At 36.5% G+C, this 109,486-nt stretch overlaps 18 protein-coding genes and 1 pseudogene across 32 annotated transcripts; 8 read left to right on the top strand and 11 right to left on the bottom strand.

The window, feature by feature from the left end:
• Nucleotides 1-17,564: 17,564 nt before the first annotated feature.
• LOC147296521 (small polypeptide DEVIL 13-like) lies at nt 17,565-18,199 on the top strand. The gene has a single exon (XM_086229380.1). The coding sequence runs from the start codon at nt 17,725-17,727 to the stop codon at nt 18,058-18,060; it is 336 nt and encodes a 111-aa protein (XP_086085506.1). The 5' UTR covers nt 17,565-17,724; the 3' UTR covers nt 18,061-18,199.
• A 1,169-nt stretch (nt 18,200-19,368) lies between these two features.
• On the bottom strand, nt 19,369-21,997 carry LOC147296520 (laccase-2-like). Its single transcript, XM_086228742.1, has 6 exons — nt 21,863-21,997; nt 21,599-21,750; nt 21,080-21,324; nt 20,795-20,923; nt 19,732-20,691; nt 19,369-19,599 (listed from the first exon to the last, which is right to left on the bottom strand). Exons 1-6 carry the CDS (start codon nt 21,995-21,997, stop codon nt 19,469-19,471), a joined length of 1,752 nt encoding a protein of 583 aa, XP_086084868.1. The 3' UTR covers nt 19,369-19,468.
• Nucleotides 21,998-24,548: 2,551 nt separating this feature from the next.
• On the bottom strand, nt 24,549-26,374 carry ZIP2 (ZRT/IRT-like protein 2). Its single transcript, XM_086229212.1, has 2 exons — nt 25,471-26,374; nt 24,549-24,957 (listed from the first exon to the last, which is right to left on the bottom strand). The coding sequence occupies exons 1-2, from the start codon at nt 26,099-26,101 to the stop codon at nt 24,566-24,568; spliced, it is 1,023 nt and encodes a 340-aa protein (XP_086085338.1). The 5' UTR covers nt 26,102-26,374; the 3' UTR covers nt 24,549-24,565.
• A 272-nt stretch (nt 26,375-26,646) lies between these two features.
• Nucleotides 26,647-29,762, bottom strand: LOC147296518 (E3 ubiquitin-protein ligase SDIR1-like). Of its 5 annotated transcripts, none has more exons than XM_086252007.1 (9): nt 29,423-29,762; nt 28,830-28,931; nt 28,618-28,672; nt 28,477-28,529; nt 28,146-28,374; nt 27,850-27,964; nt 27,581-27,629; nt 27,281-27,400; nt 26,647-27,044 (listed from the first exon to the last, which is right to left on the bottom strand). In XM_086252007.1, exons 2-9 carry the CDS (start codon nt 28,905-28,907, stop codon nt 26,919-26,921), a joined length of 825 nt encoding a protein of 274 aa, XP_086108133.1. In that variant the 5' UTR covers nt 28,908-28,931; nt 29,423-29,762; the 3' UTR covers nt 26,647-26,918. The 5 variants fall into 5 exon arrangements, with proteins under 5 accessions (XP_086108133.1, XP_086108117.1, XP_086108124.1 ...); XM_086251991.1 differs by having other exon boundaries at nt 27,281-27,409; nt 29,423-29,759; XM_086251998.1 differs by lacking the exon at nt 29,423-29,762 and adding an exon at nt 29,312-29,419 and having other exon boundaries at nt 27,281-27,409.
• An 842-nt stretch (nt 29,763-30,604) lies between these two features.
• Nucleotides 30,605-31,905, bottom strand: RDUF2 (zinc finger (C3HC4-type RING finger) family protein). Its single transcript, XM_086229060.1, has one exon. The coding sequence runs from the start codon at nt 31,855-31,857 to the stop codon at nt 30,781-30,783; it is 1,077 nt and encodes a 358-aa protein (XP_086085186.1). The 5' UTR covers nt 31,858-31,905; the 3' UTR covers nt 30,605-30,780.
• An 8,618-nt stretch (nt 31,906-40,523) lies between these two features.
• On the top strand, nt 40,524-47,882 carry LOC147296516 (pumilio homolog 2-like). Of its 2 annotated transcripts, XM_086240275.1 has the most exons (9): nt 40,524-41,673; nt 42,710-44,295; nt 44,384-44,525; nt 44,615-44,722; nt 45,283-45,495; nt 45,597-45,707; nt 46,275-46,469; nt 47,088-47,262; nt 47,357-47,882. In XM_086240275.1, exons 1-9 carry the CDS (start codon nt 41,038-41,040, stop codon nt 47,392-47,394), a joined length of 3,204 nt encoding a protein of 1,067 aa, XP_086096401.1. In that variant the 5' UTR covers nt 40,524-41,037; the 3' UTR covers nt 47,395-47,882. The 2 variants fall into 2 exon arrangements, 1 of the variants encoding a protein (XP_086096401.1); XR_015121762.1 differs by lacking the exons at nt 47,088-47,262; nt 47,357-47,882 and having other exon boundaries at nt 45,597-45,776; nt 46,275-46,394.
• A 1,050-nt stretch (nt 47,883-48,932) lies between these two features.
• LOC147296515 (uncharacterized) lies at nt 48,933-49,907 on the bottom strand. Its single transcript, XM_086236595.1, has 2 exons — nt 49,475-49,907; nt 48,933-49,351 (listed from the first exon to the last, which is right to left on the bottom strand). Exons 1-2 carry the CDS (start codon nt 49,823-49,825, stop codon nt 49,181-49,183), a joined length of 522 nt encoding a protein of 173 aa, XP_086092721.1. The 5' UTR covers nt 49,826-49,907; the 3' UTR covers nt 48,933-49,180.
• Nucleotides 49,908-51,196: 1,289 nt separating this feature from the next.
• On the top strand, nt 51,197-54,481 carry BOA (Homeodomain-like superfamily protein). Of its 4 annotated transcripts, XR_015121153.1 has the most exons (3): nt 51,198-52,448; nt 53,594-53,738; nt 54,196-54,481. XR_015121153.1 is itself a non-coding variant. In XM_086236562.1 (2 exons), the coding sequence occupies exon 1, from the start codon at nt 51,454-51,456 to the stop codon at nt 52,423-52,425; it is 972 nt and encodes a 323-aa protein (XP_086092688.1). In that variant the 5' UTR covers nt 51,197-51,453; the 3' UTR covers nt 52,426-52,448; nt 52,771-53,592. The 4 variants fall into 4 exon arrangements, 3 of the variants coding, with proteins under 3 accessions (XP_086092688.1, XP_086092676.1, XP_086092683.1); XM_086236562.1 differs by lacking the exons at nt 53,594-53,738; nt 54,196-54,481 and adding an exon at nt 52,771-53,592 and having other exon boundaries at nt 51,197-52,448; XM_086236550.1 differs by lacking the exon at nt 53,594-53,738.
• A 216-nt stretch (nt 54,482-54,697) lies between these two features.
• LOC147296513 (Tetratricopeptide repeat (TPR)-like superfamily protein) lies at nt 54,698-56,996 on the bottom strand. The gene has a single exon (XM_086236533.1). It carries the CDS (start codon nt 56,994-56,996, stop codon nt 55,353-55,355), a length of 1,644 nt encoding a protein of 547 aa, XP_086092659.1. The 3' UTR covers nt 54,698-55,352.
• A 201-nt stretch (nt 56,997-57,197) lies between these two features.
• Nucleotides 57,198-60,041, top strand: LOC147296512 (Chaperone DnaJ-domain superfamily protein). 2 transcript variants are annotated; one of them, XM_086236573.1, is made up of 5 exons: nt 57,198-57,737; nt 58,476-58,644; nt 59,055-59,087; nt 59,233-59,327; nt 59,479-60,041. In XM_086236573.1, exons 1-5 carry the CDS (start codon nt 57,378-57,380, stop codon nt 59,689-59,691), a joined length of 870 nt encoding a protein of 289 aa, XP_086092699.1. In that variant the 5' UTR covers nt 57,198-57,377; the 3' UTR covers nt 59,692-60,041. The 2 variants fall into 2 exon arrangements, with proteins under 2 accessions (XP_086092699.1, XP_086092708.1); XM_086236582.1 differs by lacking the exon at nt 59,055-59,087 and having other exon boundaries at nt 57,201-57,737.
• A 1,005-nt stretch (nt 60,042-61,046) lies between these two features.
• Nucleotides 61,047-65,235, bottom strand: TOC75-III (translocon at the outer envelope membrane of chloroplasts 75-III). The gene is made up of 7 exons (XM_086229871.1): nt 63,910-65,235; nt 63,448-63,669; nt 63,228-63,335; nt 62,929-63,120; nt 62,533-62,781; nt 61,727-61,981; nt 61,047-61,538 (listed from the first exon to the last, which is right to left on the bottom strand). Exons 1-7 carry the CDS (start codon nt 65,089-65,091, stop codon nt 61,299-61,301), a joined length of 2,448 nt encoding a protein of 815 aa, XP_086085997.1. The 5' UTR covers nt 65,092-65,235; the 3' UTR covers nt 61,047-61,298.
• A 712-nt stretch (nt 65,236-65,947) lies between these two features.
• On the top strand, nt 65,948-68,177 carry LOC147296510 (pentatricopeptide repeat-containing protein At3g09040, mitochondrial pseudogene; annotated as a pseudogene).
• A 904-nt stretch (nt 68,178-69,081) lies between these two features.
• Nucleotides 69,082-71,915, top strand: LOC147296509 (low-temperature-induced protein). Its single transcript, XM_086242487.1, has 4 exons — nt 69,082-69,759; nt 69,838-70,077; nt 70,203-71,003; nt 71,137-71,915. Exons 1-4 carry the CDS (start codon nt 69,654-69,656, stop codon nt 71,178-71,180), a joined length of 1,191 nt encoding a protein of 396 aa, XP_086098613.1. The 5' UTR covers nt 69,082-69,653; the 3' UTR covers nt 71,181-71,915.
• A 137-nt stretch (nt 71,916-72,052) lies between these two features.
• Nucleotides 72,053-74,969, bottom strand: LOC147296508 (ribulose bisphosphate carboxylase/oxygenase activase, chloroplastic-like). 2 transcript variants are annotated; one of them, XM_086242466.1, is made up of 7 exons: nt 74,782-74,969; nt 74,288-74,610; nt 74,061-74,166; nt 73,810-73,895; nt 72,936-73,408; nt 72,416-72,697; nt 72,053-72,288 (listed from the first exon to the last, which is right to left on the bottom strand). In XM_086242466.1, the coding sequence occupies exons 1-7, from the start codon at nt 74,824-74,826 to the stop codon at nt 72,176-72,178; spliced, it is 1,428 nt and encodes a 475-aa protein (XP_086098592.1). In that variant the 5' UTR covers nt 74,827-74,969; the 3' UTR covers nt 72,053-72,175. The 2 variants fall into 2 exon arrangements, with proteins under 2 accessions (XP_086098592.1, XP_086098601.1); XM_086242475.1 differs by having other exon boundaries at nt 72,383-72,697; nt 74,782-74,968.
• A 781-nt stretch (nt 74,970-75,750) lies between these two features.
• LOC147296507 (Major facilitator superfamily protein) lies at nt 75,751-79,829 on the bottom strand. Its single transcript, XM_086242457.1, has 14 exons — nt 79,407-79,829; nt 79,217-79,317; nt 78,709-78,787; nt 78,570-78,629; nt 78,382-78,448; nt 78,163-78,287; nt 77,906-78,007; nt 77,436-77,813; nt 77,267-77,314; nt 77,093-77,155; nt 76,911-76,991; nt 76,690-76,788; nt 76,251-76,388; nt 75,751-76,104 (listed from the first exon to the last, which is right to left on the bottom strand). Exons 1-14 carry the CDS (start codon nt 79,617-79,619, stop codon nt 75,970-75,972), a joined length of 1,689 nt encoding a protein of 562 aa, XP_086098583.1. The 5' UTR covers nt 79,620-79,829; the 3' UTR covers nt 75,751-75,969.
• Nucleotides 79,830-81,780: 1,951 nt separating this feature from the next.
• On the bottom strand, nt 81,781-86,768 carry LOC147296506 (transcription initiation factor IIA large subunit-like). 2 transcript variants are annotated; one of them, XM_086229679.1, is made up of 11 exons: nt 86,334-86,757; nt 85,940-86,110; nt 85,664-85,828; nt 85,423-85,474; nt 85,289-85,347; nt 84,937-85,062; nt 83,700-83,837; nt 82,716-82,779; nt 82,438-82,598; nt 82,242-82,325; nt 81,781-82,149 (listed from the first exon to the last, which is right to left on the bottom strand). In XM_086229679.1, the coding sequence occupies exons 1-11, from the start codon at nt 86,448-86,450 to the stop codon at nt 82,126-82,128; spliced, it is 1,161 nt and encodes a 386-aa protein (XP_086085805.1). In that variant the 5' UTR covers nt 86,451-86,757; the 3' UTR covers nt 81,781-82,125. The 2 variants fall into 2 exon arrangements, with proteins under 2 accessions (XP_086085805.1, XP_086085804.1); XM_086229678.1 differs by having other exon boundaries at nt 85,289-85,474; nt 86,334-86,768.
• A 3,547-nt stretch (nt 86,769-90,315) lies between these two features.
• On the top strand, nt 90,316-96,412 carry LOC147296505 (splicing factor PWI domain-containing protein). 4 transcript variants are annotated; one of them, XM_086234855.1, is made up of 14 exons: nt 90,316-90,585; nt 90,767-90,856; nt 91,000-91,122; nt 91,482-91,649; nt 91,736-91,828; nt 91,966-92,102; nt 92,440-92,484; nt 92,843-93,652; nt 93,802-93,984; nt 94,085-94,213; nt 94,349-94,552; nt 94,634-95,505; nt 95,849-95,903; nt 96,054-96,412. In XM_086234855.1, the coding sequence occupies exons 1-12, from the start codon at nt 90,565-90,567 to the stop codon at nt 95,274-95,276; spliced, it is 2,646 nt and encodes an 881-aa protein (XP_086090981.1). In that variant the 5' UTR covers nt 90,316-90,564; the 3' UTR covers nt 95,277-95,505; nt 95,849-95,903; nt 96,054-96,412. The 4 variants fall into 4 exon arrangements, with proteins under 4 accessions (XP_086090981.1, XP_086090969.1, XP_086090976.1 ...); XM_086234843.1 differs by having other exon boundaries at nt 96,046-96,412; XM_086234850.1 differs by having other exon boundaries at nt 95,829-95,903.
• Nucleotides 96,413-97,617: 1,205 nt separating this feature from the next.
• PTAC16 (plastid transcriptionally active 16) lies at nt 97,618-100,966 on the top strand. The gene is made up of 5 exons (XM_086234866.1): nt 97,618-98,211; nt 98,529-98,987; nt 99,099-99,167; nt 99,492-99,550; nt 100,209-100,966. The coding sequence occupies exons 1-5, from the start codon at nt 97,762-97,764 to the stop codon at nt 100,741-100,743; spliced, it is 1,572 nt and encodes a 523-aa protein (XP_086090992.1). The 5' UTR covers nt 97,618-97,761; the 3' UTR covers nt 100,744-100,966.
• A 4,524-nt stretch (nt 100,967-105,490) lies between these two features.
• On the bottom strand, nt 105,491-106,144 carry LOC147296503 (uncharacterized). Its single transcript, XM_086229846.1, has one exon. It carries the CDS (start codon nt 106,142-106,144, stop codon nt 105,491-105,493), a length of 654 nt encoding a protein of 217 aa, XP_086085972.1.
• Nucleotides 106,145-109,486: the final 3,342 nt, after the last annotated feature.

Here is a 109,486-nt window from a genome sequence, read left to right as displayed (position 1 = left end):
AGAGGGAATTGGAGATTGAACTTTGGTGCATAGAGAACTTCTTTGACAATTCTAATTGGGATACTCAAACAATTTTTTTTTTTTTATTTACATTAATCTCCTTATGATATGATATGTCATGGAATAAGTCTTTCCAATGCAATTTCTAAAATTGGACTCGTACAAATTGTTTATTTAAATTCATTGGTCGAAACTTTTTGTTTTAAATTAATGAAATTTTGGCAACATCTTACTTTGTAGAAAGTTATTTATTAGTTGAAGGAGAAAAAAGAAAAAGAAGAAAATATTCCAACCATATTATTGGTTAAAATGAAGTGGGACCCAATATTATATATTGCTAAAGAAAAATGTTCTTTTTGCATCATAATAACTGAATTTGTCGTTCGCCAAATTTAGTACGACTATTCAGTAAAAGACAAGTAAACGTTATTTTTGCATAACACTAACGTAATTTGTCGTTCATCATGTCCAGTTAGGGTTGACAATTCAATCGAGACACTCAAACATTGATTTTGCTGAACACCAACTTTATCGTTTGTAAATTGGAGACAAATCAATGTTCTTTTTTTTTGCATAATATCCAACTTTTTCGTTTGTCAAATCCAACTAGGATCCGCCAATTTAGTTGGAGGAAGGAAACATTAATTTTTGACTCAATTACAAAATGCACTCATCAACTATAAGGAGTGTTTCAAATTGGTCCATCAACTATAAAACATTTCAAATACATCCACCAACTATTAAAAACCTACAAATTAGCACTTATGTTAAAATTTCTATCCAAAAAACTGTTAAGGAATGTGGCTAGCTACATTGAGTTTCAAACTGCTGACCACCAAGTTGAAACTCAAGCACTCGTCCACCTGAACTAACTTCACTTCATGTTCATTTAGTGACATATAATATATTTATAAGGTTTCACTTACTTTATTCTAACAAAAATAAGTAATTTTCTACCTAACTCTTGTCAATTTATAAATGATTGACCAAATATATGTATAGATGATTGGCAAAAAAAAAAAAAAAAAATAGATATACTATAGATGAAACAAAATATATCAAAAAAAATGAGGATGAAGAATCTATGAAAGCATTAGGAGAAAGATGGCGGCTGGGAAAGCGTGAAACTAAAAACCTAATGACCAGGGTTAGATACAAAAATACTTATATTTGCTAGAGTAAAGTAGGTAAAACCTTATAAATATATTATATGTCATTAAATGAATAAAAAGTAGAGTTAGTACAAGTGGAGGAGTGCTTGAGTTTTAACTTGGTGGTCAAAAGTTTGAAACTTAATGTAGTCACATTTCTTAATTTTTTTATTGAATAAGATAATGTCCACCTTTACCCAAAAATACCCTTACCAGTATGACATGTCAACAACAAATGCCACGTCAGCATTATCCATGTGGCACTTAACAGTTTGTTGGATGGAAATTTTAACATAAGTGCTAATTTGTAGGTTTTTCATAGTTGGTGAATATATTTGAAATATTTTATAGTTAATGGATCAATTTAAAATACCCCCTATAATTGGGTGCATTTTATACTTGAGCCTTAATTTTTTCATAACACCAATTTTGTCATTTGTGTTACAGTCTAACAATTCGATTAGAGACAAATAAACGTTCCTTTTTACAGAATATCCAACTTTGTCGTTCGTCAAATCCAACTAGGACCTGCCAATTCAGTTTGAGGCAAGCAAACGTTGCTTTCGCATAACAACTATGTCTTTTTTAAATCTAGTTAGGGTCTAACAATTTTTTTTTTTGGACAATTTGAAATTTCATTAAAAGCAAGAAACAATACAAGGAGAAAACAAGAAAGACAAAAACCAACACCACCAGAATATCACCTTAAACAAAAGAAAATGAAATCAAAACAGAAACCAAGCTCCCCAAACACCAGACCTAGTCAACTGGGAGGCCGTCAGCAAGTAAGACACCATACAGAGAAGATGGGGGTGAAAATACTATAATTGGCATCTCAATTATACCCCGATTTGATTAAACGACTTACCTCCAAAACTATAATTGGCATCTCAATTTTGTGTTTGACTTATCTAACGAAAATACTTTTCAAAGTGTTTTTAATTATGATAATAGAGTACCATACGTTGGAAAAAAAACTGAGACAAAATATAATGATGCATAGCATTGTCTATAAAGATCATTTAATTATTATAATTAGTTACGATTTATGTATTTGAAATATAAGTTTTCATTATTTGAATGAGTTATGAAAATGGAAATATTGATCTATATAATACAGGCTCCTTCTGTTGAGGTATACCTCAACAGAAGGAGCCTGCTATATAATATGTTATATATATATATATATATTTTTTGAGGAACAGCTTTCATACCGAATTGAATAAAAAAATAAAAGATGTGAGTAAATTCCATCTATAGATGTTAAAATTATTAGGTATATGTGGTGTAACCAATTCAACGTGTAAGGATATTATTAGACGTCATATTTATATTTATAGGATATAGTATTAATAACTTTCACTTATATTATAACACATAAGTTTGCTATACCACATGACAGTGTATCAGTTATATAGAATAATTTTTCAGATGGATGAACTAGGCTCAATTAGTAAATTTCATCTATACCATGACTAATTATTTTTTAATTGGTACAAATACCATTATAGATTTTGAAATAATAAGTATTGGAAAATTTTCAATTAAAGATGTCTTTACTTTAAGGAAAGTAAGAGCATCATATTTAGACCTATAATTCAATAATCGGAATCATTCATATTTTAGAACATCATTCAAATATCACTATTGTAGAAAATCAATCAAATTGAAAATTGTTTAGTCAATTTATTATAGTCAATATTATTTCAATTTTATTTAACGAATTATATTGGTCTGCACAATTTAGATAATAAAAAAATTATCAATTTGATTGATTTTTTACAAATAAAATCCTTAAGAAGAAATCTAAAATATAAATGATTTTGATTATGAATGTACACAATCGGGTGATACCTAAAAAATATATTCTTATTTTTTAAAAAAGTAAGAACATACCAATTTTGAACGTGAACGAATAAGTATATATGCTGACGGGGTGCATAGAATTTTAACGAGGGCGGCCGCAAGAAAATCCCAGCACGACATTGCTCGTGGAAGGACGGACTGATGGAGTACCCAACAGACCTCTCTTCTCCACCACCTGGTCCCTTCTGATTCATCCACGTACCCCTCTCCTTGAGATCATCACCAGCTTTGATTCTCTGCAACCCATACGTGTCCGACTGTGATTAGGTGCTGGAATTGGAGAGAAGATTGCCCTTGAATGCACAGATGTCAATGCACACGTGGCTGGGAGTCACGGTGACAGTAACCCCAGCATCGTCTGTGGTTCCCACCCTTTTCTTTCTTCTCACTCTGTTTCCTAACCGTTAGAGATGGATTTATGGGCATCGTCAGAGATTATCAGAGCAGAGAGAGTGCCTTTAAACTGTGCCACGCCGCAGTGGATCACGAATCACGAATTACGAGCAGACTGATAAAATATTAAGCTGTGCGTTTTGAGAAATCAATTTCGTAGAGGCTTGTTTTTGGTGATATGGATATATATTCATTATTGACAAAAAAGAAAGATATATATTCATTAATGTACTATTGACATGTGTCGACCGTTTGGTAGGACGACCATATATTTTAGATCAGTCTTTGATTGTAAAGTCAGTAGAGTCGACGGCCGTGATCGGTCATATTCATTGAATTCAACATATTTTTTATAAGCCTTCAAAGTTAGACTTCAAAATGATGTGCTCTTTATGGACCTATTACATCTGGTCATCACTCACGTGTGCCTGACTTCCTTACTTAAAGGTTGGGTTAGCGTTAAATAAATTCAATATAATTAATTAAACCAATTATGTTAGACTCAAGTATTACGTATTGATCAACACCAATATAGCATTTTAATATGAAATTTCACGCTTATGACTAAGGGTTTTTGATTGGTGTACAAAACGTTTCACAAGTGAATTATACTTATCATTACATATAATAAGTCGATTTTTTATGTTAATTAGTATGAAATTTACAATTAATTCTATATGATTTAAAGAAATTTATAATTGATCATAAAACACGCTGACAAATAAAAAGAGAAATCGAATAAGGCACACCGGCACATCTGGTTAACTGACATTAACATTTATAATAAATAAAGATGAATTCAAATTTTTCTTACTTGTAAAAGTTGAATTAATATTGTTTTCTTTTGAATTTGGATATTAATGTTATGTGCATGTATTTATTAATTAAATTTGACTTTTTATTGGAAGATTTTATTTTGCTGTGGGCTTTGTCATAAGCATATCGGGGAAGATAGTGATAGAAAGTCTTGGTATGCATGAGTTGGGGTTGGTTTTTCTTTCATATTGAATGAATGAAGGAAGGAATTGTATTTGTTGATAAAAGTCAATATTTTCTCCCATGTCACCCGCTGATTGCTAGCTCTCCACATGTTTAAGAAATGGATGGATCATGTAAACCCTATGAAAATTGTTTAAACAATCCTTGGTGAGCATGTTTGACATAAAAATAAAATAAACTAATCCTTTAGCAAGATTGATTGCCAACATATCATCTCATATGGTGCAATCTAATTATATATGAAGTCAAGTCGCCTTACTTACATGTGTTATGCTTGCATACAAGTGACTAATTCTATGCCAACTCATCACTTTCCATAAGTGGCACTTATCCAAATCCTTTTTTGAGAGAAAAATAATAATAAAAGATGTTTACTATATGAACAGTGTTATGACTTATGAGGCAATGCTTGAATACTTTCCACTCAGAAGCATTTGGGCTCAATATCCATGTGGAAAGGGTTATTTAGACTGTGAAAAATTGGGCTGTAGCTTGTGGGCATTTAGATAGTTCACGGATCCCATCTGAGTCCACCAAAATCCAGTGACCCAGTCCATATTGCGTGTCAATCATCATCCATGGTCTCTCACATTGGGCCCAAAACTAAGTTACAATTAGAATAAATGAATTAAAAAATCCAAAAAGAAAAAAAAAAATTCTTTTGTTTTTTTTTGGCCTGGAAAAAAGTAAATATCTTATTTAAGAGGAATTGGTAATAAACGGAAATTCCTTTATTTAAAAATATTATTTAGTAATACGGTTTTTATGTGGACTAGATTGAAAGTAGAGGTACATAGATAATTTCCCGCGCTCTGACGGACCTAGGCGGGACACGTGGCCTTAGTACGTAGAGTAAAGCGCACTAAAGGTCCCCATATTGGTGACACGTAGATGCGAAACCTGCTTAGCTGTCTCCACGGCAAGCACAAATTGAATAAATGAGTGTAGCAAAGTAGCAAGTAGCGACTTCCAGAACAAGCTTTCACCCAAAAAAGCAGTGTCCAGAAGAAGCCACGCCCACTACTTGAAAAGGAAACTTTTCCCCCCTTCATTTTTATTTGGAGGCTTTGGAGCCATTGTGTTGTTGGTTGCATATACTGAAAAATGGTGATGATGATGATGATAGAACGAAGGGAGGAGGAGGAAGAGGGTTGTTGTACCCCGAAACGCGGCGAGTTTCGGATCCCGGAGGCGGCGCTACCGCCTCCGCCGCCGAGGAAGAAGCCTTTTCGGGGCGGGAAGAAGAAGCCGGATCCACCCAAGAACGGGTATTTCAACCCACCCGATCTTGAACAGCTCTTCGCAATGTCTCCAACTCCAACACGTACGTCAGGCTTGGCCTTAGCTACATGATCAATTCCAGTGCAAGCTAGCTTTAATTTCTTGGTTTTTTTTTTTTTTAATATATATATGGCATGGTGTATATATTGCTGATCGTTGACTTGCTTTGTTTTGACTTTTGAGTCAAGAAAAGCAATCCATGTGACTTTAACCTCTGCGTTTTGGCTTCTTATTTTGTACACATATTACATATATGAAGCTTAATGTGAAACTTTGCACCGTTTGTTTATGTTTTTCTTTGGGTGGGAAGGCAATGTTCGATGACCTAATTTTGGGCTTTGGAATGAATTTTTAGCCCACTTATCCAAATAACATGTTGGGCACTTGGGCCCAGTACTGCTCAGTCCAGAATTGGACATGTTTCAAAAGTTTTATGGGTTCCTTCTCTCTCTCTCCTTTATATATTAAAATAAGTAAATAAAGCCTCTATTAACTCCGTACCATTAATTTTCTTTTAATTAAAGAATGTTACATAGAAGATTCATGATTGTCATGCAAGACAAAAGGAAACGTGATTCCCTTTTGAAAATCTTCGATATTTGATCATATATATATATATATTATATGATTTTGACTAAAATAGTTATTTACATCTTTTAGAGGAAAAACATCTGTAGTATTTTCTTTTGAGGGATAAGATATCTGTAGTTTTACTCGTGTGTATCGCACATATGGGCAACTGGTGGTCATATATAAGCCCCACGTATTCAAGTGCAACGATCACTCTTTAATCTTGTTCGATAAAATGCTTCAAAGAAATAGTTGTTAAATAAAGATAAAAAGTGTATGCGGTGTATTATTTTATTTTCTTTAAGACTCTTGCTCAAAACAATGCTCTCATGCATGAAGATAAATTTCTAAATCAGCCACTTTCACAGCATCTTCTCATTGATTAGCTCCATAGCATAATCCGAATCATCCGATTGATTCCCTGTTGTTAGGCAGACTAAATAAGCTGATTCCCATTAATTGTTTAATTAATATTTGATAGGTTCAATTTGCAAATGGTGGTCACTTCCGATGTTGGAAGTGTACGTTGGTGCCTTTACACGTAGACCACACATCGTGCTGCCGCGCTAACGATTAGCTTCAAATTATAATTTATCATGATTAATTAGTAATTTAGTATTAATAAAGATTAGTATGTCATCCCACTTGCCCTTATCATAGTTAAAGCAAGCAAGCCGCTCAGTCTCAACTGATGTGATGATTCTCTTTTCCTCGATCCAAGTTGGATTGATGCATGCCTATGTGTCAAAGCAGCACAGGATTTCTTTTAGAACGAAATAATTAATTAATTGTTTTCTACTTCTCTCAACCTAGGTTTTGCAAGATTGCATGGCATTATTTTAACTACAATTCATGGTTAGGGGAATCTACGAAATTTCGAAATCCCAAGTCTTTTATGTTTTATTAAAACGTGATTAGGTGATCACGTAAATAAACAAACTCCACCCCCTAAATTAATTATTTAGTTTAGTAGCAATTGGTCTTTCACTTGTGGAAGGAGATCATAAGTTTAAATTTCATGAACGATAGTTATTGAATGTTTTCAGATCGATCATAAAATCATTTTATAAAGTAATTTCACGAGAATTGTTAATGTCTTATATAATGTAATTATTTATTAGTGCTTGAGTGGGCCCTATCTTGCCCATTCCTCTCCTGCACGTGTAAAAAGCCTTAGGATCCGGCTTTCTATAAATATATAGAGTACACTTATGCTCATCTCTAAACTCAACCCTCAAATTCCTTTTGCTCATCTGCCTTTGCATATATGTATATATATATATCTTTTGCAAATTCTTTGCTATAGGTTTCTTGTACGTACGTTCTAATTCTCTTGTTTCTCACAGTATAATATATACATGTATATATATATATATATCTCTCTATATATATATATATATATACAGCCTCTCCCTTTGCTCCTCAATCACAACAAATAATCTTTCCCAATTAAAGTGGCCGGCTATATATGTCCATTTGTTTGGAGTATATAGATAGCCTTCGATCATTATATTTTGCCGATTTTTTTTTTCTTTTCACTTTCCTTTGATTTCTCGGTTAAATTAACCAGGTGGATCTTGCTTCAGTAGTTCCATAATGATCCACAGGATCGGTTTGTCTCCAAATTTTCTGGTTCTTTTTCGCCTTTTTCTCTATTTTTAAGTAGTTCATCTTCTTTTTAGGGTTAGGGTTTTCTGCTTTTGATAATCTGCATTTGCATGGGGAGATAATGATCTCAAGAGCCATCAGTCAGTATTCGCGGGTGCGGCATCATCAAGATTCACATGACTTTAATAGTAAGGCCTTTATTGATCGATCATGAGTTGGTGAGTTGATTGATGAAGTACACACAATCACATTCAAATTAAACTCTTTTACTGATCAAAAGGGTTCCTTATAATTTGAAGTAAGTACTGGGAATCTTGATGATGCTGCATCAGCAAGTACATATGACTATTACGCTATATATTCGATCCCTGCCATCACCAACCCCAAACAAAACAGATCGATTGCCCATTTTGTGCAGCAGGTGGGAACAAGTACTATATGTGCCATATATGACTTTTGGGTTTCTTTTAGTTTCATCAGGATGTCTTTTTTTTTTTTTTTAAGTATATGTATTATAATTTGCTTACTATAAGTTGCCCAATATATGGACCAAAAATTTAATCAGTAGGTGTTGCCAATTATATTTATTTGCCTCTAATTAATTTGCTGTAAACTAAAATCAAATGATCAATCAGATGAGATAGGATAGGGATTTTATATATATATTTTAATTTTTTGTTTATATATGTTGTTTAATTAAGTAGCTCTTAACTGATCGTATATATGTTTTAGTCCTACATTAATTCAGAAAGAGAGACTGGTGTCCATATTATACTTAATTGTAGCTCTTAAGTTGTTAGTACATATGTCTGTATATGACTTGTTAGAAATAAACAAGATTGAGAGTGGCTACAGATTGTCAGATATATGTAAACGAAATACAGTTATATAATTTGGTGAATAAAGTTTGATAAACGTACAATAGTATTATTCATGAATATTATTATTGGATAGTGATTTTCTATAAAAGTCCACTAAAGCAGTCAGAGCGCACCTGATAGATCTGCTGCAGTCGGTGCAATCTATCCGTTCAACCTTTTACCTGATCAATTGCAGCTTTTCTGATGATCTTCAGGAACAATGGGTTTTTTTTATTACAATATCATATATAGAGCTTCAAGTGTGGATCTCATATTTAGTGGGCTCATTCCATGTAGTTTTTCAAATTGTCTATTTTTTAAGCCTTTATTCATAGATCATCATTATAAAAAATTAACTAAATCGAAAATTATTTACTTATCTAACTTTGATTAAACAAATAGACAAAACCCTAAAATAGACGGTTTGAATTGTTGAAAAACTACATGGAGTGGGCCCATCCGCCTCATCCCACATTTAACACTAAATGTGAGATCTCATACCTGAAGGGGCCTGTATATATATTTAATTCTATTTTTAATTAATTTATCATTATTTTCATCTAATTAAGGCTTATCTTTTCTTGGTATCGCATTCAACTGTGGTTTAGGAATTGGAGTTCTGCAGTTTGTTTGTTTTTTTTTTTGTCTGAGCTCTGCAGTTTGTTTGATTCCTTGCTTTAAAGACCTTTACTGGTCTCTATAAGGGGAAGGGAGTTACCCAAGATTAATGTCAGGAATCTGATGTTTTATTTTTTGCATCGGAAATCAGGCTTTTTACCTCAAATCTGTCTTCCTCAACCATTCATCATATATACGCATGAATAGTTTTATATACTATGTACACATGGTTTTTTTTTTTTCGTTTTTTCAAACAGGTTGTCTATATATATATATATATATATATATATATAGTGAGAGGAATAAGAAGATGCACTCGATCACTTGTTGATGTTAGTTGCATATACATTGTTTGGTTTTCTAAGCTAATGCTGTTTCCTGAATTTGGCAGCTGGCAGGAAAATAACTTTTAATTGCTCAAGAAAACAAATTAAGTTTAAGCTTCGAACATCTCGATCAAAGAGGACTCAGACGAGCAACCAAGCTAATTTTAGCTAGCCTTCATTACAACAGCTGAGAATTGAGCTACACATGGATTCGTGCTTGTTCATGTTCTTCGATCAGAGAACTTAAATAGAGAATTCAAATATAGTTTAATGATTGAGTAATTGCATGCTAAACTTGAAGGCTTTAGAACCCAATTTGGTGCATATAATTGGGTTCTACTACAACCCCTCTTCATATATAGTTTTTTCATTTTTTCGTAATCAAATTTATTTACACTGATATGGCATTTGACTTTGATGTTATGTCTTGCAGTTCAGGAAGAGTATATATTGCATAAATTATTCAGCTTTAAGTAAATATGTGACGACTTCAAAAGTTGAGATACCACTTTAAGCAAATTAGAAGTCGTGCATGGGAATAACTTTACCGCAATTACTGCCTAATTAAGTCCCAACTTGCTTTCAATTCCTTGGCCTCCGTTCCAGAAAATGAATCTCAACAAAAAAGCTTAATTCAATATTGCTGATGACATTGACGACCTTAATTTTGAATTGAATATTTTAATTTCGTTGTCCATATATGAATAGAAATAGGGATATATAAGGTACTAATTAATACTCAAGCTTGAACTTTAGATTATGTAGTCATACTCATTCGTCTATAATAATTTTGAGATTGATATGCTACTAGACTATATAATACATCATTAATCTGAGTGGAGTACTGCTACACTCACTAAATTTGTTTGTAAAATTATATTAAAAAAATGATGTTATAATTTTTATTAATTTTTAAGACTCATTTATTTGTAACAAGGAAGATATTACAAATTTGGTAAGTCAAGCAAATATTGATCTAAAAGTTTATGTTTGTACACTTAACCTTGTTGGGCTCTCTAAGAAAGCATATATACATGCAGTACTCAGGAATTAATTCCAAACTTTGCACTCTAAATTTATATTTGGTTTCTTCTGGTTGGGTCTCCATTAGGTAGCCAACTACTTCGAATTAAGTTCCTTGTTTATCACTTCTGTGTGGTTTACTTTTTTTTTTTTGGCCAAGATTTCTGTGTGGTTTACTTGATCATTAATATTAGAGAACATTTATACGTACAGCCGGTGAAAATGGCAGTTGTACGCGATCTAGCAAAGTGGATGACATTCAACTCCAACACCCAATTTTAAAAATAAAATAAAATATAAACCTCTAAGCCAAGACCGGCCAACAAAAAAGCCATTAGGAAGGACAAAATGGAATAGGGGGAGAGGGGTTGGGGCCCTTTGGGAGGGTCCTTCCTCAGTTGGGTTTCTGTATGCAGCAGAACTTGTCAAGTACAGCGAGCACATCTTGGATGGTGTTGGTGGGTTTCCCTTTTATTGGGTCCATTTCTGGAAGTGACATCAAAGTAATGGGCCCAAGCCCTGCTGCAAAATTAACCCAATGTGCGTTTCCTCCATCAAATAGTACAAAGATATATTATAAAACGATTTAGAGTTCAGCTCATTTTATGAGTCTTTCTTAGACTAAAATATGTAGTAATTTAGTGTTTTAATCAAGTCCTTTTATTTTTCTTCTTTTATATTAGATTTTAACTCCAAAATTTTGAACGGACCTAATATAAAACCTCTATAAAGCCCACTCTACATCTTAAGAGAGGAAATATCATTCTGATTGGGGGAAATACCTTTCAAATCGGGGAAAAACTTTATTATAAATTAAAATGACTTTATTATGAATTTTTAAAAAAATCTTATAAATTAAAATGACTTTATTATGAATTAAAAAAAATTCTTATAAATTAAAAGATTTTATTATGAATTAAAATAATTTTCTTATAAATTTTAAAACACTCCCGATTTTCATCTAAAAACTGTTTTTCTAAAAAATTCAAACCTAATTATCCCTATATATTATCAAATTATTAATTAAACTTAGTTATTAAATAAATTTAAATATGTAGATCATATTTTTAACACCTAAGTAATTTTATATGTTATATGACATATAAATGTGTAGTTCAAATTAACGATCACAGAATAAGAGAGCATATATAACATGACTTAGACAAGACAACATTATTTTATATTTCTATTTTGGCTTATTTGCACATTTACCCCCTAATTTTTAGGTTTTTTCTTAGTTTGCCCTCTCACATTTATTTGTCTCATATAACCCTCTGAACTTTTATGTCGTTTCTCACATTGCCCAATTCTGTCAACTTCGTCAACACCACCGTTAGAAATACTGACGTGGAAGGGTAATTTTGTCAGTTCACCAGTAAAATATATTTAAAACAATATTTAAATTAACAAAATAATAAAACTTTAAATTAAAATTAAATTTTTAAAATTAAATAAAATTAAATTTTTAATAAAAAAAAGACCAAACCCTTCCTTCCCCACTGCGCATGCCGGCCATCCCACCCTTCCTACACTCTAAACATTCCGGCCACCCCACCCTCTCCATCCACTGCACATGCCGACCACCTCCTTCATTCTTTTTCTTTTTCTCTCTCTCTCTTCCACACCCAGCCCTAACTCCTCCCTGCCCAGCCAAGACTCGTACCACCCAGTCCCAGACCGGCCCCGCCCTGCCCCGATCTGCCATACGCAGCCCAGCCTTACCTAACCCCTCCCTCGCCCTGCACAGCCTTACCCTGCCTCGATTCGTCGCACGCAGCCCGCCCAACCCCTTCCTCGCTCTACCCCGATCCGCCCCACACAGCCCAGGCCCAGCTCCACCCAACCCCTCCCCCGCCCTGCACAGCCTTACCCTGCCCCTATCCGTCGCATGCAGCTAGCCCAGCCCTGCCCTCGCTCTGCCCCGATCCACCCCACACAACCCAGCCCTAGCTCGGCCCAGCTCCTCCTCAACCAGCCCCAGCTCGGCCCAACCCCTCCCCCTCGCCCGCCTTCACCCAGCACCTCCCACTGTCCCACACCCCCTCCCCCTCCCCTCCCCCAGCCTCACCTCAAACCCACCATCGCACAATCCAAACCAAAGATTTATTTTTTTAATTAAAATTTCAGTTTTATGTTTTTAATTAAAAAAAATGTGGTAAGGTTGCCAACATGACATATTGGGTCCCACAAATGACCACATGGCACAAACATGGCAAAGATTGATCCTATGTGGCTAAAAAGATGAAATTACCCTGCCACATAGACGCCACGTCAGCATTTTTAACAGTGGTGTTGACGGAATCGGGCAAGGAAAACGATATAAAAGTTCAAGAAGTTGTATGAGACAAATAAATGTGAGGGGGTAAAATGAAAAAAAAAAAACCTAAAAATCAGAGTGCAAATATGCAAATAAGCCTTTTATTTTTGTGTATTTGATCAACAATAATATGGATACCAGTGGTTTTCTGGTTTGGGTCGGTCGATATATAGATACTTGTCTAGAGAGGCACTATTAGTCGGTCACGTCATGTGTGCTTGGGCAAGTGTGTACCCATTGAAATTGTGGACAAGAGGCAAGAGCTATTTATGACTGATGCTTTTCTTGTGCAATGTATGATGTATCAACCATTCAAAACCAAGAATAATATTACCCAAAATGATAATTTCATCGGACGTCACTCTGACATTTTTGTCTCTGATCAGAGTGAGAGAGGAAGCCAATAATATTTTTGAAGCCTACAACGTGAAACGTGGAGACCCTTTTGTAATTCTTAAATTTTAATTTGTTGGGCTTAAATTTAAAAGGAACATAGACAAAATGATAGAGGGAGGGGGTTCGAGTGGTAGTACAAGGGGTCCACGTAGGCTTTCCAAATCCAGGGTTCCACCTCAACCTGGCCACCCTTGTGTTGCTCACATGTATGCATGTGGGGACTCCCAAGTCCCAAATGCTCATATTCTCTTCTCAAATCTCAATCCCACATGATGATCAACCACAACATATATATATATATATATATAACTTCGTACAAGTGTACAACACAATATAAAAAATTTTTAAAAAACCCTAGAAAAAGTTTAAAAGGTGCACTGTATACCAACCACAACATACCATGTGACATTGGTTTTGACCCGTCCCCAAAATTTGTTTGACCAATCAAATTTTGTCATCAATTGTAGATCGAGTGGTTTAATTTTACTACTTATATATAACAATTGGGAGTTTGATGTGTATGTAATCAAACTCATACATCTAAATCAACTCAATATTTATCTAAAATCAAGACATAGAAAAAAAAAAAAAAAAGCAATGGTGAATTCGGCTCATATAAGGGCACATTTTTGTATTAATATCATGCTTATATACAAAACTACTTCGCTTCAAATTTTCATTTAATTATCTTTATATAAAAATTTATACAGACAATTTATGTGTGTATATTCTACTCTATTTTAATTTTCTCAACACTAATATATGATCTTGCTTAACTTTAAATCGGAAAACGACACCGTTTTAAACTTGGTATCGGTTGCAGAGTTAATTAATTCACTAATACTTGTTGCACATAACTAATAAAGAGAAATGACATCATCATAAACTCATATACATTGATTCTTGTTTGAAGAAAAATGTGTAAAATAATTGAGAGGACACAAACGACTATATAAGGCACCGCCTGTGTCCAAAGCACGTGCACCTGTTTATTTATCTGTCTTGAAATACTTGCTTGGGTTAATTTGTACTTTTTTTACTAATTTTATTACTTTGAATTAAGTTGCATTCAGAAACTTATGGTCAAATATTCTTCTAACAATGATTCAGATGTTCTCTTGGGCTCACATGGGGATAGGCAAAAAATTAATGAGTGTAATTGATATACTTAAAAATTATTAAATGTAATTAATTTAATGTGTAATAATATTATAATATTATTAAACGATATATTTATATTAATAAAATATAATATTAATAATATTTATTTATATTATGACACGTTAAATTAATTATATTATATAGCAGTATATTAGTTGCACAAAATATTATTAAAAAAAATATACATATATTTTCTTAGATGAGTGGTTTCTATAGTAACCATCAAAGTTTAGAATAGTGGAATTTTGACCAGTCAAATCTTCTAGTAAACATAATTTGTTCAATCATATTTGATATTTCCCACTCATAAGATTCTCCTCTCTCTCTTTCTTCCTTTTTTTTTTTTTTTATATGGATTACAAATTGAGCAAAAAAGTAATGTTTTCTTATCAATATGTAATATATGTATTATGTTGTTGACTATCAATCTAAACGTACATACATATTAAAATAAAACTTTAATAATCAATAATTTTGTTTAGACTCGCAATTTAATAAGATTCGGACCATGAGTAAAAACAATAGAAACAGCAAAATAAGAAGATGAAATGCAATTAACAGTTATGAAATGACCCAATACAATTGCTAATGGGCAAAATTCTTCTGCATTGTGATGTGGTAAAAAAAAAAACAGAATAATTAATAATTAAATTAATTAAGGAGAGTGTAACAATTAATTATCTTGGTGCAGGCTGTCCAACACACATATATAAGAAGCATATATAACACAAATCAATTACATCATGCACATGCAGTGTGATCAGCACCATTGGACACTGATAGAATTTTTTAAATTTTACTGGAGGCATATATATACTTCAAATTAGATAAAATATTGCATAAGATTTTAATCTCTCTGACTGCTGATCCAAATGGGTACATGTGCATGAGAATCCCAACCTCTTACATGTACATTATATAAACCTGCATATGCTACAATTGAATTATATGTATATATAATACTATATAAATTATATAGTATAGTATAGCAATTAGTGGAAATAGTTAAGCCGTTAAGATTATCTTAGTGTACAAGTTTTAAAATTACACATAGAAAGGTATATATTTAGAATAATACTTGGGTTACTCCTTGGGGGTACCTCAAGGTCACTCCACCTCCCAAATTCGGATTTCGGCAATGTCGGCGCATAATCGAAACCGTTCACTTTTTAAATCATCTATTATAGATCTTCTCTACAAAAAATTAACTCAATCAGAAATCGTTTGGTTATATACATGTTGTCAATTAAATATAAAAAATCAACGGTTTGGTAAAAAAATCACTCTTTAATTGAAAATTATCTATTTTTTCTATTTAATTGATAACGGTTATATAATCAAACGATTTTCGATTGATTTGATTTTTTGCAGAGATGATCTTTAATATGTTATCTAAAAAATGAACGATTCCGATTATGTGCCGACATTGTCGAAATTCGAATTTGAGAGAGTGGGGTGACCTTGAGATACCCCCAAAGGGTGACCCAAGTATTGTTCATATATCTATGTGATGCTTGTAATGTCTTCCTTGATTTTCATAGCCGTCACAAGAAGAATCCGGCCAAGAGAAATCTGGGGAAAAAAGAAGAAGAAGAAGAATGTGAAGGATTAAAAATATTGTTTTGCAATTAACAATCAGCCACGAACATGAAGCTAGCTAGCATGGGTCAAACCAAACAGTGACAATTTAAATCCCATATCTGTACTCCTTAATTACAAGATTGATTACATCATTCAGTTAAACAGTTAACCACTTGCAAGTTGCAAGTTGCAACCTTAATCTTCCCCCAATCAATTTTATGATGCCTACATTATAATTAAGAAAAAAAAAAATTCAAGTTTGCAAATAATAAGTAATCAATTAACATTCAATCCAAAACTTTGAATTTTAGTCCGTAAACTCAAGCTCAACTAGCATTTGGATGAAAAAGAGGTAAAACTTGAATTTAAGTCTTATTGTTTTTATCATAGTCGCATATCGTGCGGGTATCTTTAAAATATGAAGTATGTAAATATTTGAACACCCTTTTTTTCAAGCTTATATATTTTTAAGGATAAATTTTATTGGTAATTATAATTTTTTGTGTTTTATTTTTTATTTAAAAATTGAGGAAAAAAGAGATGAGAGAGAGGAAGAAATCAGATAAAATATATGGTTTATAGAACTAAAAATTAAAAGATGAAAGGGAAAAAAATCATTTGAATTTTCAAAATCAAAGTAATCTCCACATGTAGAATAATTGGTGCAATCATATCCCTTTCACATGAAGAACAGAACTATATAACAATCGTCCAATATATGACCAGCTAATAGCTATTATCTCAATTTGCTCAGATGGTCAGAGCTTGTGTGGTGTGTATGTATGTGTGAGTGGATCTTTAACATATTACTTTATGTTGCAGCACCGTACATGTTTACAAGAATAGTCTCCAAAAATTTGAAAAAACAAAATCTCCTCAGAAATCACAAGGTGATGATGCAATCAATTGAAAAAAAATAAATAAATAAAAGACTTTGAGTCCACACAGAAACGAGCCAACCAGTCAATGACATGGAGCCATATGACAGTAATCGATCAATAAATGATCATGTGTGCACATGAAGATTATTTACTAAAATATAAAACTATTTGTACTTTTCAAAACAAAATAACCCCATTTACTGTGGCATTGCTAATTACATTTTTCACAAAAATTAACCTTAAAAGTTAAAACCAAAACAAATCCCAAATTTTTGTGTTCCAACTGAAATCTGCGATAATATTTGATTTATTCGTATTTGGGTTCTGTTTGAATTTTTAACTAAGATGTTATCATTAACTTAAATATTAATTATAAGAAATGTGATCGGTAAGTAATAAATACGTAGAGTGAAATCACCAAACAAATAGCTTTATTGCAATCAGCATGCTTGCCTAAACCACTATATATAATAACACCAATACCCCACTACTCTACCACCGACCAATTGGGCCATAATCACACCCCTCTCTCTCTCTCCCCCACACACTCTTACTCTGTCTCTATTCAGACAGACATTGACATAAAGTAAACAATTAAGCTAGCTGCTGAGAAGTTAGAGGGAGACTAGCTAGCTAGTTAGAAAAGCTAGAAGAGATCAACCTCACATATTTGATCAGCATTACATTGACCACATGGATGAGAAGTGGAAGCTACCAAAGAAACTAGAAGGTTCATCATCATCATCAAGTTCTTCCTCCAAGTTTGCCTTCACAAGAAGTTCTTCAACAAGAAGCACTTGCTCCAATGCCCCTCTTCTGCTAAGAAGCTATTCCACAAAAAGCAGCAGTCATGCCTCCAATAGTCACAACAATTCCAAGTGCCCTCTTCCCAGAAGCTTGTCCCAAAAAAGCTCCTCCATAAGCCGCAAGTGCAGCAGCCTTGCCAAGGAACACAAGGCCAGGTTTTACATCATGAGGAGATGTGTGGCCATGCTTGTTTGCTGGCACAAACATGGCAGTGATTCTTGATCAAAATTCCTCTTCCTCACATATATATATCATCTTCCTGTGAAATGGGTCGGGTCGGGTTTGCATTGTTTCAAGCTCATATCAAAATTTTCTCCCATTGGATCAAGAGGAGATTGATGATAACACAAAGTTAATTCTGTAGTTTTTTTTTTTTTTTTCTCTGTTAATCAGTTGTAATTACAAATTTACAATTGAGATGAGCAAGAAGTTTTATTATATATACATTGTAAGATATATCAATCAAATACATGTTCAATCAAGTCTCTCCACAATACTAAGATTTGATTTATGATGATGACTAACCCAACATCCACCATTTTTTTTTTTCAATTTTTTTTTTTTGATGTTTTTGGGATGAGAAAGATTCCATTTGGCTGTTTGGGGGGGGGGGGGTGGCAACAATATAATAAGACCTGGAAGTAACTTCTATCTCTGCCTCGGAAATGCAAGTCACCTTTTCTTGCTTCGGGAAAAATTGGAGTGATGAAAATTCTCTTAGAAGTGACATCAAACTCAATTTTGATTTAATCAAGGAATGTGTTGGATCTCTAACACTCATCTCAATACATCATCTTCATGCCATGCCGGTGCTGAAAAATTAAACTAAAAAAATTGATAATAATAACCACTTAAAATTCCAATATCGTTTTTCCTTCTAGTGTTAATTTAGTCACAAACGCAAATGGTCACATTCCAATCTATACTTTTTTTTTTTTTATTTCTCTTTCTTCTTTTATTCCTTAATTGAGGGTATTGGGTGCAAACCCCATTTGATTCAAATGTAAGTAAAGTCCTCTAAAAAATTGACGCATAGAAAATGAACTCACACTCTTTTATTTACTTGGATTCGATTAGTTCGAACCCAAAAAGATTTTTTTATGAACAATCTTATTTCCAACACATTGGAGACCTGAAAATTAAATTGTTATTTTTATAAACTTGCCACATCTTAATGTGGAAAGTCTGTAATAATTAGGGGCAAGATGCAACCCACGGACCAAGTTATTGGGGACCGTGACATGTTGCTATCGATGAATTGATTTTCAAGAACTCACAATTTGGGTTTAAATATAGAAGTTTACCCATTTTGTGTGCTAAAATTTGCATGTATTTGAAGTTTCTGCTATTTTTCTTTTCTTTATATTGTTTCAATCAATTATCTATAACAAATTTAAAAGTTATAATCCATAAATGCTTATTGAGTTCATATTATTTATTTCCGAACAAAAACATCGATATTCCGGTTATTAATACAAAACCTCCATAATTTCCTTCCATACATTTTCAATGGAGGGGGCCAACTTTGGCTATACTCTTTAGGGGACGCCAAATCCAAAACAAAGATTTTAAGTTAAAAAAGAAAGGTATGAAGGTGCCTCTTCAGTCACTCCAAAAAAGAGTCAAACGGTCAACACTTGGGAAGATCGGACGGTGGTGGAGGCAACTTCTGATTAGGCAGCTTCCCATCCTGGACTACCCAGGCCATCCTTAGCCCCCAGCTCAAATGGACATCAAAGTGGCAGTGCATAAACCAAACCCCTGCAATTTCATTCACATAAAAGCAATATGTGTCAAGTTAATTATTAATATGCATCAACATTAATTTTGCTTTTATTTTCACAAAGAAATGAAATTTTATATTTATATTTTTTGCGTTGATATTGTGCTTACCTGGATTGTCTGCAAGAAACCGAATTGCCACCCAACCACCGGAGGGCACTCCAACGGTGTTCCTTTCAACGGGGTCAACGAGGTTGAATTTGGTGGGGTCTTTGTTAGGGTCAAAGTTCCCAGAACCTTGTCCAACAACAAAGAAGTTGAAGCCATGAAGATGGAGAGGGTGGCTCTCAGCACCCAAAATCCCAGTGTCCTGAAACACCAACTCCACACTAGTGTTGAATGGTAGCACCACCACTTTGGTGCCCTTGCTCACATTGGTGTTGTTGGGTGCAGTGCCTGTGTAGTTGAATGGTTGGAGTGGAAGGGTGGGAAAATCAGTGGTGTAGACTCCGCTGGAGTGGCCAGAGAAATGGGCTTGGAGGAGTGCTGTTGTGGGCAGAACAAAGGAAATGTTATTTACAGAAGCTGCAAATTTGGTGGTGTTGGTTGGGCCTTGGCAGGTTTGGTTTTTGGGGCATGGGTTTGTTCCAAGGCCCACTGTGAAGAAGAGGCGTTTTTGGACAGTTTGGGGCACATTTGCTGGAAATTTAGCATTGGCCAAACTCCGGAATTTTTGAGAGAAATTTGCAACAAATGCAGTGTCACCCACTTGGGGAAGAATTGGCCTAAAAAGTGGACCGTTTTTTAAAGTGGAGTTCGAGGGGTTTTTATATTCGAGAATTCCCGCCACGGTGGAATTGTCAAAAGTACCCATCCCGGTGAAATAGGGTTTGGCCAACATGAGGAAAGTGGCATTGGGGTTTTGTGGTTTTGTCTTGAGAAGCACATTGGTGGTTTGTCCGGGTGCGATGAGTAAGACATTGGTCTTGAAAGGTTTGACATAGACAGCATCGGCTTCAACTACTGTGAGACTGTGGTTTGCTATGCTGAAAAACAGTTCATCATTGACTGCAGCGTTGATCAAACGCAAGAGGTATGTCTTCCCTGGCTTCACTTTTAGCCTCAAAGTGTCTGAAAAAGCATAGAAACAAAGAGCAATTAAGCAGGACTCAACTTTTTGTGACAAGACTATGTGTCGTAGCCAATAATGCTCACATGATTGATATATGCATACCCTTTTGTGAACAATTGTACAATGGCCCCGGAAGTCCATTAATCGTGTAGGCATCGGAGACATTTGGACCGTTTCCGGTCTGAAGAGCTTGGCTAATTACTGCCTCTGGATCAGCATTCCACCACTCACCTATAGTTATGCATAAAAACATAAATATTGTTCTTTTATCATGATGTTTTATATTGTCAGACTGTCAATCTAAATTATTGATAAGATGTATTAATTCATTAATAATTTGACAATCGAAGCATTTTCATGATTCAAAATTAGTGTTTAATTAGTTACCAAAAATGATGGGGACTTGCTTGTAGGGCTTGGGAAAAGGGTAGGAAGCATTGTACTTGGGAAGGATAATGAGGGGCCCATAGACTGTAGCTCTTAGCCATGAGATGTGAGCATGCCACCAGAGAGTTCCTCTTTGGCCAGTGATGGTAAAGTTGTACACATAGCTCTGGTTAGTTTGAATAGGGCACTGAGTGATATATGATGGCCCATCAGCCCACCCGCTCTGCAATTGTCTTATTCCATGCCTGCATAATTCATATTTTACGTCCACCAAAAATGTTAAAAGAATGAAAATATGCATAGAGTAATGTTTTCTTGTTATTCTGTAAATTTAAACTATACAATCAGAACCCAACTTTATTAATGGTCTAGATTCACGTACGATTTGTTAAACAATAAAACATTTATGTATATTTGACTTGTTTTTACTCAAAATGTGGTGGAATTAATGTTTAAGTGTTTAACTCAAATGGGGTTTTGAGTAAAATTAGTAATTAATATATAGTTTAATTTCATTACCAATGGAGGGTGATGTTGTTTGGAACATGATTGACCACCTTAACCAAAACCCTGTCTCCCTCTCTAGCAACAATGCGAGGCCCAGGGAACTTCCCGTTCACTGCCACAATGCTCTTTGTGTGGCACAGCCGAGTCACATTCTTCAGCATTATCTGCACAATTACAACAAGGAGTTTAATCTAATTTTCAGAGCATTAGTGTAAATAACATTTTAAATATAAGTTACAAAATTAAGCCCAATGGCAGCACTATATATATACATACATCAAATTTGTAGCGCCTTGTAACAGGACCAGTTTTTGCAGCAGCAGTAACCTCAGGAAAGGCCCAGAGAGAAATCAGAGAAAGAAGAAAAGCCACAAAAAATGCTGGTGATAAAGGAATAGTAGGAGCCTCCATATTTTTTTTGGGTGTTCAATGCTTGAAATAAATTGGTGTTGTTTGAGCTCTAGCTATCTGCACTGCAGTGGTCCGAGAAATTAAGCGTGTGAGAATTGTTTATACACAGATGAAAAGAAAGTGTGTTAGTTTGGTCAATTAGGTAATGGGATGTTACGGAATTGACAAACAAGAGAATTACCAACTGAACTTTGTTGGTCCCATATTTACTTACTACTGTAAAGTGTCATTAAAGTTAATTTATTAATCTATAAAATATATGCTGTCAATTTTTTGCATGTTGGCCACTTAATATTATCCAATTTGTTCCTATTCATTATGTATATATATATTTAGAAACTAAGGGATTCTCTACCAATTTTGACCTTTTCCGAAATCCCGTTTTATAAGCAGAAGAAACTCTTGCATGGCTAGCCTAATTTATTTCTTCAAAGGCCGGCCATTTATTACAAGTGTGCATGGGGGTTTGTTGAGGGAAGCAAAATTATATACTGACACGTAGAAATAAAAATTGCGTTCTCATCAATTATACTAGGGCCTTATGTAATATTCCAGCTAATTCCACAATATATACATTGTGTCTTAACAATTTCCAAAAAAAAAAAAAAAAAAATCACAAACATATACACATAAATATAGGATGTTCAATGACAAGAATGTCTAGACTCGGAACTTCCGCTTTATGATCAATCCCTATTATCATAACTAATTTTGTGATATTTAACGTCTTTATAATTTTTCTATTATTATTTACATCACTTGTTTGACTTACATAATTATATAAAACCGTTATTTTAACAAATTAAATTGAACACACATAACACGTATCGTTATTTTGCACAAACTAATCTATGAAAAACACAGTGAAACTACTTTTTTGACCTTCTATATATATATATGTTATCTTCTTCATCGTCAACCCTACTCAAAATTCACAAAACCATTACTCGAAGCCACCACGTGCATGACAAGATGAAAGGGTTTGAATAAATTGGAGACAATAATTAAGGGTATAAACTATTGATTTTCAAATATTTTTGTTACTAGCTAACTAGACTCTTAACTACAAGCAGTACTATTCATGTGGTCTTTATTAATTTGTTAATTAAGCAGGAACTTGAAATATAATCAAACTTAATTTTAATTGTCAATAAACAAAAAATTAGGCATATATATTCCGAAATTCCAACTGTTAGACTTAGTGACCAAGAGAAGTGATCATCATCTTCCAACATATATATTATCTATCAAAGGATAATTAGATTTTAAGGCAGTCATGATTTTTACGTCCAATCAAGTCGATCATTTTCATGGAGACTAATTATATCACTGGGCCGGGCCTGGTTGGTGATCTAAATATATATCCTTACCAGCCTAACAGAGAAATTAACATCAAAGACTCCAAAAAGAGAGGGGAGTAGGGGACGATGACGTTTGATCCACCACCAATCTTCCAAGCAAGAAGAGAAATGATAACAAATTAACAATTGCAAAGGAAATTAGGTTGGTCTGTCTGGTTGGTTCAATTGGGCTAGCAGCTGTTATTTTAGTTACCATACAACCAAACCAATCACACAAGCTTGAACTTTAAAACAACCACTAATGACAATGAAAATCTCAAACATTTTTCTTGGTGGGACTAAAATGAAGTTATTGGATTTTCAGTTCCCTACCCTATTTGTTGGATGTACCAACTACACTCCTTGTAGACTACGATCCTTATACAACTACGATATTTTGGAAGGTACTAAACCTTACTGTAGTGCCCCCACTAGGCCACTAGTCCCCACCTCCCAATTTTACAACCCAGAAAAAAAAAAACCCAAAAAAAAAACTGAGAGAGAGAGAGAGAGTAACAATTAAACTATCGATTTCATGAGAAGCACATATATATGTGTAATTTTCATTCAGAAACCAAACTGTTGAAGAAATGGAAGTACATATATACATACATACCTGTAGTTGTGTAAGAGAGAGATCAGACTGCAGTGAAATATTGATGAATGTAAGCAAGAAAATGGGTAGTGGAGAGAGATCAAGCTGATGAACACATATGTATATTACTTCAAGTATGCCTTCAACTATATCAAATTTCTTTTATTATTCAGAAAACAAGTAGTGGAAGAGTTGAACTCTTGTTATTAGGGACCGGAAATGAGTGCTTTATCACTTCAGCTGTATATATGTTGGCAAATCATTAATGTTATTTGTTGGGTTTGTCAGAAGTAAATTGAGTAGTGCTAGTCATTTGAATTTTGAGGAATTAATGAACAGTACAAAACAATAGCAAGTAAGTTCATTAATTATGCAAGACAAACTAAATAAAAATTCTGGTACATCTTCTTATACAACATAATAAATGAGGATAAAAACAAAGGCATGAAACTTTTAGTGGATAATTGGTAATTGATTACATGAAAAAACATTTTCAATAAAAAAAAACACAAAAAGATAACACAACCCAAGTTCTCATACACAAAACATTGTACAAGCATTCTTATTTTTAAACAAATATAGAAAAAGATACACAATCAAATTTATTTATTTATAGTTAATTAGTAATAATCATTAATCCCAGATCATAACAACTGCTATGACTCCCACTCCAAGAAGCACAGCAAGAAACTTGAAAGCTGGGGTGTCAAAATAGCATTTGGATTGTGGTTTGAAGCCTTTGGCAATGAGATGGTTAATTGCAACATAGATGAAAACCCCACAAGCAAGTCCCATAGAAATGGCATATATCCAATCAGCTACTTTTCCTTGAGTTGTGGCATCAATGGCAATGCCTATGCCCACTCCAATGGGACTTGAAACAGCAAAAGCAAAAGAATAAGCTGCGGTTACCAGAAGTGCTCTCTTGGGTAGCATCCTCAGCAATGCAATTCCCATGGCGATGGCTGCAAAAATCTTATGCAATGATATTGTCCACAGATTCCTCCATGTATCTAACTTAGTATCTGCAATGTGTACACATATATAGATGAATAAGTAGGGCATGCTGAATTATAGATACATAATCAACAGAATTATTTGTATCACATTTATTGAGAAAAAATAAGATTGGTTGCATACCGAAGTTATTGTTTTTAAGTACAATCAACGGTTTCTCACCAAAAAAAATATCAACAAGGAATCTGAATCCTTATTGCACAAATTGCTGACCAATTCTCTAATAAATGTGGGATTCACATGTATTAGAGAGGTGATCAGTGGTGCAAACATAGTCTAAAATTTCAATAATATTCTCAAATTTCCCATATATTAGATGATACAACTTTTTCGATATTTTTTTCAAGTATATTTACTCCAAATTTTCATATACTTTCTATTTATATTTTATCAAATTAAATCCTATATTTCTGAATTTTAGACCCTCGAAATTGGTATTTAATGAATAATTTGGGTGCAAATAGCACTACTCATATGAAATAATTAAGATGCAAGTATATAACAACTAGTTAATTTGGTACCTGCAACTCCAATAGCAATACCCTCAAAAACTGAATGAAAACAAAGAGCCAAGATGAGAAGTATGGTGTCTCCAAGAGAAGTTGTCTTCAAGAAAACTGGGTTGTTCACATGCTCTTCGTCCTCCTTATCATGCTCTGCAGCCACCCTTCCCTTCTCCACTTCCAGTCTGGCTTTTCTTTCACCAGAGCTTGTCACAAACAGCACCACGCAGTCACCAAGCATGGTTAGCAAGTAACCAGCCGATGCCAACATGAATGCAAAAGGGTATTTTTTGGTGGTAAGGTCACCGAATTTCTCAGCCGAATCGCTCAAGAAGTGGATCAAAGAGGTGCCCAGAAAAACCCCACCGGCAAACTGCGTGCCCAAGAGAAGAAAGCTCTCGTTCCATCGGTAGAAGTATGGGGAGATGCCACCGGCGAAAGTGGTCACCAGTAGAATTATCAAACACCATATCTTCACTAAAACCAGGCCTTTTGAATGCAGAACTGCATGTTCGTCGTCGTTGGGGCTGCTCTCCTCATCATGCTCGTCCCCGCCGTGGCCATTGACTAGGAGTAGTTGCAGGAATAGAAGCAAGGAAAGTGAAAGAGAGGTTGACTTAAGAGTCGTGATGAATGGAATGGAAGCCATGGATGTGTTTGATGGAATTAAGTTCCTAGCTCACAACCCACTAATGGTTTGCATCACTTATACATAATACATGTAATTATTTAAATGGGTAAAAAATTAATTAAGCAAAAGCTGTCTGGCCAAATCTTGCTCCCATTTTTTATCTTTGCAGTACAAGTTGACTTTGGAAGATCGTAGCATCAATGTACTACACAATTAATAGTTTCTCAAGGGTGACAAATTGACAATATATGGCTTGGTTCGTAATAGAAGCTTGGTTATATACGTCCTCACTCCTCAGTGTGCCGGCTAAAACTAAATGTTAAGTTATAACATTATTTTGAAGTTTATGGTATTGATTGGTTTTTTTTTTTTTTTTTTTTCATCTAACGTCACTGAGGATGCATGATTTAATGAGTCGATTACATTTAGTTTTAGCTGGCACACTTGTATATAGCATATCTCTCTCCGTGCCGGCGAATTATTGTACTTCATAATGTGACGTGTCACATCCTTTTATAGTCGATATCAACATCACTGCGCACGACATATACAGAGGATTGATATGAGTGAAATATCTGGCAAATAACCATCTTTTTTATTAAAGTAATTCTATAATATGGTGTAACATTTTACTCAACTCTAGATATCATTCTCTCAAATCAAATCCTAGCTAGGATAAACCCAAATACAGTGGTTTATATACAGAAGGGATGGAAAAGATGCCATTATTTGCAAATTACAATATACTAGTAGGTACTTGGCCCCAAAAAAAAAATACAATATACTAGTAGGTATTTTATCATTGTATATACGGATTGTATCACTTGAGAACTCATTATACCATGTCCAAACCATCCAATTCAGTCTCCCTGCTTCCCTGCCATGTTGGCCCAGCTCTAAATTTACACACAGGGCATGTGCCTTGCTGCCGGAGCCATGGATCAATGCAGTTAGCATGGAACTGCAAAAGAAGATGGCAGTCTTGAAATTCGAATTATAGAAACCACAAATCAATACTGAATTGAATCTTACTGATTAAATTATGTACCACGAATGATAATAAGCCACAAACTCCGAGATTAATTCTGTAGTGTGTGAGGCATCAAGTAATGCAACAAACTGTGGTAATTACAAAAATGTGGATTGAAAAGAAAGCTTGTGGCATATCATTAATGCCAGGCGGCAGAGAGGGTGTACCTGATGCAAACATGGCAAGCTACGAACTAGGTCGCCTCTGTTAACTTGCTCCAAGCAAATGCTGCATGTCAGCTCATCTTCTGAATCCTTCATGTTCCCATCCACCCTTCTAGAGTCTTTCTTTGTCAGCTTACAAAATTGGAATTAAGAAATTGTAAGTCATCCACAAAAAGTACACATAACAATGACAAGGTGCACTAAACACCTGGGAAGAGAAAAAGCAAAGGCCACAGAGAGAGATGCAAATACTCCTATGTATATATGTTTGTATGGGTACAAACTAAAGATTTTAAAGAATACCTCAACTGGGGCTGAAGATGATGATGCCTGTTGCAGTGATGAACCATCACTGTAAATAGAAAAGAAATCTTATCAAATAATGTCTCATTCAACAAAATTAAATCTCAAATTAATATAAAAAAGAAATCTTCTACTTTATATATATATAATATATATACATATTAATATGGATTAAAAGAGTTCCAAATGTACAGTTTTTTTCCCCTTCTTGTAAGTGATGCAACTAAATGACATCATGTGAAAAATGATGCAAATTTTCTCCATCTTACTTCTCTGAGCCAGTGACCATGTGCTTGTGAAGAGGTAATGCATTAATCTCCTCCTCACTCATTGAAGTTTCTGTAGAGGCATTATCAAAGTCCAGAGCCCTCAAAGTATCATAATCTGCAATTGAATGTAAAAAAAAATTTATTTTCACAATAGATACATGATCAGGATCCAACTAAACCAGAACCACAGATCTTGACTTGCTTCAGACATCTGTGAATGCACCTCCAATTTCAAAGAGGCTGATACACTGATGACAATGCCTATCCAAAATGTATATTCTGACAAAATAGAGTACCTAGATCATCAAACTCGCGGTCAAGTAATGCCAGCTGGAGCCTGAGTCCTTGTAATCGTCCTCTGGTTGCGAAAGCTATTGAAGGTGGCATGTGCAGTCGCAGTTCTGTATGACCAAGCAAGCCACTGGCTGCTGCAGCATGTGCTCGGGCCTGCGATTGAAGTTGCTGACAAGTTGCAAACATCCTTAGGGTTGTGGCCATCAAAAAGACACCCACAACTAGCCAGAGCTGTATTCATAGATACAGAGCACTATAAGTTCTATGGTTCAAAATTGTTAAAAGTAAATTGATCACTGGCATGCTTACGTTGGATGCTTAGTGGAAACATACCAAAAAGTTGGGTGACATCTGGTGAGAGTTTAAAATCATGAATAGCAAGATAACTGTTGAGAAAACAGGCAACTTATGGATTAAAAATGTCCAACACAAATCATACAGTGAGCAAAAACAATTTAGAACCAAATGCATTACCCGTGATGAGAAAAGCCAATGAGTTAGTACTTACTGGTCGAGATGCATGATTATGCTGATACGAAAAGGGAAAAGTGTCAGCAGTCAGCATAATGACATATTTATGTTTCAATTTCATAACCAAGGAATGAAGACATATATGAGTTATAAATGACTGGGATGCATATAGATATGTACACAAAAAAGGCACACACATTTCAAAATGGACATACCATAGCTTGTCGTTCAGGAACAAATCCTGGAAACCCACTTTCAATATCTGCTCTAGCCCCTCGGAAAACAAAACTCATAGTTGCAAAAGGGAAATGCAACACCTGCAAAAGTTCCAAAGAACATCAATTACCACACAAACAAAATTCAATTATTGAGTAGAGGAAATGCTGACGTGTCTCAGAAAATTTGTCTACAACAAAATCATATTGTTTTTTACTTAAACAAGTATCTAGAAATGTATCCTAACTGAAATGTTTCCAGAAAAATGTTTTCCATTCAAAACAAACAGACAGAGAACAAAATCTCAATATCCTATTTCACAATTCACATTACATTACACAGATGATCATTGAACACAACCACACACTCTAGCCCTGCAATTAATCTAGCAAACTTATAAGATGCAATCCCAGGTCTACCAAAAATTCACAGAGATGCCAACTAATCTGAATGCAAGAAAAAAATTAGAAAAATGCTTAACCTCAGATTTTCTTGAAGAACTATAGAAACCGCGGTTATACGAAATAGTATTTTTGAAACTCTCGTCCGATTTTCTCTGGAAACAAACAGGATGGAAATGGAGAAGACTTACAGCTACAGGTGTGGAGCGAAACACAGAGAGGGTGGAGAGATCTTGTTCCGAACTTCCGAGAGAATATAGGAGTGGACAAAGTGAAAGGGAACGAAAGAGATAGAGCAACAACGCTCTTACTGTCCGAACAGGTAGCTCTTTTTATATATATATATATATATATATTTCGAAAATAATAATAGTTCGTTTATTTGGGGAGGGCTCTAGAGGCTGACGCATCAGCTTACTTTTGATCCGACCGCTGCCACGACTTTCGGAACATGCAAAGTTGCATCGACGCCGTAGGATTTGCTCCTTAATTCCAAATTTGCCGCGTCACACCAGTGAGCTGGAAAACAAAACGAAAAGTGGATATCCTTTTCTAATAGAATTTGGAAACTGGTTGCATTTGCATCTCGAATTAGTGACTCATCATAATTCTAATTTATTTCCTCATTTCTTTATGAATTTCGGTTCATATGGGCTAAAAGTAAAGGGCCCTAGCTGAGTTGGGCTGGGCCTAATTACGAAGTACAAACCCATGGTTATGGACCAACTCAAATTAAACAGGCTTGATTTGACTTTGGCATTGATAATTGCCTAATTGGCCTCCAGGCTAGCCGTATGGCCCGTATTCAAAGAAAAATACTTGGCTCTTTGTATAAACAACCATTCCTCCTCAGTCCTTTGCCAACAAATCTGAATCTGACGTATTCATTTATTTTTTATTTATTCTGTAGAGTCATTCCTCTTTGTAAGTAGGCACATGTCCAATTGTAATCCACTCGGAAACAGGCATTGTTGAATTATTTGTTTGAGGCTTTGAGCCATCCAAGTCTTAGTACAAGTGGGCATTATTTCACATAAGCTCTACAGACTAAGACCCAAATTTGGTGCTTTTGAGCTACCAACCTTAACCTTGGATCCCACATCTCAATTATTTGAGCCAGCAGCAGCTCCGGTAGTGCAAAGGCAAACATTAACATTTACACTCAGATTCTTAGAGCTACGTAAAGATGAATGAACTGACACTCCTGCTGTCACTCACTTCATCCATAAATGAATGCCAACCAAACTGAACAAACTAAAAGTAAAAGAATTTTGAACAAGAATAAAATCAAGCTTGCAATAATTAGGAATTGCAATCAATTATAATGCTACAAACAATGCCAATTCTTCACAAGTAGCAAAACTGAACCCAAATTGCCAAATTTTAAACTCTTCCAAAATAAATGCTATAAAAGTATATACAATGATGAATACGAATATTTTCCAAATATCCCATATCGAAAAATAAATAAAATTAACTAAAAAAAAGAAAGAAAAAAAAAACCAAATATTGGGTTCTCCAAAATTCAGCATCTCTGATTATTCCCATTCTAATCATCCAAGACCCAGGCCCTGCTACGCCTCTGCACGTACCTACCAAACAGGGAGCTTGAGTGGCTCCGACTCCGACTGAAAGACCCGGCTTCAGACCCGGACCTCGATGAAGAAGAATTGGGCCTAAACCTCCCCCAAAACGACGCCAAATTACGAAAAACCCTGCCAAGCCCACGACTCTCTCTCCCTCTACTTCTCGCTGCCCATAATACCCTTCTCGAAGCCCCGTTTCCATTAAACCCGCCATCCATTTCAGTGTACACAACAGGCAATTCCCTCTCTCCGGGTCTCCTGCCCCCGGAGAACCTCCCCACAGCGAACCCCCCGCCGGGTAATCTCCAGATGGTCAACCCCATGGTCTCTTCTTCGAGACCCGGATCCGAATTCCGGTCGGCGGGCAGCTCGTGCCGACAAACCGGGCACGAGTTCCGGATCGAAAGCCAGGGGAGGATGCAATCCGAGTGGTATATGTGCTTACACGGCATTTCTCGGGCCTCCGACCCGAGTTCAAAAGCCTCTTTACAAACTGCGCAGTGTGACTCGGACCCCACGTGGCTTTCGGCGATTTTAACAGCCGGCATCGACTCTATGGCGGATTTGGAAGCTGGCGGGTTTTCGGGTCGACCCAGCCCGGTGATTTCGATCTGGGACAGCTGGTCCAATAACCGGTCGAAGCCCGAGCCCATTAAGAACTCGGACATGGTGGCTGGGAGTGGTCGGAGGCCGGAGCCGGCAGCGTCGTCGTAGTAGAGTTCGAAAGTGTTGGACTCTGTGTCGTCGGCGGTGCCACGTAGGACGATGACCGGGTTGAAGGGGGACCGGTCTCCGGATCCCCGGCGGACCCGGCGGGGATTCGGAGTCTGGGTTTGACCGGAATCTTGATCGTGGAGGTGGGAGGACGGGAATCGACGGTGGTGATTGGTGGGTGGCGGCTGCGTCGTTTCGATCTCTTCGAGGAATCCGGTGTCGCAGTGAGGGCATGTGATGGCGGTGTCTTGGACCCAGACACGGACGAAGCGCGTGCATCTGTAGCACCAATACGACGTCGTCGGTGCCGGCGATGACATGGCCATGCAGGTCTATAGATCTGAAGGGGGAAGAGACTCTGAGAGAGAAAGAGAAATGATAAGCGCATGGTGAAGAAGAAGGCTTTTAAGGCATGCGTGGGAGGTGAAAAAGGACAAAATAGTGTTCTTTTTCGTGGCGCGTAAATTCACGCGTAGTTTCACCCGTCACCTGATTACTCCACTAGAGAACGTATTATTAGTCCAAAAATCCTGTTTATCACCCCAAAAACAGATTTATCTTCTTCTTTTGCCACTCTGGAATTTATCCACTAACATATAATTATATAAATACAACATATTTTGTAATGAAAAGAAAATAACACAGAGTATTTCAGCATGTGTGATTTTCCATATCATTGTTATATACACAAGTGGTTTGGGTATAAATATAATAAAATTATAATTTGTTGTCAATAAAATATCTTTTGAATAACATCAAATGAGAAAAATAGTAGAAAATGGAGAGCAAGGTTACAAAATTTTTACGAATTAAGATGTTATTTCAAAATTAAATATTTTTGTTGGAATTTTTTTCTTTACTTTCGATCTCATTAAGGGCTAGTTTGGTATTGCTGTGTGAAAAAACAGCTGTGAGGTAAAACAACTGTTAAGTAAAGTCAGCTGAGTGTTTGGTAAAGTATGTTTTCAAAAGTGCTGTGAGTGCAAAAAACAGTATCAAAGTGTTTGGTAAATGTTAATGTAAAAGTGCTGTGACTGTGTATAATTACTAAAATAGACATGATGCTAAAAGTATTTTTCAGTTATTTGTTTGGTAAAAATAAAATGTTTTTTACTTGTTTTTTAAATTTTTGGCTACAAATTTTTATTAGCATTAATTTTTCTAAGAACAACATTATTAAATAAGTATGTGTATTATTTTTTTAGGTATATTATAATTTTAATCGTGCAAATAAAATATCATAATTAATTATCACAATATAAAATATAACTAAAAATGGACATATTTTTTAATTTAAAATAAACAAATTAAAAAATATAGAAATCAATGAGGATATTATGGGTAAAATAAAATATTCATTGTTGCTGTGATTCACTGCAGCTTTCAAAAGCACTTAGAAACCTGCTTTCTGTTTTTGTTGTGGGGAGTTGAGAATTGTAGAAAAAAACAGTTTTTAATTTTTTTACCAAACACCAAAACTGCTGTAGGTGATTGAGAATTGTCATCCACAGTAGCTTTTGGGTCTTCCACCGCAATCTCAAACGGGGCCTAAGTCATATTGAGATTTTGGAACTAATTAAATGAATTGAATTTAAATCGAAATTTGATCCACTCACATAGATGGTGGATCTTAAAAACATATTCTCTAATAAGGTTAACTTTATCAAATATGAAGATGATGATAATGTTCGTTAAAAATTTGGGATAGATTAAGGTTAAATTTCAAATTTAAGTTTATATTATCTTTATCCGATCATTCACATATACACTATAAATAAAAAGCATGAGGAAACATTATAATTTACTCATTTCTTAAAAACAGAAAAAAATTTGTGCTCCCAACTATTTTCCTTAAAAATTCTACCAACACTTTAGCAATCAAATTTTGATGAATTGATTAAAATTAGAAAAAATTAAATTTGGCCATCAAAACTTGCAAAAGGTTGATGAAATTCTATGTGAAAAGACATGTCAACATGCACAATTGCACACAATATTAGACTACATATATATCCTCTAGTATTATTGTTTTACGTTTATATTACTCTCAAAATTATTATCTAAATTTTAATTTCAATAGAATTGTAATAATAAAAATTAACATCCTTATTTTTCAAACATAATAATCGAGCTGGCTTTTCTTTATTTCATTTGGATGAAGAATTACGTGGAAAGAATAAATCTAGAGTTGCAATGTGCTGTCCGTGTGAGTGGTCAAATGGGAAAATTAAAATTGGCATGTGATTAATTTGATAATGAATGACGAAGTATTTATGGCCTGGCGCCTGGCGCGTGGGTGTGAGACGTTGACTTGACGATGTGAACATTCGGATTCAGACGCCGAGTTTGAAATTCAAATGGTCGCCGGGTTCGTCAAGAAGATTCCAAAACGAGGCAGGAGCGTGGCGTGGTATATGGACTACATAAAACTGGGCCCCACTCTCCCCTCCAATCAGATTCGTATTTTTTATAGGAATAGATTTTTTATTTATATTATATATAATAATAATAAAATCATGTCTTTCTACTGTTTGGATTAATTAATTTCCATCCAACTGTATTATTGTACGCTTCCTTTCCCTTAATTAGTTCGAATGAGCAAATTAGTTGGATATATGTTAGACTTAGTTTGAGATTGCTGTGAGAAAAAATAGCTGTGAAGTAAAGTAGTTGTGAAGTAAAACAGTTGAGTGTTTTGTAAACTATATTTTCAAAAGTGTTCTGAGTACAAAAAGCAGTATGAAGGTGTTTGATAAATTGTAATGTAAAACTACTGTGGTTATTTATAATTACTAAAATGAGGGTATTATGGGTAAAATAAAATTTTCATTGTTGCTGTGATTCACTGCAGCTTTCAAAAGCACCTACAAACTTGCTTTCTATTTTTACTGTGGGGAGTTGAGAATTGTGGGGCAAAACACTTTTTTTCATTTTTTTACTAAACATCAAAACTGTTGTGGGTGATTGAGAATTGTCATCCATAACAGTTTTTGGGTCTTCCACAACAATCTCAAACGGGGTCTTAATAGACTATAACTCAAAACCATTATTTTCTTAATTATAGGAAGATCTACCTGGGTCCCACGGTTTTATCATCTTCTTTCATATAGCAAAATTAGAAGAATAATTAGGTTTTAAAATCTTTGTATTATTTGATAGTTCATGCTATTTATTGCAATTTTTAAAGAATTTCTCATGTTTTTTTAGAACTTCTTCTTTGGTGAATTTCTCATGTTATTCTAACTCTTTATCATTTTTTAAAATTTAACTAACAAAAAATCAACCATAATTGAATGCTAATGATCTGGGGGCAAAATAGACCATCTCACCATGTAAAGGGGAAAACTGGTGGAAGGTAAAGAGCAGGGAGGATAAGATATATATATATATATATATATATGAGTTTTTTTTTTTCTTTAAAAGTACTATATATATATATATGAGTTTGGTGACACATCCACAAAAATAATTATTTGTTTAGATGTAACAAGAGAAATGATTTGAAACCACTAACTTGTGGGATTGTGTCTCTTCTAGTACTTGCCTTCATAAAAATGATGGTGCATATTTAATAGTTTTTTCTTGTTGCATGCGTGAAAAGTGTACATTACAACTTCTATGTGTAATAAATAGAGCAAATTTTACTTTGCGCCGCTGAGATTTGTTTAGATTGTCAAGTTACTCCTTTAGATTTCAATTTTGACAATTTAAAACTCAAAGTTTAAAATAAAAAATAATATGACCCCTCAATAAGTCTGATTGTTAAGTCATACGTTAAATGCTTATTAGTAAGAAATGTTTTTATTTTAAAAATTTTACGAAAGGATATGGTTAGAGAGCAGACATGGAAAAGTTATGAAATTGCTCTTATAATGGTTGCAAACATTGTGAGTCTCACATGTGCCGCATAAGCATTTAACGTATAACTTAACAGTCAGATTTACTGAGGGGCCATATTGTCTTTGATTTCAAAGCTTGGGTTTCAAATTACCAAAATTGAAATCTAAAAGAGCAACTTACAATCTAAACAAACCTCATAATGCAAAGTGAATTTTGCTCTAATAAATATATGGAATATATAAAACAAAATGGTTTTATATATCTTACTCTTTATGGCAGATTCGTCACTTAAGGTCAAGCCCTGTAACAATCATCCATCACTCTTCTCCGGTTCTCCCTATTGATGAGACACATATATATACACATATATTAGAATAAAAAGAAGAAATATATGATCATTAAATGATTCATTGAATTGAAATACTAAAATTTATATACTAACTGTTAGTCTAATGGAGAGATCCCGTGTTGGAATTGATACATTTATTTGGACTGCATGTATGCATATATATATCAATAATGCTAGTTGTCCCACATTTTTTGTCCCACATTTGTATCCCACCTGATGTGTCATTATTTTACTGGAAATGTATTTCGTTTTTCTTTTTTAGATTTTTTTTTAAATTTTTAGTGTCCAATATATGAATGCCATGTAAGATGGTATAAAATTGTGGTATAAAAATGTGGTAAATATAGCATTACTGTATATATATATATAAACTTGATATTCGAATCGAGTGGAGTCAATGAAATCTCCTAATGTGTTTTGCTTTCCACTCCTAATGTGTTTTGCTTTCCACTTTTTTCCAAAACTTGCGTGTTACTCATCTTTCTTTCACAAAGTAATTCTTGTATTTTCTGTGTCACTTCCATCCACCAGAAAAGCTTAAAAAGCAGTGTTATGTGGTTTCTCAAACCTTTCCCCGTGCCATTTCATCTTTAAGTTGAGTCCTCCTTTCGTCACTTTCCCAAAAAAAAAGTGAGTTTCTCGTAGAAGAAAATGTTGCTTTTTTCATCGTAATCTACGGGAAAAGCCAGAAACCAATGAAACAGAAAACTCATTATATGATTTACTAGTGTTGTTTAGAGTCATGTTCAGCCCAATACCATAAAAATGGGCTTTTAAGATCCTATGTATGGCCCAGTTAATTGGAAAGGGCTTAAGGTCCAGTGCACGGCCCAATTTATTCTTAAATCATCATGTATAGGGTTGGGCTAAGTTGTTGCGACTCCAATTGTGTTAGGGCTGTGTTATTCAAAGACCCAACTTCATCGCACAGAGGCCATACTCCATACTTCTATAGCCATGTATTTTATTCCCATCTTTCTAAGACATAGTACAGGAGTAAACCCTCTACTGTCCCTCTTTTTGTTTTAATAACGAAGTCATTGATTATGGCTTAATTATAAAAGTATAAATTTTAATTAATGCGAACTATATGAATTTATTTATATATTAATGCCTAAATTAATAAACAATTGGGTCAAAAGGCCAACCCCAAATTGACAAATGAGTCTACTGAATTTCCACCAACAAATGATCATTATCTTTCATTTTCAATTGCCCAAACTTATAATAAACACATCACAAGCTTCTACCAGTTACTTTCAACAAACAATATTTGGAAATTAGACAAAACAAACTTATAATTAAACGCACCCTTGAAAATATCTTTCGTATAAAGCGACTTTGTTTTATAACATCTTTAATTATTTATTGTTAGATATCCATTGAAAATAAAAAGTCTTGGAAAAGTATGTTAGATATGAATATCATCTTACATGCGGCATGATCACCACCCTACAGCTGGCAGCAGAGAGAGTTGGAGTGTTGTGGACAATGTAATTAAAGCGTTCCACGTGGTCGGCCATTGAGTTGAAGCTTAAGCCTTTAAAAAGCAGATGAGTTATGTTGATCAGAGCAATTGGCATTGGCATTTACACGAACGGGTGGTGAAGTATAAATAAGTAAATAAGTAAATAAGCAAAGCACTATAGCACATTAGCACATGACCCTCCTCCATCAGGCCATGTCCCTCTTCTAAATATAGAGCCAACTTTAGCCATTTGCTGACACAGTGACACACACACACACACACCTTTCCTATTCCAAAGGGTTTTCCCCAAATTGGCATCCCATACCCCAACAACCTGCTTACTTCACAACATGTCACCCTTGCCCTCCCTCCCATGCATTATCTTTTGGAACCAACCCTTTTCATTCTGCAGTGCTTTCGTTATTGGATTAACTACTTCCTAGGTTCCCTTTCTTTTCTCTGTTTCTTTGCAAGATGCAGACAGTTTTTTAGACAATTATTGTGCTCAAATGTTTAAGCTGAATAAGTCGATAATATATAAAGTTAAAATTTTTTGTTTTTATTTAAAAACAGACATATATCATAATTAGAGAAAATAATTTGAACTTATAAACTCTTCCAAATAAAATTCTAATAACATATTCAACAATCATTGTGCCCCTTTTAACCTCCTACCTAAATATAGTCCTTTTGTAGCTATACAGATATATAAATCATTACTATGGAGCCATGTGACAAGCACTTGGTGGATCACCGATGACACCAACCAGATTTTGTAGTTTGACTTTCTATTGTGATTGAAACCCCTTCATATGCTACTCACTGAGGATATCACAAGGTTACTCGGGGGAGAAAGGACAAAGATGGAAAGTTTGGAGTCCTTTATTTATTTTTGATAATGACTTGATGAGGGAACCTAACACTTAACTCCCTAATTATGTACCAAATCTTAGGTGAGATGCTAGCATTTTCATATAGGTCTTATTTATTTATTTAGTTATATTATACCAAATTTTACTTATTATCATTACTTCGACTAATTCTAAATTCATTCGTTGTGATTTATTTTTTATATAAAGCAAAATGTGTGGACCTTCCTCCAACATGGGCCTCCAATACCTCAAATCTGGTTTGTACGATTAACAGCAAAATGTGATCCTTATAATTAAATTACAAAGTAACACTAAGGACAGGTGAGATGTCCACTTAACTTTATATGCATCAGCAAAGTCTCTAGAATTTATTTTTTGGTCAACAATGCCATGCACCGCACCAAAGAACCAGGCGGTAGGCCAAAGCTGCTTCTACCGACCCAACAGAGCAAGCCCTGCAAGGCTGCAACTTGCAAGCAATAGTCTTCATGGATCATGACCAAGTGGTTCAATTTTTTTTTTTATGAAACTAAGTGGTTCAATTTGATGACCCATTTGAATCACCTTTTTGCCTTTTCATTTTTTCAATCTCCGAAAATAAAATTTAAATTTAAAATTGAAGATAAATACTTCTGAATCAATAATTAGTAAATCCATTCAAAAAAGTTAAGTATGTATACAAACAAAATTATGAGAGTTATTCTTTGCTACCAACTAGTATAAATACCTATATTTGTACGACTCATACTTTCAGTAATGTCAAGAGACCATAGTTTAATACCAAGTGTAACATGTGTACTATCTCTTTAATTAAAGTGGGACCCACAAATACAAGTAGATCAGTATACACTATGATACCAAAATACGGTTTCATTAACATTATTGCTTACACTTTTGTAAATACAAAAATAGATGTTATGAATTCACTACATTTAATACATTTATGGCATGACCCAAATTACCATTGCTTGTTTTTATTTTTTGAAAGGTACCCTTGTCTGTCTAATGCTACCATTATACATTAAATTCACGTACTAATATAAGTTTCAATTATAGATTGGCGGTTTCGTAAATGGGTATGGGTTATAGTTTAATGCCCCGTTTGGAATTGCGGTGGAGGACTCAAAAGCTGTTGTGGATGACAATTCTCAATCACCTATAGCAGTTTTGCTGTTTAGTAAAAAAATAAAAAATTATTTTTCTCCACAATTCTCAACTCCCCACCGTAAAAACAGAAAGCAGGTTTCTAGGTGTTTTTGAAAGTTGCAGTGACTCACAACAACAATAAATATTTTATTTTACCTATAATACCCTCATTGATTTCTATAGTTTTTATTTGTTTATTTTAAATTAAAAAATATGTCAATTGTTAGTTATATTTTATATTGTGATAATTAATTATGATATTTTATTTATACGATTAAAATTATAATATAGCTAAAAAAATAATAGACATACTTATTTAATAATGTTGTTCTTAGAAAAATTAATGCTAATAAAAATTTGTAGTAAAAAATTTAAAAAACAAGTAAAAAAACATTTTAATTTTACCAAATAAATAAGTGAAATGCACTTTCAGCATCATGTCCATTTTAGTAATTATACACAGTCACATTATTTTTATATTAACATTTACCAAACACTTTGATACTGTTTTTTGCACTCACAGTACTTTTGAAAACATAAATTATCAAACACTCAACTACTTTACTTTACAACTGACCTTACTTCACAATTTATTTTTTCTTATAATAATACCAAACTGGCCCTAAGTAGTTTAATGGTTAATGTCCAAACAACCATGAAAAACACATAAAACCATGTAACCAACTATTTATTTCTGTGTGCAGACAAATTTAGAGATTTTTAAGCAGAACCTATATTAGGCAAAATGATAAAAAACAACCAAAACATGAACAAGAAAAAAAAAAAGACAGTCCTAGGATATACCTGCAGGCATATAAAGCAGGCAAAAGGAGAAAAAAAATCTAAGAAGAGATATGCTAAAAAATAGAAAGTAAAAATGGAAAAAAAAAATCCAATGAAAAATCCAATATTACCCCAAAAGGAACTGAGAGATTTTGGTGGAAGTTCTAGCTGTAAACTGAACTGTACTTGCCCTATTTTCACTGGAGTACTAATTTTAGGTTAAAGAACCAGCGAATCTAAGGAGCTGACGTGTCAGTCAGAGATTCTTCTATTGGAACAAAAGGAAAACAAACATCATTATCATTAATGATTAATGATTATCATTTTTTTTGTTTTTAATTTTGCTTAAAACATTAGTCCGTTATCACTTGGTCAATTAGCCCTGTTTGTTAGGCACGTTAATTAACTATTTCCAGATATTTCAATTTTCAATTAACAAAATAAAAAAAGATATGCCAACAATTTTATTTTGTATTTTTTTATTACTTTTATGTATTTCTTTCTTGCTAACTATCACTGTATTTAATCCGCTCCTTGAACTGGAACAAAACCCTAACAAGGGTTCTTGTAAGAATCAATCGCCGCCGTATTGATCTCCGCAGTCAGTTACCCTTTATTTCTCTAACTCTCTTTGATCTTTGGACACCGCTCCTCAGCTCTCTCACTGGTTTTGTTTTCTGTTTTTTTATTTCACAACACTTAATCCTTTTGTTTCTGCTCTTTGTTTTTGCTGTTACATGGAAAACATGCTAGAAAAAAAGCGGTTTCAATAATATATGGGATTGAATTCAGGGAAAGCTAATAACTTTATGAGCTTTGATCGTTTGTGGGTGTATAGATTTTAGGTGAGGTATGAAGTGGGTTGGGAAAAATTTTGGGTTCTGATCAGTTTAAAGTTAGCAACTTTAAGGTTGTAAATATGGGGTTTTAGGATAAAGTCTTGATTTTGGGATTGTTTTAGGGGTTTAGGGTTTGTTTTCTGCTAGTGGGTAGTGATTAATTTGAGTTTTCGGAGAGGGTTAATTGTAGGTTTAGTGTTTTATTGAGAATGTTGTCTGAATTAGGAAGAAGGCCAATGCTTGGAGGTAACGAGGGATCCTTTGGGGATGAATTTGAGAAGGAGATAGGGTTGTTGCTGCGGGAGCAGCGTCGGCAAGAGGTTGATGATCGTGAAAGCGAGCTCCATATGTATAGAAGTGGATCAGCACCTCCAACTGTGGAGGGTTCTTTGAATGCAGTGGGAGGATTGTTTGCTGGTGGCGGTGTTGGCGGTGCTGGTGCCGCCTTTTTAGACTTTCCTGGAGCTAAAAATGGAAATGGGTTTGCGTCTGAAGAGGAGCTTAGGTCTGATCCAGCTTATCTTCAATACTATTACTCGAATGTGAATCTGAATCCGCGGCTTCCACCTCCATTGCTGTCAAAGGAGGATTGGAGGTTTGCACAAAGGATGAAAGGAGGGAGTTCGGTGTTGGGTGGGATTGGAGACAGGAGGAAAGTGAATAGGGCTGATGATAGTGGAAGATCATTGTTTTCAATGCCGCCAGGTTTTAATTCAAGGAATCAAGAGAGTGAGGTCGAGCCGGACAAAGTACGTGGCTCAGCTGAATGGGGTGTTGATGGACTGATTGGTTTGCCAGGTTTAGGACTTGGTAACAAACAAAAAAGCCTTGCTGAAATCTTTCAGGTGATTTGCTTCTATAGTTGTGTTCAATGTTCGATATTTTGTACACGTGTTACTGAAGCCTTGTTTTTGTAGTCTATGCTTGTATTCATTGGTGATGCTTTGAGTAACACTTTATATTTGTTCCTTGAATTGCCTGTTCTGTCATTTATTGCTTCTATAGTTGTGCTCAATGTTCGATATTTAGTACACGTGTTGCTGAAGCCTTGATTTCTTAGTGTATCCTTGTATTTGTTGATAATGCTTTGAGTAACACTTTATATTTGTTCCTTGAATAGGTTGTGCTGACATTTGTTGCCTATAATTGTGCTCGATGTTTGATATCTAGTACACGTGTTACTAAAGCCTTGCTTTCTTAGTGTATGCTTGTATTTTCTGGAATTGCTTTGAGTAATACTTTTATATTTGTTCCTTGAATAGCTTGTGCTACCATTCTTTGCTCTATAGTTGTGTTTGGTGTTCAAAATCTAGTACATGTGTTACTGAATCCTTGCTTTCTTAGTGTATGCTTGTATTTGTGGATAATGCTTTGAGTAACACTTTATATTTGTTCCTCGGATTGCCTGTTCTGACATTTATTGCTTCCTATTGATCTTTGAGATTAACACAATGTATAAGTTGGGAGAATATTGACTTATGGGATAAAAAATATTGCTAATTGGTGCCTGTATTAAGAATGCAAATTGCTTTGCCCCTTTTGGATAGGACCAAAATGTTCTTGTATGAAATGCTATTCTTTACCTTATATGTTAATAAATTGATTGTGTACCTACAGTTTGCTCTTTGAGATATTGGATATCTACGAGGTTACCGATAATGTAAATTCTCTGACTTAAGTAATTGAGTTCTTTTTATGTATTTATGACAATTACTCCGGAATCATATTCTCTATATGAAGTCAGCTTTCTGTACTTAATGAGTCCAATCAAATGGTTTACAACTGTCGTGCTGGTGCATGATATATATATATATATATATATATTGGGTAGTTTGATCTGGCTACTCTTATTTGCTGATGATGTAAAGTTTGGTTGTGCAGGATGACATGGGGCATCCAACTCCTGTTTCTGGGCTTCCTTCTCGTCCAGCCAGCCGTAATGCATTTGATGAAAATGTAGAGACCATGGGTTCTGCTGAAGCTGACCTGGCTCACTTGCGCCGTGACTTGATGACTTCTGATGCACTACGATCTGGAGCAAATGGTCAGGGCTTGTCTGGAGCCCAAAGTATGGGCCCGCCTTCTTCATACACGTATGCTGCAGCTCTAGGTGCTTCCTTGTCAAGAAGCACCACTCCTGATCCTCAACTTGTCGCTAGGGCTCCTAGTCCCTGCCTTACACCTATTGGAGGAGGAAGAGTTGGTGCTTCAGAAAAGAGAGGCATTTCTAGTCCAAGCTCCTTCAATGCTCTCTCATCCGGAATCAATGAGTCTGGAGATCTGGTAGCTGCTTTTTCCACCATGAACCTGTCTACAAATGGTGCAATAAATGATGAAAACCATTTGCCATCACATGTTAAACAGGATGTTGATGATCACCAGAATTATCTCTTTGGTCTGCAAGGTGGTGAGAATCATGCCAAGCAACTTGCATACCTAAAGAAGTCTGAATCTGGGCATATGCAGATGCCTTCTGTTCCGCAGTCAGCAAAAGGCTCATACTCAGATTTGGGTAAGAGCAATGGGGGTGTGTCGGATCTGAGCAATTCATCCTCTGATAGGCATGTTGAACTGCAAAAATCAGCTGTTTCTTCTAACAACTTATACTTAAAAGGATCACCTAACTCCAACCTCAATGGTGGAGGTGGCTTGCATCCTCAGTATCAACAAGTAGATAATACAAATTCATCATTTTCTAACTATGGTTTAGGTGGATACTCTATGAATCCAGCATTGGTGTCCATGGTTGCTAGCCAACTTGGCACTGGTAATCTGCCACCTTTGTTTGAAAATGTTGCTGCAGCATCAGCTATGGGAGCTCCTGGAATGGATTCAAGAATGCTTGGTGGAGGTTTGGCTTCTGGACCAAACCTTGCAGCGGCTGCATCTGAATCACATAATCTTGGTAGATTAGGGAGTCCAATTGCTGGGAGTGGTCTTCAGTCACCTTTTGTTGATCCTATGTATCTTCAATACTTGAGGACGTCCGAGTACGCTGCAGCACAGCTTGCTGCTCTTAATGATCCCTCGGTGGATAGGAACTACTTAGGCAATTCATACATGAATTTACTTGAACTTCAAAAGGCGTATCTTGGAGCCTTACTGTCACCTCAGAAGTCACAGTATGGTGTTCCATTGGGGGGCAAGTCTGGTGGTTCGAATCATCATGGTTATTATGGAAATCCTGCATTTGGTGTTGGCATGTCTTATCCTGGAAGTCCCATGGCAAGTCCTGTTATTCCTAACTCTCCAGTTGGACCTAGTAGTCCTATGAGGCACAATGAACTTAATATGTGTTTTCCTTCTGGGATGAGGAATTTAGCTGGGGGTGTCATGGGACCCTGGCATCTGGATGCTGGATGTAACATAGATGAAAGCTTTGCGTCATCACTCTTAGAAGAGTTTAAGAGCAATAAAGCAAAGTCTTTTGAACTTTCAGAAATCGGTGGACATGTTGTTGAATTCAGGTATCAACTGCTAATAAATTTCTTGTCATCCTCCTTATTTGATTTTATCATAAAGTTGGTTATAACAATTTTACATTTGTATGAGCAGTGCCGATCAATATGGGAGTCGGTTTATTCAACAAAAACTTGAGACAGCCACTACAGAAGAGAAAAGCATGGTTTATCAGGAAATCATGCCTCAAGCTCTTGCTTTAATGACTGATGTGTTTGGTAATTATGTGATTCAAAAGGTAAATCATATTCCTTGCACACATGCTTTTAGTTTGCTTTTGTACTTGTTAGTGTATATTACATGGTAACAATTGGTGTTTGTATTCAGTTTTTTGAGCATGGACTTCCATCTCAGAGAAGGGAATTGGCCAACAAGCTTTTTGGTCATGTACTGACACTTAGCCTTCAAATGTATGGTTGTCGGGTGATCCAGAAGGTACCAATAATTTGTAATTGGAATAATTTTTGCTGCTACTGGGTTGTGACTTGTACTCTTTAAATATGGATCTCTATCTGTCATCTTCTAAAATATTGATGATTGACTATTCAACCATTTGTGCTGGCAGTATTGCTGGAAATAATCATAATCTTTCATTGTTAATTTTTCACTGAATAGACTTTGCACTTTTTGGTTAATCATTTTAGATTCTCCAAAATGTGATATGAATTTAAATTTGAAAGTTGATGGAAATTTTGTAATTTTCCAAAATGACAAATATTAATTGGGAAATTGTAGAGCTGGTGTACCTCATATGGAAAAATGCTCCAGTCATTATTAATTGTGCTTCCAAAGTAAATAATATTGCCTTTGTATTTAACCATTAATTTCGTTATTATGCCTTTTTCTTCAGTAAGCAAGGCTTGCTAATAACCACCAGGCAGAGCTCATGATTTGATTTCATATAATGTTGATGCTAGTACACTAAACTTGATGCGGTTATACAAGGGTTCCTACAGTAGGTTTTAGTAGTAATATGCTTTTATTAAAATGTTCAGGCAATAGAAGTTGTTGATCTGGACCAGAAGATCAAAATGGTTGAAGAACTTGATGGTCATGTTATGCGTTGCGTACGTGATCAGAATGGGAACCATGTCATCCAGAAGTGTATTGAATGTGTCCCTGAAGAGGCCATTCATTTTATTGTCTCAACCTTTTTTGATCAAGTTGTGACCCTTTCCACCCATCCATATGGGTGTCGTGTGATACAGGTTGAGAGACTTTTTTTTTCTTCTTTTTGTTCTTTGATTGTGATTACTTCTTTTGAACAAACAACTAATGTGCAATCTATAATAATATTTTTATGTGGCAGAGAGTGCTTGAGCACTGCAATGATCTGCAGACACAGAGTAAGGTTATGGATGAGATTTTAGGAGCTGTTAGCATGTTGGCACAAGATCAGTATGGCAATTATGTTGTTCAGGTTCATAATCTTTCCTGAATAATGGAATCTTATGTGCTAAAACACTCCCCTTTGTGGACTTTTATATTGGTAACATTTGTCTTTTGTTTACTGGGATATGAGCTTTCGTGTTATTTGTTGATTTGGGTGATACTGATTTTCTTGTAAGTATGGTTTTTCAAATTTGATACTAAACATTGTCCTTAACATTTCTCAGTCAGTTAGTTAAGCTGCTTAAGCCCAAATTATCTATCTCTACTCCCTTTCTTTCTTCTGTTCCCTTACCATGCCTTTGTTTTCTTAGCCACTAAATTTCTGCTCTTCAGGTGCAAGCCTGTCAACACAATTTCTGTTTCGTGTTTTTCCATTTCAGTTGAAGTTTACCTTTTTCCTCACCCCCCTGTGCCAGATGAAGTTATCTTGCAGTGTAGATTCATGGAATAATTAATTGAAAAACCATCAGCATGACATAAGTTTCTTCTACTTATGCTGTGTTTAGGACTTCTCAACTGAGTTTTTTATTCAATTTCAGTTTATATATAGACATTCTTTAATGCTTCTTTGGCCAACTGCTTTCCTTTTTAACAGCATGTGCTGGAGCATGGAAAAGCTCATGAGCGTTCGGCTATCATAAAGGAGTTAGCTGGGAAGATAGTCCAAATGAGTCAACAGAAGTTTGCCTCCAATGTTGTAGAGAAGTGTTTAACTTTTGGTGGTCCTGCTGAACGTGAGTTACTAGTGAATGAGATGCTTGGCACTACTGATGAAAACGAGCCTCTTCAGGTTTGTCACATCTCCATGTACTTATTACAAACTCTAATGTGTTGGAAACAAAATCATGGACTCATTGTTTCTCTAATAAGGATAATTATTACAAGTGTGACATATGTAGAGGAAAGTTTTTGTGGAACAGGAGACAAATTTTAAATTTCTATACATTATCATCATGGCGACCCTTGATATAGGTTAGACCTTTTGTGCTTCGTAAGCACTGTTTTTTTAACTCTTTGGGTTCCATTAATTGAATTTTGGAATATGTTCTTGCCGTTTGAAATTTAACACATTGGTATAACCTTGCTTTTTGCATTAACTTGAAGTTCTATACTTCTAAAATTGGATTCAATAGTGCTGAGTTTTTGTTTTGGTAGTAAACATGAGCTTCATATTAAGCTGATGTCACAAGATTTGTAAAGTGAAATTTCCTTTTCTAAAGTTCCACCAGTTTTCTGCAGAATTCATCTTCCGTTTGTTGTCTGCATGTTAGGTGGACTAATAGTTTCCTGGATATTGTGGATTCTATTTGCATAAATATATGCGATATCATTCTTCTCGTTTATCTTGGATATGTATCCTCTCAACCCTGGCATATTGTCCTTAGTGACTGACTGCTTGTATATACAGGCAATGATGAAAGATCAGTTTGCGAACTATGTTGTACAAAAAGTTTTGGAGACTTGTGATGACCAGCAACGTGAACTGATTCTTTCACGAATTAAAGTTCATTTGAATGCATTGAAGAAATACACTTACGGGAAGCATATCGTTGCTCGTGTAGAAAAACTTGTTGCTGCTGGGGGTACTCACTCTTCTCTTTGCCTGAAAATAATACAATGGCATGATTAAATCTCTAGAAATGCCTTTCTTACTGGTTTTTATTTGAATGGTTGCAGAAAGGAGAATTGCCGCTCAGTCTCCACACCCTGCTTAGGTGGTGTAGGAAAGAAAGTTGTTTGTACAGCTAACTGAGGCTAGTGTGTGTTTCGCTCTCTTTGTTGTTCTTCGTTGTTCGTCGCCTTCTCTCTCCCGCTTATTAGAGCTATGACTGACTCGACCTATCTTTTCAAAGAGACAGGTATGAGGCAGGGTTGGAAGTAATAAAGTTGTTGGGCTTGTACTGGAAAACTGTACATTGTGTAGTTTAAAGTTTATACATAGAGTCGAGCTTAGCTGAGGTTCAGATGTTCTTGAACACACCTGATGCCCCTGCAGAGGAGATAAATGACTATACTACAAGTTTTTTCTTAAGGGTGTAAAAATGATTAATGGTGAGGTAGTTTATATGTCGTGACGTGACTGTACAAAAATGTTGCCATGTGGAGAGCTGTTCATGATTAGGCGAGGACACAGTTTTTTTAAATGTATGGTAATGACTTTGTTTTTCTTAACCACATAAAGTACAGTTTTCTACGCCATCAAGTATAATGTTCAAGGCTTATATAATATCCTCCTATGTATTTTGATGCTGCTTCTTACTGCATCACAAGCTCTTTCTTTCTTACAATATTGCTAGCAAGCCTTCTTTTTTTTTTTGGGGTAGTGAAATTTTCTCTGTTCCACTTCTTATTGCATCACAAGCTCTTTTTTTTTTTTCTTACAATGTTGGTTACTTGCTTAACCCTTTCTTTAGGGTAGTGAAATTTCCTCCTTAGGGTAGTGAAATTTCCTCCATTCCATGAATCAGAAAGTAGTCCCAACACTTACGGGTCTGCTCTCTCTTTTATTTTTAAAGAATTGGGCCTACTTTTATTTTTTTATCATCTGGACTTGGACTCTACTTTTTCGTACATTCTCTTTTCTGTCTGGCCTTTTCAAATCAAGTCCAAAACCTTTTTTTTTGTTATAATATGATACATTGTATTTTTTAAAAATTGCAACTGTATCACATGTTGAACATCATGGTATTATAAAATGATGATCTGTTCTTTTTTATTTTTATAATATATTAGAGAAAAAACACATGTTTTGTACCCGTATCTCAAATCATCTCGTCATTTTTTGTGCTTCATCAGTTCTCTTCTTCTCAATGTTTTTTTTATTTGTTACAAAGAAGAGATTGAATGTATTATTTATCTTAATGGGTTTGTTCTATTTTCTCAATATTTTTAATATGTAAATTTGTTCTTGCGTATGGAATTTTGAACTAAAAAAGCTATGCATTTCGACTCTTGTGCAATTGCCACTTAAAAATCGACCATTTTATGCTTACACATACACAAGTAAACCCACTGGAAATTAATTGTGTTTTAATTGGATTCTTATCAAATCCATCGATCTTTGGTTAATTTTTGTTTGGTTTTAGTAACCATTTTTCATAATTTAAGAATCTGAACTGTCTAAATCCAAATATTTCTTCGACCAGGAAAAAATCTAAATATTACAAAAGAGGTTGGTTCAGTTTACTTTTGATTAACACGTGCAAACAAAATGCAATAGGAAGATGAAAACCATATTTTGATCAGCATACATAAACGAGATGGTATCGGGTTGACCAAAGCAGGGCCAGTATGACTTGTCCAAACCCGTAAGTAACCCAAACTTATTTTGAGTATCAAACTGAAATGTTACAGAATTAAACCCATTCAATGGAATTTGCCTCTTTGCTCATCAGTCACATTATATCCAAATGGAAGCAACAAATCACTGAAGACTTGATAATACATGTTAATAAGAGTGTTACAAAAAACATTGGAAAGTTTACAGTGAGTTGAAGCATTTTAGTCATCTGCTTCTTCTTCATAATCAATCTTTTGCCCAAATCCCTTTGGCCCAGCTCTTGCTCTCACCCTCTTCTTCTTTCCACTCTTCTTCTTGTTAGCTGCCTCATCTTTCTCAAGCTTCTCTCTCTCCCTCTTCTGCAAGAAATCTGTCACAGCTAGATAGATAACCTGGATCCAAAACAACCCAAATTCAGCAACAGCTTCCAAAACCCACAATAAATTTAGCAACTTGTACAATTTAAAAGGAACAGGAACATGGTTTGAGAGAGGCAATTTCTTGAGCTTAATTACCCCAACAGTGAGAATGGACAGACCAACAAAGGCAATGAAAAGAAGAACAGAAATGATGATAGACACACCATCCTCACTAGTGGACACTATCTGCTGGGAAGTCTCAATTGGGTTGGCTTCTGAAGGCAGAGTCTCACCAGAGGTGGCATAGATTTGCCAAATGGGGGTGCTTCTTTGGTTGATATTATCATGTGGGGTGTGGAAAATTAGGGTTCTTTTGGTTGAGGTTCTGGTTGGTGAAGCCAAAGGCAAAGATGGTTTCTGGGTTCTAAGGAATAGGCAATGGCCTGGCCTGAGAATAGAGGGAAAAGTTGGTGGGGATAGAGATATGGATGTGGTAGCCATGCCCATTTGCTACCACTTCTCACTATCTCTCTCTCTCTCTCTCTCTTCTGCAGTGCCAAAACAGCCTCAGTAATGTGTGAGAGGGCAACCTCTATGGTACTAATCCAATACACCATTGTAATGTGTTCTGTTCAAGTTTCTATTGGGATGGATCATGAAAGCATTGAAAGGCCTATAAGCCCACTAGTGGAGGAGGATTGCGTCATATTCATGATGCTATTTTCAATTTATAAACCCAGAGATTAAACTAAAGTTGGGCTTGAGAGTTTTGACTGGAAATTGCAAAACAAAAATCTAGCTGGACCAGTATAAACAAAAAGCCCATTAATTATTGAATGTTTTGAAGTGCTTGCAGTTTTTGATAAAAAAATTTATGTGCTTCTAACAAAAACAAAAGTAATACCTACAAAAATATAATTGAATAGAAATGTTAGTCAATAAATACTACCAAACAAGTCTTAAATCTTGAAGGTGCCATTTTAGACATCCCAATTCTCACATTGCAACCTAACTTCACACAAATCTAAACTCTAAATTGACTATCCAATTTTTTTTTTTTGCAATGCTAAATTTAGTTAGTAAATTAGCCAATTAGTTATTGATATAATATTATTTTTCTCAACAATATTAAAGAGTTTTTAAGTTCAAATCCCCTCCTAGATTAAAAATGAAATTAGTTAGTAATACCAAGATGTGTTAGTGTTATTGCTTGCATAGGTTGATCATTAAACTAGATGATTTAACAAATCAAATGTATTGGTATGTGATATCCTAACACCTGTCCCTATAACAGGGACAGGTAAGTTATTTTCCTGAAGAAATCATATGGTTGGCTCCTGAACAAATCATGTGGTGACAAATTTTATACTTTATAGATGACATTTGGCAACTCCAATATAGAATTCAAAAGAAAGATGCTACACTTACTTTTGTACCTCCTCGGTTCTGCGCCGTACGATTAAGTCCTGGAAATCGCGTGCTTCTAAAGTCATAGCGTCATCATCTTCCAAGTATGAATATCGCACACAGATTACAAAAATATTCGCACTCAATTACCAAAAAGCCCTGAAAAAGCTCATGCACTTTCCTGACCTGGCCACTCCCAGCAAATGACACACTTTCAATTGATTCCAACAGAAATGGGTATTCCGGTCATTTCCAATTCCGATAAACCACACTGAGACTCGAACCCGATTGGAGGATTCAAACACGTGTCAAAAGAATACAGCGAGTAAGCGATGAGCAAGTAGGGTAGTGAATGGAAAAGGGTGAGATATTTAGAAGATAAAAATATCTGGCTAAGTCGTCCACGTTGGCACGAGATATTGCACTTTTTCCTGGCTTTCCCATCACCAAAGCGCAAATTTTTTCATTTCCCAAACACCCCCTGAAAGTCTCAATCCACACCTCCGAATCTCACGAAATATCTACCAACAGATATATGAATTTCGATTTACTTCTTCTCAGTCTCTCCTTCTCTCCCGTTTTCTCTCTCAATTCGATCCGATAACGACATAATCCGAATCCCTCACCGAACTCGCCGATGATAACGACCTAAAAAAAGACAAAAAAAAAGAAAAAAGAAAAGAAAAAGGAAGAAGAAGATAGAGCTTGTTGAGCTGTTTAGGGTTGCAATGGGCGAGGAGGTGAGGATAAGCGAGTACGAAGGAGGTGGCAGTGGCGGTGACGGTGACGAAGAGCGAATTTTGGAGTGGGAGGCAGGGCTTCCAAGCGCCGACGATCTCACGCCGCTATCTCAGCCGTTGATCCCAATTGAGTTGGCGTCCGCCTTCAGTATAACCCCCGAGCCCTGCCGTACAGTCTTCGACGTCAACCGCGCGTCGCAGAAGACGGTCTCCACGCTCCGCGGCGGGGCCCACTCATCGCAGGCCTTCTCGTCCAACAATTACAAGTCGTTCGACGAAAACAACGACCGCAGCGACGAGCACCCGATGGTCGTCGAACTAGACGAAACGGAGAGATACGCGGCGGCCGGATCCGATTCGAGAAAATCGAGAAAGATCGATTGCGGCGCGGAGGAGGCAGATTCGGCTCTCGGACCCGAGAACTCGATGGACGACCCGTCGGCTCGGACCCTCAAGCGACCCCGGCTCGTGTGGACCCCGCGGCTGCACAAGCGGTTCGTGGACGTGGTGGCCCACCTGGGGATCAAGAACGCGGTGCCCAAAACCATTATGCAGCTGATGAACGTTGAGGGATTGACGAGAGAGAATGTAGCGAGCCACTTGCAGAAGTACCGGCTTTACTTGAAGCGTATGCAGGGGTTGTCGAACGAGGGACCGTCGCCGTCGGACCAGCTCTTCGCGTCGACCCCCGTGCCGCAGAGCTTGCACGAGTCTGGTGGCGGTGGCGGTCAGGATCATGGACATGGGCACGGAAATGTGCACTTGCCGCTTTCGATTCCGATGCCGTACCCGCCGCCGATGATGCCCGTGCCGATGATGCACGGACACATGGGCGGTGGGTACCATGGGTTCGAGTCGCACCACCATTCGTACAATATGTTGCAGCAGCAGCAAGATTGGTCTGGGAAGAAGTTCGGGTCGATGATTTCGTACCCACATGCTACTCCTAGTGACAAATGAATAATCCTTACATATTAGTTGAGGTGAGTGTGCTTCTTGACCTTAACACTGATTTATTTTGATGATGTCATTGCAATTTGGTTCATAATTGATTTTCTGGGTCATCGAATTGGAATTAGGACTCTGTGACGCAAAATTAGGATTTCCTTCTATCATTTACGTAGTTTAATTGATTGATTGCTGTTGACCTTAATATGTGCAACAGCGGTTTAATTTAAGCTTGCCATCTTTGGCAAGGCTTTATAGCAGCTTCTGGGGGATTTCCGTAGTTGCAATTAGTTTGTCGTATGTGATGACTGCATAAGAATTCCATATTATTTATTGTATGTTTTTGTGTAGATTCAGAAGTTTGAGCAAGTTTGTTGAAGCTAACTCTTGGAATTCAACCTGTAAGCTTGCTTGATTGGTAATCCTGATCCTGATTCCTAACAGGCATGGGAAAGGGTTCTTAGTAATTATGAGGAGACACTTTAGAGGCATACCAATGTCATTTTGGGTTTTGCATGTATCTTCCAATGTAACAAAACTCTCCTCATTAAATGTATATATCTGTTCCCAGTTACCTAGCAGAAGGAGGTCTGGTCCTAGTCTACCTAGTATACAGTGAGGCATTGAGTGAATTTTCTGTTATACTTTTTTATTAATGAATTATTAAAACTTCTTTTCAAAATCAAACCAAAAGTCAATAAACAAGAATCGGATGCCAGTTAGCTGTCCTTCTTATGGTGTGACTAATAATTTCTTGTATAGATTTTGATGGGAACAATTCCAAAATTATTGATTGGCATATCATATTTGCTCTGTTGTCCTCTATTTTTTTAAAAGTTTGATTCTGATCTACAACTGTTATTTCTGCTACATTGTTTAGTATTGCTAGAGCAAATTTATGACTATTTCTTTGCAACCCTTTGGAGCTTGAGACAATTTTAAATTTGTGGGATTTGGTTCATGATACCCTGTACTTTTGGAAGTGTAGGATTGTAAAAATGCGGAGAAATCTTTCAGACATTTTGACCAATCGTGGCTACTAGTTGACAATATTTCTTTTAGTTTTCGTTGTGTTCCGACCAATTTTCTCTGTCTAAAAAATTGTGTGGACACCGAGACTGTTCATTGTCGTTTTTGCAGCACCCAGTAATATAATATCTTTTATTATTTTTGCTCTCAGAGGTACAGTGGCAATGGTTTTGCATTATTTTTGTTGAACTGTACATAAATCCCAATCTAGGTTATGTATTGAGTTCAGAAAGAGGTTTGAATGATGGTAGTGGAAAAGAAGTCAATCTGTCATTCGTAACTGCAGAACATGATTTGTAAGTGCCGCACAATCAGTTTTGCTTTTGACTGCCATGACATCTCTTAGATTCTATGTTAATTATCTGTATTTTGTCATCTTTAACTATAAATTTAAAGTCTCATCTGTTGCTAATACAAATGATGCAAAGTTTTAACTTAAACCTAAAGAAGAGGAAGGAGGAGCTTTGGCAAAAGGCAAAGAATTTTTACCCTAGTACTATAACTAGAAATATTTTCCCAAACGCTTTTAGGTGACAATTCCTTTTACCTCAGTTAATCAAAAGCATTCTGCTTTACTTTCTTTATTATAGGTAGTAGCATAATGGTGGTTTTGTAAAACCTCTGTTTCTTTCAATAGTTGTTACACAACAGTACTTGTAGTCTGCTTGGGATGCATGGTTTCTTTGTAGCTGTAGGTTGTGATCTTCTCCTTGGACTTCAAATTGATGTCATTACACCATTGTGCACTTGCAGATTGTTCCAAGGTATTTACAGGGGCTTCATCAGAATCCGTCACTACCCTTACAACGGCAGTAGTTGCTGAATTGCTGATATACCCATAGCGGCATAGTGCACTCATAACTTCATTATTTATGTTGTCGATCAAAATAATTGTTACATGTACCTATCTACAGATTCTGATGTAGCTTCTTTTTAATTTCTCCATCCAAACCTGCACCTTCTATAAATAGATGCTGAACAAACTTGAGTTAGATTGGATTGGTTTCTGATGATCAATGGAAACTCTAGCTTGATGATATCTCACGTTTTTACTGTTAGTTATGAGTACTATACTACTATGTTTGTCGCTTAAAGCAGAAATCTCATTTCACTAAAAGCATAGGGATTCAGTAATACGTATGTCACTTCTAAAGGAGCTTATGAAACAGGTAATCCGTTTCCACATCTAACAACTACCAATCATCAGTCTCACTTTACCGACATTAGTTACCAATGATGATCTAGAACAAGGCGCTGAATTTACTTAAATAGATCACAATATAAACATACAAGCGATTTCTTTCCACATATTTCATGGAAAAGAAGTCCAAGCAGAAATACATTCCTTATTAGAGGCTTTTGATAATCTTCATAGAGAATGCTCTATATACCAATCAGCTATTTCACCTTTACCTCCGCTCATAACAAACTTAAACATTTTCCTGCTTATGGTGTCAATATATCCTCTGCTGACTTTTCTCTGATAATAAGCGTCAAACAATTCTGCTCAAAGTTTTGGAAAACAGACTCTTGAAATTCTACTGTATGTTCCACTTAACATCAAAGAAACTAGTCTGCATCATTGCACCTCTTTATATTTTTCATATTGTCACAGTTTGCACTCCAAATTCAGAGTCATATTTCCAAATAGCTTGCAACTTGCATCCAAGGTTGAACTCCCTTACCAATAGAGAGCAGCAAGGAACAATGTCATATTTTGAGGCTCTGCTCAAACCTCCAATGGATCTATTCTCAAAATTCAAACGGCCAACGACCCATAAATGCATGCACAGAAAATGTTAAAAGGGTAGCTCCAGCGAAGAAAGTAAAGAAGAAGAACTTTCTTCTGTTCTGGTCTTTGCTGAATGAAGAATTGTACAGAAACTTCCTTGAAAGGCCATTTTTGTATATCAAGTAGCTTCCATCCAACTGCATCCTGGAAGTTTTGTTAACTTTTTTTTCTTCATCATTTTCTTCAACCTGGCAACATTGCCCCAACTGCCAGCATCAGCATATAGATTTGACAATAACAAATTGTTTCCTGCACTACCTGGTTCTAGCTCTGACAAATGTTTTGCTGCTACTTCAGCAAGATCAATATTCCCATAATTTCGACATGCCCCTAATAAAGCTCCCCATACAAACAAATCTGGCTCCATGGGCATTGCCTTAATCATATCATAAGCCTCAGTGAGTTGCCCTGCTCGGCCTAGAAGATCGACCATGCATGCATAATGTTCTAGTCTTGGCATGATCCCATATTCTTCCTGCATCAAATAGAACAAGCTCCTTCCATGTTCAATCATTCCAGCATGACAGCAAGCCGTGAGAACTGCTACAAAAGTCAGATAATCAGGTTTCTTATTGTCTTCCAACTTCATCCGGTTGAAAAGCTCAATTGCTTCATTGCAATGCCCATGATTCGCGTATCCAAAAATCATCGAATTCCATGTTACTGTGTTCCTTTCAGACATCTTATGAAACAATGCCTTTGCTTCATATATAAATCCACATTTGGCATACATATCAACAAGAGCACTCCTCACATATACATCTGCTTCAACTCCTATCACCAACGCATAAGCATGAATCTCCTTCCCACACCTCACATTTGTCACAGCTGCGCAAGCAGGCAAGAGGCTACTAATGGTAGCCGAAGTTGGACACAACCCATAATCCAACATTTGCTTAAATGTATGAAAAGCCTTGTTGTTCTGAAAATTCTTCACAAACCCAGATATAACTGTAGTCCAAGATACAACATCAGGCTCAATCCGATTAACGCGCATCAACTTAAACAGCTCAGAAACCATTGCTTCATCACCCTTCTGCGAAAAGCCGGCAACCAAAGAGTTCCAAGTTATCAAATTAGGCTTGACACCCACTAGTTGCATTTCCTCCACCAAACCTAATGCTTCTTTAGCCAACCCATGTTGAGCAAACCCTGAAACCATAGCATTCAAAGCCACCAAATCTTTCTCCACCATCATATCAAAAACCTGATGTGCCTTCTCTACGCGCCCATTCTTCGAGTACATATCAATGAGCGCACTACTAACAAAAGCATCAAATTCAAACGAGTGCCTGAGCACCACAGCATGTAGTTTCTCACCGGTTTTAACATCAAACAGATGCCCACAAGCTTTGAGAACACTGGGAATAACAAACTTGTTAGGCTTTGAAACCTCTCTTTGGATCTCACAGAACACACCCATTGCCTGCTGATAAAACCCACATCGCGCATAGGCTCCAATGAGCACAATCCAGCGGCGTATGTTCGTTTTGGGAATTTCGTCGAACAGTTTACGAGCATGGGTTATTTGGCCGCAGGCAGCGTACAAGGCTATGAGCTTGGAGGCAAAGTGGGTCAAACGGGCCAAGCCATTGGTGATTAAATGGGCGTGGAGTACTCTTGCGGAGTGCAAATCTCGATCACGACCGTAGATTTCGATCAGATTTGTGTAGATATCAGGCGAGGAGTGAAATGTACGGTGGATGATGGGGTTGTGATGAGCCACTGGGAGTGTTGGGCCTTTGAAACGACACATTCCCATTGGAATAGAAAAACTGCAAAGCGCGGGAAAGAACCGAACACCGGTTCAACCAAAAGAAGGCTAGTAGTGAACCGGACTGAGTTCGCGTGGGTCCCACTTGGGGGTTGATTGAAAGAGTCGGTCCACAATCTACGTGAAATCAACCATCAATACTGTGCAATTGGATCTAACAAAATCTGACCGTGTATTTATCTCCCAATCCTCTACAGAGCTCAGAGCCTCAGACATGGGACCCACCCGTATCATCCAATTTTTTCCAGGACCTCCCAAAGCTCAAACCAAAGTTACAATCCAACTTCCAAAGCTCTAACATGTCTCAACGACAATCTTTAGGGACATGAAAGTAATTAAAAGTCTGAGAAATTAGTCCACTCCACGAACATGCATGGATTGGTTCTGCTGCCTCTAACACCACCACAACCACACGCCCTCTATTTCTTCAGCCTCTCTTCAACTTCAAGATCCCTTCTTTACCTGCAAAGCCAAGCAAAGCCTTCGATACCCATTTTCAGATACGCCTCCAAAGCTGACTTCAACCTCCTTGTCTTCTCTTCTCATTCTTCCACGCCAAGTTTCTCCAATTTCAATAGGAAAAGGAGGCGTTTTTCGACCCATTTAAGAGCGAGTCGCAGAGAGTCCCCTTACCAGGTGTTGGGTGTGTCTCCCTCTGCAACTACAGATGAGATCAAAAGGGCTTATCGGAAACTTGCTCTTAAGTATCACCCAGATGTTAATAAAGAGGTAATACTAGTTTACGCATTCAACCCAACAAGATTTTTTTTATGTTAGTTATATATAGTTGTGGAATTGCTAGTTATTTTTCTGGGTATTTTTGTTTTCCCTTGTTTTATTGATCAAATTCATAAGGAATTTAGCTTGAATTTATATTATAGGTTGTTCTTTCATTAAATTTCTGCTTATCAAGCTTAAAGAGTGTGAGTTGGAGGAGTCAATCATCTGATTAGAGTTTGGTCATAAAATAAATGCAAGAAGTTAATTACGTTCTTGTTTTAGTTACCCAATAGCAGAAACTATGGATCTTCTTCCATAATTATGATTATTCTGGATTAGAGATAGCAATTACACAATGACACATTCTGTATGTATTACTCTCTTGTGGCCTTGTTGGGTCTACTACAACAAAGGCTAATGGTGAGAGGTACATCCTTTCAGTCTTTCACTCGAGGAATGACTGATTGTGTAGAACAAAAATCTTGAAATGACTCCCCCAAACAGATGGTCCAAGGATTGTTTTATGAAACCAAACTGTCTAGGCTCATTTTGTTTTGTCTGCTAAACTTTTTCTGTGCTTTATGCTCTTCCAAATTTCCAATTACCCCCTTTTGTGTTTTCATTGCCAGGTGGTGCAGTGGTTATTGAATTGTTTTATGAGTCTGTTGTTTAGCCTATCCATTCTGTTTACAGTGTTTTGGCCTTCTAGTAATGGTTTCACTGGTCCTTACTTATTCTGTTGTACAGGCAAATGCGCAGGATAAATTTATGAGGATTAAGCATGCCTATAATACATTGCTGAGTTCTAAATCTCGAGGGAAATATGAGTCTAATTTCGGATCTGACTATTCGTATTCTTCCTCTCAAAGAAGCCAAAGTAAGAAGTCTGAAGATGAAGAAGAGTTTTATGGATTTGGTAAGAACTTAGTAAACTTAAGTCCACATGGGAGCCCTGTTGACTCTCTTACAGAACTTTTTGTGTTATGAAACAGTCTCATTCAATGCTAAATATGTTTCAATAGTGTGTCTGAAAATCCTGGGAGAAAAATGACATGCTGCCTGTGGCATTGCAGTATCAACCATGGCAATTTTATTTTATTTTTATTTCTTTGATGAATAAGCATGCCACATGCTGTTAATTGAAACCTTCACTGAAGGATCTTTGGGGTCAATTGGCCTTCAAATTTCAACTAATAATCCAACAATCTGTCATCTTCAGAGACTAATGAATAAAGTGTCTACATAGACCAAGATATAACTTGGACCAATCTATAATATAGGTTTGTTTCAGTATGGTTCTTATTTATTAAGCCCTTCATCGTGCAGGTAATTTTTTGATGGATGTTCAAGTAACAATAGGTAGATTTGTCCTCTCTGTGAGACATCACACAGGCCATAATGTTTGCTTGCATTGTCCTCAAATCTCATCAAACATCAATTTCTTGTATCCTTTTTGTTGCAAGTATAATATGAGTGTAATAAAAAGTCTTTTTTGGTGGTACAGAGGACTTCTTTAGAGATGTTCAAGTAGAATTCCAGAACTGGGAAGCAAGTGCTTCATCACAAGGAAAGCCAAGGAGTCTATGGGAGGAATTGGCGGTGAGATATTATTAAGTTCCCACTATACCTGAAAGCATAATTACGTTAAACCATCTCCACGTTATTTATAATTAGAACATATATTCGTGAATACTAGTTTGACTCATTGTGAAGGGTAACCTCATTTATATTCTGGATTTACACTTTGCAGGAAATAGGAGAAGAATTTGTGGAATTTCTTGAGAAAGAACTCAACATAACGGATCCACAGGTTGAAGCAAATAGGAATCAAGGGCCTGAGAAGGGCAATCCTTTCAGAAGCTCTGGTAGTCAAAATGAAGCCAGTAAGGGGGACAGCATTGAGGAGAATATTGATGAAATAGAAGCTACTCTTGCTCAGTTAAAAAAGGAATTGGGATTGTAGCACAGGAATGCAACTTCATGTCAATTCTTTGTTGGAAGCATCAAAGGTGAAGGCTAATTTGTTGCCACATTTTGGTAGAAAGAAAAGATGGAGGGAAGGAAAAGGGAGAGATTGATGGGATGTTTGTTGTTTGGTAGAGGGATACTGGGAGAGTAGAGGAGAAAGGAAAGGTATAGGAAGAACACTGTGGTGATCCCTCTGTTAAAAATTGTGACAGCAAGATTCTAGTAACGACTCTTTTAGTGTTTCTAGAGTCTTTTGGGCTTCTATTTGAAGCTTATGACATGACTATGAATATCTCTTGTAAAGCAAATCAGATTTGGATGAATGAAAATCATGTGTTGTTGTAAGATTTGTTCCTTTATATTATCTTGCAGTTACAGAACCTCAAATATTCTTCCTTCTGCAAGGTTTTTATTTTTTATTTTTTTGACATCTAAACACCTTAATCATAGGCGGCACCTACTTTTCTTTTCCCCAATGATTTTTCTTCCTCCTATTACTCTTCCTACCAAACAGTGTTGGGAAAAAATGGGTGAGCTTGTAAATTCTCAGCTTCACATTGAGAGGTAATTTGTAATGAACAATACTTCCCTTAGTCCCTGTTGGATCTCCTCTCACAAGAGTGCCTTTTTTGGTCTTTTTATTCTAAATAAATAAAAAATTAATTCATAAATTGAATGAAAAGACAAAAAAAGATATGCTTTTGTAAAAGGAGATTAGTAGAGCGTGAAAGAAGTATTATTCATTCGTAATTACGAAAAATTATAGGGTATAACCAATATACTGTCACGTGTTATAACCAATTTAACGTGTAAGGGTATTATTGAACGATGTGTTTATATTAGTAAGGTATAATATTAATAATATTTACTCATATTATAACACATAAATCGGTTATACCTTCTGTCAATATATCAGTTGTACAGAATAATTTATCCGTAATTACAATAAAAGCCTCGTGTGTATACATGTAGACGGTGGTCCAGGTTTTTGCAGTATATTTTATTTTTGAAATTTGTTGCCCCATTAAAAAATGATATTATTTTCTCTGGGTCATTTTAATTTTTCGAAAATTGAGTAATGAATTGATGGTACTTTTTGAATGCGGATAGATTAGCAGTCAATAAGTCTATTGTGGTACAATCTTGGCCTTGTCAGAAATGAGTGCATTTGTTGCTGTCTCATAGATTAAAAGTTTCTCGGCCTGAACAATGGTGTACTACTGTACTCCGTTGTGTTAAGCATCCCATAAACACTGGCAGGTTCAGACCATAAAGAAAAATAAACCACTATCAGGTAAATCTAGCCATTTTGTTAAGTAGTTTATAAAACTATTAAAGCATCACAAACTCTGCAGGTAAATCATGATAGATAACCAGAATAACCACCATCGCAATCGTGAATCTCCTATGCACCTCTTAGTTGCAACTGAGTCAGATACAAACATCAAGATAAAGCACAAAAGGTATATCCTATTTAAAAGAACAATGCTCCCTCACTTTGAATCATGTCTCAAAGCATTTCAAATGACTTACAACATAAATAAAAAATTGTTATTTCCAAAACTAAAAGGCCAAATCAACAAAACTGAGGAACCGGTTGTCTCAAAATCTCTCACCAAATCGGAAGAATACCGCGCCTGAGCCGGAGTTATGATCGACGGCATACTCAGCTCTTACTAGACCTAACTTGACACCAACACCATATGATGACCCATGACCCATTCGCCTGTATACCTCTGTTGGGTTACCCTTGACATCCTTCGAACTTCCAAGATCATTGCCATGTTCTGCAAATGCGTATACATGTGTACCTCTCACAGGTACCCGTAGCTCGGCTGCAAGCTGTAGATAACAATGGGAAAATAAATCAGCTATCTGTTTCACTTAACAGTGCAAATCCTATAATCATAATCACAACTTTCATCTATATGCAGCAATTATTTCACAGTATATACTCTTTCAACTCAGGAAATAGCTCTTGAATGATTATACAGAGGACTGTGTTAACATCTGTCTGAAGTAGTTCCTACCTCAAGGATGTTTCTAGCTGCGCCTATCTCGCCCATGTTGTAACCCCTCACAGAATATGGACCCCCAAGGGTAAATGCATCATAACTTGGAAGGTCTCCCACACAGCCACCATAGTGGCCATGAAGTACAAGCACAGGTGGTGGTGGTTTACCAGCACCTTCCTCCACTTGCGCTAGCTGGAAAAATCTTGTTATTGTTAGCTGGTGGCGGTTGAAGAATGGAAACTTGCTGCCAACGCCAAGGCCTTGGTCGACCTGCAATTTGTACAAATAGTAAGTTAGTTACCTAGGGAAATAAACATGTTGCACATAAAGGTGAAAAGAAAAACACCCTTCTATTTCAAAGAACTGAAAAGAATCCCAATACCCTTGTACTATTGAGAATTCAAAAGGATGACTAGATTTTTTTTTGGCCTGAGGATGACTAAAAGTTTAACTTCACACAAGGTCTGCTACAGTCATCTGAAATAACATCAAGGTACTAGTATATATACGTACACACACTCACCACCACAATTTCACCCTGATACACCTACGAAAACCCTTGTACATACATCTGTGTGCTTTTCTTTAATAAATACAACAATGAGTATTCGGTCCTATGTCCATCAAAAGCATAAGCAATTATTCTGTGTTATTATGGTCAGGAACATAAATTCATAAGACTAAAAATTCCAGAAAGATTTAGAAAAATGCTGAGAATGGCTTCCCTTTTGAAACATTTTTCTTTATTTCCCTCACTTGTTATAAAAACTGAGCAAGGAAGTCCATAAAATAAGATATACAGTACATGAAAATGGGGTTACCTGAAACACATTCCTCTGACCAACTATAGTTCCATTCACAAACTTGGTGTTATCACGTGTGATATTTGATTGTAAAAATGCCACACGGTCAATGCCGGTACCACTGAGAGTTGTGGGAGGTCCATCTTCACTGACTCCTCCACTGGGCAACACTCTTTGGCCATTTGAACAGATATGACTGCGTTCATCACGTGTAGTTATCTCTTCCATCACAAGTCCATATGTGAACTTGCTCTGACGGGTGAAATTCTGGTAGGCACAGACAATCAAGTTATGTAATCATAAAGCACTACAGACATTCAACAATAAGAAAATAAATACGAGAAGTACCTCTGTTTATGTAATCATAAAGCACTACATGCATTAAACAACAAAGAAAAAAATGATGAGAAGCACCTCTGTTACATTAGCCTTCATGCCAGCTCGATCAACCCATATCGGGGGAACTTCATCAGCCCCTGGCCCACCAGTGAAGACTGGACTCAGTTTTCTGCTGTTGAAGCAGCTTACACGAAGAGTACGATTGCGAGGATTGTATACACCATCCAGATATGGATGCACATACTCAAGCTTAAAAGCAAGATCATCCTGAGGAAAGATAACCACAGTCATACAAGAATTCATGCAAATGCATTAATCGTCAATTAACTTAAATAAAGGCATGAAAGATATATTATTGATTAAGCTAAGATTACCTGAGGATTGACGAAGTTGCTGGTGGTTACTGAACCAAGAATAGATCTATTCAGCCCATTGAGATTCCGATGTTCAAAAGTAATAGTTCCACCAGGCTGCAGTGAAGCCTAAACACACAACATACATAAATGCAATACAAAACAATCAGAATTACAACACTGTAACCTCCAAAAGATTCCATGGTTGCTGGACAGAGTAAAGCAATCATTTCACACATACCAAAGTGGGATAACCTCCACGTCCAGGAACAATGCTCCATTCCGAGCTAACTTCAGCTGTCTTCTGTTCTAGTTCTTTAAGCTTTATTTCAACAATTATCCCTCCTTCATTCTTCTCATCAGGCCGTGGGTTCACTTCAATGTTTGAAAACAAAGCTAGGGAGTTTATGTTCCTTAGGGCTTGCTTCCCTGCTTCTATGTTAAACACATAGCCTGGTCGAAGCTGTAAACCCATGTTGAACATTCAACAAAATTTCAACCAGTCAAGTAATCACTCATTGGAAATTGGCCAACATACATATAACTTAAGAACCAATCACCCATCCAGAGTTCAAAAATCAAGCATTTGCATTAACATTAAGCACCCTTTAAATGTTTGAAACTAAAAACTAATCCAACAAACAACCAAAACCCATTAAAGATCTTAATTAGACATTTCATATAATGTACGATATAAATGTACCTGTTTGGGCAATTCTCTCTTCACCACAGGGATCTGAGTGTTCCCTTCAACAAAATTGCCAAGCTTATCCTGGAACTGAATAAGCAGCTGTGTGATGTCCCCTTCCACCACTTCACAAACCACCTCCTTGGTATTCAAATTCCCAAAATTCACAACCTGAGCACACGCATAGCCTTCGTCTTGGTACCACCTCTGAACCCGGTCCCGAATCTTCTGCAACAGCCTAGCACTCACCTTCCCTTGTTCCCTCAACATCTGCAACACCTCCCTCTGCACAGGCAATGGCAACAAACACGGCCTAGCCCTGTCAATCCTCCGCTTGTAATCCTTCTCTTGGTTCCTAAAATACTCGAGCTTCTCCTTGTCAGTCATGTCCGGGTCCATTTCGATGGGCTTCGACTGCTGCATCAGACCCACATTGATGCACCGGAACTTGTCCGCCGACTGCCACGTGCTCTCCGTGAACGATATCGTCACCCCCAGAGTCCCATCCGGGTTGGTCTTCCCTTCCAAGTCGACCTTCTCGAACATTCCGCAATTGGCTAAAGTTTCGAGCTCTTTCTGCAGCTGGGCTTTGGTGTAAACCCCCCCAGGTCTCAACGAGACCATCTCGAAGAACGAGTCCTCGGTGCCGACGGTGCTCCACCGCCTCCGATCGAAGAACAAGATCTCGGAGACCTTGTATTTCTTGAACCCACTAAGCTTGTTGAGCTGAACAACAATGTTGGCCGGCAACCCATGAGAGTCCCACTCTTGGGACTGTGGCTCGTCAGCAACGGCCGCCTGTGGGCCAAACAGCCTCCTCCAAAACCCACCATCGCCGCCACTAGACCCATCTCCACCCCCACCGCCGCCAAACCCACCTCCGCCGCCGCCTGAATTGCCGTTTCCGCCGCCGTAGGCAACGAAAGATCGCAAATTTAAGATGAGGGTCACGGTAGAGGCGGCGGCGAGGGCTTTGGAGAGGGTTTTGAGGGGGGTGGAGGAGGGTTTAAGGTTTTGGGAAAGGGGTGAAGAGGAAGAGGAAGAGGAAGAGGAAGAAGAGGAGAGATGGCATTTGAGGGTGGGTCGGCGGCTGTTGGTGGCGGTTGCGGGGGCGATGGGTGGGGCCAAATTGCGAGAAGAGGAGGGGAGGATGGTAGGTGTGGGTTTAAGGTAGGTGGTCGGCGCCGCTGTGAACATTGTGGTGGGTGCGGAGAAGAAGAGAGAAGAGAAAAGAGAAGGGATAAGGCCTACAGGGGAAGAGGAAGTGGAAAGAGCCAAAGAGGGGTTTATGTTTAATGGGTTTGGACTTTCAGTTTGGTGAGGAACTGAGGAATTGACTCACTGAGTCTGAGTCACTCAGTTGTGAACTTGTGTTTGTGTGTCTTTCAATTTCAATTTCAAGTGTGACCAAACCAAGTTTTGGGTTTGGGCTTTTGGCCCTTTTGGCCCTTTTGGTTTGAGCATTTCACATTTGGGTGTGTTGCCAACTTGCCATTTGCAAGTGGGCGAGATCTACAATGCTTCTCTGATCTATCAATGGGATTATTGTATTGTTAATTGGGGAATCATGTGGGTTTATAAGCCTAGTGGAGTTGGTTTAATGGTTAATTTTTATTTGTTTTTGCTTTTCGTATTTATGTCATTCAACTTATTCTTAAATTTCTTTTAATTTAGTGTAAAAGTGTAAAACCATTTATTTTTTAAGATTAAGTTTCTTATATTATATTAATAAATTACTTATTTCCCAAAATTCTCCTTTAACTAATATTTATTTTGACTATAAAACAACTACATACGTATATAATATCCGGAGATAAGTGAGTTGGTTTTTAAAAATTTTTAAAGAAGTGGTTTGAATTTGGAACTATTTATATTTTAAAAGAAATATGTCCTAATTAGTAATCACCCTACCTCTTAACCAAAGAAAAATCACCTGCCTCATTGCCAAACAAAACACTTAAATGGCATTTTAAATTGATCAAAAGAACTCATTTCGATAATTAATCATTTACTTTTGTCATATAATTCATTTTGTTTGAGGCAATATTTCTCCTTAATTTATGAACTGAATAAAAATTACATAATGCACGAATAAACTGGTTTCAATCCTAAACGTTCAGAAGCTATGAATCTATGCTGCGTGCAGAGATTATATGTCCGCCGGGTACACAATGGGGTTGTAAACTCAATATTTTTACGTGCTTAAACGAGCTCTCAGTCTGTTTTCCCGTGCTTTTTTAATACTGTCACAAATATATCATTAGAATAGCTGACAACCCAAAATCTTCACCATTACAACAATGTCTCGGAGGCTATCAAAACCATTGAGTTTGGAGCCATTGGCTCAGTTGCTGAAGGTTGAGTCTTCCCCCACCACCCCTCAAACCCTCAACAAAATCATATCCTCTTGTGCAACATCGGCTTCTTTGGATACGGGTATTAGGCTTCACGCAATTGTAATCAAGTTGGGTTTCTGTTCTAATGTCTTTATCTGCAGTGCTCTCGTTGATATGTACGGAAAATGTGGCACGTTACGGAGTGCTCAGAAATTATTTGATGAAATGTCTGATAGAAATGTAGTGACTTGGAATTCGTTGATTTCTGCTTATTTGAAAGCTGAGTTGCCAAAAAGGGCAATTGGGTTGTTTCTGGAGATGTTAAGAGTGGGGATAGTGCCAACGCCGTTCAGTCTGTCGGGGGTCTTGGTGGGTTGCTCACAATTAGAAGCCGAAGAGCTTGGGGCTCAGGTACATGGTTTGAGCTTGAAAATGGGGATATTCTATAATGTTGTTGTAGGAACAGGGTTGATAGATATGTATTCAAAGTGTTGTAGCGTTAATGATGCAAATCGGGTGTTTAATCAAATGCCAGATAAGAATGTAATAACTTGGACTTCCATGGTTACTGGCTATGCACAGAATGAACAATCTGAAGAGGCAATGACTTTAGTGAGGGAAATGCTGCGTTTGGGTCTCAAACCAAATTATGTAACTTATAATAGTTTGTTGGGTTCATTTTCTAGCCCAGACTTCTGGAATCATTGCAGGCAAATCCATTGCCGGATCGTGAAAGAAGGTTTTGAGTTTAACACGTATATAGTGGCTACCCTTTTGACCATATATTCAGAATGTAGTGGTAGCTTGGAGGACTTCCGTAAGCTTTGCTCATGTGTTGCAATATGGGATCAAATCTCATGGAATGCAGTAATTGCTGGTTTTTCTAATATTGGTAGTAGTGAGAAAGCTCTGAAATGTTTCTTTGAAATGAGGCAGGCTGGTGTTGCTATGGACTTCTTCACATTTACAAGCATTTTAAGAGCAGTAGGAACTCTTTCAGCACTTGTAGAGGGAAAGAAAATTCATGCTCTCGTTTTGATGAGTGGGCATGCTTCAAATTTATGTGTCCAGAATGGGCTTGTTTCCATGTACGCAAGATGCGGCGCCATCCATGATTCGAAGCAGGTGTTTACTTTGATGAATGAACATGATGTGATCTCCTGGAACTCATTATTATCAGGTTATGCTCATCATGGGTTTGGGCGGGAGACTGTTGAATTTTTTGAACAAATGAGGAGAACAGGGGTCAAACCAGATAATACCACCTTCCTCACTATACTAACTGCTTGTAGCCATGTTGGTTTGTTGGACAAAGGACTTGAGTACTTCAATTTGATGAGAGATGATGAATTGCTTGAACCTCCCAAAATGGAGCATTATGCTACGGTTGCTGATCTTTTCTGTCGAGCTGGAAATCTTCATGAAGCACAAGCCTTTGTCGATAACATGCCAATAGAACCAGGTCCCTCAGTATACAAAGCTCTACTTAATGCTTGCCAAGTTCATGGAAATAAGGAAATTGCTGTTCATTATGGAAAAAAGCTTCTAGAACTGTGCCCAAATGATCCTGCAACTTACATACTGCTATCGAATGTGTTGATGACAAGAGGCTACTGGGATGATGCAGCAGGAGTACGGAAGCTCATGTATGATAGTGGAATAAGAAAAACTCCTGGTTATAGTTGGATTTGAGTCAACAAAGAGGATAATGGCACAAAGAGCAGTGGCGGAGCCACATAAGGACCAGGGGGGACACAGGCCCCCCTCACCTCTAATGAATTGATTTTTCTTTTCCATTTTTCTATTATTTTTGTTAATATATTATGACATATATTTTCTAAATAATTTTTTTTGGCATAAAATATGAAATAGTTTCTTGTGTAGCATGTGTAAATCCAAGTGAATAATTATATTTTTTTTTAATGGTAAAAGTTGATTTATTTTGCTCATTTTATAAAAAAAATGCTTACTCTTGTTGGAGATACTTGATGATTAATTACCTACAAGTTAATTCTCTTAATTTTTTGTTTGTGAAAGTAATTCTAATTATGTAAAGATGTTTTTTATTGTTGTGAATATCTTGAGAAAAACAATTGTGCATTCAAAACAATGAAGTTATCATACAACAATAAAATAAGCTGTAGAAACATATAGATAAGCTCTTGGGTTTATTAGAAAACAAAAATGGGCTTTTGTGTGTCATAGTGAAGGTTAGTGAAGGCCCATTAGAAAAGTGTGACATGACCATTTTACCCTCAAATAGCAAAAGTTTGGCTATATGATCATTTTACCCCCAATATACTCTCATGCGACTTCTCCACCTGCTAGCCGACGATTTCTCTAACGACCCCTTCTCGCAACATCAACGACTTCGCTGGCCCCAAGAACACAGGTTTTGAGAGAGGCGCCCCCTCTTAGTCCAAATTCCGGATGGTGAGGGTGAGGTTAGGGGAGGCAGTGGCGAAGACATGGTGGGGCCTTGGGGGTAATGGTGTCAACTGACCCCTATAGCTTTTTTTTTTTTTTTAATGATATTGAAGATTTTTTTTTTTAGAATATGTTGACCAATCCAGCTACTATGAGGGACAACATATCCACAAGTGAGGGTTCAAATCCAACCCTTGGATGTATTGTCCCTTATATTTTGTTTCTCATACTAGCCATTATGATATATTGACAATGAAGTTGATAAATATAGTACAAATTTGGATGGATTTGTTTAATCTCGAATTGATCATTTTGAGGTTTCTTTTATTCATTCAAAAAATGTATATGAATTTTAGGAACATGACATATTGGTGCAAAAGGAGTAATTCATTGGTCCTTTCAACTGGATTACACCCCAATGTGAAATTGTATAATTACAATGGATTCATATATATTTGTCTATCTATTTAAGATATTGGAAGAAATTAAAAGAAATTATCGCGCCCAATGAGTAAAGTTTCTAGCTACGCCAATGACAAAGTGAAATATATTTTTCTTATCCTCCTTCTTTTGGAGTCACAAAAAAAGGGATGCAGTTAACTTGCAAGAAACGAAACCTGACTCAAAATTTATTTTTTATTATTTATTTGGATTTTCAAAAGATCCTAAAAGAAGAAAATCTATTTATGATGGAAGGCAGTTACATGTTTCTCTTGAAATAGCATTACTGTCCCAAGGCATAAGGCAAAGGAAGAGGAAGATGGTTGCTCCTGGCCTGGTCAATTGCTACTATTTCAGGAAATAACCATTCCTGAGTTGCAAGTAGCAAGCCAAACTTAGCAACTTCTCCTACAAATCAACCAATTGACCTGTGGACCTTGTTGATTGTGTAGGCAAGAACCTCAGAAGAATGCTAGAATCCCATAATAAGTAGGGCGCATTCGGACACCAGAATTGTCTCAAAAGCAGAGGCACTCAATTGTGAATTGGAGAGCAATGGCTCAACTTGAACGCCCGCAAAGATACAGTGACAGTGAAACTAATGCCAGCCATGAACAAAAAAAAATTATTGTCAGCCCAACTATGGAACAGTATCTTCGAGGTATCCCATATTATCTTACTGTAATTTCTCCACCACCAATGAAGGTACTTTTTATTCTAACCGATTTTTGATCTCCAGGAGGTGAAGTTTCGAGGTCGTCATCAACAAACTCATCATCTCCAGTTGGGAACCATGATGCAGAAGAAGATCATGGTCACCATCACAAGAAATCAGTTCTCACCAAGGTGAAGGAGAAGGCCAAGAAATTGAAGCACTCACTCAGCAACAAGAAGAAGCATCACGAAACCCCATCTTGGGGTGTTAGCTTGAATGAGTATGAAGATGAAGAAGAAGATGCTGAATATCTAGGAGCCCCAAGTAATATACAATTAACATCTTCAATATATGAACTTATTTATTCCTTAATTTTCTCTGTTATTTCCCCCTTTTGGAAGTCCTATGCAACCATTTCTTTGTAGTTAATAGTTTCATTTAATTTTCAGTGTACGAATCAGAGATGGCACCGAAAGGATACAAGGAGACCGCGAGGCAGCATCCCAGAGCAAATCCTGTGATTCCCGAGAATCATGTTTTGCCAAGCAGTGTCAATAAGGGATCTGAACAAGATAAGGAGAAGACTCCGACAGTAATCGAAACTGTGTCTCCTGCAAATATTCCTCCGAGTCCTAACGAGACAGTACCCGAAACTGTGGCGGTTACAAAGAGTACCCCTAGTCCTAGGAAGACAATAACTGAAACTGTGACTGAGAAGTTGGGACCAGCCTTTAACACAGTATCAGATGCAACCCACGCAATTGCCTCAAAGATCGAAAGTCTTGCTGTTTCACCCTCAGTTCCCACAAAGAAAGAAGGCCTCACTGTTGCAGCCCCACCACCTTCAGCAAACTGTAAAGCCACGCCAGCTCCACAAGCCCTTTCGGCATCAGCAGTTCCACATAGCTCTTCAGCCGAGGCAGCACCTGCACAGCCTCAACAACCTTTGTCAGCCCCAGCACCTGGAAAGCATGTTGGTAGTGGCGAACAAATATGGGATAAGGGTGTTTCTGTGAAGGAGTATTTGATTCAGAAATTTGAGCCAGGGGACGATGAAAGAGCACTTTCACAAGTAATATCCGATGCAATGAGTCCAAGGAAAGCTCCTGGTGATGCGGGTATGGTGGAGAAGGTGAAAGGAGCTATTACTTCCTTGCTTCGGAACCAGGAGCCCTCCAAAACTAGTACTACCTCACAATCAGCTATGGCCTCATCACCACGCATTCCGATCTCTACCAATGCTTATGAAGGTACGTAACTTCCATGGTCTTTCCTTCATTATTCAATTCTGCAAAGTGCAAATTGATAGGTTAATGTTGTTTTACCAGATGTCTCACATATTTTGTTGTTAAACTGTTCATTGAGACCTTTTATATATTGCAGCCGTTGAGGAAGAAAATCAGGGAAGAATACTCCAGACCAATTGAAAAGTGGAATGCAACTGTTGATAAAGAAAAATTATCCTGATCTGGACTTTTGTACAAGTTTCTATGCATCAATAAGTAGTAGTTCGCAAGCATCATCTATTCATCCACAATGTTTGTGTAGGCTTTGTGTTGTTACCAATAAACCAATTTTGCGGTTCCGGAAGTTAAAAAATGTACATTAAATAATTGCACAGAATCCCTGTGAACAATCTATATTTATATATTTGAAGGTCATGAATATGATATATGTTGTACTGAAAATCTTAAAATACTATTCAGCCACTATACTGAAGAAATGGACTGGGGAATGTATAGGCAATTTTCTGGACTATTCTATTTGCCAAAAAAAAAAAAAAAGGGTTAGTTAGCCCCCTTATTTTTTTTTTTATAAATTTTTAACTCCAATTTTACCCCTCTAAATCAAAACAAAAAATCTCACACCCTCTCCTCTTCTTTCCCCATCCCCTGTTAGACCGGCGCCATCGGCCCATGGCCATGGTGGTGGGTTTTTATTTTTCTATTTCTAAATTTCTGAAGTTTTTCAAAATTTTCAATGAGGGGATAAAAAATTGTTAACAAGGTAAAAGAGTAATTTTCATTAACAAAGAGAAAATGAGGTTAACTGAGGTAGTAAGTATCACCTTTCTTTCTGTGTAAACGTTTGTTGTGTGCATTCTAGTGAGTATTTTTTTTATAGTTTCATGACTCAAACTTTAACTTATATGTTACCTAGTATACAGTTCTTATATTTTTAAATAATGGACGCAGGAAAATCTTATTCAAGGACAATAAGGAAGGATATTAAGCTCATGAGCCATAACTCAAGTGACAACTGTGACATGAGATGAGTGAGTGAGAATGATCCAATGAGATGAATAGCTAATAACACCAATTGCCATAAAATAAAGTGTAAATTACAACAGAACTTATGAATAGGACTCTGACTCCAGAAATAAGGAGCCAGCAAGAAATATCATTATCTTCTCCAACTCTCATCACTCATACTGACAGCTACCATTGTCACTCCTAGCAGTTGGGTCATAGTTTTTGGCTGATGGATCAACACAGCCTTCAGGGACAGGTACCTGAACCTGCTGTGCTGCCTGGCCTGCATCAAATAAATTTATAGAAAACTTGAACAAACTACTCCAATTTCGTTATTGCTAAATAATAAGGAGCACAGAGAGTAGTACTTAACCAACCATTGAAGGCTCTTAAGGATAAAGGGTGCTAACCATAGAAAGCTCCTCTCTTAATAGAATCCTGGTTTGCATCTCCAAGGGCTGCCTCACTCATGTACTTGTCAGCCAGTTGAACTCTCTTCACATTGTCCTGCTCCTGAACCAGCATGTTGCCATACTCAAGGAGCTTCTCCACTGTCATTTTAGGCTGCTCAAAAGTAGGGGGACCGTCTTTTGAGTTCACAAGCTTCTTCCCAATTTCATCTACCCCAACACCTGATATCCACTTCCTCACTTCATCATCGTAAACTCGAGCTCTGAGGGCACCAAAGAAGTCTGCAGAAATATGGCATATAACAAATTATGGTACTGAACCTATTTTCATATGCAGATACATAAATTACGTCCTGATGATCCTCTTTTCAACAAAATCTTCAGCAAACTTTTTCAACCATTTAATCTTTGCCAATGTCTGTTTGGACTGTTGAAGAAACTTTGCTAATTTATTATTTAAATCCTCATCAATAGAAGTGCTGGGAAATTCCAAAATACCAAGATTTTGAACTATGCTTACCAATAGATTGACCAGGGAATGTGTCAACAATCTTAACAACATCTGACTCAGGAACACCGTCAGGCTTGAAGATCCCGGTGCAGACACCAATCCGGTCTTCTCTAGTGGGAGCCCAGTAAAATTTCTCCATACGACCGTCACGAATGAGAGGGGCATACAATGTGGAGAAGTCATTTCCAGTGACTATAATGGGCACTCTAGGATTCTCCTCCTTGTTGTACATACCAGGAAGCTGCACATTTGTTGGGTTATCAGCAATGTTCATGAGAGTAGCATTCACCATCTGATTGTTCACAGTGTACTGTGTGGTTCCACCCATCCTACCAGCACCTGCATCAAGATCATTGATGAAGAGGGCGCACATTTTTCCTTTCCTGATGATGTCTGCAGCCTCACGGTACCTCTGTCTGATCAATTTTGCAGGCTCTCCTGCATTCCCACTTTCTAATTCTCCAGCACTCATCATGATGGGGCTGAAATTTAATCACCAGGTAGTTAATGTTAGACAACCATTTGACCCCGAAAACTTAAGGGGTCAATAATGTATATCAAGTCCCATTCTCTGCACGTTGAGAGCCAGAAAAATGCAGATAATATAGTTGCAGCTCCACTCTGCAGGTTAACAAATAATTGAGGGACGGGGATTGTAGGTTTCGAACCCAGAACTCTCAGTAACCAGAACTCTGATACCATGTCAGGGAATGAGTCAATAATATAGATCAAGCTAACAATTAAAATGCATACAAGATCAAAACATATCTTATAAAGAAACAATAGCAGCAAAATGGATGCATGAGATTGAAAATATTGCTCAAATTCTACTTGGTTCTCCAAAAAAGACTTTCGTGAAACAAAATAACCATGATGAACTCACGTAATTCCCATCTTGGCGAACACAAGCTCACACTGGAACGATTTACCCTGACCTTTGCCTCCCCATATACCAAGAATGAGAGGAATCTGATCACACAAATTCATACAAAATCATTTGAGCTGTCAAAACCAACAATCATGAACTTTTATCGAAAAAGTCAAGTTAGAAATAATACTAGAAGCAACAAAAGTTTTCCCACCACACATCAGTTGGGATTCAATGTTTTGTGATTTGTTTGGTGTTACTCGTACCTTAATGCTAGGCAGGTTCATGAAGTTTTTGGTGATATGAACCACAAGCTTGTCCATGAAAGCTGGAGCTATGTAAAACCCATCCATGTTGTTATCCATGTTGTATCTGAAACATAATCAAAGTCCCAATTCTCTTTTAAGAACATAGTCTCATGCATCAAATAAGAAACAAAATAAATCTCCAAGCAACCATTAGAAAGGAATTAATTTCTATATTTCTTGCTTACTGGCGAAGTCCGGTGCTAATGTAATCATATGAGCTCATGACAGCATAGTGAGTCCCAGTGCCGCTGGGAGCTTGGAAGATAGAATCAACCATTCCCTTTCCTCTTGTGATGTCTTGCTGGTCATCAGAAGTGTCAAAGGCAAGGCCTTTCCACTTGTCCTTGCCGGTCTGCTTCTCTTCATCAATTTCGGCAGTGACTTTGAAGTTGCCTGCAGACACAATCTTGGGGTAGGGGAGTCTTGCGCTGACCACCTTCTTCAAACTGGTGCCCAAGAAGGCTGAGCTTGGGATTGAGCTTCCAGAACCAGAGCTGTTCAAGCTCATCTGCATGAAATAATTGATCTAAATGCTTTGTATTTGGGCATCACATAGAGAAACAAAAAGACCCTTTTGGGGTATTTCTACAATAGATTAAAGATATACATTATGGAAACAGTTTGTATGTCAAAATATTTCTGTAAAATGAGAGATAAAATTGGCGGGAAAACAACGTACCGGTGTTCTGTTGACAGTTCCAACAGTTGAGACTGTGGCAGCCATGGATCAGAATGATCCTGAGAGCTGAGACTAATTAATGCAATAAAGCTGCAGATGGTGCAGTGCTAGTTTTATCTGGGATTGATGATTATGAATCTATGATCAGTAAGCGATTTGAGCTTGGGAGTAATTTAAAAGCCTGTGGTGTGGGCTATGAATTACTGAAGGCCACACAATTGGGATTTGGCTGAGGGACACATGGCTTTTTGTAAGGCAACCGTGGGTTGCTTGCAAGTTGCAGATAAAACAAGATATTTTTCCTACTTTTCAAAGTTGAAAGCATACCATTGAGCATTGAGCATTGAGGATCAGGTTTATGATCTTCTCTTTGCCTCTTAAAATCGATTTTTTTTTTTCGTTATCAATTAGTCTTCAAAATTTGACCAAAAAAAAAAAAATTAGTCTTCAAAATAAAGTTTCAAAACTTTGAGGTTACTGCGAGTACCTCTACATGTCATAGATGTATACAGTTATAAACCAAACAAAAAAAGATATTTTGTAGGTTAGAAATTATCTAAACAGAGTTCGTTTCTCTTGCGCGATAATAATGTATGAACTTCACTGTTTTTGCAGTGATCTGCGAAGTCCTGTAATTGCATCTAACAATGTCCTATATTAAAATTGAAGTTGCAGTATGTCAGTACCACTCTGTTCCTCATGAAAGTCTCTCAGTTAAAGGGGATGAGTTCACAAGGTTGCAAGATTGTTATCTTCAGTTACAACGATGTTGATTCGCTAAGCATCAAATTGCTATTTGAATTGGGAATTTATAGTATCAAAAGTTGAAGAATCTAGTCAAATATAGCGCTGAACGGTAAAAACAGCTGATAGTTCTTCTCCGTATCATGATGAGTTGGTCTTTTTATTATTAGACTGATTCAAGTATTTGGTATCCAGCTGATTTTGCTTCCTGTAAACTAATCGCTCTTCAAAATGAAACGTCATTGGTCATTCATCATTTTGCCACTCCTTATACCAAACTGTCATGGAAATGAGAGCATGTAGTGATGATGTACATAGTTGTATAACATATTTACATGATTTTGTGAATACAGGACCTGCCCAGGCCGACATTGACAAACATGGATACAGACTCGCCAATACATGTCAAGTTCGAAACTTACAATGACAGTAATGACCATGGACCTATTTCGAGAGTTTGGATTCTATTTCTTCCAAACTCAAACCTTTGGTTTCCGGGACAATTAGTACAACGAACAGAAGAGATAACAAAGCAATAGCCCCGAAAAGGAGGAAAAGGTTATCTGCTCCTAGCGCCTCCTGCAGAATTAGAATATGTTAATGCACCACTTCTATGCCAGTCAGGCCAAAGAGTCAAGTCATGAAATATGAGAAAACCCGCTTCGACTATGAAAGAAATAGATTGACATCATAGTGAGGCAAAAAGTGGGGAAGGGGGTATATACCTTCAGCGGTGCGAATGCAAATGTCACAATAGCATTTGAACCGAAGTTAGTAAGAACTGCAAGACTAATCCCTTTTCCTCTTGTGCGAAGTGGGAAAATTTCTGATACCATAAGCCAACTTATAGGACCAAATGATATCTGAAATGACATTTGAGCACAATATTCATCATGTCAGAACCGCTGCCTAAATATCATGGGCAAGAAAAATATGTCATTAGAGATCGCAAACTTCATCCCCTTTTTTTTTCCGGAGAAGAGAGGCTCAATGGAGGATGGACAAGAATTTTATGGTCAAGTTTACATATTCTGGTTTAAAAGTTTTTGAGTTTTCTATATGCGAAAAACAACATTATGGTGCTATTAGAGTATTCCATTTAAATTAGACATGAAGAAGATTGAGCGACAAATGCCAATAGCCAAAATAAAATTAAAATGTTACCTGGTAGCAACCAACATATAGAAGAAGAGAAGCTACAGCAACAAGTGGGAACCCCCCAAGAAATTTGTAGTAAGCAGAAAGGAGAAATAAGGAAAGAGCCTGAGGTAAATAGAATAAAGAAAAATAAAACTCCATCATCTACTTTATCAACTAACATGTCACATAGTACACAATATGAATAGAATTGATGAAATAGAATGTTGAATAGTTAGGATGCATACAAGTCCACTGACTCCTACAATCAGCAAAGGTCTTCTTCCAAGATCATCAACTTTCAGGACAGCTATCCATGTCATAAGCAACTGCAGGAACATTCAGAAACAAAGAATAGTACACACCAGAAAGAGGATCTTGTGGCATAGTTCAAAATCAAAATTAAAGATAAAAAGAACATCAGATGCACCTTGAACACACCAATTACAACTGATACTCTGGTAGCATCAGAGGCAGCAGAGAATCCTGCGCTCTTGAGTAACAATGTTACAAAGAGTGTCACATAGTTAGGCAAACTAACATGGAAGAAGAAAACTCCAATTTTCACAGAAAAAAAAAAGAGAAGAAGTTAATTATCAATTACCTGAAGAATTGGACCTGCATAATATAGGACACTTGGTTGCCCAGTTATCTGTCATGTCAGGTAGTAAATTGGATTACTAATTCTTTGTATTCTCTCTGGTACATGTTTTTGAAAAAAAAAAAACACCAGAAAAAAAATAATTCAATTCATAGCAGCGAGGAAAAAATACCTGTTGAAAAAGTACCAAACCCCCACCGATTATGAAGGCTTTCAAACTAGGGCCTTGAAAGATGTCCAACAAACTCCCCTCAGATTCCTGATCTGCATAGGCTGACTTCAAAGAAACAAATGTCTCTTCTATTTGTCTTTCAGATACTTTGTCACCAGGAGGTCGGCCTCTCAACTTGCTCAAGGCAAGCATGGCTTTTTCTTTGTACTCTTGTACAGACCCTTTACCTTGAGCGGCCCTGAGAAGCAACCAACGTGGAGATGGTGGGAGAACCCACATGCCTATCCCCATAAGTAAAGCAATAGGAGCGCTTATTCCATACATATAACGCCAACCCCCAATTGCATTAATCTCAACACTTCCTGCTAAATAACCCGACTGCAGAAGAGTGCATTGTACAGAACATCTTGCTTTAGCTAAGAAAGTGAATGAAACAAAAATTAACATTAGAAATGTTATTTAAACAATACCAGAATCCCCAGAACAATGAAGAGCTCCTTCAAAGACACTAGAGTTCCGCGAATTTGAGATGGGCACGTTTCAGCAATATAGAGAGGAGCCCCATGCATGGCCTGTCAAAACAAATCTTTTAAAAGATGAATGGAGCATGGTGAAACACATCATGATATTATCCAACTCCACCAAAGACAATGATGTAAACATTCTCCTTTAATTTAACTCCTTCTGTTTGGTTAGAGCAGCTATAGAGAACTGCAAAGAAGCTTACCATGCCAATACCAAGGCCATATAAAACACGCCCTACTAAGAGAACACTAAGGCCTGGAGCAGATGCGGTGATCAGACCCCCAAGCAGATAAAGTACAGCTGCTGTGATAAGTTCCCTCCTCCTCCCTTTACAAGCCAAGTCAAAATTTAGAATACGAATATATTCATGATGAAGCTCAAAATCTCAGGATAAAGTAAATAAGCAAAGCAAAGCACACACCAAGAAAATCAGAAATTGGGTAGACAAGGAGGGAACCAAAAAGAGCTCCATATAGGGAACCGCTAACCTGCATCAAAACAAATGTAATTTAGAATCACTGATGTATTCATGGAAAGTTTTGTTGGCAGACAGACCGCAAGATTGCAAATGACACAGAAACAAACTGATTAAGATTAGATAAACCATACCACAAGACCAAGCTGAACAGCCGAAAGATTAAACCAAGTTGTGCCACTAAGCTCAGCTGACTGTGACATATCAAAATATAACATTTTGGTCACAATCATCAAAACAATAAAAAACAAACCACTAAAACTGAAGGTATACCCGTAACGAGATGGTAGCACCAGAAGTAGCACCAATGTCATACCCAAATAACAGACCACCCAAGGCTGGAAACACAAAACTAGAATTCCAAGACAGAGTAAAGAGATATTCAAAACATAAACTTCAGCAAATTGCAAATTGTAAATTCATCTAAACCCTGCTTCTCTCTTTAGCTTCAAAAGAAAGAAGAAATTAAACCTTATGAATTTTAACTACGAGGCACAGTTGGCTACCCTTCGAAAAGCACTCAACTTGCTTCCATGGAAAAAGTAAAGCAAGCATATTTCCATAAGCTATATACAGTAGCTTGAATAAAGTCCAATTCAGGTCCTCAATGATATACTCAGAAAACCCAACTTGTAGCATGCAGAGGCTTACAAAATGGTACCCCCATTACATAAAAACCAACTGTGAAAGAATTAAAGTTAAAAAAAAATTACCCATTTACTCAAAGCATGAGAATAACTCATAAAGTCTATAGATAAACAAGAATTTGAGAGAAACCTACGGAATAATCACAGAAGGCCAAGAAAAATCCTCTTGCTGGGTTGCTTCAGGAATAAGCGACTGGGCTTCATCCCCTGAAGAATAGTCTCCTTGAGATCCAACCTACACACCAAACCAAAAATGCAAAATCATTTTCATTTCTCAAAACAAAAAGAAGGAGAATCTCAGAAGGGTTTGGTCAGTTTATGTGCCTTCACACTGAATCTGAGCCTGGAGCCAGAAGGGTTTGTGAGAGTGCTATATTTGGCCCTGAAACAATCGTTACAAGTGGAAAGGAGGGGTGGGCTAAAATGGGCATTAAGGAAAAGGATTACTGGTCTCTTCTTGGGTTGATGAAGTGGTGATGAGTGTGTCTTGGAGAGTTTGAGGTTGAACAGAGACCGAGTTGAGGTACTGAAAGCCATCGGGAGTGGCCAAAAGTGAGAGTTACCAAGACGGTTGGTTCTTGGTAATTGTAGTTCCCGCTTGAATATCTGTCCTTTTTCTGTGTGACTGTGAGTGAGTTTGGTGGTCCGCCTTTGATATTTTGCTTGACTTTGGACTTTGATACTTTCTAGTAGTAATTGGTTCTCTCAATAATTCAGCCTATAATCTGATCCACCATAACCGGAACAACAGAGTCGGAATTTGCGTGTGTAATTTATTTAACAAAATAATAATAATAATAATAAACTTTTAAGTCATATGGTAACGAATTAACGATGCACAGCAAAAGGCTCTAAATTAGAAAAGTTATTAAAGGCTCTGACATGTTTTGGATACACTACACTAAAAATGATAGAGAACAATATCCTCTTTCTTCTTCTTCTTCACACTTACCCGTACAGTGCATTGCCTTTTTCTTCAAATTCCCTTCTCTTTATTAACGCTAAGAAAACAGGAATATTTCAGTTTTAATATGATGTTGTATGAATCTTTAGGGATTAGAATGTTCTTTTTTTCCTTGGTTTTGCTAACACATGATTTAGTGAGTTTTTACTTATAAATAATGGGCAATGAGTTTAGTTTAAATAAAAATTATTATTTATGAGATATGAGTGTCAACTCAAATACACCTATAATTAAACAAATCGAGTTAATATTTAGTCATATAACACGATTAAGAATTTAACACAACACGATTCTCATCCATACTTTGATCTCCTTAGTTAATTTCTTCCACGAAGTTGGGGCACAAGGCAGTGTCTCAAATTGTTAAAGCTAGAATGGATTTTATATAGGATGATTAAACCCCTATGTCAACTATGAACCACCCAAGAAAGAGGCCTTCAGTTCCATATTGAGAAAATGACCGTTATTTGAACTGCCATCTAAAGGAAATTTTGCTTTTTGGCCACTCACCTCTATAACCGACCCCTAATTTTTATCCCAAGAAAGAAAAAGTCATAATTAAGCACCATTTCTTTCTATAACGTACCCTTGGTTGATTTGAATCTCTGCATGCAATGAAGTCAATGGCCCAAGTGCAAGAGATTGAAATTGTGCCTGAATTTTGAACAAAGAATGGAGATTCACAATAATATTTGCAATCCCAAAGGCAAAGGAGGGATGCCCCCAACTAGGCTACAAAAGAATGCCCCAGCATCTCTTCAGCTTGATCAAATTGCAAGCAATGCATTTACCACCCCCTTTGCCAATGATGCTCCACAGGCAATCCCATTGCTATCCCCACCACCAATGCCACCAGAGTCCACGATGGAAAAGGGCAGTGACCAGGACACGAGAAGTACTGCACCGCCCTTTCCAGCTGCAGGTGGGTGGCAGCTGCTTTTGTAGATCCCTCGTCGTTATTTACTGTCTTTCAATCCCAATGCACCATCGCGAACCATGCACAATTGCACAGTGACATTTAATTAAGATTCAACTTCTCTTCTCAAATTCGTATCAAGTGGATAGGCCAGTTTCCAACATAGAGGGCTTTGCCTGCTGCCTTGTGTAGTACAGAATATAGATCAAACATTAGCCACGGGCTTTCTACACGGTTAATGATATTAGTGGCTTCATAATCTGTACTAGTTTTTGTGTTTTTTGTTGTTGCTAAAATCATTATCGTTGTAGAATCCTCAGTTACATTGGCAATAGCTTCGGATGATAAGCTAAACGTAGAATAACCAGGAACCAGTCTGCGTCTTAGCAAGGAAGAAACTTCACTTGTTTTCTTTCTTTTTTGCTTAAAAGCTAAAACAACTGGAGAGCAAACGATGCTACTTGTATTGAGGTGTAGGCTTTATGGATTGGAATAGATTCCAGTTCATATTAAATTAACTCCCTTGAGAAAACATTATTGTAAGCATCTCGGTTAAGTGTGCTAAATTTGGAAAAATCAATATACTTTAGTTTAGTGACATTTCTCTCCGCTTCATTGGAAAGGGGATGAGGATACCCCTTATTGTGTAATAGTAAAATATTTTTAAAAAAATTGCCAAAGTCCCTATAACGACAACTTAGTGGTAAATATACCTTATTCCAAATAGTATTAATCGCCAAAAGCAAGCAAAAGTAGGAAAGATTTTTATTTTCTTTTTTTTTTCAGAAGGGAAGGAGCCAAGGAGGTAAGCGGCAATGTAAAAGATAATAAACAATGCAATTCGTAAATTAACCAATAAGTCCAAGTATACAGAGTTAATGGAATCACATTCCATCACAGAAATAGTAAACTTCAGAAACGCCTCAGTAGCCATCCCATTTTTAAAGGCCAAAAAAGCTCATTTATCCTTTATGTACAACAGGCCAACATCATCCATCATCCCAATCTTAAAAATATATCTAGCATGTCTTTCTCTTCCCCTCAAGCTCTCTCTTAATAAATAATTCATAAAGAAAAATTACGAAACACCCATTGATACCTCTGGATTTGCTCTTCTAAGGCAACTGTCACTAATTGCCAAAATAGATATTTCTCCAACAAAATCAGAAGTCAAATTCTCCTGTCGCCTGCATAAAATAAACAGCATTCCCAACTAAACTCATGAGGGTACAAGAGCAAAAGGCATGCAAGAATATCAACTCTTTAAAGTAAACTTCACCTTATTAAAGAGAATGTCCTTATTGTTTATGTGCATAATGCCATCCTTCAGCGTACATTTCCACCTGCTCTTGGTGCGTGTCACCTACCCAACCAAATACACAAGACAAATGTTAAATCATATTTTAGATGAAATTAAGTACAGAAAGCCTAAGTACTATATCAATACTGCATGCTAGAGAGAGAGAGAGAGAGACCTTGTCAAACTGTGCCAAAACCAAATGTTGTGTGTTTAGCTCCTCTCCTTGGTCCACATCATCCAAATCATCATCATCATTTTCATTCAATGGAGGCTCATCATCATCATCATCTCCAACATCATTTTGAGCAACAGGAGCAGGAGTGCTGACTGGTAGATCTGGAGGTTAAAAAAAGGAATAGAAGGAAGCTTCAACATCACGAAGATGGATTTAAAACACTAAATTAATCCATTTCTAAGGTGATCACGATGTTCAAAAGTTTATCACAAGATTACCATTGGGAGCAGGCGTGTTGGCAATGTTGTAATCTTCATTGAAGACTCCTTGATAATTGTATATCTATAAGGTAATGGGAGGAATAAGCAACAGTTAGTGAGTACAAGAAAATTTTCATGTATTAAGGAAAGTGAGGGAGAGAGGTTCATTTTTAATGTTCAAAGCATGTAGGCAAAGTAACACAACTCATTGGATGAAAGAAATATGAGTAAATATCCAAAATTTAACAAACCTAGACCATCAAGCCAATGGTCAAACATAAGGGCCACCAACCATAAAACTGGCCAGAACTCAAAATCTGAAAATCCCACTTAATCCATTGACCTAACCCAAACAGTAAGAGGAGGGGGGACCAAGTTTCAAGTAATCAATCCAAAAAGAATATATTTTGTTGATTATTGATACCACAATGGAGAACAATTTGGGCCGTTAAATACTAGATGAAATTTATTAGTCAAAACACATGAACCACCATAATTCTTATACAATAGAGACCTCCACCAGAAAAAAATGAAAGCACTTCAAAATTCGATGCCATTTAGTAGCTTAACATAAATCTCCTTTGTTTACAAAGATGGAAACTCAACCTTCTCAGTAACCTAACAAAACAATGGCATGCATATCAGCGGCAAAAGTCGTACATGTAACTTTTACAGCATTTAAACAAGCATAAGGTTCCCAGCCTGTCAGATAAATGCAGAAAGTGATTTGATCTGAATCTAGTCTTAAGACTTTTACTACAATACACAGCATAACCATCAACACACAAAACAGTTAGTCAATCACATGTCCCAGGCAACCAAATCATAAAAATTCTCAGACCAAATGTAGAGCGAGGAATATAAGAAAATATACACTGAAGAACAATTACACCAGCACCACCATTAGTTGGCATACATGCAAACCCATTTATAAAAGGGCTACATACACTCAATAAAAACATAATTTTGTGTTACATGCAAAATTTTCAGAACTGTACTTACATTGGGAGTAGAAAGTACATCATCATAGGGATCAGGAATTGGCCCATCAAGTTGAGGAATCTTCGGAGTTGACCTCAGTACACGAGCTAACGTCTCACTATATGCACGTTCATCGATAGAACTGCTTCCTCCACTGACCTGAAAGGTTACCACCATTAAGTGATTCAACGATTGCATAAACTCAAAAGGACAATGTGTGATATACATAAGTCATGCTGGTCTAGAAGTGTTCTTCCATGCTCCAAGTAAACTTGAATTCATACAGGCAAAGATATGACTAGTTATAGCGTACTGCTCCAACAATATAAGCATTCAAATGCTACTACAACTGTAGGAACAGTTTTATCTGAAAATGTATGTTGCCCATCATTCAAACTGATAGGCAGAATTCACACTGATTGGTCAACAGCAGTTTGATCATAAAACTTTCAAGTACATTCCCACTAAAATTATCTATGATCTTCCCACCTTTCAGTAACTCCTACTTGGGTTAACATACATCAGCAATTGGAATATTGTACAAGAACAAACCATCACACCCAGAACACTATTGACCAATTAATACATCTTACCTGAACACGAAAGCCATTTATTTTCTTACAAATAATGGTAAGGACATAAAACCCAATCCAATATTTCTACAAAACACATATAAAGATCTATTTTGTTCCAATTTTATACTGCTCCTGTAAGGGTCCACAAACAAATCCAGAATCAACCCAAAAAAACATTGCAAATAGCCAGTCACTTTATACTCTGTGACAAAACAGTCAAACAATCAAATTTCCCCTTTAATTAAAAGCTCCATGTATTAAAAAAATAAAAATGGAGACACTACAGCTTCTTTTCATCCATATACATTATAATGAACAAAGTGGACTTGCTCTAAATAACTTTCTATTCTCAACAACGGGATTGGAAGGTTTTCTAGCTTATAAAATAATTAAAAACTACGTCCAACCAGAAAGATACAAGTCGCTTATAAGTCACCTAGGTATTTGAGTCAGGTTGAAACTAAGTTAACTGGTATGCAATTGAATAAATTATTTCAACCTGCTTTTTCTTCATATTTTAGACATACCAGGAAACTAGTCCTGGATTTTACAAAACGTGGATACCCATCTAGAGATTGAAATAAACAATAAAACGTCACTGCTATAATGTATGAATCCTTAGAAAGAACAAAGAAAAAAATAAATTTTACATTAAACAAGAGTAAACAGGAAGACAAACAAACCTCAATCTCAAAAATCTCAGGTGCAGCATCTCCAGCTCCATCTTGCTGGGGTATAAATCCACCAGCTTGATATTGTGAAGGAAAATCTTCGCGTTTTCGCTTTCCAGAAGACATCATGAAAAAGTCCTGAAATTTTGTCCAACATTGAGATTAATGATTAACTATAGTGGTAACACAATGATATCATCTTCATACAGATTGTATTTCCTCAACAAGGAGTAAATTAAAAAAACAATGAAAAGGAGGCATACACACCAAAGCCATCCATAACTCTGTAATCTTGATTTTTCTTCATACCCATAAACCCAGTCAGTTTTCTGCAATTTCTATTTGAAATAATAACAGGCATTACCTGTGTCGGGGTTTGAGTAGAGGTTCCTCTATCCACCTCATCCCGCCCTTCCACGTAAGCTACATTGATAAACTGTGAATTACTACAGAACCATTGAGAGTAAAAGCTATATCCTACAATAGCATCCAACTTACCAATATTAACATCAAGCGGGGGCCGCTGGGTCATCCAAGGAGAAGGAGGTTGCTGCAAACATAACAAAGAAGATTTAGGTTCTCTTATGCTATTATAAAACAAACCAAATAACCAGAATTTATTTAAAATCAAACTTAGCTACTTTTATAATAACCACAGACACAATCTCATATACCCATCATGCACTTAGAAACATAATAACTGCATACACCTCATTCGACCCAGATATTAAGTGTTTACCATGTAGGGGCTAGGTTTTCCAGGTTTCATCTCCGCGTTGCCACCACCGTTGCCGCCACCAGAATCATTTCCAGATGCCGAATAGTCACTATTTCCAGTAGGAATGTTATATAAGTTGTCCCCAGTTCCCGGTAGAGGCGTTTGAATTGGGGTTTGTAATGGGGTCTAACATTCCAAAGAACCCACGTCAACTATGTAATGTAACACTCGGGCTCAATTCAATAGAAACGAACCAAACAAAGATTACAAATACATAATAGCACAGTAAAAACTCACTGGAGGGAAGAGTATCTCAGCAGTGGGAGTTTCGTACTCCTCGGTCCCTTCGTAAGGTACATTGAGATCGTGAACTGGAGTAATAGCACCTCCAGGTGTGGGCTTTGCCGCTGCCGACCTCTCTATCGGAGCATTTACTACACCCGCTTGCATCATCTTCGCCTCCCAAGTCTGAAATATATTCCAAATCAAACAAAATCAGCTAAACTATAGCTTACAATAACTTCTAATAAGACAATTAACCAAAAAGCCCTAGAAATTGGTCAGATCCAACAGTAGAACCAGTACGCCAGAGAACCCTAAATCTATCAAAATTATGAATACATGGAATTTTCAATAAGAATCCCAAACTTCGTAAAAATAAAAAACAATTGAAATTGAAAATTGCAATTACTCCTTGCAGTTCTTTCAGAACGTCTTCACCGGGGCCGTTGTTGATGAACTCTTCGCGGACTTTGTTGATGACATCCTCGATAACACTAACGTAGACACTGCTCGTGGAGCTCGTCATTTTAAAATTCTCAGCTCCGTCTACCTCCGATTTCGCCAAGGACAAAACAAAATCAAATCTAAGATTTTCCAGGAAAATTGGGGCACAATAATTTTCAGCGCGGATAATCGATGATAGTTACGAGACCGAACATGGAATTAGGGTTTGGGTATTGGGGTGCGTGTGAATGTGAATGTGAGAAGAGAGAGAACGGCGGAGGAGGATAGAGAGCGCGACAGAGATTGAGAAGGAGAGAGAGGGGCGGACGAGAAATTGAGAATAAAGGGTGGAATATAAATAGGTTTGCATCCGATTGAGTTATGTGGTCCACGTGTCAAAATCTGCACGATCCTAATATATTGGGCGTGAGCGACCAAGCGTAAGCTCCTTCTGGAGCTCCTCTATAGTTTACCTCGTTTGATGTTTATATCTCTATATCTTCCATATTGCTAAGTTATAACCCCTTAGAAACTCACAAGTTTGGGAATTATTGTACATCCGAGTGTTGGGTCCCCACCACGTGGATGGTTCAGATTTTTCGAACAATTTTTTCTATCCAATTCAAATGTCTAAACCCGAAATAAAAATACTGAAATCTAAATCTAAAATAAGAACACTACATTCTAATAGATTGAGAAAAGTCACAAAGTTTTTAGACCGAAAAGATTGTTAAACTACATGGCAATTATACCTTTATATAGGGTTACAATCCAAACTTTGATATGAAACATTAAATAAAGGGATTAATGTCATTTTGGTACCCAAACTATTACACTTGTATCAGTTTGGTTCATAGACTTTTAATTTGAAAAATTAAGGCGCATGATGCTATGCAAACAAAAATTTAGATGAAAAATGTATAAATTGACGGAATAACCTCAATTGGCAAAATTTAAAAAGTCAGGATTTTTAATTTTTCAAATTAAAAATCTAGCAACCAAACTGATACAAGCGTAATAATAAACTAATTAAAAGTCTGGAGACAAGAATGACGTTAATCCCTAAAATAAATCATAATTAATAAAGATTACAGAAAAAAAAATCTTATTTAAAGTAAACTAATTCTAATCCTAATTGAAATAAAAAAACCCAAAAATTAGAATTAACCCAAAATTATTATTAATTATTCTACTCACAAAGAATACGAGAGTAACACTCATATATCTTGAGCAAGGATAAATGTTTTACTACTAACATCATAAGCTTTGCACTTTTTAATTGGTAGACTTTGAGATCTCAAACAATAGCACAATTACAAGCCACGTGAATAGAAGAAATCCAAAAAGTTTCATGAATCAAAAAAGGTATTTATATTTGGAACATCATTAATTATAGTTTGTAAGTGATAATATATTATGGATCAAAGTGTATAATAAAGAAGCATTACAACTAGGGCCGAAACTGAGGTTAGTTGAGTGAGTCAATTGTTTCAGACCTGAAATATCTTGTGTCTCCAAAACTTATATTCCCCGTTGTATATATTTTATTTGTTGGTTTGTTATGTTACCATTTTAATTCGAGGTACTATGATAATTTTTATGACTAGTTAATGTTAGGTAAATGTATATGGAGAGTTAAAAATCTCATTTTTATAGTTATTCTTGGTCTCCTAAAATTTCAAAATCTGTTGTAGTTGGAATTATTGGAAAATGAGATAGTGCGGAGAAAGTCTTAAAAAATTTTCAAGCGAATTAGTGCAAGACTAAAGAGGAACATGATTGAGGGCCAGTTTGGTATTACTGTGTGAAAAAACAGCTGTGAGGTAAAACAACTGTGAAGTAAAGTCAGCTGTAAAGTAAAGCAGCTGAGTGTTTGGTAAAGTATGTTTTCAAAAGTGCTGTAAGTGCAAAAATCAGTATCAAAGTGTTTGGTAAATGTTAATGTAAAAGTGCTGTAACTGTGTATAATTACTAAAATAGACATGATGCTAAAAGTGTTTTTCAGTTATTTGTTTGGTAAAAATAAAATGTTTTTTACTTGTTTTTAAAATTTTTGGCTACAAATTTTTATTAGCATTAATTTTTCTAAGAACAACATTATTAAATAAGTATGTGTATTATTTTTTTAGGTATATTATAATTTTAATCGTGCAAATAAAATATCATAATTAATTATCACAATATAAAATATAACTAACAATAGACATATTTTTTAATTTAAAATAAACAAATTAAAAAATATAGAAATCAATGAGGATATTATGAGTAAAATAAAATATTCATTGTTGCTGTAATTCACTGCAGCTTTCAAAAGCACCTAGAAACCTGCTTTCTGTTTTTGTTGTGGGGAGTTGAGAATTGTAGGAAAAAGCAGTTTTTAATTTTTTTACCAAACACCAAAACTGTTGTAGGTGATTGAGAATTGTCATCTACAGCAGCTTTTGGGTCTTCCACCACAATCCCAAACGGGGCCTGAATCCAAGTTAAGTTAAATGACCATGATAAAGTTGTCATTAATTATGTCTTACAATCTTACATGAGTGAGAGGCTCCAAGTACAAATAGGATTGGGTTGGCCTATAGTCAGCCATTGGTTATTTTTTATTGGGTTATTTTTTTTATTTTTTTTCATTTTTAGTATCTAAACTTTGATCATTGTCTCAATATGGTACCTGAACTTTTATTTATCCTAATTAAATATCTAAATTTTTATTTTATGTCTAATAGGTACCCAAGTAAATTTCTGTTAAAATTGTTAACATAATTTTAAAACTATATAGTCACTTCAAAAAAACTATATTTTAATTATTTTATTTTATATGTTTAAAAGTAAAAAAAAAAAAAAACAAAAAAACAATGTACCTTTTGTTACTACCCACCCGCCCACCACTCTCCCTTCCATTTCTCCTCCATCGCCTTCCCCCTTACTTTCTCTGCAGATTGTGAAAAAGTAAAAAAACAAATTCAAAAACTCAAACCTCTCTCCTTCTTGGACAACCTAGCCCCCCAACCTTTCTCCACCATCTGCAACCTTTCTCTCAACCTACGTACCCACCTTCTCTCTCACCACCATTTGTACTGGCCGGAGGCCTTCTCTTCCCCCTCATTTTTTTTTTCTTTTTATCCTTCTCCCCCTCTCTTTATTCCTTTCTCATTCTGGATTTCCACCAGCCTCCCTCCCCCCCTTTTGCATCGGCTAACTTCAACACCATCAACGGCGACAACCCCCTCTTCCCCCTTCTCTCTCTCTCTTCTCTCTTCGCCCTCTCTCTTTCCCCTTCTCCTTTCAAATATGCAAATCTAATTCAAAAACAAAAAACCCACAATCAGCAAACCAAAATAAAGAATAGAGAAGGGGAGGGGAGGGGCGATGGAGGAGAAAGGAAAGGGAGACTGGTGGGTGGGTGGTAGTAGAAGGTGGAGAGAGGTTTAATTTATTTATTTTTTACTTTTAAACATATAAAAAAAAATAAAATATAATTTTTTTGAAGTGACCATATTGTCCCTAATTCCTATTAACAATTTTAACAAAAATTCATTTGGTATCTATTAGACATAAAATAAAAATTTGGGTACTCAATTGGGACAAATAAAAATTCAAGTATCACATTGAGACAATATTCAAAATTTAAGTACAAAAAAAAAAAAAAAAACCCTTTTTTATTTTGTATTTGGAGGCCTCTGTTTGGGCTTGCATCTAGTAAGCCATGATATGTTTATTTTAAGGATAATTTTTGTAATTAAGTAGATTTTGAAGATGAGTTTTGGAATTTTAGCAAATTTCGTAGGTACGTACTACATGTAGTGATCAAATTTATGTATATATATTAGCAACATTCAGTATAAATATCTATTCACGAAGAAAGAAAAAACAAAAATATCTTTCAATTAGGGCAGGCCGCAGGCATTTGGTTGGCCCAATAAAAGGCCTAAAACTCACATAGTCACAGGCTGGAGGGCTAGCACTCGCAGAGAGTAATTGGGTCTGGCTTTTAAACACTGCTTCAGATACGGACTCCATAGCCTCCCAGTTTCATAGAATAAGTTCCCCAAAGACCACAATACATGGCGTAACTGCGTAAGTTCAAAGTACACCACTCGCTTCCATAACACTCTCTTTCATAACATCACCAACAAATCTTCTAATTCGCCGTCGAAACCAAGCCCTTCAGCTTTCATCGAAAACCCTAGAAGAAGATGTCGGGCGGGTTTTTTAGGGTAAGCTAATTTGATTATTCTGAACTTTCAATTTATAATTAATTGTTTTGGATTGGATTTACACTCAGTTTTATATATCTATTGTAACTCAGATCTTCTCCTTCCAAAACCCTTAATTACTGAATGTGTGCATGTTTTGGTATCGGTTTAAGTAATGTTTCTTTGGGTTGTGTTTATTCAGGGTACGTCCGCTGATCAGGACACAAGGTTTTCCAATAAGCAAGCGAAGCTTCTGAAATCCCAGAAATTCGCTCCTGAATTGGAACATCTGGTTCGGTTTAGTTGATTTTCTTAAAATCTAATTAACATTGTTGTGATATGTGTGTGTATTCTTTAATTTGTGAGAATAGTTGAAAAAATTGGGTATGACCAGTTGGTGTGGTTAATTCATTGTGCATGAATAATGTGATGCAGGTCGACATGTCAAAGGTGAGTATGGATGTGATCCGTCCGTGGATTGCTACTAGGGTAACTGAGCTTCTCGGGTTTGAGGACGAAGTTCTTATCAACTTTATTTATGGTCTTTTGGAGGGCAAGGTAATGTACTGCATTATATGTTTCGTTTTTCATTCATGGAGTGAGAGTAGCTGCTAGTTGTACCATTCACATCAGCTTTTGATTTGAGTGCCCAACTTCGCCTAGTTAACTGCATGCCGTTCCTTAATTCTGTACTTTTTCTTTTTCCCTGTTAACAATTATGGTAGAACATATGACATTCCATAGGAATTAAAATGTTGACATAGCCAAACTTCACCCTGATGTCAACTGAGCGAAGGCTTGTTACTCCGTTTTGATGATTTATTGCTAAGATCTGTTTGGTGCAAAATCCATGGGTTTGTGCATTTGTAGTTAGTATTAATTCTTCTTGAACTGTACATGTTTGTTACAATTTTCAGGAAGTGAATGGGAAGGAGGTTCAAATTTCACTTACTGGATTTATGGAAAAAAATACTGTGAAGTTTATGAGAGAGCTTTGGACGCTTCTTCTCAGTGCACAAAAGAATGCGAGTGGTGTCCCTCAACAGTTCTTGGATGCCAAACAAGAAGAAAGACGGAAAGCGAAGGTTATTATATTTATATTGTCACATCATGTTCCGGGTTCTGAGATAATTCAGTTTTATTAATTTAGTTGTACCATGGATTGTTGCAGGAGGAGGCAGATAAGGCAGGCATAGCAAAGGAAATTCAGAGAATAAAAGACAAGGAGAGTAGAGATCTTGAACAAGAGAGATTGAAGAAGATGGTACTAATATTTTATTCATGCTGGAGTTACATTCTCTAGAGCTGAGTTTTTTGTTTTTAACTTCCGTTTGTGTTTTCATGCGTTCAGCTAGCTTCTGCAATTATTTGGGTTCATGCCTTTACCTCAAACTACTGTAGGAAGGAGGGGTTGATAAGAAAGCAAACAATGCTGCTTTGGAGCCAAACTCGAAGAATATGTCACCAAGGGTTTCAAGTGACCGTCCTGAGGATGAAAGAGGAGCTGACAAGAGGAATGGTGTGAAGGCAAGGAACAAGTAAGGGATTGGGAATTATTTTACCTTTAAGTAGCGTTGTTGTAAGATCCGCAGTCTATCTATGTTTTGCAATCATGAATAACAAACTCTGTTCTGCATTGGGTGCCATTTGTATATCAAAAATCCATCAAACTCTTGCACGATTCTTCAATTATATTAGCCATTTGATCTAATTTGTTCTGTGCTCTTACTCAAATATTTGAAGTAGTGTAGCCATATGGATATTTATATTGTGTATCATTGGGTGTGAAAGTTTTATTACCTTTCCTCTTTGGTTGTTTAATCTGTAAAAAATCAACAAAATTATTCTAAATATTATATGTTTAATCTTCTACAGGGCTTCTAGATCTCCAAATTCAGCAGATTTGTCTTTATCCCCTCGGTAATTATCTTGACCTTCATTTTCTGTCATTAATCTTAATTATACTGCTTGCTTGCAATAAAACACATATAAATTTACCCATTCTTTTAAACAGGGGTCCACCTTCTAGGTCAATCAGCAGGTCATATTTTAATACTAAAAGTTATGCCGAGTATGCTTTGTTCTTCACTAAAAAAAAGAACTCTCCATCATTCATTCTATTTTGTTTAAAATTTTTTCCCATTTTGGGATTGATTTGTTCACTAAAGACCAACATTTTTGAGTTCTTGCATTTATGATGAATTTCTCTTTTATACATTGATAATTTGATTTTGGATTTCTTAAATTATAGGATCTCACTATAATTATATATTTTTAGTGAAAGACACAGGTCAAAAAGTGTTTCCAAGTCACCAAAACCACGAGGACGGTCCATTTCTTCTGAAAGGGGTCATCGCTCTCCAAGAAGACGTCCTAGTACACCTCTTCGTAGGCATTCACCTGAGGGATCACTCTCTCCAAGAGGAAGATCACCTTATTCCAGGCGAAGATCTAGATCAAATTCACTACAAAGATCACCTTCACCTGTACGACATCGATTACGTTCTCCTTATCGGCGCAGATCACCTTCTCCTGTGCGTCGCAGGACATCTCCACCTGTCCGACGTCGCAGATCACCCTCACCTTTCCGACGCCGCAGATCACCCTCACCTATCCGACGTCGCAGATCACCCTCACCTGTCCGACGTCGCAGATCACCCTCACCTATACGGCGCCGCAGATCACCCTCACCTGTGCGGCGCCGCAGGTCACCCTCCCCTCTGCGACGTCGTATGTCACCTTCTCCTGTACGACATCGCATCTCACCTTCTCCTGTACGACGTCGCATCTCACCTTCTCCTGTACGGCGTCGCATTTCACCTTCTCCAGTACGACGTCGCAGATCCCCCTCACCTGTACGACGTTGGCATCGAAGATCTCCACTGACTCCACGGAACAGGTATGCATCTCCAATGCAACGTAGGTCACCAGTTCGTGGTGGCAGGAGGTCACCAAATCTTCGACGTAGGTCTCCTTCGCCTTATGACCGGAGTTCTTCATCTCCTGTTCGGCATGGTTCCCCTTCACCAATCAGGAGAACAGCAAAGTATCAGAGATCTCCCATGCGTTCTCCCCAAGAAAGAACCAGGTTTATATCAATTACAATGTAGCTCTCCTTGTAGCAGTTCCTGTTGCATTGTCAATTAGTTCTTAGCAATTTATTTGGATTTTGTTTATAATAAGGCAGTTTGAGCAATTTTATGACTATTTCATATTTCATAATTAACCATGTTACAGGTCCCTTGAGAAACTGTCTCCTGTGCCACGTCAGTCCTCTAGTTCTCCTGGGTCACCGCTGAGGGAATCAAAGAATCAGAGTGATTCCCGTAAAAGAGTTCCGGCTTTGTCGCCTTCACCACAGAAGTCTCCTATACTTTCAGCATCTCCACCAGGTGTAAGGAGTGCTAGTGAGGAAAGGAGGTATTCATCTTGGCTGCATAACTGTTTCATATAATCTTAGATGTTAGTGTTTCAAATATTTTGTTATTTTTGTGCTTACTATCTCTTACTGCCTCACCAGATCGTCTAGTCCGTATGAGAGTCCTGTGATACGACCAAGGGAGCAGGTAATTCGTGATGTTCGCTCAAGTCCTCCAAGGAAACCAAGAGAACAAAAACTTCATCGTGACAGTCCAGAAATAAGTGAAGAGTAAGGAATTAACTATACTAGGGTACATTTGAAATTGAAAATTTATTGGAATATTCTTTATACTTTGGTTATCACAGCATTAGAAGATTTTCTTTTGTTGAGTTTTTTGGAGTGATTCTGGATTTTTGGTTGTAGGGAGGATGGGGATCATAGACCTAAGTCATTGGAGAGGAGATCAAAAAATACATCAGTGATAAGTAAGCAGATAGTTTCTCCTGCTAAGGTTCATAACAAGGAAGAGTACTCTCCTGAAAGAGTAGCAGCAGGTCGTAGGTCTACTGAATCTCGGAGCCATCTGGATAATACGGAATTGAGAAATAAAGAGCAGGAGATGAAGAGGTAAATATAGCCTGTAACACATCTTATTTACTTAGATGAATGTAGTAGTTTGTAGGTCTGATATTATAAAATTCCTGACAGTGGGAAATCTGCTGGGAGGGGGGCTCCTGAAACGCCTGATCAACAAAAGGCACCAACCATACATAAGGACTCTCTGCCAGGTGAGACGCAACGGGCATCATATCCTGGTGAGGGTAGAAAGTCGGATGATAAGAACCGCTCTCATCCGAAGGATGTCAGGGGCAGTGACCGGCATCGTAAACCCGGATCTGTACACTCATCAGTTGAAAAAGTTGATCATAGTAATCGAAGTGGCACTTTTGATTCTGGTTCTGAGGAAAGTGACAAACACAGAAGTGGAGATAAGGAAAAGAGAAAGAGTAAGAGATCAGAGAGGCTGACTTCAGATGATGAATACAGTGATTCTGAAATTGAGGGGAGGAAGGAGGCTAAAAGGAGGAGGAAAGAGGAAAAGAGATTGCGGAAGGAGAAGAAGCGTCGAAAACGTGAGGAGCGGCGTCGCCGAAAGGAAGAACGTCGTGCGGAGAAGCTGAAAGGGAAGAAAAACAGTGATGCTTCTGCTTCAGATGGTGAACATGTAACCAGGAGAGAGTTTCATTCAAGTGACAATGAAGAGACAGAAGATGTTCAGAAGAAACTTGAGATTGAGTTACGCAAGAAGGCTCTCGAATCACTTAAAGCAAAAAAGGGCACCAGTCACTAAATTTTTTACTGTGTTGGAATATTGTGATGTTAATTTATCTTTTCAGTTCTATTAAGCAGTAACATTTCAGATTGGTAGGAATATATTTGTTTGAATGAGTGTTTCTATGTTTTGGTTATTGTTTAATGTAGTCTGTGTTTTACTGCTGGCAGCTTAATGGATAAATGAGGATTTCCTGAGCTATTCTCTTGAGTTCAACTTTATGCAGACCTTGCTGCTAGATTTTCTGGTAATAATTGTATTTGTGAATTGTGAATTCGATTTGTTGTTTTATAGGATATCTTCATCACATGGATGTGAAGCTTTTACATTATTTTTTATATAAGTTTGTTGTCGGAATTTGATTTTTGAATTGGGTTTTTGTTTAGTTTAGTTTAGTTTAGTTTTTTTTAGCATTTCTAGTTTGTTTGATGTGCAAGTTTAGGTACTATTGCAGGTAGGAATTTGTTGTGGTCTGTATGATTGGCTGATCTTATTGACAAAAAAACCTTAAGGTCTTGTCTATTTGACTGATGAGGATTTACTAAAATTAGCTTTCTGGTTAATTGATAGATGAAATTTTTGTCAACTAGATGTGACCTGCTTGAGCAGATCATGTGCTGATCTGCATTTTGACCATTGATTCAGGTAAAGTTTTCTATGCCTTTACAGGCTCTTTTAGAGGAACAACTCTGTGTCTTTAGGAGAATCTCTCTCTCTCTCTCTCTCTCTCTCACTCATAATTTGTATATTGTTGCTGCTTTCTTACTTTATTTGTTTAAATTTTAAGGTTGGCAGCTTGAGAGTTGTTCCTGGGACTTAATTTTGTAAAATTCTCCATGGTGCTATGGTTCTTGGTAAATGTCTGGTCCTGATGTTGATATCAGCTTGTAAGGTTAATATGGATGGTATTTTGATGTATGTACATGAAATGATTAATACTCTATGAGAATGAAGATGTTAATCTTCACTCAATAATGTTTTCTTACTGCGCTTCACATCTGGTGTGAACTGTGAAGCATTTAATTTTGATAGGGGAAGTTTGTTACTTGGATAATTTATGACCCTAGTATACTTTTCTGTTCTCTGGCAGTACTGAGGAATATTCAAGCTGTCATCTAAATGTATGGTATATGAATCCGAGGATGCAGTTTTTACTTTATTTGTTTTTTTTTTTCTGCAACAACCTTGGCATGTATTTCTCTTAATTTTTTGTACTACAATGGCGCATCTCATTTGAGGTGTTACCGCCATTTGCAAAAAGGATTTTTTTTGTGCTATATGCTTTATTCAAGGTTGATAGATGGCTTGTATTATTAAAGTAATTTGTTACTCTGAATCGTAAGGTAGATGCTACAGCCTATATTTGCATATAGCAAATGATTATATGTGAGCTTTGTTGGAGATGTGAAGCATAAGTATTAATATGATGTGTGGCATAACACAAGTATAGCTATGGGGCTTATTGACTTTGATGTTGGTACCTTGATCTGACTTGAAGGGGTGGATAGAAATAGAATGGTGAGAGGCATAAGATTTAAATCTTGGTGAAGAATGAATGACGATTGATCTATTTTTGTAGTTTCAGATCTCTTTGGTGAGCTGTGAGGACTCAACTAATTCTTGGTGTATTTTATTTTGCTTGCCATGCTTAGTGGGTTTAGACTGAATGCCTATTCTATGATTCCCATAATTTAGTATTAATTATTATTATTTTTTTCTTTGGTTTGTAGTGAGTTAATAGCTGGTTAACATAATCTGTTTGTGGCTTTGTTGTTCTGCTGGTTTGGAAGCCTGATATGGGTTGCATTTAGTAATACACCTTGTTTTTTTTTATTTTAATGAATTTTCTTTTGCTTGGATTCCTTGTTACGCTTTCGTTTGAATTTACCATAGCTGTGCGCCTGTGCCTTTGGGACGTCCTGTTGGATTATCTCTGTTCTATTCACCATTCAGTTTGAGGTCGTTTACTTTGTATGATGAGAAAGACTAGCATTCATTTGCCTCCCGCTTAATTACAATTAAAACTGTCCGAGTATCTACTTGTATGTAATTTACTTCCCGTGATCTTTTTCTTCACTGTCTGATGGTGCTTCAATAAAATTGACAAAATTGGTGATATGAATGTGATTGTGGGCCATGCTTATCATATTATTTCTGTGGTAGAGTGGGTGGATAAAACCTCGTTGAATTAGAACCCATATGAGTATGGCATATGTGAAATATCAAATGCGTATGTCTTTTTCTGGTGGTTCAGCTTCAACCTGCTATTAAATTTCTTGGTGTCCAATTTTCTTTAGTAGATAGAGCATGCCACGTGGCACAATTTCATTTGCCTGCTCCCATACCTTCCCATCCAGATAATATTTGTCCAAAGGCAATTCAATTGCCACAGGCTTGGTGGTGCTGGGGTCTAGTCAAGAACTTGGGCAGTCATGGATATGCACAAAAGCTGAATTGTGAGGGAAGAGCCAGCCACCCTTTTTGCCATCCCCTCTTTGCATCAATGGCTGCAACTCTCACTTCCAATTCATTCCTTATAACCTCCACACCCAATTCAAGAGCAACAACCACCCTCAAGAACCAAAGGCTCAGAGTCTTTGCCAAGAGGGCTGGACCCTTCCCTTCATTTCGGCTTGGCAAGTCGGGGGACGATGGTTCGTCGTCGGATGAAGGGCAAACTGATGACTCCTCCAATTCCAGTCCTTTCTGGTTCGACTTCGGAAAAGTGCCCAATGTAAAATCTTTGGTCCCTGTTGTGAGTCGGCCTTCTTTAGGCCTGTCGTTTGGGAACCCCAGAAGCAAGGACCCTGGGACTGTGTTTGTTGCTGGTGCAACTGGGCAGGCTGGCATTCGCATAGCACAGACCCTTCTGCGTGAGGGTTTTAGTGTAAGGGCTGGTGTGCCTGATCTTGGCGCTGCCCAAGAGTTGGCTCGTGTGGCTTCTAAATACAAGGTCAGTTGCTCAAACCAAACGAATCAACAATGTGAATTAAACAATTCCTATGGTCCTTATGGGTTTTTCACAACCATAGGTCATTAAAACGATGGATAAGTAGTCTACAATAGGATCAAGAAAAATGATACATACAAAGTTACCCATAAGTTATTCACTTTTTGAGAAGTTTATTTAAAATGCAAGACCCAAAAAGCATTTTCTATGTAGAGTTTAGGTAGCATGTAAAGAGGATTATTATGCAAAAGGGTACTATGACATGAGCATTTTGTAGCACTAGGCCTAATATTTTCCCTCCAACTGCACCAACACCGTAGATCATATCAAATGAGGAATCAAAACGCCTCAATGCGGTCGAATCCCTCTTTCAAGATGCTGAAACCATCGCCAAAGCCATCGGAAACGCCAGCAAAGTTGTCGTCACAATTGGCCCCGCCGAGAATGGTCCAGCGACTGAAGTAACCCCATCGGAAGCCTTACAAGTAATCCAAGCCGCCCAGCTGGCTGGGGTTGGACACGTGGCGATAATCTATGACAGCAATTACATAGGGGGTGCATCAACTAACAATGTACTAGATGGCATCTCTTCATTCTTTAGCAACCTCTTCTCGCGATCCCAGCCCTTGACTATCGCTGAATTGTTGCAAAAAGTCATCGAAACAGACGTCAGCTACACCTTTATAAAGACAAGTTTGACTGAAGATTTTTCGCCTGAGAGCTCATATAATGTTGTTCTGTCAGCTGAAGGAAGCGGCGCAGGTGCAAACGACTACAAAGTAATGTAATGTATGCAATAATATTGTAATGCTTTCATTTTCATTTTCATTTCTTTTTTGGAACTTAAATTTCATCGTCTTCCCTGATACTATTGAACGTTACACAATTAGGTAGCCAAGTCTCAGATTGCAGCCCTGGTGGCGGATGTTTTCTTAAACACTGCTGTGGCAGAAAATAAGGTACATGCTTGATGCTTGCAAGTACAAAATTTGGTTGTTCAATTCTTTTGCTCCACATTTTTTGACCATATTATTAACTCATGAAATTCACATGAGATTCATCTATGTTTGCTGGGTTTTACCATTATAAGTGCTGTGATCAGTAATGTAGTCACTAGTATTACTCTGTTTTTTTTTTCCTTTTGGGTATGTTTCCATTTGTTTTTACAATACAGTTTCTATAGAACGTCCCAAGTTACATACATTAATTGACTGGTTACTAATGTCTTGTATTTTTCTGTTGGTTTACCTATTGATTAAATATTTATTTTTGACTCTGTCAAGGTTGTGGAAGTATATACTGATCCATCAGCACCCTTGAGGCCTGTAGATCAGCTTTTCAGGTAAAACCCAAGTCTTTTTCAGTTATTATCTTTTCAGGTAAAGGCTAAGAGAAATTATATTCCATTCTTGTACAATTTAATATGAACAAATATTCTGTTAGCATTGACTTTGATTGGGTTTAGTTGCAATATTATATATTGGTGTTGGAATTCACCTCAGTGTGCTTTGGACAAAGGTGTAGGACTTGTTAATGTTACAGGCACCTTATGGAAGGGTCCAAATAAGCCTTTTCTTATCTAATAAGGCAAGACCCCCTCTCCCATCTAGCCAATTGAGAGCTACATTAAGAAAACCTAGTTAGCGAGAGGAAGATCTTGAGTTTGGCATGCACAATTGAGCATGTTGTTCATTAGAAAACTTATATCAATAGTTGCCAAAAATGGTACACTTTCTGTATCTTGTTTCAACTGTTAAATTGTGTTCATATTGTTTTGTTGGTACATTGGGATGAGAAATTGAACCCATAACTTAATATAATCCTAACCCTTTTTTCCATCTCGTCTCACCACCTAGGCTAGCCCCGGGGCCGTTGTCGTTAACTTTATGACTCACTAGTATGGCAGATACATAAAATGTTTATGCATGATACATTATGCAAGAATACATTGGTTTGGTGGAAATTTTATCCAAATTTGTGCATGTTTTGATTGCCTTTAGTACCATCCCTGAGGATGGAAGAAGGAAAGCTTATGCAGAAGCGCTTGCAAAGGCAGAAGCAGAGGAGGAGGCAATAATAGCTGCTGAGAGAGCTCAAGAAGCAGCCGAGGCAGCAAAAAAACTTGAAGAAGAGGTAAAAAAGCTGTCTGAACAAGAAGCTCGGGCCACTAGTTTAGCTGAAGAAGCTCAAGTGAAGGCTAAGGCTGCAGGGGGTTCAGTAGACAGCCTCTTGAACAAAGCAAAAGACATTGGCTCAGGGCTGCCTTGGGAAAAGTTTAGCTCCCAACTTGCAGACACAGTTCAAAAGTCCATAGAGACACCAAAAGTGCAGATTGCCACTATCAGAGGACAGGCAAAGGCTCGGACTCTAACTCCCAACAAAGCAGTTGCTAAGAAAATTACAACCCCGAAAGCAACTTTGAAACCCAAGGAGGAGCCAAAGCCTAAAGCCAAACAAACGGAGTCGAAGAAAGAAGTTAGGAAGGTGTTTGGTGGGTTGTTTACCCAAGAAACTGTGTATGTTGACGAAGACTGAGACGATTATTGCTTGCCAAGTATGTACCATGTCTAGTCTTTCAGGCTATTTTGGTGAAAGATGGTTTAGTATTTGTGCTTTTGTTGTAATTGAAAGATGGTTTTATGAGTTCTACCAAGTGATATGTACTGGTTTAAGTCTTTCCTCAATGGTTAATGAATCACTCTCTTTCAAATTCTGATTAATAATCAAATCAAAGCACTCAATCGGATTTATAGCTTCAGTAGTAAAGCATTAATTCATTCCTACATTGCGACAAGAGTCTCAAATCAGTCACATGCTTCTCACTAGGGTCGATTGAAGCAGTGATATATCAAAAATGAAAAACCACATATGAAAGCTAATTGCAGAAGCTTATAAACTAAATGACATAATTATCATGTATATAATTGCAATTTCCAGTCTTCTGGTGCTGATTAGGTGTCTCTGTAAGTGTAACCCAGGAAAAAGGTTTCTCTAATTAGTCATGATTTACAATAGTTCCAAATTTTATTTGGCTTTCATGTGGAATTCATCCCATGTAGGTAACTTTCCACAATTAAACTATACTTCTCTGGCACTGTCTTCATAATAAAAGTGATTTTAATATTCATGTAGCTTACTAACAAAGCTTTTTGTACTAATTTGACAGTACTTAAACAAGTTTTTTACAGTGCATTTTCTGGGTCAACTTGAAAGAGAAAGATAACAACAATAACGATGATGACAACTATGAAAGACAATTGGCACACGACAAATTGCCATATATACCTAATTAGTAGTGAAAATTTATCAAATATATTTCATATATATTTCCTATATGAATTCGTAGCGATATTACAAAGGAATCACCCTGCAAATTACCAGCTTGTTCGTCAAGTGGTTATCACACAGCTGACTTCATCTATCCACACCTGCAGTGTGGTGTATGAATTTTTCTTGTTTATTTATTTATTTTTTTACTTCTTATTCCTCTAACTCTTCTAAAGAATGTATTGATGATCAATATATTTTTATATATAAACTATTTATGCAGTTATTGTCTTGAGCATTTGTCTATATATCAACCATGATCTCTTCTGTAATTAATTGATTGCGACTTAGAATATAAGAGGATGCCCTTGCCTTTTGCATTGATAAATAAGTCAAATACGACCTCCGGTGGAAATTTCTAGATGATTTATATCTTGTTCCGCTGCTCGAATTGGTGAGCTTTTTTAATTTTGTCGAAAAGGCTGTTGGAGTTGAAGATTAGGGCTTGCAAGAAATATGAAACAGTGGTGTGATGATCCTAATATACAGAAGATACCCACACGACTGTAACTATACCCGCACATGATCAAATTAGAAAATAGTTGAGAAAAACGAGATTCAAACTCTAATTATGAAAAAATTATGAGTGTGAAGATAAGTACGTACTTAATATATTATTAATCGAATGTATAATATTGAATAATGCTATAGTACTTGTCCATGAACTAAATGTACATTTTTTTCTTAATATTTGCCTACCTATTTGTGTCAACTTATCGGATTTGCCACTTGTAGTCTTAAATCTTAATAAACGAGATCAAATATATATTTCATATATATGCTGGCATTGCTGCACAGTTTTTGACTCTTACCGTCTATATATGTATCGTCAGCTCAGACATTAACGAAACATAAGTACTTGAGGTGACACACCAAGCTGTCACGTTATTATACTATTATATTATGGGGTATTAGTTATATATCTCGTGAATGCATCACAAAAAAAAAAAAAAAATAGAAAGTAGTACTAGAAATATCCAAATAAATCTAAATTGTATCATGGATATATACCAATTCATTATTTTTTGAGATAATTAGATTTGAGTCATTTAGAAAAATAGTTTTTAGATGGAGACCGAAGATGTTTTAAAATTTATAAGAATTTTTTTTAAATTCATAATAAAGTCATTTAATTTATAAGAATTTTTTTTAATTCATAATAAAGTCTTTTTAATTTATAAGAAAATCATTTTAATTCATAATAAAGTCATTCCCTAATTTGAAGGGTATTTCCTCTCCTAGGGCGTATAATGGACTTTGTAGAGGCTGCATGTTAGATTTTAATTCAGACATTTTGGGCGGAGCCCAAAATTCCTGAGTTAAAACCTGACATAAAACCGTCAAAGAAAAAAAATAAAAGGACTTGATTAAAAACCCTAAATCACTACCGGTCTTAGTCTAAGGCTTAGTTTGAGATTGTTGTGAGAAAAAACAACTGTGAAGGAAAATAACTGTGAAGTAAAATCAGCTGTGAAGTAAAGCAGTTGAGTGTTTAGTAAACTATATTTTCAAAAGTGCTGTGAGTACAAAAAGTAGTATGAAGGTGTTTGGTAAATTGTAATGTAAAACTGTTGTAACTATTATAATGACTAAAATGGACATGATGCTGAAAGTGCCTTTCGCTTATTTATTTGGTAAAAATAAAATGTTTTTTTACATGTTTTTGAAATTTTTGGCTACAAATTTGTATTAGCATTAATTTGTTCAAAGAACAACATTATTAAATAAGTACACCTATTATTTTTTTGGGTATATTATAATTTTTATCGTATAAATAAAATATCATAATTAATGTTCACAATATTAAATATAATTAACAATTGACCAATTTTTTAATTTAAGATGTGATTTTCAAAAATCAATGAGGGTATTATGGGTAAAATAAAATTTTCATTGTTGCTGTGATTCACTGCAGCTTTCAAAAGCACTTACAAACCTGCTTTCTATTTTTACTGTGGGGAGTTGAGAATTGTGGGGCAAAACATTTTTTCATTTTTTTACCAAACACCAAAACTGCTGTGGGTGATTGAGAATTGTCATCCACAGCAGCTTTTGGGTTCTCCACAACAATCCCAAACGGAGCTTAAGAAAGACTCATAAAATGGACTGAATTCCAAATCTCCCTTATTTTTTTCATATATATATATTAATTACACTTACACCCCCTGAGGTTTATCGTCTTTTCACATACACCCCCTGGGGTTTCAATAATTACACATACACCCCTTGAGGTTTCAAAACTGTTGCATATAACCCCTTATAGTGAGACAAAAAATGATGAGAAATTATGCAAAAAGGCATACTAAGGGATAATAACCTAATAAGATTACTCAAGGTGTAAGGTTCAACCTCAATACAAATATTTTCTTTTTTGTTTATTTATTTTTTTCTCTTGTAGGGGGTTATATGCAATAGTTTTGAAACCTCAGGGGGTGTATGTGTAATTATTGAAACCCCAGGGGGTGTATGTGAAAAGACGATAAACCTCAGGGGGTGTAAGTGTAATTAATATATATATATGAAAAAAATAAGGGAATAAGTCTAATGAAACATTGTAATAATATCTAAATGGACAGAATAAATCAATTATATTACTTTATGCTACCTAAATTACATAAAACGTACTCATTAAATACACAACACTAAAAAAAGAAAAAGAAAAGAAGAACAGTGCTAGCTACAGTCCCCCTAAAACAAAAAGAAGGATGAGCTTATTCATGATGTACTCTTCGAAAACATTTAAGAATTAATGAACTAATTTCAATACAATGTATAAATCCATGTGATCCTGCTATATATGCATGCATACTGGTCATGCATGTGGTAATGGACAATTCACCACTGCGTATATCATATAAATCATAAGTAACTTGCTAATTAGTATCCTAATTAACCAGGTCTTTAATGAAATTAATTACAGGAAAAAAAGATAAAGACAAACTTTAACCTTTGATCCTCTCTCTTTTCCGTTCTTCTTCTAATTAAATTCTAATGAAATTAATGATGAGATTCAGTTTAGATATGATATATATATTCCCATATAGGATATATCTTTAACATTCTTTATCATTTTGATTTGATTTAACCACCATATATATGAATGCGATGAATATTCCTAGTTGTGAAAGCATTAACATTAATAAAGCCTACCACATATAGGAGTTATTGATTATAGATATAGGAAAATGCTACTTCTAACAACTTTCTCTCCCTATTAACTATATATGCAGCTATGGAGAACACATGATATACATCACATTATAAATTATAAACTTTGGCTCTACTTTTCATCATCCAAAAACACCAACTCGATGCATTAGAAGATATATATATGTATATATTCGATCAATTATTCCTATATCTCCTCACCCTTTACTTTACTAAGTAGCTTGTTCTCTAGACTTTTAGTTATAATATATATCATAATTCTTATTGAAGTGAGAAGTGAGAAGGTTGTGACTTTGTGAGATGTGGGCACTCGATCATTATTATAAGCATTGGTTTCACGAGCAAATAGGGTTTATGTCAAATGTCTATCTTCAGCAACATCGACTGCATGATATTTGTAAACCCTAATTTCAACTACTAAGGCGCAGCCTAAATTGATGCATATATATAGTAGGATCAATTAATCACTAAAATTAAAGAGTTTGCCCTCACCGAATTACTAGTTATGCTAATATACAATTCAGTAGTCTTCGCATGTTAAAATTTGTCTCCCTCTCAAGGTACCATTCAACCCTTGAAACCCAGAAATAAAATTTGGCCAAAATTAAACCTAGATCTCTTTTTATTGAATATGCAAACAATTAAATTAAACCTTCCCCAACACCAAAAATATCTATCCACAGTACCCCCACAAATTAATGAAGAGGCTACAACATAATAAATAAAATTATAAATTATAAAATGAGAGAAACAATACCAGGAATATTGAAATAGAGTATATTCAAATTCAAAAGAACTTTCTTGTAGTGTTTGGTGCCGCTGATGAATCCTGAGGTTCAGGCCCTAGTCTAAGCTCAAGGTCTAACCCCGAACCTGACGAGCCATGGCTGGATGGCTGCAAACCCTTTTCACTTTGATCCCCATGAACTTGTAATTGTGTATCTGGACTTTGATGATGACGATGATCTTGATTTGATGGTGTCTGAGAAAATAGTGGAAGTTGTTGAACTTGGACAACATGGTTTTGGTCATGCCTCATAGTGGTTATATGATGATCATCACCTTCTTTATTGAGAAACCAAGGCCATGCCCTTAATCTGGTTCTTTCAATATCACTAGGTTTATTGGGTTCCACATAATTAGTGATAGGAAGTATTGGAGAGTACGAGGATGGCATCTTTGGGATGTCCAAAGGTAGTTGTTGATGTTGTTGTTGCTGTTGTTTAGTTTCGCTAATATTTGAGGAGGCTTGCTTGAGCTTGGCCTTGTCTTTTCGGTGAATATTCATGTGCCCTCCTAAAGCTTGTGCATTAGAGAACCCTCTTTTACAAAAAGTGCACTCATAGGACTTCGCTGCTACTTGGCTTGTACCTGATTGTTCATCCGAACTCATCACTTGGTCTGAATTTTCTGGAATTGCCTGATCAACATGAGACTCCATTACCAACCAACCCAAATTATCTGAGAGAGAGAGAGAGAGAGAGAGAGAGAGAGAGAGAGAGAGAGAGATAGATGGGTCAACATAATTGGCTGGAAGCTAGGGAAGAATTATATATATTTATTTAGGGATACGAGGCCTGCTAGTTGCTGCTTCTTCTAGATTTTAATGATCTGGAACTTACCCAGCAATGGATGCTATACAATTTTTTTCTCCTTTGTGATAGCTAGCCTGCTATGCAATTTAAATTGTACCAAAGGACAAAAAACCTTACAAAACTTAGTCATGTTAAACTAGACTTAATTGGTTACTCACTAATTATATATATATTTTAAGACTATATATTTTAGTATATTTTGTCTTAATATTTTATGTTTAAAATATTGTTTTGGTTTTTGGTGTATTATGGTGGGATTATATATGTTTGGATACGAGTAAAAGATCGAAACCAACTAAAGAATAAAATTATTTTGTATATTTTCTTTTTATATTTATTTACAACTTGTTTTGCTTTTTGGTGTTTCATGGTGGAATTAATCATATATATATGCTGTAGATGTAACCAACAAAAATAAATCATATATGCTGTAGATACAATATGGAGAATCTAAAGCTTATATACAAAAAGATTAGTTTACTACATACAGAATCTAATGGATTTACCTAAATACATTAGTATTTTTTCTTTATTAAAAGAAACATATATAAGTACTTAGGTGAAAAAAGAAAGGCCCTTTTTTTTTTTTTTTTTTTTTAGGATGAAATGATAACAACTGTTAGACACTAGACATGTAAAATAAATTATTCACGGATATAATTTATTTCAGTTAATATGATGGACTTCAGTCTGTTTCTTTGTTTCTTGTTTATCAAGGCAAGAAGTTCAACTATTACTTTTGTTCCATTTTTCTTTTGGGAGGAGGGGGGGGGGGGGAGGGGGTTGGGGGTTTAATAGTTGATGCAGTTCCAATTAAGCAATTGTTCTTTGAAATTAGTGAAGAGGGCAAAGAGGGTTTTAATGGTTAACTCATGGATCAAATAATCCACTGGGGGTAATATTAATTAGTTACCATGCATCCACAAATTTATGTACCTGCAGAACCTACATGCTAGGGGTGGGCATTAAACCCGGAATACCGATCCCATACCGGTACCATCCCACATTCGTCCCGTATCGTTTAGGTCCCGTGAATTTCAGGACCATCCCGTACCGATCCCGAATACAACGAGATAGTATCGGTACCAACATTTCAATCTCATCCCATACCGTTTATAATTTATTTTATTTTATTTTATTTTTATTTTTTAATTACGTGTCACACTTTGGTTTACTGTTTGGGCAAGTCTATATTTCTAGTATAAACTTGACCACAACCAACCATACACAATGCCCATACCCTAATCCCAAATTTTTTCAGCCTTTCACTCTTCACTCTTCCCATTCGCAGCCTCTGAGCCTCCTCTCTAGTCTCTCCTCTGAGTCTTCTCTAACCAAAACCAAAAAATAAAAATCAGATTACCAAAACAACTAAACAAGAACAACCTCTCCTCTCGAATCCCTCTCAGATTACCAAAACTGAACATACCTCTCCAGCTCTCCTCTTGAATCTCTCTCGAAGCTGGAACCTCTCTTTCTTGAATTCCTTTTGAATCCGAAATCCCCTTTCGAACCCCTTTCGAATCCATCTCAAATTCTTTCTAATCCATCATTCCCTCTCGAAATCACGCTATCTGTCTCTTGAGTCTTGATCATATCGTTATGGGACTGGGTTAGGGTTTCAAGTGGGTCATATCTTCTCAGCTTCAAATGGTAAGCTTTCTGGGTTCTTATGGGTTATGGGTTATGGGTTATGGGCTCTAGGTTTTGTGTTCTGGGTTCTTGGTTATGGGTTATGGGTTCTTCGGTTCTTGATTAATTAGTTGATTAGTTAGGTACTTAGTTGATTAGTCGGTTTCAAATTCCTAGTTGATTAGTGTAGTTTGTTATCTGTGATTTTCCAGTTGATTAGTTACTTATCCAGTTGCTTTTCTTACTGAGTTACTGATTTTGGACATGGTTTTGTGGTTTGTTTCTTTGTTGATGCAGTCTCGATCACAACAGCAGGTCCCGAAACCCATCTCAAACTCAGCTCAAACCCATCATGTTCCATATATTTGGTTTTGAAACGGTATCATGGTCATCCTGTTCCGATCCCATCCCAAATGCAACTTTCAGGATTGGGAACGGGATGAGGTCAATCCCATCCCCCCCCCCCCCTCCCGTGCCCACCCCTACTGCATGCAGTGTTGGATGTGTTAAAGAAGAGATCATGACACACACACACACACATATATATTTAAAAGAAGTTAAGGATTAATAATATAACATGTACCAAATACATAGGGTGGCTTAATTAGCCTAGCTATCAGCGTGCACTAAGATATATAATATGCAAATTTAAGAGGAGAATATAGTTCATACAATTAATGTATATCTAACTCTACAATTTGGCTTGAGTAGCAAACGATCCACAAGATGGCCAATTGGACAAGCAAAATTCTTCAGATCATCCAACTCTTTTTCCAATGTACGTTTTCCTCAATTTTCAGACCCATTCACTTCACATGATGTGAGATCGACTTGTGATATTATAGAATCCATCCAAAGTTCATCCATGTTAGAGAGTTGGGAAAAAAATTGGGTTCCATAGTATTTTTCATTAGAAAGACAATTTACGGCTAATTAACGGAAGTTGTCTTGTTAGATATTTATGTTGTTGAACTATTAATTTTATGAATAACTTAACAATAAAATATGATCGATTAGCATTCTGACAAATTAATCTTGTCTAAAGTAACATCGATCATCACGGTACCTCAATGTTTGATGTTTGATTGATTCCAACATGATTCCAATTCAACGTTTCTTTGCTACTCTTTGGCCGACCTGGGTGCAGCCAATTAAGGTACGTTCTGTTATAAAAATATTGCCATTTGACAGCCAAATATGAATGATCATCCTAGGTACGACTTTGAATCAAGAGATCTAATTTGGTCAATTTTTAGTCACTACGGCAAAGTCCGACATGTAACTCCAAGCTTTGAAAGGTGTTAGCAGCCCAGTGTTCCCAAGATCCGGCTGGCACCGTCTCAACCCTAGATCTTTGCCACGTGGAAGCATAAGACAAATAGTTTGTTGAATTTTTTTTAATAAATTACTTACAAGTTGTAAGGGTGCTTAATGCTGCTATCGATAAGTATCCGAAAATTACTAAATTAGACTTGGACTTTTTTTCTTCATATAAATAATTTGGACCTTGGGTGATGACGTGATGCTTCTCATGAATATTTATAGACGAAATAATA

This window comes from Dryas octopetala, chromosome 1 (assembly GCF_963921425.1).
Source record: "Dryas octopetala chromosome 1, drDryOcto1.1, whole genome shotgun sequence".
In the NCBI taxonomy this organism is placed as follows: Eukaryota; Viridiplantae; Streptophyta; class Magnoliopsida; order Rosales; family Rosaceae; genus Dryas; species Dryas octopetala.
Note: the sequence above shows the minus strand (reverse complement) of the source record. Positions and strands in the feature narration are given on the sequence as shown.

Excerpts from the sequence above, each read along its gene's own strand:
- RDUF2 (XM_086229060.1), bottom strand. The coding sequence starts at position 31,857 with ATGGCCATGTCATCGCCGGCACCGACGACGTCGTATTGGTGCTACAGA.
- LOC147296503 (XM_086229846.1), bottom strand. The coding sequence starts at position 106,144 with ATGGAGTCTCATGTTGATCAGGCAATTCCAGAAAATTCAGACCAAGTG.
- PTAC16 (XM_086234866.1), top strand. The coding sequence starts at position 97,762 with ATGGCTGCAACTCTCACTTCCAATTCATTCCTTATAACCTCCACACCC. Across the intron at positions 98,212-98,528 it reads GTGTGGCTTCTAAATACAAG|ATCATATCAAATGAGGAATC; the intron begins GTCAGTTGCTCA and ends CCAACACCGTAG. Across the intron at positions 99,168-99,491 it reads CTGCTGTGGCAGAAAATAAG|GTTGTGGAAGTATATACTGA; the intron begins GTACATGCTTGA and ends GACTCTGTCAAG.
- LOC147296520 (XM_086228742.1), bottom strand. The coding sequence starts at position 21,997 with ATGGAGGCTCCTACTATTCCTTTATCACCAGCATTTTTTGTGGCTTTT. Across the intron at positions 20,924-21,079 it reads GCAAGTCCCCATCATTTTTG|GTGAGTGGTGGAATGCTGAT; the intron begins GTAACTAATTAA and ends GCATAACTATAG. Across the intron at positions 20,692-20,794 it reads GTACAATTGTTCACAAAAGG|ACACTTTGAGGCTAAAAGTG; the intron begins GTATGCATATAT and ends ATGCTTTTTCAG.
- LOC147296509 (XM_086242487.1), top strand. The coding sequence starts at position 69,654 with ATGGCTCAACTTGAACGCCCGCAAAGATACAGTGACAGTGAAACTAAT. Across the intron at positions 69,760-69,837 it reads TATGGAACAGTATCTTCGAG|GAGGTGAAGTTTCGAGGTCG; the intron begins GTATCCCATATT and ends TTTGATCTCCAG. Across the intron at positions 70,078-70,202 it reads TGAATATCTAGGAGCCCCAA|TGTACGAATCAGAGATGGCA; the intron begins GTAATATACAAT and ends TTTAATTTTCAG.
- LOC147296518 (XM_086251991.1), bottom strand. The coding sequence starts at position 28,907 with ATGAGTTTTGTTTTCCGAGGGGCTAGAGCAGATATTGAAAGTGGGTTT. Across the intron at positions 27,410-27,580 it reads CATCTTCAGCCCCAGTTGAG|CTGACAAAGAAAGACTCTAG; the intron begins GTATTCTTTAAA and ends CAATTTTGTAAG. Across the intron at positions 27,045-27,280 it reads GCTTGCCATGTTTGCATCAG|TTCCATGCTAACTGCATTGA; the intron begins GTACACCCTCTC and ends CTTCTTTTGCAG.
- LOC147296516 (XM_086240275.1), top strand. The coding sequence starts at position 41,038 with ATGTTGTCTGAATTAGGAAGAAGGCCAATGCTTGGAGGTAACGAGGGA. Across the intron at positions 44,723-45,282 it reads GTTGTCGGGTGATCCAGAAG|GCAATAGAAGTTGTTGATCT; the intron begins GTACCAATAATT and ends TAAAATGTTCAG. Across the intron at positions 46,470-47,087 it reads ATGAAAACGAGCCTCTTCAG|GCAATGATGAAAGATCAGTT; the intron begins GTTTGTCACATC and ends TTGTATATACAG.
- TOC75-III (XM_086229871.1), bottom strand. The coding sequence starts at position 65,091 with ATGTTCACAGCGGCGCCGACCACCTACCTTAAACCCACACCTACCATC. Across the intron at positions 63,336-63,447 it reads GTGGAGGTTATCCCACTTTG|GCTTCACTGCAGCCTGGTGG; the intron begins GTATGTGTGAAA and ends TTGTGTGTTTAG. Across the intron at positions 61,539-61,726 it reads CAGCTAGAAACATCCTTGAG|CTTGCAGCCGAGCTACGGGT; the intron begins GTAGGAACTACT and ends TGTTATCTACAG.
- ZIP2 (XM_086229212.1), bottom strand. The coding sequence starts at position 26,101 with ATGGCTTCCATTCCATTCATCACGACTCTTAAGTCAACCTCTCTTTCA. Across the intron at positions 24,958-25,470 it reads TATTGCTATTGGAGTTGCAG|ATACTAAGTTAGATACATGG; the intron begins GTACCAAATTAA and ends TACACATTGCAG.
- LOC147296515 (XM_086236595.1), bottom strand. The coding sequence starts at position 49,825 with ATGGGCATGGCTACCACATCCATATCTCTATCCCCACCAACTTTTCCC. Across the intron at positions 49,352-49,474 it reads TGTCCATTCTCACTGTTGGG|GTTATCTATCTAGCTGTGAC; the intron begins GTAATTAAGCTC and ends TTTTGGATCCAG.
- LOC147296521 (XM_086229380.1), top strand. The coding sequence starts at position 17,725 with ATGGATGAGAAGTGGAAGCTACCAAAGAAACTAGAAGGTTCATCATCA.
- LOC147296513 (XM_086236533.1), bottom strand. The coding sequence starts at position 56,996 with ATGGGAATGTGTCGTTTCAAAGGCCCAACACTCCCAGTGGCTCATCAC.
- LOC147296506 (XM_086229678.1), bottom strand. The coding sequence starts at position 86,450 with ATGACGAGCTCCACGAGCAGTGTCTACGTTAGTGTTATCGAGGATGTC. Across the intron at positions 85,475-85,663 it reads GAAAACCTAGCCCCTACATG|CAACCTCCTTCTCCTTGGAT; the intron begins GTAAACACTTAA and ends TTATGTTTGCAG. Across the intron at positions 85,063-85,288 it reads CTACTCAAACCCCGACACAG|GACTTTTTCATGATGTCTTC; the intron begins GTAATGCCTGTT and ends ACAAAATTTCAG.
- LOC147296512 (XM_086236573.1), top strand. The coding sequence starts at position 57,378 with ATGCATGGATTGGTTCTGCTGCCTCTAACACCACCACAACCACACGCC. Across the intron at positions 57,738-58,475 it reads ACCCAGATGTTAATAAAGAG|GCAAATGCGCAGGATAAATT; the intron begins GTAATACTAGTT and ends TCTGTTGTACAG. Across the intron at positions 59,328-59,478 it reads GTCTATGGGAGGAATTGGCG|GAAATAGGAGAAGAATTTGT; the intron begins GTGAGATATTAT and ends TACACTTTGCAG.
- LOC147296508 (XM_086242466.1), bottom strand. The coding sequence starts at position 74,826 with ATGGCTGCCACAGTCTCAACTGTTGGAACTGTCAACAGAACACCG. Across the intron at positions 74,611-74,781 it reads GAACTGTCAACAGAACACCG|ATGAGCTTGAACAGCTCTGG; the intron begins GTACGTTGTTTT and ends TATTTCATGCAG. Across the intron at positions 73,409-73,809 it reads TTCGCCAAGATGGGAATTAC|CCCCATCATGATGAGTGCTG; the intron begins GTGAGTTCATCA and ends ATTAAATTTCAG.
- BOA (XM_086236550.1), top strand. The coding sequence starts at position 51,454 with ATGGGCGAGGAGGTGAGGATAAGCGAGTACGAAGGAGGTGGCAGTGGC.
- LOC147296507 (XM_086242457.1), bottom strand. The coding sequence starts at position 79,619 with ATGGCTTTCAGTACCTCAACTCGGTCTCTGTTCAACCTCAAACTCTCC. Across the intron at positions 78,008-78,162 it reads ATGGCCTTGGTATTGGCATG|GCCATGCATGGGGCTCCTCT; the intron begins GTAAGCTTCTTT and ends TTGTTTTGACAG. Across the intron at positions 76,992-77,092 it reads TTGTAATTGGTGTGTTCAAG|TTGCTTATGACATGGATAGC; the intron begins GTGCATCTGATG and ends ATGTTCCTGCAG.
- LOC147296505 (XM_086234855.1), top strand. The coding sequence starts at position 90,565 with ATGTCGGGCGGGTTTTTTAGG. Across the intron at positions 90,857-90,999 it reads CTCCTGAATTGGAACATCTG|GTCGACATGTCAAAGGTGAG; the intron begins GTTCGGTTTAGT and ends AATGTGATGCAG. Across the intron at positions 92,103-92,439 it reads GGTGTGAAGGCAAGGAACAA|GGCTTCTAGATCTCCAAATT; the intron begins GTAAGGGATTGG and ends AATCTTCTACAG.